Here is a 121,896-nt window from a genome sequence, read left to right as displayed (position 1 = left end):
TCTCAAGCTCTGTCAGGTTGGATGGGCAGCGTCGCTGCACAGCTATTTTAAGGTCTCTCCAGAGATGTTTGATCGGGTTCAAGTCCAGGCTCTGAACACTGAACCCGCCGGGGGAGTGGGGAAAGGGATCACTGACCCGTCGGGGGGGGGGGGGGGGGGGACCCTGAGTCTTTGACTCCCCACTGCATATGGTGGTCTAGTCAGTAACAGACAACAGGTATTTCCTAGTCACTATTAGCACCTGCTGTGTTCCCGAAGCAGAACAAGGAGTCAAGGAGACATTTAGACCACATACTTTTAATTTATGTTTTTGTTCAATATGACATTGTACAGTGTACCCTTGTTTTCAAAGGTCATTTCATAGCTTAGAAAATGTCAATTCTCAGGGTTGTCATCAAGAATCCTTTTATTTTGGCTGGCAGGGGGTCAAAAGGGACAGCAACATGAGTGTTCACCTGAGGTAAAGGGGAATCCTGTGGGAGTGACTGTGTTGATGGAGTGGATGGGTCAGGTGTCAGCAGCGCTGCACAGGGCACACAGACAGCCAGGCGGGGGTGATTCTTGTTTCCCTGCAGTGGCCAGTCTCTATCATTCCATTGCTGTTTTTCTCTCCCCTTCACAATGAGGCCATTCATCAGCACACACAGCGGAACTGTGAAAACCTTTGCCTAGGTACCCTGAAACAAGGGGCTTGTGGCAAACCAGCTGGACGCCTGTGACTCATCCAACAGGACTGGGGTGCGGACAGTCAAGTTGACTCACAATCACCACCTCACACTGCACAAAGCAGCTATTAAACTAGGGTTGTATTTTATGATACAGAGTAGGATTTTCTCTGTAGATGGCACAGTGCCATCTGAAACCTGAGGATGAAAGCTTTCAGTTGAAGAGCAAGATGATTTATGCTGTTATTCAGTGGGGGTGTTGTGGTTTGCGTTGTTACGTATGTAGAAAGCACCTGTGTCAACATGTTGTGGGTGTTGGGTTATTATTAGAGATTATTGCTAAATTATTAATAGGTTTATAGCCTGTTGCATTCTGTTTTCTTCAAGACATGTTATTTCCATAGCCCAATATTATGGCGCACTACGTTTTCTGATTTATGAATGGAATATTTAAGAATGAGCAAAAAAAAAAATATTCAGATTGAATTTCCTACATTGAAAATATAATTGGCAGAATATCCATATGCATTCAGGAACTATTTATATGTTCTAAGTTTCCGTCAGTGTTGGTTTAAAGAGTACACAAATATTTTATAACTCGACCTCGATTTAACGACGACTTTTATGCTTGCCTATTACAGTTTTACCGCATGCATATTCATTTACAAGGATTTATTTACTAACTAATATTGTTTTTAAAAAATGACAGTGGACATAACGCTAATTTACTTTGAACAGTAGGCTAAGGCTAATTCAAAGAAAAACGGAAGTTGCCTGTCTGCCACCAGTGTCGTGAAGAAGTACAGTAACCGCAAGCTACCAGTAAGTCTACAGTCACAATTGAACATACATTCTGAATCTGATCATTAACTTATACAACAGTATCAATTGATATTGATCACATAAAATGAATTGATAAACGCTTCCAAAAAGGCAAGCACATCTCATTTATTAACGTCTTGTAGGGCAGGAGCGTTGCAGATCGTATTTTTTGCAGTCGGGCTGCGTTTTTCAGCAGATTGCTCGATCATCATGTTAATGCTATTCTTGGAACATTAAACATGTCTTTAGGCGTTGTGAGCTCTGACAATATCAATGTGTGACTGCAATTAAGACTACTTGAAATGTGCCCAGTTAATTGTCCTGCTATTCACAGGAGCATATTGAGGAGGAAGTAATTCTGCACGGGCAGTATGCCCCCATTACCAGGCGCTGAGTTGGTTCGTACACCGGTTCATCTGTATCGTTACCTTCTTAGATGTTGCAAGCAATTGCCAACCCGTGCAATGCAGCAACATTATCAACATGCTATAAGACAGGTACAGTCTGATTGTAGCCCATTACAGTTGTTAGAGCGTAGGCTACGTAGTGTTTAACTTAGACATATCTGATGGTATTGAATGTTACAAAGAGCTAGGTTATAATGGCCACACTTGGTCAACAATTAGCTTTTTTTTGTATCAAACTAGGGTTACAATAGTCACACAGACGAAGACGATCCTGAGAGGATTCAACTGATCATTCAAAGAGCTATATCAGATGCAGATTGGATTCTCGATAAAGTGAGCATTGCCCTTGCTATTTTCAAACTCATTTTAATTGACAAATCAGACAACAGTATGTGGAAAGACTAACTTTGATAAGTTCTCAATCTGTTGTGTTTTCCAGTATAATAAAAAATGAGATGTGTGAAATAAGAGGACAAGACTGCTGGCTCCATTGGACTTCCATGTGGAACAAGCCTTGATCAAAACAGGATTTAGCTTGTTCTGCCATGCAAGAAACATCCCAGGGACAGATGCATCATGCAATGTAGCAATAAGAGAAGTGATGTTTACCAACCCTCTTTACCGAGGGACCAACGGACAGTCCACATTTGTGTTTTAGTGCTGCACTACACACCTGATTCATCTAGTCAAGGGGTTTGATTTGTTTATTCAGATATGTTAGTGCAGGGCTTGAACCAAAATGTGGGCTGTCTGGTTGTCCCGAAGTAGAGGATTGGGAAACACTGACATAAGTGTAGCTGACACTTCTAGTCCTCAAAGCAATATTTGCACATGCTGTCCACTTACGTTGATCTAATGTGTATTTATTGTTACTACAAAGATCTGTTTGTATATCCGCCAATGTTACAATACGGTAGCAGGATGAGAGTTATGTTGAGTCTGTATTTATCATATGTAAACCATAACGCTAGCTACGTTTCCATCCAATTGGCGTCAGATTTTCATGCTAATATTCTAAAATCTGCATTTTTTTCCCCATTTTTACACCAAATTTACTTGTTGCGGATACAAATCAGTGCACAATGACTGGGTGCACACACAATGTACTTTTTTGCTTAAGTTTTCATGTACCAAATAAAAATATAAAGTTCAATGTGTTTCCAATCAAATTTGATTCCCTCCCTCTTGTAAAGTTTGTGTCATCATCCCTTCATTACCTGTACCATATTTGAGGAAATACCAAAAATATATTTGTACCATAGACTGATTCATTTGAAACTTAACTTGCAGTAAAGCTTTCATGACTTAATATTAGCTTACAAGTATTTGATAATAGGAGTTGGGGGGAAAGGGACTTGTGCATTGATAAGCACACCAAAGAAACTATATGTGTAAGAAAGACAACACTTGTAATGGCCCACGTCACACCATAGCCTGATGAATTTGATAGTTAACTTTTTCCCTTTTTGATTTAGGCAAAAATGAAAATGTGGCACAGACTCAACATAGATTGTTTCAGCATTGTCTCAAGCAAGAGTTCGGCGCTCGAGCAAGCGGCGCGTGCACGATCAATATCTACCTGGATGAAGCCTGAGTTGGAATGTGAAGCTAGCTAATGTCTAAAAAGCCTGAGTGCATCTAGCTAGATTTATAGTGTACTCCTAAGGGTTTTCTGAAGTTAGCTAGCTTCAGTTAACTTCACATTCCAGCTCAGGCTCCATGTTATGAAGGTGGATATTGATCGTGCAAACGCTGTTAATTCGAGGCAGCTTGTAACTGCGAGTTTATAGCGAACGCCAAACTCTTCATTATAAACTGGGTGGTTCAAACCCTGAATGCTGATTGGCTGACAGCTATGGTATATCAGACAGAATAACACGGGTATGACAAAACTAATTACGTTGGTAACCAGTTTCTAATGGCAATACTGCACCTCGGGGGTTTGTGATATATGGCCAATATACCACATCTAAGGGCTGTATCCAGGCACTCCGCGTTGCCTCACAGCCCTTAGCCGTGGTATATTGGCCATATATCACACTCACAGTTACAAGCCGCCTTGCTTAATTAACCAGGTTTCCATCCAACCTTTTTATACAAGTAAAGCACAAGGTGCTAAGTCAAGTAAAACAAAATATCACCTGTAAATTGTTCTGTGGAACGTGATACAGTACGTTTCCACTGTAAGTAGGCAATCAATAGAAAAGACAAAGGGGCTGTTGTTCATCAATGGGTTCATCAATTCACTGAGGGGGCACAAAGTATGTGAGTATGGCTGGGGATGGTCCGTAGGGGGGCTATGCACCTCTTCTGTATGTTGGAGAATTTCGCATTTTTCAAACACCTGAAACAGCTTCTTCCTGCAATCTAGAGCCATAGTCAATATGCTTAATTCAATGTTTATAAAATGGTATCTTTCTGCATATCTAACAATACTGGAGCCGTCTGTATGCTCCCGACTGGTGTTTCTTTTTTTAAGAAACTAAATATGCTTCTCTGCAACTCTGCTAAAATGTGTAAAAGATTGATAGGAATTTCTTATTCAGTACATTTAGTTATTGCTTACTTTTCTAAAGTCTACCAACCTTGCCAGCAGGCATGACACCTAAGATAGTTAGACAAGCTAGCTACTCTAACTTGATTGATGGCCTGAAATGGCATCTTGGTAATGAGGTTGGGAGATTGGGAACCTACCTGGGCTAGATCGTTATTTATATATTTTTGACAGGACAAATCTGAGGGGGCACATGCCCCTGTGCCAGTGGCAGTCGGTGCCGTTAAATATATATTTTTTATGAGCATGGCCTTATTTCTATTACAGCATATTGGATGACAGTCATTCCATTCATCCAACTCGATGTAACATGGATAGGTTTTGCCTATTTACTACATGATACTCAAATGTTCCCTATACCCATCATGAGGTTGCTACAACATAACCTATGAATAAAAGTTTACAACATAGGTGCACAGGTCAAGCAAAATTTGAGTAATCAATGTGACCAACATGTTCTCATCCCTTGGCATCTAAACCTAACGAATGGACATCGTCCAATGGTAAGGGCACTAAACAAAGACGTGGGGACATGTTTTCGCACACACACGCACATCTGGATCCGGTGTCGATCAACCAGTAGCTTGCTAACAGGTTGATATATAGCTATACTAGCATATGACTTACTTGACTTTTGATTAAATGTTTAGAGAAAGGAGGACCAAAGGAGAAAAATCCCTCTACCTCCGGTTTCAACTGTCAGTTGGAAGAAGAGGGACAGCAAAGGCAATCCAGCAACCCAGATCAGCAAGAAGGCATGCAAAGGGGTCTTTACCTGGTCAGTTTTTAGATATCACCATTAAATCTGACCATTGCCCTCAAGTACTTGGATGAGGATTTTGTACTTAGACAAGTTTTCTACCAGGATGTAAAGATTTATGTATGTCACTGACTGGCCAGAGTTCACACATCTGGTGTCCCATTTACCTGATTAGAAGGAAGGAATGCGAGTCAGCAGTATTTTGGTCCTCAAGTGTAAATTTGAATAGACTCCCTTTCAGCCAATTATGACACAATCTGGATGCACTCTAGTATTTTTAAAAAAATCTGACTTTTTTATAAATATGGTTGAATTCTGACACATCTATTAACTTATTTGTCGTGTTTTATTTACAGATCTTTTCAATACCACCACTGACTGGACCAGTGTTCCCAAGACAGTTAGTATGTACTGTATAACATTTACTGTCTTTACAAATGTTCTTGACAAACTTAGATTATAATAAATGGTTAGGGTGCTCATACACACTGATTTGTGTGATCAGCAGCAGTCAGGAACAACTCACGATCATACTGTAGATGTAATAAATTTGAGTGCTATAATATCATCAGTCACTTTAAGAGTAGTTTTTCCCCAGTGCTGTGCATAGCCATTGAGCCATACTTATGGGCCTACTGTTGTTATTTACTGATGATGTAATAATGCTAACTCACACTTGAACTTTCAGTTTTTTGTAATGTCTCCCCACTATCAACAGTTGTCTGATGCTGCTTCTTGAAAGAACTCAAGGTAAATGGGGCCCGAAGAGAATGGCTGACATTTTACATGCTCCTGACCAATTGTGCTATTGTTCGTTTTAATTAAAAAATAAAAAATAATGTAATTTTACCCCCTTTTCGTGGTATCCAATTGTTAGTAATTACTATCTTGTCTCATCGCTACAACTCCCGTACGGGCTCGGGAGAGACGAAGGTCGAAAGCCATGCGTCCTCCGAAACACAACCCAACCAAGCCGCACTGCTTCTTAACGCAGCGCGCCTCCAACCCGGAAGCCAGCCGCACCAATGTGTAGGAGGAAACACCGTGCACCCGGCAACCTTGGTTAGCGCGCACTGCGCCCAGCCCGCCACAGGAGTCGCTGGTGTTGCGATGAGACAAGGACATCCCTACCGGCCAAACCCTCCCTAACCCGGACGACGCTAGGCCAATTGTGCGTCACCCCACGTACCTCCCGGTCGCGGCCGGCTGCGACAGAGCCTGGGCGCGAACCCGGAGTCTCTGGTGGCACAGCTAGCGCCTCGATGCAGTGCCCTAGACCACTGCGCCACCCGGGAGGCCCTATTGTTTGTTTTTTGCGTTGTTTGTAACTTATTTTTTACATAATGTTGCTGCAGCCGTCTCTTATGACTGACAATAACTTCTGGACATCAGAACAGCGATTATTCACCACGAACTGGAAGAAGCTTTTTCCTTTAACGAGTCCGACGAGAAGGATATACTGCTCTCCTGGGAACAGGCCCAGATCCCCGTCATTTGCGTGAAGAAAAGAAGGAGGAATAGAGGACGCAGATTGGGCTGCCTTCTAAGAATCTGTAGGCAAGCGAGTAAACTCCCACTGCCATCAATTCTACTTGCTAACATGCAATCATTGGAAAATTAAATTGATGACCTACAATTATCCTACCAACGGGACAATAAGAACTGTAATATCCTGTGTTTCATCAAGTCGTGGCTAAATGATGACACGGACAATATAGAGCTGCAGGGATTTTCAATGCACTGGCAGAACAGAGAAGCTACGTCTGGTAAGACGAGGGGCGGGGGTGTGTGTCTTTTGTCAATAACAGCTGGTGCACAATGTCCAATATTAAAGAAGTCTTGAGGTATAGCTCGCCTGAGGTAGAGTACCTTATGATAAGCTGTAGACCACGCTATCTACCAAGAGAATTCTCATCTATATTATTCGTAGCCGTCTATTTACCACCACAGACCGATGACTCTGCACTAAGAGCGCACTCAACCAACTCTTATGGCCATAAGCAAACAAGAAAATGCTCAACCAAGTGGCGCTCCTAGTGGCCCGGGGACTTTAATGCAGGCAGAATTAAATCAGTTTTACCAAATTTTTACCAGCATGTCACATGTAAAACCACATGTGCAAATGGAAAAAAACTCTAGACCACCTTTACTCCACACAGAGATGCATAGAAAGCTCTCCCCAGCCCTTCATTTGGCAAATCCGACCATAATTCTATCCTCCTGATTCCTGCTTACAAGCAAAAACTAAAGCAGGAAGTACCAGTGACTCGCTCAATACGGAAGTGCTCAGATCGCACGGATGCTACACTACAGGACTGTTTTGCTAGCACAGACTGGAATATGTTCCGGTATTCATCCAATGGCATTGAGGAGTATACCACCTCAGTCATCGGCTTCATCAATAAGTGCATCGACGACGACGTCACCACAGTGACCGTACGTACATATCCCAACCAGAAGTCATGGATTACAGGCAACATCCGCATCGAGCTAAAGGCTAGAGCTGCCGCTTTCAAGGAGCGGGACACTAATCCGGACGCCTATAAGAAATCCCGCTATGCCGTCAGACGAACCATCAAACAAGCAAAGCATCAATACAGGATTAAGATTGAATCCTACTACACCGGCTCTGACGCTCGTCGGATGTGGCAGGGGTTTAAAACTATTACGGACTACAACGGGAAGCCCAGACGCAAGGTGCCCAGTGACGTGAGCCTACCAGACGAGCTAAATGCCTTTTATGCTCACTTCGAGGCAAGCAACACTGACGCATGCAGAAGAGCACCAGCTGTATGTGATAATGCTCTCGGTAGCCGATGTGAGCAAGACCTTTAAACAGGTCAACATTCACAAAGCCGCGGGGCCAGATGTATTACCAGGACATGTACTCAAAGCATGCGTGGACCAACTGGCAAGTGTCTTCACTGACATTTTCAACCTCTCCCTGACTGAGTCTGTAATGCCTACATGTTTCAAGCAGACCACCATAGTCCCTGTGCCCAAGGAAGCAAAGGTAACCTGCCTAAATGAATAACGCCCCGTAGAACTCACGTCGGTAGCCATGAAGTGCTTTGAAAGGCTGGTCATGGCTCACATCAACAGCATCCCCCCGGATACCCTAGACCCACTCCAATTCGCATACTGCCCCAACAGATTCACAGATGACGCAATCTCAATCGCACTCCACACTGCCCCTTTTACCCGGCCCTAATTAACATCAACAGGGCTGTAGTAGAGCAGGTTGAGAGCTTCACGTTCCTTGGCATGGGATTTGGCATGGGTCCCCAGGTCCTCAAAAAGTTCTACAGCTGCACCATCGAGAGCATCCTGACCCAGTTGCATCACCGCCTGGTATGGCAACGGCTCGGCATCTGACCGTAAGGCGCTACAGAGGGTAGTGCGTATGGCCCAGTACATCACTGGGGCCAAGCTTCCTGCAATCCAGACCCTATATAATAGGCGGTGTCAGAGGAAAGCCCATAAAATTGTCAGAGACTCCAGTCACCCGAGTCAGAGACTGTTTTCTCTGCTACCGCACGGCAAGCTGTACCGGAGCGCCAAGTCTAAGACCAAAAGGCTCCTTAACAGCTTCTACCCTCAAGCCATAAGACTGCTGAACAATTAATCAAATGGCCACCGGACTATTATATTGATCCCCTCCCTCCATTTGTTTTGTACACTGCTGCTACTCGCTGTTTATTATCTATGCATAGTCACTTCACCCCTACCTACATGTACAACTTACCTCAACTAACCTGTACCCCCGCACACTGACTCTGGACCGGTACCCCCTGTATATAGCCTAATTATTGTGTTGTTTTTTATTTATTTTTTACTTTAGTGTATTTGGTAAATATTTTCTTAACTCTTCTTGAACTGCACTGTTGGTTAAGGGCTTATAAGTAAGCATTTCACAGTAAGGTCTACACTTGTTGTATTCGGTGCATGTGACAAATAAAGTTTGATTTGATTCAATGCTGTTCTAGATTCTGCACAGTTTATTATAGAAATTGTGAATATCTCCACAGACCTGCAATATTTGCATGCTATCTTGAACATGCACGTGTTCTATGATCACATAAGAAGACAATTGTAGTTACAGTAACCCCAAAAATGTGGCCATGGATGTATGTAAGATTACATTCACTTTAGGCTATTTACTGTATTACAAAAGTAATATTGAATTGTTTGGTTGCAAACCAAATATCAACATTTGAGCGAGATGTATACAGCTTGGATAGCCACGTGTATTTTTGGTTGGGATGGGGACTTTAATCACACAAACATTCATGAACTTGTCAACAAACTGGAATGCAATTTGAAATCTTTAAACCCTAGGCCTATACCTCTTGTCTATTTTAGTTGAATTCTGGGTTAAGTTGAAACAATGGCTTTTGATAGCTTTTTGCAAATGCTTTAGCCTAATAGTATCATATCAAAATTGTATCATTTATTTTGCTCTGTTAAACCTACATTTTTGCAAATTCAATGTATTTTACAAGTTGATTCCATATCACAATATGTTGACAAATTATGTTAATGGTGTAAATAAACAAATGCATTCAACACTAACAAGTGTCTGTGTTTCAACTGATTAAATATTTTGTTTTGTCCATTCAGCCTCTGAATGGCACACATACACAATCCATGTCTCAATTGTCTCAGGGCTTAAAAATTCGTATTTAACCTGTTTCCTTCATGTACACTGATTGAAGTGGAATTAACAAGTGACATCAATAATGAATCATAGTTTCACCTGGTCAGTCTGTCATGGAAGATGTTCTTAATGTTTTGTACACTCAACGAAAAGGTACATTGAAAGAGTGATTCCGAAAAATCTGTGGACCTGCGTGAGGGATGTCGGTGAATTAGGATGTTTTGAACGCGCTGTTGCACAGGCAAAAGCGCGAGCTTGAGGCTCCTTTTACTTTACCCAGATTACATTTTATGGTTATGGCCAACACAGTCTCACATTCAATTCGCGCATATATGTACAAAATGTATTTCAGCAGATTTCGTGCGTTTTTGTGCATTTTTGGGGTGGTTCAATTCGTTTGAAAATACACGAATTTCTGTGCTACTTAATTCGTGCGAAAATACACGAATTTCTGTGCTACTTAATTCGTGCGAAAAGACACGAATTTAACCAGTAGGCGACACACAAGCCTTTGCAACAACCATATAGACGCGATAGTCTATATTTCATTTTTGTTCTTCTTAATGGCTAATTCAACGTCATGAATATACAGAAATGTTGTCTTTGTTTAACCATGTTTTAAAATGTGTCGTTGTATGCCTATATGTACTGTTTTAGACTTGCTGAACAGAATTTTTGAGAAAAGACGCACATTTACGTGCGACTTAATTCGTGGGAAATATTGTTTTATTAATGCCAATGCTGTTTTCTGTGCTTGATTTCGCTTAATACTTTGGATACTGGTGCACTTGTAATCAGAACGCCTTTTTGTCATGTAGGCAACCATACACGATTTTCTTCATAACCCATTTCATATTTCGTGGAGCCTAAATTACACCATTTTCTTCATAATGCATGTATTACATGTTAATGTAAAATAATGAATTATGTTGGCTTACACTTATGGCCTTTCCAAGGCCCTTCCATACCTTAAGGGAACATTTTAGCACTCGCCATATGGTTAGTGAGAAACGCCACATTGCAAATGTACGGTCCCTTACTAGACGTCCTGCAACGTTTCTAAAATTCGCGGACGCGTCGGGCCGTGCGCGGGGGAGAGATCTTTCAGGAAGTCATCAAACGAAATCTCTCGGACGTTCGGTTTCCGTTTTATAAAAATAACAAATTTTGGTCATTTTTCCGCAGTCTCGGAAATTCCCACCAGAGGGAAAATAAATCATATTGCAAATGCACAAGCACATTGCAAATGCACGTGGCCTTTTCTCCTAAACTTATTTCGAAGACGAAACTTGGTGAGCGTAGGTTTGGCGTAATGGACAGTTGGCCCCGAACAAGATGGCGTCGAGGCCTCAACGCTTTTTGAGTTATGGCCATTTTTCTGGGATTAAAGGTCAAAAACGCAAAGTAGGGTGCTAATTTGACCGCTTCACGTCAAAGTACATAAGCATACGGTGTCAGGAAAAAAAGAACCAGCCATTTATCTATCGTAATTTAAGAGAAATCGTACATTGACAAATTGGTAATGTTCACAAAAAGGAGTTAAAAAAAAATAATTACAGATCCAGTTGCAGTGTGTTCAGACGAACATTTTTTAAGTGGGTCTCGAAGCTCTGCGAGAATTCTGTGATTTTATGTGATTTTATGAAATAACACACACTCATTTAACCCTCTGTAAATAAGTCAGTTCTTAACATAAAGACTTAAAACTCAATATTATATAAGAGCCTACCCCAAGGAGGATATGTGTTCACTTTCAGCTTCCTATGTCAACCGGAAGTACCTTAAAATGGTGCCATAGGGTCAGTTTCGAAGGGTTAAAAAGGTCAGATCTTTTCAAAACTTCACTTGTGTGATTAGGCAACCCTCATGAACTGTAAATCAGTAATTTCTCTCAACAGATGTCAAAGAAAAGCTCTCTCACACACACACACACACACACACACACACACACACACACACACACACACACACACACACACACACACAGCAAGGATGGAGTGAAAAAGTACGGTGCTTAAAGACACACAAAGCCTGCAATGGCATTACCATTATCTCCAGGCCATGCCGAGTTCAACGAGATGCCCCGCTTGACCGTAGCTCGCTCGGTCTGAGTGCAGCGACAGTGACAAGAAGAAGGACCCAAATGACCCTTTGACCTCAATTTCATATTTTTTTGCTTTTGGGAGACAAAGAGAGAACCGTTAAGGTTAGAAGCACAATTTGACCTCAGGAACGTTCCTAAGGTCCTCCCGATCTGTGCAAGCCTAACATTGACCGTGTGGCATTAACCCTTAACAGTTAAAAGAAGGTGTTAACATCAAACAGTTTACAATGACTGTTTGAATACATTGCCTGCTCCCCTAAATTCAACCTGAAGCCTATGTGGGTTAATAATGCCTTATGAACCTGTCTTCGATAACAATCCATCAGGCCACTACGAGGTCTACCTGTGTCGATTCTAAGCTTCCTGGAGCAACCGGAAGTGGTTAAATCACCCTAAAAGTGTTTGCCATACCCAACCTGCAGTTTGAGAGAAATAGTGCATTCAACCCTATGTAAATCAGTGAGTTCTTAACGTATAGACTTAAAACTCAGGATTCTGTAAAATCCCACTCCAATGAGGATATGTGTTTACTTTCAGCTTCCTGTGCCAACCGGAAGTGCCATAATTGGTGTCAAAAGGGCTGTTTCGAAGGGTTAAAAAAGTCAAATCTTTCCAAAACTTAATATATGTGAATAGGCAACCCTCATGAACTGTAAATCAGTCATTCATCCCATCAGATTTCAAGGAAAAATTTACACACCCACACAGAAAGGATGGAGTGACATACTGAGGGGCTTAGAGGCAGACAGTGCCTGCAATAGTTACTTTTGTTCAAACTTTTAAAGAACCGTCAGACCTAGAGTTCTGAAACTTTACAAACCTGTTCTAGAGCTCAGGTCGATTAAGCACAGTGAGTTATGTGGCTCTAGAAGGTTCTCGGACCGATTAAAAGCCTCGTGCATTTGCAATGACTTCAATTCATTTTGAGCATTACAAAATGGCGACATTTAGAAAAGTCCCAGAGTTGCAAGACTAGGTGCATTGAAACCGGCTCGGCCCATAGAGACGGACCCCGACATTTCTGTCCGATAGCTCATTCAAGGACCCCGTAGCAAGGCATGGAAAAAAGTGGAATTTCAGCACCAATTAAGGTTTTGCTCGGGCACCGAATGACCTATCGAGCCGAAACTTGGGATTCGAGGTCGCCTCACATAGGGCTAAACATAATGTGAGAACTGGACCCGCAGCTAGAACATAACTACGTATTATTTGTTTTATTATGGTTTAAATGGAAGGCGCTGTGAATTTCGGGCCTGCTCTGAAATATGTGATAGTTGGCTTCTAAACGAGTTGGAAAAAGTGAGTTTGGAGTCAGATGGTATCAGTTTGGTGTTTGAAAATATCTAATTGACTGATGGACACTGACTTGCTAGTTGACTTTTGTGCATTTGCAATATGTTTCAACAGTGAGGTACCATCACCAAAATTGACATGATGAAATTTAACACAACGAGCGATGGAGAGGTCCCACTATCACTGCCCGGCCATCCCGAGGTCATCAGGCCAGTCATTTTTGCATTTCTGCAGTATTTAAGAGAATGCCAAATTCATGGCCAAATTCATGGTACATGCCCATTGAATCCTATTGCAAATGTAACGTTACATTTGCAATATGATGTGATGTTTTTCACTGTTGAATCATATTGCAAATGTAACGTGCATTTGCAATATGTTTAAACAGTGAAAAACCACCAAAATAGCATTCTGAAATCACCACTAAAAATGACATCACCATAGTCTCCAGGCCGTGCCGAGTTCAACGAGATGCCCCGCTTGACCGTAGCTTGCTCGGTCTGAGCGCAGCGACAGTGACAAGAAGATGACCCTTGACCTACATTTCAAGTCTTTTGCTTTTGGGAGACAGAGGGAGAGCTGTTAAGGTTTAGAAGCACAATTTTACCTCAGGAACGTTCCTAAGGTCTCTGTGCAAGCCTAACCTTGACCGTGTGGCATTAACCCTTAACAGTTAAAAGAAGGTGTTTACATCAAACAGTTTACAATGACATCTCACCCCATAGGAGCTCATTGCCTGCACCCTTAAATTCAACCTGAAGCCTATGTGGGTTATGAATGTCTTATGAACCTGTCTTCAATGACAATCCACCAAGCCACTATGAGGTCTACCTGTGTTGATTCTAAGCTTCCTGGAGCAACCGGAAGTGATAAAATCACCCTAAAAGTGTTGCCATACCCAACCAGCAGTTTGTGATATATAGTGCATTCAACCCTGTGTAAATCAGTCAGTTCTTAACGTATAGACTTAAAACTCAGGATTCTGTAAAAGCATACCCCGATCAGGATATGTATTTACTTATAGCTTCCTGTGCCAACCGGAAGTGCCTTAAAATGGGGTCATAGGTGCTGTTTCGAAGGTTTAAAAAAGTCAGATCTTTCCAAAACTTTAAATGTGTGAATCGGTCAACCCTCATGAACTGTAAATCAGTCATTTCTCTAAACAGATGTCAAAGAAAAGCTCTCTCACACACACACACACACACACACACACACACACACACACACACACACACACACACACACACACACACACACACACACACACACACACACACACACACACACACACACACACACACACACACACACACAGCAAGGATGGAGTGACAAAGTATGGTGCTTAAAGACACACAGAGCCTTAAATTCTTTTAGGGGGGATCCAGACTTCCATACCCGCTCTGGGAGCACTATACTACCGCCCCAAATCAATGGGTGCTGGCCTGAGTGATTTATGGAGGTTTTCAAAAAATATTCAAACTTTTCGTGCACCTGGTATTTTTTTGGGGTTACCAGGCGTCATTTTTCAAAACGGTTGAAATTGCTTTTAGGGGGCATCCAGAGTGTCACATGACCGGATGAGGTAACTATTCTTGTTCTTCTTGTAACTTTCCGGTAGGCTAGAAGCTTTCCGGTGTTTTGCTGCTCCACACAGGTCGACGCAGGTATTGCACTTGATTTATCGTTATCGTAACCGTAGGTGCAGCCAAGTGGAAATACGAAAGGTTTCTAGCTATTTCGCACTGACGGTAATTTGAACACAAGAACGTTTCTAGTGAAAAGGTGTTTACACTCAGAGCCATGTATTTACATTCAGCCACCCTAGCCTTATTACGGGTTAACGTTTTGGTAATTTTGGTTGGCCAACAAAATGTAAGACTACAATGACTGCATACGTTTCCCCAAATGTTATACGAAAAAAAAATGTTTTGTTATTGATGGACAATGGCAAGGCTGCCATTGTATTTTCAGTTACATTCTGGTCAATAAAAATGGTTTACACGTTTGTTTTTTAAGAAATACATGGAACTACAACCGAATAAAACACCATTAGCCATCATGCATTGCATGATTCATTCTATACTGAAGTCTGTTCAGAAAAATCGAAAACAGTACATATAGGCATAAAACCACAATGTTTTAATAGGGATTAAATAAAGACAATATATATATAACCTCTTATGGTTATATGGTTAAAAAAAAGACAAAATATCTATATATTCATAACGTAAAATAAATAAATACAGGCGATCGCGTCTATGGTTGTTGCAACGGCTTGTGTGTCGCCTACTGGTTAAATTCGTGTCTTTTCGCACGAATTAAGTAGCACAGAAATTCGTGTATTTTCGCACGAATTAAGTAGCACAGAAATTCGTGTATTTTCAAACGAATTGAACCACCCCAAAAATGCACAAAAACGCACGAAATCTGCTGAAATACATTTTGTACATATATGCGCGAATTGAATGTGAGGCTGGGCTGTTATGGCAGACAGACAAGTCAGAGAAAGATGCAGTAAATAGCCTAAGCAACTTGGGGGGAAAGGATGAAGACTTCATCAGCCTAACATCATGCAGCTGCACAACAGCAAACCACTGTCTACTTAACATTTTATTACTTCTAGAAACAGCCTACTTTAGGACAAAGTGTTTAATTGATTGATTTGTTGCAGGAAACTACAGTCGAGCTTATGATGGCCGACTGACCTTCAATTAGGATTGCGCAATATATACCTATGCGATAATAAGCGCGTATTCATATGGAAGTTTATTATATGCATAATAGGCTTGGAGTACCTATAGATAAAATTATAGGCCTAAACAGATCGCAAGTCAATGATGCCGGGGTGGTAGCCTACAGAAAAATAGGCAGTTAAGGTAATACACGTAATAGTATGGTATACATATCGACAAAACATATAGGCCTATGTATACCATACTATTACGTTTATTACCTTAACTGCATATTTTTCTGTAGGCTACCACCCCGGCATCATTGACTTGCGATCTGTTTTGCGCATGGAGACAACAGGTGTCACGAATCCCGCTTCCTGAGTCTGGGTTTGCCTGTGTCTGTCCTGGAGTGTGTTTCAGGTGTCCTGGAACGCACCCTGTCTGGTTGCCGGGCGAATTAGCTCATTGGGAGATTGATTTCACCCGCACCTGTTTCCCGTCAGTAATCTGCACACCTGTCCTGATCATCATCTCTACCCTTCAAAAGCTCTGACCTGACATCCATTCCCTGCCGGATCGTTAGCCATGAACATTACTCACCTGGATCATTCACTCCATTCCCGCCTGGTTGACAGAGGATTCTGCTACTACATTGGATTCACCTATTTCCTCTCATCTACTCACCACCGCTGCCCGCTACGCCATCTGGATATATCTACCTTTTCACATTTCACTGTAAATAAATACTCACCTTCTTCCTACGCTCCTTGTCCTGGTCTGCTTCTGGGTTCGATCTTGAAAGATCGTGACAGAACGATCCGGCCAGTAATGAACCCAGCGGACCTGGACTCCGTTTGCCATGCCATTACCCTGCAGGAGAAGAAATTGGGACAACACAATACGGCGCTACAGGAGATAGCGAGTTCGATCCAGAATTTATCTGCTAGCTTGACACAAGTCCAGGATCAGCTCAGTTTGCAGGTGATTCATTCACCACCGGTTTCACCCATCTCACCTGCCGTGTCTGAAGCGGTTCCATTTCGTGAACCCAAGGTACCGACGCCTGATAAATATGAAGGGGATTTGGGAAAATGCCGTTCGTTTCTTATGCAGTGTGGGTTAGTGTTTGATCTACAGCCCCATTCTTACGCCACTGACAAGGCTAGGATAGCCTTGGTTATTGAACTGTTGCGTGGAAGAGCTCTGGAATGGGCTTCAGCCGTTTGGGAACGACAGGGAACCTGCACGGCTTCATATCAGGAGTTCACGGGAGAGATGAGGAAGCTTTTTGATCATCCAGTCCGAGGTAAGGACGCAGCTAAACGTTTGTTCTCTCTTCGCCAAGGAGATCGCAGTGTGGCAGATTTTATGATTGAGTTCAGGACATTGGCTGTGGAGAGTGGTTGGAATGAGGAGTCACTACAAGCGGTTTTTTTACAAGGGGTTGTCAGATGAACTTAAGGATGAGCTGATTTCTTATCCAGAGCCTAGTGACTTAGACAGCTTGGTCGCTTTATCTATTCGGGTTGATAATAGAGTCCGAGAGAGAAGGAGGGAGAAGCAGTGGGGTCTATCCAATCAATCTGTAACTCGGTTACCATTCGGTTCAGGAGGTGAACCAGGACGTATTGATCGTTATTCTCCACACGGGATTAGTGGAGGAGTCTTGCCACCAGATTCTGAACCAATGCAAGTGGGGCGACACGGGCTAACTAAGGAGGAGCGCCAACGTAGACGTGAGACCAATAGCTCTTTCTACTGTGGTAGATCGGGACATTACAACTCCGCTTGTCCACAGCGCCCGTTAAACTGCCCGGCTCGCTAAATTTGGGAGGAATTTTAGCGAGCCAGTTTCAATCTCTCAAGGATCTTGTCAGACCCCGTTTTCCTGCGACCCTTATGAATAAGGATCAGAGTTTTGACCTGAACGCTTTTATCGATTCAGGTGCCGATGGCAACTTTATGGATGCCGACTTGGTGGAACAGCTGGGGCTTTCCAAGGAGCAATTGACGGAAGCCATTGAAGCAACCACTCTGAACGGCAGTAGTCTGGCACGGATCACTATGAGGACTGAACCGGTTAAGATGTTGGTGTCGGGAAATCATTCAGAGTTTAGCTCTTTCTTCATTTTGTCCTCGCCCCATGTTCCTCTGGTTCTTGGTTACCCCTGGCTGAAGGAACACAATCCCTCGTTTGATTGGGTGACAGGGAAGGTAACTAGTTGGAACATTGAGTGTCATGCTAACTGCCTTAGGACTGCCTGTTCTCCTGCTGTTTCCAGTCAGGTCAGTGACTCTGCTCCTCCTGATTTGTCCCTGGTTCCAGAAACATATCACGAGTTGGGTGAGGTATTCAGTAAACAGAAGGCTCTGTCTCTTCCTCCCCACCGACCTTATGATTGTGCGATTAATCTGTTTCCTGGATCTGCCTTTCCCAAGGGACGGTTATACAGTATCTCTCGACCGGAACGTGAGGCCTTGGAGACCTACATCAAGGAGTCTCTAGCTACAGGTCTCATTCGGCCATCGTCATCACCTTTGGGAGCAGGATTTTTTTTTGTGAGCAAGAAGGATGGTTCTCTTCGACCGTGTATTGATTATCGGGGTTTGAATGAGATTACGGTTAAGAACAAGTATCCCCTGCCCTTGATGAGCTCGGCTTTCGATTCCTTACAGGGTGCTACGGTTTTTACGAAGCTTGATTTACGTAATGCTTATCATTTGGTTCGGATCAAGGAGGGGGACGAGTGGTTGACTGGGTTCAATACTCCGATGGGACATTTTGAGTACCAGGTGATGCCGTTTGGACTGACCAACGCTCCGGCGGTGTTCCAAAGTATGGTGAATGACGTTTTGAGAGATATGATTGGTATTTTTGTGTTCGTTTACCTGGATGATATCCTCATCTTCTCAAAGGAGCTTTCTAGCCACGTTCTGCATGTCAAGCAGGTCCTGCAGCGGTTATTGGAGAACCGTCTGTTCGTGAAGGCGGAGAAGTGTGATTTTCACGCCCATACAACGTCCTTCCTCGGGTACATCATATCCAGGGGAGAGATCAAGATGGACCAAGAGAAGGTTCGGGCGGTTCGGGATTGGGTCCAGCCCGGTACAAGATTGCAGCTCCAGAGATTCCTGGGGTTTGCGAATTTTTATCGGAGGTTTATCCGTGACTACAGCCGGGTGGCTGCACCTTTAACTGCCCTGACGTCTTGCACCAGAAAGTTCTGTTGGACTCCTGAGGCAGACCGAGCATTTCTGGACTTGAAGAGCCGATTCACCAACGCCCCGATTCTCTCTCAACCTGACACTTCCCGTCAGTTCGTTGTGGAAGTGGATGCTTCTGATGTGGGTGTGGGCGCCATCCTGTCCCAGCGTAGCTCCACTGACGGTAAACTCCATCCCTGCGCTTTCTACTCTGGTCGTCTTTCTCCAGCTGAAAGAAACTACGATGTGGGTAACCGGGAGCTTCTCGCTGTGAAGCTTGCCTTGGAGGAGTGGCGGCACTGGTTGGAGGGAGCGGAGCAACCGTTTGTGGTCTGGACTGACCACAAGAATCTGGCTTACGTACAATCGGCTAAACGTCTCAACGCCCGTCAGGCTAGGTGGGCCTTGTTTTTTGGACGTTTCAATTTTTCCCTGACGTTCCGACCTGGGTCTAAGAACGGGAAGGCGGACGCCCTGTCCCGGATGTTCTCTAAGACGGAGGAGAGTGGGGTCAAGACTGAGACGATTCTTCCCCAGAATGTTGTCGTGGGAGCCGTTACATGGAGGATAGAGGAGGATGTGATGGCGGCCCTTCGGACGCAGCCCGGCCCCGGTAACGGTCCACCCGGTCGGTTGTTCGTACCCGAGTCGGTCCGTTCTGCTGTCCTTCAGTGGTCCCACGCCAGCAAGATAGCTTGTCACCCTGGCGTTGCTCGGACTATGGCACTACTGCGCAGACGTTTTTGGTGGCCTGCCATGGGAGAAGATACCCGGAGGTTTGTTGCCGCATGTCCTGTTTGTGCCCAGAACAAGAGTACCAATCGGCCCAGCTCTGGGCTTCTTCACCCCCTACCTATTCCTCGGCGACCTTGGTCGCATCTGGCCCTGGATTTTGTCACGGGATTGCCCCCTTCTGTTGGGAACACGGTCATTCTGACCATTGTGGACAGATTCAGCAAGTTTGCTCATTTTGTTCCTCTCTCCAAGCTTCCATCGGCTACGGAGACGTCCGAGATCCTGGTCAGGGAGGTTTTCAGGGTTCACGGATTGCCCAGTGACATTGTGTCTGACCGTGGTCCTCAGTTTACCTCTGCTGTCTGGAAATCCTTCTGTTTGGCCATTGGAGCTACAGTCAGTCTCACTTCTGGATTTCACCCACAATCTAATGGTCAAGCGGAGAGAGCCAACCAGAAGATGGAGTCCACGCTGCGTTGTCTTGTCTCCTCTGATCCCACCTCTTGGTCATCTCAATTACCCTGGGTTGAGTATGCCCATAATACCCTTCCTTCATCTGCCACTGGGATGTCCCCCTTCCAATGCCTTTACGGATACCAACCTCCTTTGTTTCCTTCTCAGGAGAGGGATCTCTCGGTTCCCTCTGTCCAGACCCATATTCGTCGTTGCCACCGGACCTGGCATCGGGCCAGGAAGGCTCTCCTTAGAGTTTCTGACCGGTATCAGATACAGGCGAACCGTCGCCGTATTCCTGCCCCAGCTTATACGGTTGGAGATAAGGTTTGGTTGGCTACACGGGATCTTCCTCTACGGACGGAGTCAAGGAAGTTGTCACCTAAGTTCATTGGTCCGTTTGTAGTGGAGAGAATCATAAATCCTGTGGTGGTTCGACTCAAGTTGCCTGCAACACTTAGAGTGCATCCCACTTTTCATGTCTCTTGTCTCAAGCCGGTTCACCTCAGTCCTCTGTTGCCTCCTCCTCCTCGTCCTCCTCCTTCTCGGATGATCGGAGGTGGTCCTGTCTACACGGTGCGCCGCATCATGGACTCCAGACGGCGGGGTCGAGGGTACCAGTTTCTAGTGGACTGGGAAGGATATGGTCCAGAGGAGAGGAGTTGGATTCCTCGGCGACAGATTCTGGATGACGACCTGATTCGTGACTTCTACCGCCTCCATCCTGGCGCTCCAGGTAGTCCGCCCGGTGGCGTTCGTCGGAGGGGGGGTACTGTCACGAATCCCGCTTCCTGAGTCTGGGTTTGCCTGTGTCTGTCCTGGAGTGTGTTTCAGGTGTCCTGGAACGCACCCTGTCTGGTTGCCGGGCGAATTAGCTCATTGGGAGATTGATTTCACCCGCACCTGTTTCCCGTCAGTAATCTGCACACCTGTCCTGATCATCATCTCTACCCTTCAAAAGCTCTGACCTGACTTCCATTCCCTGCCGGATCGTTAGCCATGAACATTACTCACCTGGATCATTCACTCCATTCCCGCCTGGTTGACAGAGGATTCTGCTACTACATTGGATTCACCTATTTCCTCTCATCTACTCACCACCGCTGCCCGCTACGCCATCTGGATATATCTACCTTTTCACATTTCACTGTAAATAAATACTCACCTTCTTCCTACGCTCCTTGTCCTGGTCTGCTTCTGGGTTCGATCTTGAAAGATCGTGACAACAGGTGCGTTTTTCTGCATGGGTTCTGTTGGCTACTTGCGGCATAATACTGTATTTTCTGAAGGTGAAAGCCAAATCATGGCACAGCTGCTCTATTTGGATAGGCGGTGAGAAATTCTGTGCATCCCTGTGCAGAAGACCATTGCAATACAGGTGCCGTTAAGGCCATTAGGCCATATGCGGGTAATGGGTATAAGGGTTGAATTGCCACCTAAAAGGTGTAAAATGTTTAAACAGAGTATTTATGAGATTATAGATGCTCCAATATCAATATAACAATTTTTATAAACATTTACATACTTACACTTGTTTTCACACCGTGAAGCAATAGAAACTTCGAGCATGCTGGAGTTTCTTTGAGCAATGTAATGACCTTCTAACCCGAAGTCCAACGCGCTATCGACGTTGCCTTTTAAAGCATGCTCGAAAGTTGCTCGAAGAAACTCTACCAGAAACTCTATTGTAACAAGCCATGTTTGGTCATGGAATCCCCCACAATATATATATATATATATGTTTGCAGTTCAGACTTGTGGCTTGGCACAAAACATCGTTGGGATTAATCAGACATATTTGTGCAATACCATACGGCTGGTGGCCATGGTGTGTCGAGCCCCCTCCAAACATGGCTTTGTAAATCAAGAACAGATTAACATATCCAAACTTTAAATGACATGAAGGCTCCCTAAGGGACCCTTATTAAATCATGTTGGACCCACATTCCAAGCTTGAATATCAATGACTGCAAAACTCATTTCAAAAAGCACTACTTCAAACATTGAATTGGCATGTGGTAATGCAGTACAGCTTTATTTAGGTATTAATATAATTTTTCACCTCAATAGAATGAAATTGGTGAAGATGTAATTGATATTCCTAACACTTACGCATTCCAAGGGTGAAGTGAAGACATCAAAACGATGAAATAACATATCGAATCATGTCATAAACAAAAAAGTGCTTAACAAATCAAAATATATTTCATATTTGAGTATGACTCCTTCAAGACTGTTGGAAAAGCATTCCAGGTGACTACCTCATGAAGCTGGTTGAGAGAACGCCAAGAGTGTGCAAAGCTGTCATCAAGACAAAAGGTGGCTACTTGAAGAATCTAATTTTAAAAATATATTTTGATTTAACACTTCTTTGGTTACTACATGATTCCATATGTTATTTCATAGTTTTGATGTCTTCACTATTATTCTACAATGTTGTAGATTGTGTTGAGGCACAGACCTCAACGGGTACCAAAGGGTACCAAAACATTTCTTCTGCATTGAAGATCCCCAAGAACACAGTGGCCTCCATCGTTCTTAAATGGAAGAAGTTTAGAACCACCAAGACTCTTCCTAGAGCTGGCTGCCCGGCCAAACTGAGCAATCGGGGGAGAAGGGCCTTGGTCAGGGAGATGACCAAGAACCCAATGGTCACTTTGACAGAGCTCCAGAGTTCCTTTGTGGAGATAGGAGAACCTTCCTGTTATGAGAATTCCGTTATCAATGTTCATAAACTAAACTTCAATTAAACTACTCAGTCTGCAACCCAGAATTTGTAAGATTCTGGTTGAATGAAACAGACAGAGTCCCAGCTTACAGTCAAAATGTTTATTCATACAATCATACAATGCACATTTGGTCATCAATGCCCCTCCTCTTCTCCTAGCACTATCAATACTATTTACAATGTCTTCTCCTACACATACATTGCTTATCATATCCTGCCACATGTTACACAATCTACTGCAAACCTAACGGTTTCTCCCCTCCCTGGGTGGGGAGCCGTCTTTTCCTGTTATCAGTTTCACAGTGGTCACAAGTTGTCTGCCACAGTTCCTTGCCTGTTGACAGTTCCTTTTTTCCAATGCACACACTGCCTCGCCTATACTGCTAAATGGTAAAGTCTTAGCTTGTCCTATGCACACACATTAAAGAATTCTAGTCTTATGATTCAAATACATTTCACTCCAGTATACAGTGACAGGGTGGAATATTTTTTGTCATTATCTTAACATTACCTTAAACATATAAATCATTTAGTCATTATCTTACCATTACCTTAAACATATAAATCAGATTAATTTATATTATATCAATCCACCCTTTGACTAAATATTATACACACACGATTACACATCTATTTTTATTGGAATTATAAATGTCATTCAAAATCAATCACACAAAACCAATATATGTATTTACATCTCATACTCATCAATGACTGTCCTAGACCTACATCCAATTATAACTCTTCTTTTCAGGATTTTTGTCATTATCTTCATTAAAGAAACAGTCTAAACATTAAAAATGGTCTCATCCAACATGGGCTCCTCGTAAGTGAATGAACCAGAATCATCTACTAGGTTTGGAGGCATGTATTCATCATCCCACTGGTCAGAGGTCGGAATCGGTCCGTATATCATCATCTGTTGCGTCATCGACCTCTCCAGAGTCCTGGAAATGAGACCTCGCATGTACGGAATCAAACAGCAGCCACATAATACCAACACGGTCATACAGGTGAAAGTTGCCCATAACACAGTGATTATGACATTTTTCCATTTCCCAAACATACTGTCAGACCAATTTGTTAGAGAACTATCCACCCCAGAGTTCTCTGCTAATTTGTGAGCTAATGTGGTTAACCTCACTAGGGTATGTGGGACGGTAGCGTCCCATCTCGTCACCAGCCAGTGAAACTACAGGGCGCCAAATTCAAAACAACAGAAATCCCATAATTAAAATTCACCATTTTAAAGATACACTTGTTGTAAATCCAGCCACAGTGTCCGATTTCAAAAAGGCTTTACGACAATTATGTTAGGTCAGAGCCAAGTCACAGAAAAACACAGTCATTTTTCCAGCCAAAGAGAGGAGTCACCAGAAATAGAGATAAAATGAATCACTAACCTTTGATGATCTTCATCAGATGACACTCATAGGACTTCATGTTACACAATACATGTATGTTTTGTTCGGTAAGGTTCATATTTATATAAAAAAATCTGAGTTTACATTGGCGCGTTATGTTCAGTAGTTCCAAAATATCCGGTGATTTTGCAGAGAGCCACATCAATTTACAGAAATACTCATAATAAACATTGCTAAAAGATACAACTGTTATGCATGGAATTTCAGATCCACTTCTCCTTAATGCAATCGCTGTGTCAGATTTCAAAAAAACTTTACGGAAACAACACAACCCAAACAGATATCCGCCATGTTGTGTAGTCAACAGAAGTCAGAAATAGCATTATAAATATTAACTTACCTTTGATGATCTTCATCAGAATGCACTCCCAGGAATCCCAGTTCCACAATAAATGTTTGTTTTGTTCGATAATGTCTATAATTTATGTCCAAATACCTCCTTTTTGTTTGCGCGTTTAGCCCAGTAATCAAAATTCATGAGGAGCGATCACTAGGTGCAGACGAAAAGTCAAAAAGTTCCGTTACAGTCCGTAGAAACATGTCAAACGATGTATAGAATCAATCTTTAGGATGTTTTTAACATAAGTCTTCAATAATGTTCCAAACAGAGAATTCCTTTGTCTGTAGAATTGCAATGGAACGCAAGCTAACTATCACGTGAACGCGCGTGGCCAGCTTGTGGCTCTCTGGCAGACCTCTGACTCAATCCCCTCTCATTCGCCCCCACTTCACAGTAGAAGCATCAAACAAGATTCTAAAGACTGTTGACATCTAGTGGAAGTGCAATTAGGAAGTGCAATATGAACCCATAGACACTGTGTATTCGATAGGCAAAGAGTTGAAAAACTACAAACCTCAGATTTCCCACTTCCTGGTTGGATTTCTTCTCAGGTTTTTGCCTGCCATATGAGTTCTGTTATACTCACAGACATAATTCAAACATTTTTAGAAGCTTCAGAGTGTTTTCTATCCAAATCTACTAATTATATGCATATTCTAGCTTTTATGGCTGAGTAGCAGGCAGTTTAATTTGGGTACGCTTTTCATCCAAAATTCCCAATGCTACCCCCTACCCTAGTGAAGTTAAACTAGCCAGGGCCTTGGTCACTGATCCGTCTGGAGCTGTGTTATCGGGGATGAAAGTACAACATTCCGATCCGAATATCCCACACACCCCACCCTTCTCAGCCAGTAGCATATCCAATGCTATTCTATTCTGCCATGCCATCAAACTAGTTGCAGCTGTTTGTTCTGCTAACCCTTTTATCGCATCTCTAGTATAGATGATGAAACGCTATTGGTTAGAGTAGATATAATTTATCCAATCTACATTTTTATTGAGAGTTGACCACCAGAAGATGCTTGATTCCAATCCAGCCAATATCTGATTCCTAGCTTTGAACTCATCAGGCACCCCCCTTGGAACCCCAATGCTGTCAATGTAAACACTATTGTCAAAAGATCCTGACGGAGCACTCCTTCTCTCTCTTCTACCTGGCACTAGGTGTTTGTGTTGGATAAGGGTGAAGGGCATGCCCAACTGTACTAATGCACACATTTTTATCTTACTAAAGTCCTCGGAACTCAACCACCCAGTCAGGTCCCTCATTGTCTCGTCGGTTGTAACATTCTCTGTCCTATTGCATGTTCTTACGTCCCCTACGTCCCGTCCGTGTGTTTTGTATCGAGCCATACAATAATAGTCTCCTCCTGCAACTGTGAAAGGGGGAAGTCTGGATCTAATGGGCACATGGGGATACAGATAATGTAGATCAGTGCAACTGTCATTGTCTGGCTTCCCTGCCTTCATGAACAGCTTTACCATACAGGCCATTCCACAGGGTGAATTAATTCCATCGAGTGGAAAGGGGATGGTTGTCAACTGAGGTTTGGCTGTGGCGCAGACATAACATTCTTCTTTAGCTACTGATCTGGCTGTATACTGAATCCATTCCAACCATAGGTTGGAATCCCCAAACCCAGTCTCCACCTCAATCACTTCCTTAACTTCTTATGGCTGCAATCCCGTTAACGGGATGATTTGACAACAGCCAGTGAAAGTGCAGGGCGCCAAATTCAAACAACAGAAATCTCATAATTAAAATTCCTCAAACATACGTGTCTTATACCATTTTCAAGGTAATCTTGTTGTTAAACCCACCAAAGTGTCCGATTTCAAATAGGCTTTTCAGCGAAAGCACCACAAACGATTATGTTAGGTCACCACCAACTCACAGAAAAATTCTGCCATTTTTCCAGGCAAAGAGAGGAGTCACAAAAAACACAAATAGAGATAAAATTAATCACTAACCTTTGATGATCTTCATCAGATGACACTCATAGGACTTCATATTACACAATACATATATGTCTTGTTCGATTAAGTTCATATTTATATCCAAAAACCTCAGTTTACATTGGCGCCATTTTCAGAAATGTCTCCAAAATATCCGGAGAAATTGCAGAGAGCCACGTCAAATAACAGAAATACTCATCATAAACTTTGATGAAAGATACATGTTTTACATAGAATTAAAGATACACTTGTTCTTAATGCAACCGCTGTGTCAGATTTCAAAAAGCTTTACGGCAAAACACAATATTCAATAATCTGAAAACAGCGTTCAGCCACAAAAGCAAGCCATACAGTTACCCGCCAAATTGTGCAGTCAACAAAACTCATAAAAAGCATTATAAATCTTCACTTACCTTTGCTGATCTTCGACGGAATGTACTCCCAGGACTCCCACTTCCACAAGAAATGTTTGTTTTGTTCGGTAATGCCCATAATTTATGTCCAAATAGCTATTTTTGTTAGCGTGTTTGGTAAACAAATCCAACGTCAGGAAGCGCGTTCACTAAAAGCTGACGAAATGTCCAAAAGTTCCGTAACAGTCAGTAGAAACATGTCAAACGATGTATTGAATCAATCTTTAGAATGTTTTTAACATAAATCTTGAATAACGTTCCAACCGGAGAATTACATTGACTTCAGATGAGCGATGGAACAGAGCTCCCTCTCATGTGAACGCGCATGGTCAAAGCATGGTCAGGTCATGGCAGACCTGACTAATTCCCCTCTCATTCGGCCCCCCTTCACAGTAGAGGCATCAGACAAGGTTCTACAGACTGTTGACATCTAGTGGAAGCTGTAGGAAGTGCAAACCCATCCATATCTCGCTGTGATTTCAATGGGATCTTGGTTGAAAATCAACCAGCCACAGAATTCCCACTTCCTGTTTTGATTTTTTCTCAGGTTTTTGCCTGCCATATGAGTTCTGTTATACTCACAGACATAATTCAAACAGTTTTAGAAACTTCAGAGTGTTTTCTATCCAATACTAATAATAATATGCATATATTAGCAACTATGACTGAGGAGCAGGCCGTTTACTCTGGGCACCTCTGTGCACCTTTCATCCAAGCTACTCAATACTGCCCCTGCAGCCATAAGAAGTTTTAACAGTTCCTTTTTTCCTATGCACACACTGTCTCGCCTATACTGCTAAGTGGTAAAGTCTTAGCTTGTCCTATGCACACACATTAAAGAATTCTAGTCTTATTATTCAAATACATTTCACTCCATTATACAGTGACAGGGTGGAATATTTTTTGTCATTATCTTAACATTACCTTAAACATATAAATCATTTAGTCATTATCTTACCATTACCTTAAACATATAAATCAGATGAATTTCTATTATATCACTTCCAGAAGGACAACCATCTCTGCAGCACTCCACCAATCAGGCCAGATGGAAGCCACTCCTCAGTAAAAGGCACAAGACAGCTAGCTTGGAGTTTGCCGAAAGGCACCTAAAGGACTCAGACCATGAAAAACAAAATTCTCTGGTCTGATGAAACCAAGATCGAACTCTTTGGCCTGTATGGCAAGCATCACATTTGGAGGAAACCTGGCACCATCCCTATGGTGAAGCATGGTGGTGGCAGCATCATGCTGTGGGGGTGTTTTTCAGCGGCAGGGACTGGGAGACTAGTCAGCACAGAGGGAAAGATGAACAGAGCAAAGAACAGAGAGATCCTTGATGATAACCTGCTCCAGAGCGCTCAAGACCTCAGACTGGGGAAAAGATTCACCTTCCAACAGTACAATGACCCTAAGCACACAGCCAAGACAACGCAGGACTGGCTTCGGGACAAGTCTCTGAATGTCCTTGAGTGGCCCAGCCAGAGCCTGGACTTGTACCTGATCGAACATCTTTGGAGAGACCTGAAAACAGCTGTGCAGCAACGCTTCCCATCCAACCTGCCAGAGCTTGAGAGGATCTGCAGAGAGGAATGGGAGAAACTCCCCAAATACAGGTGTGCCAAGCTTGTAGCGTCATACCCAAGAAGACTCGAGGCTAAAATAGCTGTCAAAGGTGCAAAAAGCAAAGTACTGAGTAAAGGGTCTGAATCTTATGTAAATGTGATATTTCAGTTGAACATTTTTTAACAATTTGAAAAAAACGATTTAATATATTTTAAAATAAGGCTGTAACATAACAACATGTGGAAAAAGTCAAGGGGTCTGAATATTTTCCGAATGTCCCGTATGTAGGGGTGTAATACTGTTATGCTGTATGATGTACTGTTTCATCTTTTGTTTCATTTGGGATGTAAGTGCATGAATGTGTTTGGACCCCTGAAGAAGCTAATGGGGGATCTCTAATAAATTCAAATACAAATTGCATAATAACATCAATGTCATAACTGTTCTTCCCCTCCCTGTTCCTTCCCTCCCTGTGCCTTCCCTCCCTGTTCCTTCCCCTCCCTGTTGCTGTTCCTTCCCCTCCCTGTTCCTTCCCCTCCCTGTTGTTCCCTTAGATTCCGTTTCGATTAACATCCCTAACTCTGGACTTCACTACGTCTCCACTGTTCTTATGGAGTTCCTAGCATTCCATTCTGAAATATGAAAAAGGTAATATATTTCAGTCATCATTCATTTTATTCTTACAGCTGATAGAATGGTCATTTATTTTAGTCGTTACCTCAAACATAGCAACACATGCTGTTAATTAGTTCACTTTCACCTTCATTGCATTGCTGGTACAAAAACATACAGCTAAGATAAAGCTCTGTACTATAGAGATTACAGCCCACATTTCCATTGATGTACCGTGGAGACAAAGAAAATAGTCTGTGACAAATTTAAGAGAAGTCCATGTATCTTTGTACTTCTTTGGTTTCCCACTGCTCTCCTGGACTCTTCTTTCCATGCTTCTCTGCATAGTAATACTTTTTAGTGTCAAACTGCCTGAGTTTTTTTGTCACACTTTTTTACTGTGCATTAACATCTCATGAGAGGAAACATGATCTTACCTGCATGATTTGTTTGTTATGTTAGTTAGTTAGTTATGTTTGTTTATAGTTGTTTGTTTATAGTTATATCACTCAATTTTGTTTTGCTTTGTCTAAATCCAAGTGGATTGTATGTGGCAAAAACTTTACAGTCACAACCGGAGGTTATATGGAGTCAGTGAGTAAATGAACCACCACCACGTACTCCCGTGAGTTTCTTCTCTCTTTCTGAGATAAAGCTCACACTCTCCAAAACAGCATTGCCTTGCCTGAGGGTTGTTCTAACTAAGCAGAAACAAGGCTCGAGGTGGTGTTATGAACAGACTACGGAGGTGGAGGCAGGGAAGCCGTCCCCCGCTCCCGGTGATCACCCTGTCAAATGTGCGGTCATGTAATAATAAACTGAATGAGTTACCGGCAAGGGCTACATTTGAAGAGGACTTTAGGAGATGCAATCTAATCTGCTTTACAGAAATGTGGCTCAAGCAGGATAATATTGATGTGAACATTGATGGATACACCGTTATTAGAGCAGATCAAGAAAAAACATCACGTAAATCAATAGGTGGGGGGCTATGTACACTGAACAAAAATATAAACGCAACATATAAATTGTTGGTCCCATGTTATATGAGCTGAAATAAAAGATCCCAGAAATGTTCCATAAGCACAGATTTGTTTATATCCCTGTTAGTGAGCATTTCTCATTTTCCAAGATCCACGTGACAGATGTGGCATATCAAGAAGCTGATTAAACAGTATGATCATTACACAGGTGCACCTTGTGCTGGGGACACTAAAAGTGCACTCTAAAATGTGGCGTTTTGTCACACAATGCCACAGATGTCAAAATTTTGGATGGAGCATACAATAGGCATGCTGACTGCAGGAATGTCCACCAGAGCTGTTGCCAGAGAATATAATGTTAATTTCTCTACCTTAAGCCGCCTCCGTCATTTGACAGTACGGCCAACCGGTCTCACAAACGCAGACCACGTGTATGGCGTTGTGTGGGCAAGCGGTTTGCTGATGTCAATGTAAACAGAGTGCCCCAATTAACAGTCTGATCACCTCTATCCAAAGGAGATGTGTAGCTCCGCATGAGGCCGCGCTGCACATCTACCATGCGAGTTTGTCAGATTACCATTATTCTGGTCTATGTGCCTGAACCTAACATTACGGAAGCTGCTGACAGGATTACAGACAATTTCAATGATTGTCTGACCAGCCAGTATTTGTGCTTGGGGATTTGAATACGCTCTTCCTCTCAATGCACCTCCACACTCTGCAACAGTACGTTACCTGTCCGACTTGCTCAACTCGCATCCTGAACCAGTGTTATGGCAATGTAGATGATGCATACAAGGAAGTGTGCAGAGCACCCATCGGGAAATCAGACTATAACATTATCCATCTCCTACCGAGATACAGGCAGAAGGTGAAACGCGAAAAACCTGTAGAGAAATCCATTCAGATATGGACAAAAAGCAGGGAGGAGCTCAAGGACTGCTTTGATGTGACACACTGTGAGGTGTTCTTTGACTCATGCAGGGATCCCCACAAGTTGACAGACAGCTTCACATCATACATCCAGTTCTATGAGTATACTGTTATTAACACAAAAACTGTCAGTGTATTTCCCAACAAAAATCCCTGGGTGTCTAAGGACTTGAAAATGTGCTTCAATTAAAGAAATAATGATTTTTCCTGAAAGGAGATGCTGATGCTGTAAAGGACAAAGAAAATTAATTCCGGTCAAAAGTTTGGAAAGCTAAAAAGGACTTCAAGGATAAAGGGGATGAGGAGCACCCAGGAGTTCGCAATGGACTTTCGGACACTGGCCACCGGCGCGGGATGGAACGACAGGGCCCTGATCGACCACTATCGCTGCAGTCTTCGCGAGGACGTCTGTCGGGAGTTGGACTGCAGGGACACCACCCTCACCTTCGACCAGCTGGTGGACCTGTCCATTCGGCTGGATAACCTGCTGGCTACCCGCAGACGTCCAGAGCGGGGTCTGTAGGTTCTCTCCCCCAGCACCACCGCTCCAATACCCAAGGAGCTGGGAGGTGCTGCGCTCAGGGAGACCGGAGGGGGTTCCTTCACGTGCACCATCTGTGGCTGCAGCGGTCACACTGCCAGTCGGTGCCGGGTTGGTTCCTCTGGGGGTCGAGGCAGCAGGCAGGGCACTCTGGCGTCACCCCAGGTGAGCCGACACCATTCTCACCCAGAGCCCTCTGTTGCACACATGTTTTTGTATGTTACTTTTCCTGACTTTTCCACGCATTCCCAGCATAAGGCGCTCGTCGATTCTGGCGCGGCTGGGAATTTCATAGATTGATCATTTGCCCATAGTTTAGGGATCCCCATTGTTCCAGTGGCTATGCCCTTCCCAGTTCACGCCTTAGACAGTCGACCATTAGGGTCAGGGTTGATTAGGGAGGCCACCGCTCCCCTGGGCATGGTGACGCAGGGGGGTCACAAGGAGAGAATCAGTCTCTTCCTCATTGACTCTCCTGCGTTTCCCGTGGTGCTAGGCCTACCCTGGTTAGCCTGTCATGACCCCACTGTTTCATGGCAACGAAAGGCACTCACGGGGTGGTCGCGAGAGTGCTCAGGGAGGTGTTTAGGGGTTTCCGTTGGTGCTACTACGGTGGAAAGTCCAGACCAGGTCTCCACCGTGTGCATTCCGCCCGAATATTCCGATTTGGCTCTCGCCTTCTCTAAAAAGAAGGCGACTCAATTACCACCCCATCGTCGGGGGGAATGTGCAATAAATCTCCTGGTAGATGCTGCACTTCCCAGGAGTCACGTGTATCCCCTGTCACAGGCGGCTATGGAAACATATGTCTCCGAATCCCTGCGTCAGGGGTACATTCGGTCCTCCACTTCACCCGCCTCCTCAAGTTTATTTTTTGTGAAGAAGAAGGAGGGAGGTCTGCGCCCGTGCATTGACTATCGAGCCATAAACCAGATCACTGTGAAGTACAGTTACCCGCTACCTCTCATAGCCACATCGATTGAGTCAATGCACGGGCGCACTTCTTCACCAAACTAGATCTCAGGAGCGCTTACAACCTGGTGCGTATCCGGGAGGGAGACGAGTGGAAGACGGCGTTCAGTACTACCTCAGGGCATTATGAGTACCTTGTCATGCCGTACGGGTTGATGAATGCTCCATCAGTCTTCCAAGCCTTTGTAGACAATATTTTCAGGGACCTGCACGGGCAGGGTGTAGTGGTGTATATTGATGACATTCTGATATACTCTGCTGCACGCGCCAAGCATGTGTCCCTGGTGTGCAAAGTGCTTGGTCGACTGTTGGAGCATGACCTGTACGTCCGTCTCCTTCCTAGGGTATCGCATTTTCACCTCAATGGTGGAGATGGAGAGTGATCGCATTTCAGCCGTGGGTAATTGGCCGACTCCTACCACGGTAAAGGAGGTGCAGCAGTTTCTAGGGTTTTCCAATTACTACCGGAGGTTTATCCGGGGTTTTGGTCAGGTAGCGGCTCCCATTACCTCACTGCTGAAGGGGGTCCTGGTACGTTTGCAGTGGTCGGCAGAGGCGGACAGGGCTTTTGGTCACCTAAGGGCTCTGTTAACCTCGGCTCCCGTGCTGGCCCATCCGGATCCCTCTTTGGCATTCACAGTAGAGGTGGACGCGTCCAAGGCTGGGATAGGAGCCGTGTTCTCTCAGCGCTCGGGTACGCCACCGAAGCTCCGCGCCGTGCCTTCTTCTCGAGGAAGCTCAGCCCGGCGGAGCGAAACTATGACGTGGGGGACCGTGAGCTGTTGGCTGTCATCAAGGCTTTGAAGGCGTGGAGACATTGGCTTGAGGGGGCTAAACACCCTTTTCTCATCTGGACTGACCACCGCAATCTGGAGTACATCCGGACAGCGAGGAGACTGAATCCTCGCCAGGCAAGGTGGGCCATGTTTTTGACCCATTTTGTTTTCACCCTTTCGTACAGACCAGGTTCCCAGAATGTCAAGGCAGACGCACTGTCCTGGCTGTACGACACAGAGGAGCGGCCCATGGATCCCACCCCCATACTCCCGGCCTCCTGCCTGGTGGCGCCGGTAGTATGGGAGCTGGACGCAGACATTGAGCAGGCGTTACGTGCAGAGCCCGCTCCCCTCCAGTGTCCCGCTGGGCGTCTGTACGTTCCGTCTGCTGTCCGTGACCGGCTGATCTCTTGGGCTCACACGTCACCCTCCTCTGGTCATCCAGGTATCGGTCGGACAGTGCGCTGTTTGAGTGGGAAGTACTGGTGGCCCACCTTGGCCAAGGACGTGAGGGAATATGTTTCCTCCTGCTCGGTGTGCGCCCAGTGTAAGGCTCCTAGGCACCTGCCCAGAGGTAAGTTACACCCCTTACCCATTCCACAACGGCCATGGTCTCACCTGTCGATAGATTTTCTCACAGATCTCCCTCCCTCACAGGGTAACACCACGATCCTGGTCGTTGTGGACCGTTTCTCCAAGTCCTGCCGTCTCCTTCCTCTGCCCGGTCTCCCTACGGCCCTACAGACTGCGGAATCCTTGTTCACTCACGTCTTCCGGCACTACGGGGTGCCTGAGGATATAGTGTCTGACCGAGGTCCCCAGTTCACGTCGAGGGTCTGGAGAGCGTTCATGGAGCATCTGGGGGTCTTGATCAGCCTTACCTCAGGTTTTCACCCCGAGAGTAACGGGCAGGTGGAGAGATGTGGATATGGGTAGGTTTCTGCGGTCTTATTGCCAGGACCGGCTGGGGGAGTGGGCAGCATTCATGCCCTGGGCAGAGATGGCCCAGAACTTGCTTCGCCACTCCTCCACTAACCTCTCCCCCTTCCAGTGCGTTGGCATCCTTGGCATCAGAGTCAGACCGAGGCTCCTGCGGTGGACAACTGGTTCCGGCGCGCGGAGGAGACATGGGACCCCGCCCATGTTCACCTTCAGCGCGCCGTGCTGCGCCAGAAAGCCAGCGCAGACCGTCACCGCAGTGAGGCGACCCGAAACCTGCCCTGCCGGAAGCTGGGTCCGTGTTTTGTGGGGCCGTTCAAAGTCCTGAGGAGACTAAACGAGGTGTGTTACAGGTTACAGCTCCCCCCGATTACTATATTAACCCCTCATTCCATGTGCCTCTCCTCAGGCCGGTGGTGGTTGGTCCGCTCCAGGAGCCTGAGGTGCGGGAGGTTCCCCCGCCCCCTCTGGACATCGAGGGGGCCCCGGCGTACGCCGTTCGCTCCATACTGGATTCGAGGCGTCGGGCGAGGGGCCTTCAGTACCTCGTGGAGTGGGAGGGGTACGGTCCGGAGGAGAGATGCTGGGTTCCGGTGGAGGACGTGTTGGACCCTTCAATGCTGCAGGAGTTCCACTGTCTCCGTCCGGATCGCCCTGCACCTCGCCCTCCGGGTCGGCTCCGAGGCCGGTGTCGGCGCACTGCTGGAGCCGTGCGTCAAGGGGGGGTCACGACTTCCGCCGAAAGCGGTTCCTCTCCTTGTTCGGGCGGCGTTTGGCGGTCGACGTCACCGGTTTTCTAGCCATCGCCGATCCACCTTTCATTTTATATGTGTTTTGTCTTGTTTTCCCACACACCTGGTTTACATTCCCTCATTATTTGACGTGTATATAACCCTCTGTTCCCCCCATGTCTGTGTGTGGAATTGTTTGTTGTAAAGTGTTGTGCATTTCTAACTGGGTTGCGACGGGTTATTTAAACCCATATTTTGTTGTTTCTGGGTGCAGTTTGTTTTGCCTAAATTAAACTGCTCCGGTTGTTACCTATGTCTGCTCTCCTGCGCCTGACTTCCCTGCAGCCAGATACGCACCTCTTACAGTGGAACAGAGGTTCTGTACAGGCAATCCAAGATACGCATGGGAAGGGCTTAATGCAATGATGGGAAGAGAAAGGAAAAGAGAGAACAGTAAAATTACAGACTGTTCATCCTTTGTAAATTACCTGAACTGATTTATGGAAGATTTGACACCTTCGATTTAAAGACGAATGTGAACAAATCTGTGACAGCATCCCCAAATCCTCTCCTGTCCAGATAACAGAGAATGAGGTGGCCACATCATGTTTGTGACATTTCTAGCCACACAAAGCCCCGTGCCAAGACGGACTACTGAGCAAAGTACTGAAGGTCTGCCCCGACCAGCTCAAGGTAGTCTTCACACAACTGTTTCAACTCCTGTTTTAACTCCGACGTAACCGTAACTGTAGTGTTATTACCCACGTTGCAGTATGAAGCCGAAAGAACAGTGACCAAGCGTTAGATATCCACCTAATTTTCTAACGCTTTTAGAACACGGAGCCCAAACGCAGAAACTATGGATGCAACTTTTTCCAACCTCGCTTGACATCATGGGAAAATCAAAAGAAATCAGCCAAGACCTCAGAATGATATTTTTAGACCTCCACAAGTCTGGTTCATCCTTGGGAGCAATTTCCAAATGCCTGAAGGTACCACATTCATCTGTTCAAACAATAGTACGCAAGTATAAACACCATGGGACCACGCAGCATCATACCGCTCAGGAAGGAGACGCGTTCTGTCTCCTAGAGATGAATGTACTTTGGTGCGAAAAGTGCAAATCAATCCCAGAACAACAGCAAAGGACCTTGTGAAGATGCTGGAGGAAACAGGTACAAAAGTATCTATATCGACAGTAAAACGAGTCCTATACCGACATAACCTGAAAGGCTGCGCAGCAAGGAAGAAGCCACTGCTCCAAAACCGCCATAAAAAAGCCAGATTGCGGTTTGTAACTGCACATTGGGACAAAGATTGTACTTTTTGGAGAAATGTCCTCTGGTCTGATGAAACAAAAATAGAACTGTTTGGCCATAATGACCGTTATGTTTGGAGGAAAAAGGGGGAGGCTTGCAAGCCAAAGAACACCATCCCAACCGTGAACCTCGGGGTGGCAGCATCATGTTATGGGGGTGCTTTGCTGCAGGAGGGCCTGGTGCACTTCACAAAATAGATGGCATCATGAGGACGGAAAATTATGTGGATATATTGATGCAACATCTCAAGACATCAGTCAGGAAGTTAAAGCTTGGTCGCAAATGGGTCTTCCAAATGGACAATGACCCCAAGCATACTTCCAAAGTTGTGGCAAAATGGCTTAAGGACAACAAAGTCAAGGTATTGGAGTGGCCATCACAAAGCCCTGACCTCAATCCTATAGAAAAATTTTAGGCAGAACTGGAAAAGCGTGTGCGAGCAAGTAGGCCTACAAACCTGACTCAGTTACACCATCTCTGTCAGGAGGAATTGGGCCTAAATTACCCAACTTATTGTGGGCAGCTTGTGGAAGGCTACCCGAAACGTTTGACCCAAGTTACACAATTTAAAGGCAATGCTACCAAATACTAATTGAGTGTATGTAAACTTCTGACCCACTGGGAATGTGATGAAAGAAATAAAAGCTGAAATAAATCATTCTCTCTACTATTATTCTGACATTTCACATTCTTAAAATAAAGTGGTGATCTTAACTGACCTAAGACAGGGAATTGTTACTAGGATTAAATGTCAGGAATTGTGAAAAACTGACTTTAAATGTATTTAAAGGTGGTATGTAAACGTCCGACTTCAACTGTATATTTTGCACACTGCCTGTGACTGTTGCTGGTGGCGAGAGAGCTTTCAGTAAGCTAAAACTGATAAACTATTTGAGGTCCAGTATGTCCAAGGACAGGCTTTGCATTCTTGCCATGCTGTCCATTGAAAGTCAGTTAGCTAGAAAGCTGGACTTCAAAGACTTGATCAGTGACTTTGCTAGCAAGAAGGCTTGGCACTGGGTTCTTGATGAGTAAGGCTGAGCAAGGGCCAGTGATAACTGTTAAATGGCATGGCTATGGATATTGGATCACTACACACATGATGCCCACAGGCTGAGAACAAGACTGAGAACAAGATATATCTCAAAGTAATGGCTGGATTGCCATAACAATTGTTGTGCACAATCAAGACCTCGAGTGTAGGAAACCTATTGATTTGGTGACCACTTGACCTTTCCTCTAGCGCCACCATCAGGCCTTTTTACAGCTGCTTATTTTCTAGTTTTTATGTATACTTAGTTCGAAAATCTGCTCTTGATTCTATTATTTTGTTATGTCATTCTATAGATGATCATGTTAATTTATTTTATTTGAAGAGGTTAATGTATATTTAAGTTATATTTATTTTAAGATATTCATTAATGTTAAGAGAATTTTCCTTTCAAGAATTTTACCATTAAAATTACAATTAGACTGTAAAAGGCCTTTAGCACATTTCTTATAGAGGTTATCAGTCTTGCATAAAATAGTGAATTCCACTGTATGCAGAATGTTGCATGCGTGTCTGCACAGTGTTATATTTTCACAGCTCACGGTCAGTAAATATCATACAGTAAATATTGGACTACAAGAGAGTTGCAAGCCTGCAAAGGTAGAGTTATTTAAAGCTTTGAATGGGTCGATTGGTTTCTGGAGGTGTGTGGTTACAGCAATTGCGCAGGGTTGGTGTGGTCTGTGGTGATGGGGCCTAATGTGATATCTTTTCATGGGGTATCTTTTCATCTTTTCATCCCTGGCTATACATAATGTCAGAGCTCTGCCTCTGTGTTTTACAGCACTGTATGGGTTTTGACTGACAGCTGTTCTGAACTTGAGCCCCACGTACAACAAGAAGTTGCACCAACCCTCCCGGAATTGGGAACTTTTGCACATTTTTGTTGTCTGAGTGAGGGAAATGCTGTAAAGTAAGATGACTATGTATTTTGAAAGATGAGACGTTGAAGATTATAATAAATACCGCTTTGATGTCATACAAGCAAGCCAAACACCCGTGAGTCCAAATGTGCACTTCACATCTCCAAATCATAAAACACATGTCATATACAGTGTCAATGTTTCTGATCACTGTTTGATGTACAGTTACAAGACGACATGTCGTCATACCCTGGGTTGCTCTGAACAGAATGAACCTATGTTTGTTTATTGTGAAGAACATTTTCCTACCACTCTTGCATCTGAATGCACTCGTGACTCCTTTCTATGCGCACCAACTACAATCTGTTTCTCTGAATTGCCTTGTGTAAGATCATATTTTATAACTTAGCTATTCATGTTGGCAATAGAACAAGCTTTCAAATCCTGCCCACTGGATTGTGATTTATAATTAACCATTTTTGGATTACGTAAAGAAATTGCGTGATGCAGGGTTGTGTTCCAAACGAAACAACTACAAGTGTGCTTGCTCTAGTTCCTCAACGTCACAGCTAGGAAAGCAAAAAAATAACCTTTATAGTTGAAGACTCTTCTTTGAGTCATAAACGTGCATTGAAAGTGCTGAGGAACTGGTCACACTTTGGAGAGGTGTGTGGCCACTTAGAGACACCAGTTAGTCCTCGCACTCAATCCCTTGTATTTATTTTTTATTCTGTTGCACCTATCCCACATTTTCACGGAAAAGTCTTATGCTACTGAATTAATGTTTCAGATTTCGTTATCAACAAATGCGGCGAAAAGTACAGCAAATGTAAAATACACAAAATCAACATTAATGTTTGGGTGCTTTTCATATTTCTGTAAGAAACGTTTAAATGTAGCCCTATCCATATAGGCCAAGTGTTAAAGAGGTTCTCTGGTAAATAACTAAATATAACTAAACAATACTAAGATATAACAGGATCTTAAAACTACACACAATACCCCATAATGACAAAGCAAAAACGGGTTTTTAGGCATTTTTGCAAATATCACATTTACATAAGTATTAAGACCCTTTACTCAGTACTTTGTTGAAGCTCATTTGGCAACTATTACAGCCTTGAGTCTTCTTGGGTTTCACTCTACAAGCTTGGCACACCTGTATTTGGGGAGTTTCTCCCATTCCTCTCTGCAGACCCTCTCAAGCTCTGTCAGGTTGGGTGGGGAGCATTGCTGGACAGCTATTTCTAGGTTTCTCCTGCATTGTCTTGGCTGTGTGCTTAGTGTCGTTGTCCTGTTGGAAGGTGAACCTTTGTCCTAAGCACTCTGGAGGTTTTCATCAAGGATCTCTCTGTACTTTTCTCCTTTCATCTTTCCCTCGATCCTGACTAGTCTCCCAGTCCCTGCCGCTGAAAACATCCCCACAGCATGATGCTGCCACCAGCATGCTTCCCCGTAGGGATGGTGCCAGGTTTCCTCCAGACGTGGCGCTTGGCATTCAGGCCAAAGAGCTCAATCTTGGTTTCATCAGACCAGAGAATCTTGTTTCTCATGATCTGAGAGTCTTTAGGTGCCTTTTGACAAACTCCAAGAAGGCTGTCGTGTGCCTTTTACTAAGGAGTGGCTTCCATCTGGCCACTCTACCATAAAGGCCTTATTGGTGGAGTGCTGTAGAGAATGTTGTCCTTCTGGAAGCTTCTCCCATCTCTACAGAGGAACTCTAGACCTCTGTCAGAGTGACCATCGGGTTCTTGGTCACCTCCCTGACGAAGGCCATTCTCCCCCGATTGCTCATTTTGGCCGGGAGGCTAACTCTTGGAAGAGTCTTGGTGGTTCCAAACTTCTTCCGTTTAAGAATAATGGAGGCCACTGTGTTCTTGGGGACCTTCAATGCTGCCGACATTTTTTGGTACCATTTCCCAGATCTGTGCCTCGGCACTATCCTGTCTCGGAGATCTACAGACAATTGGTTCTTGCTCTGACATGCACTGTCAACTGTGGGACCTTATATAGACAGGTGTGTGCCTTTCCAAATCATGTCCAATGAATTGAATTTACCACAGGTGGACTCCAATCAAGTTGTAGAATCATCTCAAGGATGATCAATGGAAACAGGATGCATCTGAGCTCAATTTCGAGTCTCATAGCAAAGTGTCTGAATAAATAAGTTATTTCTGTTACATTTTTTAAATACATTTGCAAAAATATCTAAAAACCTTTTTTCACTCTGTCATTATGGGGTATTGTGTCTAGATTTTGCTGATACATTTTGTTTAGAATAAGGCTGTAACAAAACTAAATGTAGAAAAAGTCAAGGCGTCTGAATACTTTCCGAATGCACTCTATATAAACATTTATGGCAATTTAGCTAGCTCGCTTGCTGTTGCTAGCTAATTTGTCCTGGGATATAAACATTGGGCTGCTATTTTACCTGAAATGCACAAGGTCCTCTACTTCGACAATTAATCCACAGATAAAACGGTAAACCGAATTCGTTACTCGTCATCCCTCCTCCTTCCTTCGGGCTTCTTTTTCTTCTTTGGACTTTATTTGGTGGTTGGCAACCAACTTTACAGCATTACTACAACCGACCAATGTGGACCTAAGTTCATCTTTCAATCATCCCTTGACTTTTTCCTAATTTTGTTGTGTTACAGCCTGAATTAAACATTTATTAAATTGAGATTTGTCACTGGCCTACACACAATACCCCATAATGTCAAAGTGGAGTTATGATTTTCCAAACTTTTACAAATTAATTAAAAATGAGAAGCTGGAATGTCTTGAGTCAATAAGTATTCAACCCCTTTGTTATGGCAAGCCTAAATACGTTCAAGAGTAAAAAGGTGCATAACAAGTCACATATGTTGCATGGACTCTGTGTTTAATAATAGTGTTGAACATTATTTTTGAAGGACTACCACATCTCTGTACACACACACACACAACTATCTGTAAGGTCCCTCAGTTGAGCAGTGAATTTCAAACACAGATTCAACCACAAAGACCAGGAATATTTTCCAATGCATCGCAAAGAAGGGCACCTATTGGTAGATGAGTACAAAATGAAAAGAAAAACAGACATTGAATATCCCTTTGATCATGATGAAGTTATTAATTACACTTTGGATGGTGTATCAATACACCCAGTCACTAGAAAGATACAGGGATTTCACCATGAGGCCAATGGTGACTTTAAAACAGTTACAGAGTTTAATGGCTATGATAGGAGGAAAAACTGATGATGGATCAACAACATGGTAGTCCCTCCACAATACAAAAATAATTGACAGAGTGAAAAGAAGGAAGCCTGTACAGAATAAAACATATTCCAAAACATGCATCCTGTTTGCAAAAAGGCACTAAAGTAATACTGCAAAAAGTGTGGCAAAGCAATTACATTTTTGTTCTGAATATAAAGTGTTATGTTTGGGGAAAATCCAATACAACACATTACTGAGCACTGCAATCCATATTTTCAAGCATAGTGGTGGTTGCATCATGTTATGGGTATGCTTGTAATCGTTAAGGACTGGGGAGTTTTTCAGGATAAAAAAGAAACGGATTGGAGCTAAGCACAGGCAAAATCCTAGAGGAAAACTTGGTTGCCTGCTTTCCAACAGGCACTCGGAGATGAATTCACCTTTCAGCAGGACAATAACCCAAAGCACAAGGCAAATTCTATACGTGAGTTGCTTACCAAGAAGACTGTCAATGTTCCTGAGTGGCCTAGTTACAGTTTTGACTTAAATCTACGGCAAGACCTGCAAATGGTTGTCTAGCAATGATCAACCACCAATTAGATAGAGCTTAAAGAATTTAGAAAAGAATAATGGGCAAATGTTGCACAATCCAGGTGTGGAAAGCTTAGAGACTTACCCAGAAAGACTCACAGCTGTAATCACTGCTAAAAATGAATCTGACATGTATTGACTCTGGGGTTGAATACTTATCTAAGATAGTGATTTATGTTTCATGATACTTTTTTACAAATGTTAGTATTTTGTGTAGATCGCTTACAAAAAAAAAGACAATTAAATCCATTTTAATCCAGCTTTGTAACACAGCAAAATGTTTAAAAAGTCAATGGGTCTGAATACTTTCTGAAGGCACCGTACATCCGGAGGGGTGTGTAATGAAGGTACCTGACCGGTGAGACAATGGCCCTGAATGTTCAAAGGCATTGAACTTTTGATGGACCGATTGGCGTTGAGGAAAAACAAAATGTCACCTGTACGTTGTTCTGTGGAGCATGACTGTACAGTATGTTTCCACTGAAAGAAGGCGATCGATTGAAGAAACAATAGGGCTATTGTTCATCAATGGGGCTGTTGTTCATGTGTCTGCCATATCGCCTAGGTCAGGGTTTCCCAACCTTCTCCTTTGTCCCCCCCAGACATTTCAAATGTTTGTTTTAACCCTAAACTGGCACACCTGATTCAATTAGTCAAAGACTTGATGATTAGTTGACTAATTGAATCAAGTGTGCCAGTTTAGGGTTAAAACAAAAATGTGAAATGTCTGAATGGGCCAGAGAAGAGGGTTGGGAAACCCTGACCTAGGTGCTTTTTGACAGTTCTTGGCTATGTCACGGAGTGAATAGTACAGTATTTTAATATTTTATTTCATATTGCATGTGCTTTATATATTTATTCTATATTTAAAATTGTGTGTGCTGTTTTCTATGGGCTTGATTATTTCTATTGTACTGCATGATCATGTGTGATGACTATTTAATTGCATGGACTTTTGTTCGACATTGAATCAAACTTTCCTGATGACACCTCCCACTGCATTAACTACCTGCAAAGCCATTTGCTAACGCCATTCCTACAGCCCTATAAAAAGAGACTATCAGACGTACCCGAGGGCTCTCGGATTTGGGGGTGGAAACCCTGTCGACCGCCTCCTTCCTGGCGGGCAGCCACCTCCTGCAGCAGCACGTCCTCGTCTCCCGTCATCCCAGCAGGTCCAGACAACCAATGACTCCAGAAGTCCGACTCTTCACTGAAGGACGGATCCTTCGAAGAGCACCTGAACATTCAAAACACTCAGCCCATGTATCCCAATTTTTTTTTTAAGTGATTTAGTGAACAGAATTCCAAGAAATGTCATTCACTGGAGGTTTCCTCTGCTTATTTGATTTCAGTATCTCCTCCACCATGAGGGCTCGAGGAAGCTTGTGGCTTGAGTAAAACCTGGACTGGTCTGCGCCATCTGAACTATTCTCTATCCACTCTCAACGAACTGGACTGCGAGATTCTACCCACTCCCACACTCTGGCCGATACAGTCGCAAACCCCGGGACAGTGCACAACAGACTAGATTGAGTTGTACCCACTCCCACTCTCCGGCTGATTCGGTCGCAAATACCGGATGAAGTACTCTGGATTGGGCTACTTGCACAGCACTTGAGTACTCATGTTAATAGGAGATTTTATAATAATTTGTATTTAAAATAAACATTGTAATTTTGTACTTACCTCTAACCCTCTGGTGTCTGTGTTGGTGTGGCCCGGGATCCTAGAACCTGTAAGGGAAGAAATGGGTTTAGTAATTAGTGGTCGGCAGGATCCCCTACCACACTACTCAGCACAAGTTGTCAGATTAACCGAACCCTGGTAGAGCTGACATTGTCCATCCTTCTGTTGTTAACACAATGCCTTGGTACATGGGTTTACCATGGTTTCCAAAATATGCAGGAAAAGATGGCTAGATTAAGTTTGTGCAATGGTTAGATCAAATGGAAGCAATGCTGCAGGCTCAAGATCTCAGTACAATACAACACCTAGACACAGGGAAGGTAGAAAGAATTGGGAGGGATGAGTAGACCTATGTAGTTGCCTGTATGTCTTTTGCCCACAGCCCCAGAGCCAATTGAGCTGGCAGCTGAGCAGCCCACAGCACCAGGGTTAGGCCCAGAAGCAGATAAGGTAGAGGAGAAACAAACCCTAGTTAGACGCTCTGCAAAACAAACTAGAGGTGAGAGGCCACTAAGGAATAAATACTGGTCTTTAACATGGCTAATCAGAACGACACCAAAAACAAAGGGGGGAGAAGAGTCACGGAGTGAACAGTATTTTCATATTTATTGTATATTGCATGTGCTTTCTATGGGCTTGATTATTTCTATTGTATTACATGATTGCGTGTGATGACTATTTGTTTGCATGAACTTTCTTTGGACATTGAACCGTTTCCTGATGACACCTCCCACTGCCTTAACTACCTGCAAAGCCATTTGCTATCAGCATTCCTACAGCCCTATAAAAAGAGACTATCAGACGCATCCGAGGGCTCTTAGATTTGGGGGTAGAAACCCTGTCGACCGCCTCCTTCCTGGCGGGCAGCCACCTCCTGCAGCAGCGCATCATCGTCTACAGTCAGTCCGACAGGTCCAGACAACCAACGACTTTGGAAGTCCGACTCTTCTGATTGTGATGGGCTTGTCTTCTTTCATGAAAAGGGAAGTAAAAATAATCACACAAGTTGGTGTGAATGTGATCCAACGATTGGTTAAGATGGTGGTACTGAGGACCCCTGTCTGTATCCCTGACCTATACAGATTGTTCCCTAGACTGGGTGGCGTACTTGTTGGTGATTTGGAAGGTGATACCGGAGACCGAGAGGTGATTGAGGCGAGACGTAGGTGAGGCATCTCTGAAGGACGGATCCTTCGAAGAGCACCTGAACAGGTAATTAAACATTCAACGCTCTGCCTTTGTATGACAACTATACATTTTTGTGATTAGTCAACAGAATTCCAAGAAACATCATTCACTGGAGGTTTCCTCCTCTTTTTTGATTTCAGTATCTGCATGCCATGCGGGCTCGGGGAAGCTCGTGACTGGAGAAAAAAACAGGACTGGAGTCTGCCAACTGAAATATTCTCTAGCCTTCCCAAATGACTGGACTGAGTTTTTAGTTCCCACACCCCGTCAGATTCGGTCGCAAACCCTGGAACAGCGCATAACGGACTAGACTGAGTTCTATGTTAAAAGAGATTTTATTATTATCATTTGTATTTCAAATAAACATTGTAATTTTCTACTTTCCTCTGACCCTCTGGTGTCTGTGTTGGTGTGGCCCAGGATCCTAGAACCTCTAATTCATGGCTCTCCAACCCTGTTCCTGGAGGGCTACTGTCCTGTAGGTTTTCACTCCAACCCTAATCTAGCGTACCTGATTCTAATAATTAGCTGGTTGATCAGCTGAATCAGGTTAGTTACATCTGGGGTTGGAGCGAAAACCTACAGGAGGTTTAGGTGTACCCCTATCCTGAAGTCAAATGACCTAGTGGCCTCATGGGTGGAATGTTATTAATATTTGTATTTATTTTTTAATGCAGAATATCCAGTGTTTCTATGTCAAACGGTTTTATTATATTTCAGTCTTCTGTGATGTAGTGTATATAAATACCTTTCAACTATCTGACATAGTACAGGTGTCTTCTTTCTTTAAGCCCATAACCATGTGTGTGAGGTGTATACTTTTGTTCAAAAGTATATTTGCATAAGACTACCAAGAAACACTGTGTGACCCTAATTTAGCCCACTGCAGTAAAAGGTTAAGCTTTTTTTCTAATGGGTGTTCAAGCTTCTGAATCGGGCGGGTAAATGCTGCCAGTAGATGGCAATGTTTCAAATAGGCCTAGCTTGTGCATCACTATCATTAGCGTGATTGGACCAAGCCAGAGCAGCTTGTGAAGTTGCTTGAGCCGTTCGCAATCCACACCGACCAACTTCAAACTGACAGCCAATCGCTGTCTGATGTGGTGCCGTACCTTCTCTACTTTGAGGCAAACTTGCAGTCAAATACTGTTGCAAAACAGTTGGCACATGTCCTCCTGAAGTCACTGCGTGATCGCTTCGCCTGCATACTGACTCCTCTAGCAACCAACTTCAATCCCCTTCTCTACTTTGAGGCAAACTTGCAGTCAAATACTGTTGCAAAACAGTTGGCACATGTCCTCCTGAAGTCACTGCGTGATCGCTTCGCCTGCATACTGACTCCTCTAGCAACCAACTTCAATCCAACCCCTGCAGCAGCTTGCCTGATGGACCCAAGTGTGTGCCTGGTACGCACTCAACAGAGATGGAGCCACTGATGAGGGAAGCAGAGTCTTTTGTATTCAGAAAATCTCAGCGTACAGCCGTGGAGCAGCAGGACCCCAGGCCCTGTGTGGACTGTTAAAATACCTGGAAGAGGTAAAGGGATGCATGTTTACAGAGTCACCTCTCCAGTTCTGGCAGGCAAGGATGGCTGTTTATCCAAAGCTGTGGCACTGGATCGGGTTTCTACCCCTGCATCCCAAGCGTTCGTGGAGAGAATATTCTCCGTCTGTGAACAACTGTCATCCAGCTTGAGAAACTGAACACCCACTTCTCTGGAACGCAGAGGCTTCTTTAAGATAAACCAGAGCCCACACACAAGCTGGCTGGCTGTTAACTGATATTGTCTTTGTTGTAGTCAGGGATACACAACATGTTTAATATTACGTAAACACAACTTAATTTGTTTTTTCCCCTCTCTTTCTGTCAGATTAAGGTAAAGGTACTTGATTTTTCTTACATCTACTACAAAAAAATGTGAAAACATTGGATTGGTATAAACATGAACGAGAGTTTCCTTCCACCATATTTCTTGCACTAGTCTAGGCGCTTATCCTTTTAAATCCAAGTCACATTAGGATTGATTGATTGATAATTTAAATTGAACCAAACCTTTGTCCTGGCCCATCACCTTATGTATTTATTACTTTCCCCCAGTGGCAAGAAGTGACGACACCCCCCCACCCCCCCTAACGTCCCACGCAGAGGATACTTTCTGTCCCTAACACTAAAAAAATACAAAAATTAAATACAAATGTTTTTATCAAAATGAAACTAAATAAACCTATTTTAAACTAATACAAATAAAACTAATTAAATCACAAAACTATAATAAGAATCGTAACAGTTCTTGGGTACACTATAGAAAGTGTGGATATACTGTCACGACTCCGGTCGAAGTTGGCTCCCCCGCCTGTTCGGGCGGGGCTCGGCGGTCGTCGTCACCGGCCAACTAGCCGCCACCGATCCCTTTTCCCTTTTCTGTTAGTTTTGTCTTATTAGTTGCACCTGTTCCGATTTGTGTTTTCTTGATTTGCTTCCCTATGTAAGCGGGTGGAACCCGCCCTTTGTGTTCACGTTTGTGTCGTAGGTGTTGTTGTTCTCCGGACCGTGTTGACCCTGTGTTTGGGTTGGTCAGGTCAGTGTTTTGCGCCCTGTGTTTTGGGCTTTACTATTTTCGGTGCCGGAATAAAGTGCATTTTTCCCCTGGAACTCTCTGCTCTCTGCACCTGATTCCTACCAACACACCTAGTCAGCCGTGACATATACAGTACAATGGTAACATCTTTTAGGCCAACCAATACATACAGATAACTTACGATAAACCTGAATATTCCAGCAACAACCATTTTATTTACTGGTATAGATGTATGATTACAACAATACAGAGCACACAGTGGTAAATAAATAAAGGCACTTGTCTGACTTTTTAGGTACAATACAGTTCAGAGGAGTATAACTTTTGACAGACCGACTGGGGTTGAGCTAGTTTCAATATATAAAATACCACCTCTACGATGTTCTGTGGAGCATGATGACTCTACATTATATTTCCAATAAGGAAGCTTTTATCCCAGCTCTCTGTCTTCCTTCAGGTAAATCTCATCTGGACATGCTTCAGTCTTGACTCTCACACCAAGACAATGCAGGTGTCACACCCTGGCCTTTGTTATATTGATTTTCTTTATTAGTTTAGTTAGGTCAGGGTGTGACATGGGGGATGTTTGTGTGTTTTGTCTAGTTTAGGGTGTGTGTATTGTTTAGGGGGTTTTGTAGTATGTATGGGGTTGTGTTCAGTGTAGGTGTTTAGGAAAGTCTATGGTTGCCTGGTTTGGTTCTCAATCAGAGACAGCTGTTTATTGTTGTCTCTGATTGGGAGCCATATTTAAGGAAGCCATAGGCTTTAGGTGTTTGTGGGTAATTGTCTATGTTGAACGTTAGTAGCTTGTGTGTGCACTTTCGTTTATAGCTTCACGGTCGTTTATTGTTTTGTTAGTTTTGTAAGAGTGTTTTGTGTTACGTCTTCGTCTAATGAAAGGAAGATGTATGTCTCTCACGCTGCGCCTTGGTCCGCTTATTATGACGATCGTGACAGAATTACCCACCAAACCAGGACCAAGCAGCGTGGTAAAAAGCAGCAGCAGCGATGTCAAGACTCCTGGAAGTGGGAGGAAATCCTAGACGGGAGAGGACCCTGGGCACAGCCAGGGGAATATCACCGCCCCAAGGCAGAGATGGAGGCAGCACGGCGACACGGTAGGAAGCCCGAGAGACAGCCCCAAAAAATTATTGGGGGGGGGCACTTGGAGCAGTCGGCGAAGTTGAGGGGTGAGTCTGAGATTGTCGAGGAGTTATTGGACAGATTGGAGGAGAGTGAACGAAGGGGAGATTATGAGACATTCGAGGAGTTGTTGACGAAATTGGAGGAGAGTGAAGAGAGAGAGCTGTTGGTTTGGCAGAGTATGCATGGCATTCTCCCTGAGGAGCGTGTTAGCTGTCCGATGCCACCTGTGTCAGTTCCTCGTACTCAGCCTGAAACTTGTGTTAAAGTTCCGGAAGACTTGATGCCGGCTATACACACCAGGTCTCCAGTACACCTTCACAACCCGGTGTGTCCTGTTCCTGCTTCTTGCACTCATCCTGAGATGCGTGTCCCCAGCCCGGTACCACCAGTTCCGGCACCACGCACTAGGCCTAATGTGCGTCTCCAGAGCCCTGTTCCTCCTCCACGCACTAGCCCTGTGGTGCGTGTCTCCAGCCCATTACCACCAGTACCGGCACCACGCACCAAGCCTCCTGTGCGTCTCCAGAGCCCTGTTCCTCCTCCACGCACTAGCCCTGTGGTGCATGTCTCCAGCCCATTACCACCAGTACCGGCACCACGCACCAAGCCTCCTGTGCGTCTCCAGAGCCCTGTTCCTCCTCCACGCACTAGCCCTATGGTGCGTGTCTCCAGCCCATTACCACCAGTGCCTACACCACGCACCAAGCCTCCTGTGCGCCTCCAGAGTCCTGTGCGTCCTGTTGCTGCTCCCCGCATTAGCCTGAAGGTGCGTGTCCTTAGCCCGGTACCTCCAGTTCCGGCACCACGCACCAGGCCTACAGTGCGTCTCAGCCGGCCAGAGTCTGCCGTCTGCCCAGCGGCGCCTGAACTGCCCGTCTGCCCAGCGGCGCCTGAACTGCCCGTCTGCCCAACGGCGCCTGAACTGCCCGTCTGCCCAACGGCGCCTGAACTGCCCGTCTGCCCAACGCCGTCTGAACTGTCCGTCTGTACTGAGCCTTCAAAGCCGCCCGTCTGTACTGAGCCTTCAAAGCCGCCAGCCAGCCATGAGCAGCCAGAGCCGCCAGCCAGCCATGAGCAGCCAGAGCCGCCAGCCAGCCATGAGCAGCCAGAGCCGCCAGCCAGCCATGAGCAGCCAGAGCCGCCAGCCAGCCATGAGCAGCCAGAGCCGCCAGCCAGCCATGAGCAGCCAGAGCCGCCAGCCAGCCATGAGCAGCCAGAGCCGCCAGCCAGCCATGAGCAGCCAGGATCCGCCAGCCAGCCATGACCAGCCAGGATCAGCCAGCCAGCCATGACCAGCCAGGATCCGCCAGCCAGCCAGGATCCGCCAGCCAGCCAGGATCCGCCAGCCAGCCAGGATCCGCCAGCCAGCCAGGATCCGCCAGAGCCAGCCAGCCAACCAGGATCCGCCAGAGCCAGCCAGCCAGCCAGGATCCGCCAGAGCCAGCCAGCCAGCCAGGATCCGCCAGAGCCAGCCAGCCAGGATCCGCCAGAGCCAGCCAGGATCCGCCAGAGCCAGCCAGCCAGGATCCGCCAGAGCCAGCCAGCCAGGATCCGCCAGAGCCAGCCAGCCAGGATCCGCCAGAGCCAGCCAGCCAGGATCCGCCAGAGCCAGCCAGCCAGGATCCGCCAGAGCCAGCCAGCCAGGATCCGCCAGAGCCATCTGCCAGTCCGGAGCTGCCCCTCAGTCCGGAGCTGCCCCTCAGTCCGGAGCTGCCCCTCAGTCCGGAGCTGCCCCTCAGTCCGGAGCTGCCCCTCAGTCCGGAGCTGCCCCTCCGTCCAGTGGCGCCCTATGGGATGGTATTCAGTCCGGGACTCGCCGTTCCAGAGGCGCCACCAAAGCGGGTAGTGACTATGGAAGAGGGGGGTCCACGTCCCGCACCCGAGCCGCCACCATAGGAAGGCCCACCCGGACCCTCCCCTTCTGTGTCAGGTTTTGCGGCCGGAGTCCGCACCTTTGGGGGGGGGGGGTACTGTCACACCCTGGCCTTTGTTATATTGATTTTCTTTATTAGTTTAGTTAGGTCAGGGTGTGACATGGGGGATGTTTGTGTGTTTTGTCTAGTTTAGGGTGTGTGTATTGTTTAGGGGGTTTTGTAGTATGTGTGGGGTTGTGTTTAGTGTAGGTGTTTAGGAAAGTCTATGGTTGCCTGGTTTGGTTCTCAATCAGAGACAGCTGTTTATTGTTGTCTCTGATTGGGAGCCATATTTAAGGAAGCCATAGGCTTTAGGTGTTTGTGGGTAATTGTCTATGTTGAACGTTAGTAGCTTGTGTGTGCACTTTCGTTTATAGCTTCACGGTCGTTTATTGTTTTGTTAGTTTTGTAAGAGTGTTTTGTGTTACGTCTTCGTCTAATAAAAGGAAGATGTATGTCTCTCACGCTGCGCCTTGGTCCGCTTATTATGAGGATCGTGACAGCAGGTGATCAGGTTGTATCAGAATAACTCTGAGTTCAGGAATGGAGATATGAGATGTTGTCCAACTTCCTTGATTACTTTCCAGAAATGTACTCACGTCACATAGCTAAACATTGAGTAAGGCAATTAGTAACCAATGTGAGAGAAGCACTTGACACCCAAGTGCTTCCTTGTGCAAGCCTGGCTCCAAATCATAAGGAAATACTTTTCTCAAATACACCTTCCTTTTCCTGGTACCGTGTACATGTAGGTGATGCAACCCAGGCAGCTATCTTGTTTTCCATGACATCAAACGTATAACACTATTTCCCCGACGCTCCAGGAAACAACCATACAACTGGACTGCAACCCTGGCTTGATTACAGAGCAAACATGTAATGAAAGGTTGCTTTCAAAAAGTGATTGAATTCATGTGGATTTACCCTCTTTATGATATTATATTCTGTTACAGTGGCCTATTTACATTGCCTGTACCCCAGCACATTGACTCGGTAATGGTACCCCCTGTATATAGCCTCTTATTTTATTGTGCTCTTTTTTTATTTTACTTTTTACTTTAGTTTATTTAGTAAATACTTTCTTAACTCTATTTCTTGAACTGCATTGTTGGTTAAGGGCTTGTATTCGGCGCATGTGACAAATAACATTTTCTTTTATTTTGATTTGATGTCTACGCTTTGCAGTTGTCATCCAAAACTAGAAAACGTGAAATTATGTGAGAAATGTCTTACAAAAATGCAATTATTTGCAAAAACACAGCATTTCCGTTGATCCATCTGCTGTGTCTTGTCATGTAATGAATGTACTCCATATTTAATGAATGCCTCAACAGATCTGTAGGAATGCAATATTGTATTTCTAAAGGGACTTTTCCAACCTGTTTGTTAGTCTTTCATTTCTAATGGGGATTGCCAAACAATGTGTTGAAACCAAGCCAGATTCAATTAGACCTACCTCAAAAACAAGCTGGCCACAAAATGTTATTTGTAAATACTTATAGCCTACCTGCCTGTAACACAACGGGGGCAGGTCCCTGTAAGCCTGCCCAAGTTTCGTTACAGGCAGGTATAAATTGAAAAAACTCCAGAGGAAAAGTTTCAGAGAGGAATTGATGCTCATCTCACCTTGAGTTCAAGGTAAGAATAAATACCGGGATTATTATATAATTGAAATTCGAATGTTTTTAAGAGTTTATGCCACAACACTGAAAGCTATTGAACACATTTTAACTTTAACATTTGGTTTTTCACTTTAATTAAACAAAATATTCATATTTGTTTGTTACTCAATGAACTTAAAATGATTTAACTCAAAGTAAAATAACCTATAAACACTTACATTTTGAATCATTTAGATAAATGGCATTTCCAAATATGATAATGAACTGCATTTATTTTACAATTATGAAGATGAAGCTGCTTCTGGATGATGAAACCAAAACGTCTCACCAGACTAAACCAAATAAGGTAAGAATTGAGATTAGACGAAATAAATTTAGAAAATGTGCTAAAAGCAAGCGACATAAGTTTAACCCGTTTCTCCTGTATGTTCATCACATAGTGGGAAACGAGAGCCAACAGGTGTCCGTTTTCTATACCTGTGCGTAACGTGAAGGATGGCTCAAGTCTCAAAGACATGCTGCACCACCAGGCAGTCAAGGTGCGTTTACAGTTTATGATGCTTTGTGTGTGGCGTGGTATTGTACCGCAATTTATTTGTTTTGCTCTTTTGCTCGAATTATGAAGCTGCGCCTGAATTGTAGTGTTTTCTATTTCATAACAGATTGAACACTATAAAATAAAGCAATGGCTTTGAATTGAAACGTTGTTATTTTATTTCATATGCAGAACCAACCATGCACATCAAAAGTTTGTGAAGGTTCTGTCATGACTCCGAAGGCTCTAATGCGAGGTCCCAAAGATGCTACTCTTGATATCCTACCTCAGGCTATCGACCTAATCAACCAATACTACAAGTCCTTCAAAATGTAAGTAATAAGTGTAATTCTTCTCTAAAGACGATGACGGTTATTATTATTATTCCAAATGTGTGCAACGCATTGCCTGACACCACTAAGTGCATAATCTGTAAAATACACACTGTTGGTTAATATTACAATATTCTTTAATGCCTTATAGGCATTTATTGTTTGTAGCCTATATTTTCTGTCGTTCATTTAAGAGCCTTTATAAACCCTTTACTATACAAGGCCTTCGTAGATGCTTCATAAATTATGACTGTATGGGAAAACAGTTACTCCAGTTAGCCTTTATAGCCTACTGTACGAATTTGCTTATAGATCATTTATGAAGCATCTATGTGGGCCTTACAAAAGGTTTGTAATGGAAAAATGTTTTATCCCCTCTTTATTGTACTATTTGTTTGTTTTCCATGATTTACACATCCTAATTTAATCCCAAATGCATAGCCCCAAAATTGAACACTACCTCGCCAGATTGGAGGAAATTACTATGGAGATAGATTCCACAGGAACCTATCAATTGACTTTTGAGGAATTGGCGTTTGGTGCTCGGCAAGCATGGAGGAACGCCCCAAGATGCATCGGCAGGATTCAGTGGTCCAATTTACAAGTAAGAAAACATACAAGGCAGAAGAGATACATTTATGTTTCTCATTATCTATTGGGTATCAATCTCAGTATCTATTCTTGTTTGTGTTTTTCATGCATGCACATGGGCGTGTGTGTTCTATGTGTAAATTAACCTAATTAATTATACATGTTTCTTGGATTGTTCTGCAGCTGTTTGATGCCAGAAAGTGCAAGACTACTCAGGATATGTTCCAGTTTCTGTGCGAACACTTACAGTTTGCCACAAATGGAGGAAACCTAAGGTAAACAAACACAGCACAAGGAAGAAAATGGGCTAAATTAAATCCGCTGCGTGGGACATCCGCATTATAACGCGATTGTAATTGAAAGGTCATTTTTGATTGAGCTATCATATGCAGCGTTAACGTGAATGAAGTCTCAGCGAACACAGCAACATTGCCTTTCAAATTAAATCGGGCTATAGCGTGCATTTTAGACGCACGGATTTAATCTAGTCCTAGGTGACCGACAGCCCTACTTTCTGAGGTAGCCTAACTAATGCAGCATTCTTCATGAAACATGACATGATTGGAAGTATGAGATAATAGGCAGAAGGCAGAAAACACAGAGTAAAGATAATCTCTTTAAAAAAAACCTCTCAACTCAGTGCAGTGGTGGAAAAAGTACTCAATTGTCATACTTGAGTAAAAGTTCAGATAACTTGACATAAAATGACTCAAGTAAAAGTGAAAGTCACCAAGTAAAATACTACTTGAGTAAAAGTGTAAAAGTATTTGGTTTCAAATATACTTAAGTATCAAAAGTAAATGGAATTACTTGTCAGAGCTGCTAGGAGTACTGGGTGGAGGAGTCAAGCGCAAAGAGCAGAGTTTCAAGAAAGTGGATTTATTTTCCAATCGACAGGGAAAACGATCATGCCCTAAACACACGGGCGCATGAAAAGACGAGTCCAAAAACACCGGACTAAACTGTCCCGAGAAAATAATAAAAATCCACATCACAATCCAACACCAAATAACAGAATACAAGCCCGCACAAAAGCCAGCGGGCTACCTGCCCTTAAATAGCCTACCCACCAAACTAAACTCAAAACAGGTGCACCCAATCAGCCCAAACTAACAGAAACAAAAAGAAAAGAATCGATGGCAGCTAGTAGGCCGGTGACGACGACCGCCGAGCGCCGCCCGAACAGGAAGAGGCACCATTCCTCGGCGGGATTCGTGACATTACTAAAATGTAACGTTACTTAAGTATCAAAGTAAAATTATAAATCATTTCAACTTCCTTATATTAAGAAAACCAGATGGCACAATTTTATTTTTTATTTTTTATTGACGACACTCAGACATAATTTATGAACGAAGCATTTGTGTTTAGTGAGTCTGCCAGATCAGAGGCAGTAGGGATGACCAGGGATGTTCTCTTGATAAGTGTGTGAATTGGACCATTTTCCTGTCAAAATGTAACAAGTACTTTTGGGTGTCAGGGAAAATGTATGGAGTAAAAAGTACATTATTTTCTTTAGGAATGTAGTGAAATAAAAGTAAAAGTTGCCAAAAATATAAATAGTCAAGCTCAGATACCCCCAAAAACGTCTTAAGTATTTAAGTATTATTTTTACTTAAGTACTTTACACCACTGACTTTGTGTGAAGTTAGAAATGTGTAAAATGTAAACTACAGGTTTGTTCCACTAACTGTAAGTTGCTCTGGATAAGAGTGTCTGCTAAAATACAAAAATGTAAATGTACAATTGTAAAATACATTCTGCTAATACACCTGTATCACATGTTATTTCTTGCCCTTGACTTGAACCTTCAACCCTTTACTCCGTGAGGGCAATACTGTAGGTCAGGGGTCCCCAATTACATTCAGCCGTAGGCTGATTTTGCCTTGAGCGGATGGTCGGGAGGCCAGAACATAGTTATAAATAATTTGTACGCTGCATATTGACTGTAAGAATCCCAAACAGATATAGTATTTGAGAAAAACAGAATCATTTGAAACCTTGATTACATTGGGATACGATCACATATGCCTCTCTATTTATGCATTAAGCTGATTTGAGCTGATTTCCTAGTGACTGTATTAGTCTTTTATGTCAACAACAAAAATGATTAGGCTATTTATATATTTCTTCCTCAGAAAACAAGTAAAATTGCCCATGGGCTGCATATTGGGGAACCCTGCTATAGGTCATTCACTTTGTTAAGGGACATTTTTTCAAGGTCCTTCCATGAGATTTTTAGTTTGTCCATATATGTTATTACAGATCTTCTTCTTGTGTCTTATTTATTTCAGGTCTGCGATTACCGTCTTTCCTCCGAGAAAGGAAGACGGGCATGATTTCCGGGTGTGGAACAGCCAGTTGTTGAAGTATGCAGGTTACCAGATGCCTGATGGCAGTATCCAGGGAGACCCATCCAGTGTAGAATTCACTAAGGTACTATATCTAGTAGCTATAGCCACCATGCTCTACCCCAGCTATTTCAATAACATCCATTCAAACATCTAAGATAGAGCTCAGATACTGTATGTGTTCATTTGAGAAGATACATTTTTAAAAGTTAGTTACTTTTGTCCTGTGTTCTTAAAGATCTGTATCCAGCTTGGATGGAAACCTCAATACGGCCTCTTCGATGTGTTGCCACTAGTCCTACAGGTCAACGGGGAGGACCCAGACCTTTATGAAATCCCTCCACACCTGATCTTGGAGGTTTCCATGGAACACCCCCAGTGAGTGACTTGTTTGGTTTCTATTGGATGGTTATTTAAACACACTTTTGAGAACAAATACAAGGTCAAGCCTGCAGAGAGTTATCATAGCTATTCCACTACATACAATGACTTTCATTGGCAAAGAGATGTTGCTTGGTTACGATACCACTACATAACAGTTATGTTATGACACACGTGTATGCAAATCCATTTGAGTCCATACTAGATTTTCCACTGATTGCATTCATCAGAGATACATAGGATTCAGACCATCAGCCCTCCATAGCCATGGTGATGTTTTTAAGTAGTAGTTATCTAATTAAGTCAATGTGTTGTGTTGCTGCCTGGGTAATTTCAAACCATTGCCCACAGTTGCTCAAGAACTTGAATTATAAAATAGTTTTTTAAAATCAGCCGTCTGGAGCTCTTGAGGAACGGAGCTGAATGGGAGAGAGTGAAGAGCTCTATAGAACTTGTCTGCAAGGCAACATTCCTTTATCCAAATAGTTTCCCAAAGCCAGCTCTAGGAGGGCCCAATGACCTGTACCATTTTCTTTTATTTAAATGTCTAACCACTCCAAAGTGGTCTTTCATTCGTTTCACTGGACACAATACGGAATTGAGTCAAGTGTTTCAAGCACCTTTGGTAGTGAGCACAACTGTGTGTATGTAACTCATTGTGTATGAAAAATATGTCACATTGAGGACTGAATGATTCACTACAGAAACTAACCACATCTATCCTAGTGGTGGTGTTTTTGGGCGTCCTCTTTTATATATTATTAGCAAATATATTGTGTTGATCTTTCGTCATTAGGCATAAGTGGTTCAAAGACCTAGGACTGAAGTGGTATGCTCTGCCTGCGGTGTCCAACATGCTGATGGAGATTGGTGGACTTGAATTCCCAGCCTGTCCCTTTAATGGCTGGTACATGGGCACTGAGATTGGCGTGAGGGATTTCTGTGACTATCAGCGTTATAACATCTTGGAGGTAAGACTCACTTTCATAGGTAATCACCATGGCTACAGCACAGGGTTGTGCTCAGCAGGATTAGCAAATGTTTTGAAATGGAGGAGGTAACCTCATCAGCAATAACCAAAAATCTCATTTTCTGTTTAAAAATGTTTTCTTGTTTCACGCCTCTGCAACACAATTCTGGCTGACTTGACAATGATGCAATGGATGAGAATATTTTGGCTTCCTGTCCGTACAGGAAGTGGGTCGCAGGATGGGCCTGGAGACGCACAAGCTGTCCTCACTTTGGAAGGACCAGGCCTTGGTGACCATCAATGTTGCAGTCATATACAGTTTCCAGGTAACCTTCACATATACAGGGGCAATCCAAAGGCATGTTATTCTTTTTTCTCATCTTATTCAACTGTTACCATACGCCTGCCTGCTAAAAAGATAGCTCAGATGTACGAGTGCCTTTTGAATGATGTTATTCCCAGTAGAAATCCCAAGTTATGTTCTTGTTGCTGTTGTTTTGTTACATTTTTTTTAAATACCTACAATTTTCTAATCAAATCAAATCCATTTTCATTTGTCACATGCGCCGAATACAACAGGTGTAGACCTTACAGTGAAACGCTTACTTACAAGCCCTTAAACAACAATGCAGTTTTAAGAAAAAAATACGTGTTAAGAAAGTATTTCCTAAATAAACAATAAAAAAATACAAATAAAAATGAAAAAAAGACAAAAATAGAAAAATAACAAATTATTAAAGAGCAACACTAAAATAACAGTAGCGAGGCAATATACAGGGGGTACCGGTACAGAGTTAAAGTGCGGGGGCACAGGTTAGTTGAGGTAATATGTACATGTAGGTAGAGGTAAAGTGACTATGCATAGATAATTAAACAGAGAGTAGCAGCAGCGTAAAAATGGGGGGGGTCAATGCAAATAGTCCGGGTTGCCATTTGGTTATCTGTTCAGGAGTCTTATGGCTTGGGGTAGAAGCTGTTAAGAAGCAGTTTGGACCTAGACTTTGCGCTCCGGTACTGCTTGCCGTACATTTTACGACTAGAGTGGCTGGAGTCTTTGGAAATGTTTAGGACCTTCCTCTGACACCGCCTGGTATAGAGGTCCTGGATGGCAGGAAGCTTGGCCTCAGTGATGTACTGGGCTATACGCACTACCCTCTGTAGTGCCTTGCGGTCGGAGACCGAGCAGTTGCCATACCAGGCAGTGATGCAACCATTCAGGATGCTATCGATGGTGCAGCTGTAGAACGTTTTGAGGATCTGAGGACCTATGCCAAATCATTTCAGTCTCCTGAGGGGCAATAGGCATTGTAGTGCCCTCTTCATGACTGTCTTGGTGTGTTTGGACTATGACAGTTCGTTGGTGATGTGGACGCCAAGGAACTTGAAGCTCTCAACCTGCTCTACTACAGCCCCGTCTATGAGAATGGGGTGTGCTTGGCCCTCCTTTTCCTATAGTCCACAATCATCTCCATTGTCTTGATCACGTTGAGGGAGAGGTTGTTATCCTGGCACCACACTGCCAGGTCTCTGACCTGTCTCATCATTTTCAGTGATCAGGCCTTCCACTGTTGTGTCGTCAGCAAACTTAATGATGGCTTTGGAGTCGTGCTTGGCCATGCAGTCATGGGTGAACAGGGAGTACAGGAAGGGACTGAGCACGCACCCCTGAGGGGCCCCCGTGTTGAGGATCAGCGTGGCAGATGTGTTGTTACCTACCCTTACCACCTGGGTGCAGCCCATCGGGAAGTCCAGGATCCAGTTGCAAAGGGAAGTGTTTAGTCCCAGGGTCCTTAGCTTAGTGATGAGCTTTGAGGGCACTATTGTGTTGAACACTGAGCTGTAGTCAATGAATAGCATTCTCACGTAGGTCTTCCTTTTGTCCAGGTGGGAAAGGGCAGTGTGAAGTGCAATAGAGATTGCGTCATCTGTGGATCTGTTGGGGCAGTATGCAAATTGGAGTGGGTCTAGGGTTTCTGGGATAATGGTGTTGATGTGAGCCATGACCAAAGCACTTCATGACTACAGACGTGAGTGATACGGGTCAGTAGTCATTTAGGCTGGTTACCTTGGTGTTCTTGGGCACAGGGACTATGGTGGTCTGTTTGAAACATGTTGGTATTACAGACTCGGTCAGGAACAGGTTGAAAATGTCAGTGAAGACACTTACCAGCTGGTTTAACGCATGCTCAGAGTACACGTCCTGGTAATCCGTCTGGCCCTGCGGCCTTGTGAATGTTGACCGTTTTAGAGGTCTTACATCGGCAACAGAGAGCGTGATCACAAAGACGTCCGGAACAGCTGTTGCTCTCATGAATGCTTCAGTGTTGCTTGCCTCGAATCGTGAATCGAAGTCATTCAGCTCATCTGGTAGGCTTGTGTCACTGGGCAGCGGGCACTGGGCTGTGCTTTCCGTTGTAGTCCGTAATAGTTTGCAAGCCCTGCCACATCCGACGAGCATCGGAGCCGGTGTAGTAGGATTCAATCTTATTCCTGTATTGACACTTTGCCTGTTTGATGGTTTGTTGGAGGGCATAGTGGGATTTCTTCTAAGCGTCTGGGTTCAAAAGCGGCAGCTCTACCCTTTAACTCAGTGCGGATGTTGCCTGTAATCCATGGCTTCTGGTTGGGTTATGTACGTATGGTCACTGTGGGGACGACGTCATCAATGCACTTATTGATGAAGCCAGTGACTGATGTGGTGTACTCCTCAATGCCATTGGAAGAATCCTGGAACATATTCCAGTCTGTGCTAGCGAAACAGTCCTGTAACTTAGCATCTGCGTCATCTGACCACTTCCGTATTGAGCGAGTCACTGGTACCTCCTGCTTTAGTTTTTGCTTGTAAGCAGGAATCGGGCAGATAGAGTTCTGGTCAGATTTGCCAATGGAGGGTGAGGGAGAGCTTTGTACACGTCTCTGTGTGTGGATTAAAGGTGGTCTAGAGTTTTTTTCCCTCTGGTTGCACATGTAACATGCTGGGAGAAATTACGTAAAACGGATTTAAGTTTCCCTGCATTAAAGTAAGATGCTTCCATCCCATAATATTTTGCCAGAGGATGCTACACTACAATGACAATGGTTCAGCCGTCATCTGGAGTTTTCCTTGAGATAAATGCACTCCTTTTGTCTCATTACTGTACGCTGCAGAAGAACAAGGTAACCATCACAGACCACCACTCTGCAGCCGAGTCCTTCATGAAGCACTTGGAGACAGAGTTCCGGCTGCGCGGCGGCTGCCCTGCAGACTGGGCCTGGCTGGTTCCTCCCATGTCTGGCTCCCTCACCCCCGTCTTCCACCAGGAGATGGTCAACTACATCCTCTCTCCCTTCTTCTACTACCAGGTAGATTCTGAGACACCATCCTGTATTGTGCATAGTATATAGGCTATATAATTCATCTGGTTAAGGTCCACCTTACAGAATTACAGGGCAGTTGCTATATGATCGTCTGACTTGTTGTTGTTGTTGTTTGAAGCCTGACCCCTGGATGACCCATGTCTGGACAAATGGAGAGATGTGCCTGAAGAAGCAACAGATCAGCTTCAAAGCGGTGGCCAGGTAATCCTCCATGGACTATGACAACCATATCTTTAATGATTTATAAACACATTCATGATGAGTTATAAATTATAATGCAGTCCTAATCATATCATTGACATAGCTATACAGTGCCTTGCAAAAGTATTCATCCCCCTTGGCATTTTTCCTATTTTGTTGCATTGCACCCTGTAATTTCAATGGATTTTTATTTGGATTTCATGTAATGGACATACACAAAATAGTCCAAATTGGCTAAATGAAAAAATAACTTTTTCAAAAATTCAAAAAATAAATGAAAAGTGGTGCATGCATATGTATTCCCCCCCCTTTGCTATGAAGCTCCTAAATAACATCTGGTGCAACCAATTACCTTCAGAAGTCACATAATTAGTTAAATAAAGTCCACCTTTGTGTAATCTAAGTGTCACATGATCTGTCAGATGATCTCAGTATATAAACACCTGTTCTAAAAGGCCCCAGAGTCTGCAACACAACTAAGCAAGCGGCACCACCGAGCAAGCGACACCATGAAGACCAAAGCGCTCTCCAAACAGGTCAGGGACAATATTGTGGAGAAGTACAGAGTTGGGTTATTTAAAAAATAGCAGAAACTTTGAACATCACATGGAGCACCATTAAATCCATTATTAAAAAATTGAAAGAATATGGCACCACAACAAACCTGCCAAGAGAGGGCAGCCCACCAAAACTCACAAACCAGGCAAGGAGGGCATTAATCAGAGAGGCAACAAAGAGACCAAAGATAACCCTGAAGGAGCTGCAAAGCTCCACAGCGGAGATTGGAGTATCTGTCCATAGGACCACTTTAAGCCGTACACTCCACAGAGCTGGGCTTTACGGAAGAGTGGCCAGAAAAAAGCCATTGCTTAAAGAAAAAATAAGCAAACACGTTTGGTGTTCGCCTAAAGGCATGTGGGAGACTCCCCAAACATATGGAAGAAGGTACTCTGGTCAGATGAGACTAAAATTGAGCTTTTTGGCCATCAAGGAACACGCTATGTCTGGCACAAACCCATGGTGGTGGCAGCATCATGCTGTGGGGATGTTTTTCATCGGCAGGGACTGGGAAATTGGTCAGAATTGAAGGAATGATGGATGGCGCTAAATACAGGGAAATTCTCGAGGGAAACCTGTTTCAGTCTTCCAGAGATTTGAGACTGGGATGGAGGTTCACCTTCCAGCAGGACAATGACCCTAAGCACACTGCTAAAGCAACACTCGAGTGGTTTAAGGGGAAACATTTAAATGTCTTGGAATGGCCCAGTCAAAGCCCAGACCTCAATCCAATTGAAAAGCTGTGGTATGACGTAAAGATTGCTGTACACCAGCGGAACCCATCCAACTTGGAGGAGCTGGAGCAGTTTTTCCTTGAAGAATGGCAAAAATCCCAGTGGCTAGATGTGCCAAGCTTATAGAGACATACCCCAAGAGACTTGCAGCTGTAATTGCTGCAAAAGGTGGCTCTACTAAGTATTGACTTATTTCTTGTTTGTTTCACAATAAAAAATATTTTGCATCTTCAAAGAGGTGGGCATGTTGTGTAAATCAAATGATACAACCCCCCCAAAAATCTATTTTAATTCCAGGTTGTAAGGCAACAAAAAAGGAAAAATGCCAAGGGGGGTAAAAACTTTAGCCAGCCACTGAAAACCATATAATGGTTGACTTTGAGCTAAGCCATGCTCATAATGCATTACAAAGTATTATCATTCATGACTGGTTCCTTCCTATAGGGCGGCGTTCTTTTCTTCAACCCTCATGAGCAGAGTGCTGGCTAACAGGGTGCGCTGCACTGTCCTGTACGCTACTGAAACAGGGAAATCACAGACATTGGCCCAGAGAGTGAACTCCATGCTAAACTGTGCCTTCAACTCCAGGGTAGGAGATCTATCTCATCTCTATAAAGGCTGATAGAGGGCCTACTGCCTCAGGCTAATGTGCTTCAGGGCATTTGTGTGTGTTAACCACTGTGAATACATGTAAAACTCTAGTTTAATTGGAATCTATATGTATGTGAGGACTATATTGAGCTCAGTAAGAGTTCATTTACAGAACACATAACGGGGAGTTATCTAGTAGATGTGCTTGTATAATGTACAATAATGTACAATCTGTTGATGTCTTAAGTCACTAATGTCCTCAAAATTGCCCAGAATGTTTACAAAGTTAACTAAAGCTGCTCTGTATATCTTTAAAGTTGCTCTGTATGGAGGACTATAACTTCAGTGACATGGAACAGGAGAGCCTTCTGGTTGTGGTAACTAGCACCTTTGGGAATGGAGACTCCCCTGGAAATGGAGAGGTGTGTTTTTGTGTTTCTGTATTTTGAAGATATTAACAAAAGTATTTTCCCCCACATTTATAAAATGTAATGTCTCAATATTCAACACGTTAATATTTCTTTCTCTAGAGTTTCAAGAAGCAGCTTTTCTCCTTGCAGTATCTCAGGAACAAGTTAAGGTAAGTAGTATCTCAAGCATTTCTCTCTGCATTGTCCTCTCCGTATTGGGCTGTACATGTCGAGTGCCTTCGGAATCAGACCCCCTTGACTTTTTCCACATTTTGTTACGTTCTAGCCTTATTCTAAATTATTTGTATTTCTTTTAATCCTCAGCAATCTCCGTACAATACCCAATAATGACTAAGCAAAAATAGGTTTTAAGACTTTTTTGCAACAACAAAAAAAGAAATGCAGAAATAACTTATTTACATAAGTATTCAGACCCTTTGTTATGAGACTTGAAATTGAGTTCAGGTGCATCCTGTTTCCATTGATCATCCTTGGTGTCCACCTGTGGTAAAATCAATTGTTTGGACATGATTTGGAAAGGCACACACTTGTCTATATAAGGTCCCACAGTTGACAGTGCATGTCAAAGCAAAAACCAAGCCATGAGGTCGGAGGAATTGTACGTAGAGCTCCGAGACAGGATTGTGCCGAGGCACAGTTCTGGGGAAGGGTACCAAAACATTTCGTCAGTATTGAAGGTCCCCAAGAACACAGTGGCCTCCATCATTCTTAAATGGAAGAAGTTTGGAACCACCAATACTCTTCCTAGAGCTGACCGCCCGGCTGAACTGAGCAATCAGGGGAGAAGGGCCTTGGTCAGGGTGGTGACCAAGAACCAGATGGTCACTCTGACAGAGCTCTAGAATTCCTCTGTGGAGATGGGAGAACCTTCCAGAAGGACAACCATCTCTGCAGCCAAAAGGCAGCTAAAGACTCTCAGACCATGAGAAACAAGATGATCTATTCTGATGAAACCAATATTCAACTCTTTGGCCTGAATGCCAAGAGTCACGTCTGAAGGAAACTTGGCACCATTCCTACGGTGAAGCATGGTGGTGGCAGCATCATGCTGTAGGGGTGTTTTTCAGCGGCAGGGACTGGGAGACTAGTCAGCACAGAGGGAAAGATGAACAGAGCAAAGAACAGAGAGATCCTTGATGAAAACCTGCTCCAGAGCGCTCAAGACCTCAGACTGGGGAACAGATTCACCTTCCAATAGTACAACGACCCTAAGCACACAGCCAAGACAACGCAGGACTGGCTTTGGGACAAGTCTCTGAATGTCCTTGAGTGGCCCAGCCAGAGCTAGAACCCGATTGAACATCTCTGGAGAGACCTGAAAACAGCTATGCAGCAACGCTCCCCATCCAACCTGACAGAGCTTGGGAGGATCTACAGAGAAGAATGGGAGAAAGTCCCCAAATACAGGTGTGCCTGTCACGACTTCCGCCGAAGTCGGCTCCTCTCCTTGTTCGGGCGGCGTTCGGCGATCGACGTCACCGGCTTTCTAGCCATCGCCGCTCCATTTTTCATATTTCCATTTGTCTTGTCTTATTTTCATACACACCTGGTTTTCATTTCCCCAATCAATCTACTTGTATTTAACCCTCTATTTCCCATCATGTTTTGTGTGTAATTATTTTAATGTTATGTTGTGGTTGTTGAGCGCTTTACTTTATTGTTCCGTTTTTAGAGCGCGTTTGTTTTTGTTGTGCTCCCGGTTTGGAACTAAAATAAAGTGCGCTTTATTTAATCATACTCTGCTCTCCTGCACCTGACTTCACCTTCATACACAGCCTGACAGTGCCGAGCTTGTAGTGTCATACCCAAGAAGACTCAAGGTTGTAATTGCTACCAAAGGTGCTTCAACAAAGTACTGAGTAAAGGGTCTGAATACTTATGTAAATGTGATAATTCTGTTTTCATTTTTTTAATAAATTAGCACAAAAAATAAACTGTTTTTGCTTTGTCATTATGGTGTATTGTGTTCAGATTTGTAAAAAAACAAAAACATTTTTGCTTTGTCATTATGGAGTATTGTGTGTAGATAGATAAAGGAAAAAAAATAACAATTTAATCATTTTAGAATAAGGCTGTAACCTAACAAAATTTAGAAAAAGTCAAGGGGTCTGAATACTTTCCGAAGGCACGTACATGTCTTTAAGATGTACTCATTTGATGAAGTTGCAGCTTGACTACAGTTTCTGAGACACCTCTTTAGTTTTGAAACTGGTCTTATCTCCTCTCTCCTCCCCCAGGTACTGTGTGTTTGGGCTGGGCTCGAAGATGTACCCACAGTTCTGTGCATTCGCCCATGCCGTGGATGCCAAGCTGGAGGAGCTGGGGGCAGAGCGGGTGACGCCCACTGGAGAGGGGGATGAACTGAACGGACAGGAGGAGGCCTTCTCTGCCTGGGCTCTCACCGCTCTCAAGGTAGGCGGACAAGGGAGGATGTCACTCTCTTAAAAGTGGATCTTAGCTACGTGTCGACGAACCTGTTTGCAGTATATTTTATAGCATACATATTAACATACTCCTGGTATGTCTACTACAGTATATGCTCAAGTATCATTACAAAAAAGACCTGTTATGATCTTTACTCTCACAAGCATTTGCATATCATATTGATCTACGTAGTGTTTTGAATCATTGAGCCTAAGGACCCTTTCTCTGCTTCCAGGATGCCTATAAGGAGTTCAACATCCAGGGACAGCTGAGTCTGCAGCTCCCTGGGGCAGAGCGATTCTGCGAGGCCTGGGACCCACTGAGATACCGCATAGCACTGGAGAGCTGCCCCCAGGACCGCATCACAGGTACTACACATGGACCAGTGGATGGACATTTGACAAGGGACTGGTGTAGCACTATAAAGCATTATAAACTAGTCTTGTTTTTCAGTCAGCCAGTTGTATGTGATGATTTTCATTGTCCTCTCTTTCACAGCACTTTCAGCCATTCACTCTAAAACGGTCTTCCCTATGAAACTGAAGAGCAAACATAATCTACAGAGCCCCCATTCAAGGTTCAGTTCTTGTCATCTAGCAAGTTATTATTACAATTCTTTCAATGTTTTTGACAGGACTCAATTTTGACAGAGTTTAATTCAGCATTGTCATTCTTGTTTCTAGCCGGTCCACCATTTTGGTGGAGTTGGAGAGGGAGAGAAGTGCAGAGGTCATGAACTTTTCTCCAGGAGACCATGTTGGTGTTTTCCCAGGGAATCTCCCTCAACTGGTGGCTGGCATCCTAAAGTTCCTTCCCCATATGCCCCCAACCAACCAGTGCCTACGACTGGAATACCGTTCTGACACCTGCCGAGGTACAACACTATTCATTAATAAGGGTGCTGATTGAGGTAACCACGGTAAAATCTGATTTTTGTGAGGAAGACACGTCTTCGAAAAAATGCCGCTATTAAGATTACTCTGCATTTCTATTTCCCAAAAGATGATGAGAAAAACTGGCAGACTGTCGGACGCATCCCAGCATGCCCTTTGTCTCAGGCACTCACCTACTTCCTGGATGTGACCACGCCCCCCTGTCAGAACCTCCTCCACAAGCTCTCTCAGTTGGCGAAACAGGACGGGCACCGCCAGCGTCTACTGACCTTGGCAAAGGTAACTTCTGTTTGTCTCCAGGACTAGTGTTTATTATTGTCTTTGAAAAAAAGAAATATATCATGAAAGAAGAGGTTTTGACGTACCACCTATTGGAATTGTATAGAATTGAAGAAAATGTAAAAATCATTGGTTCCTGTAGCACTATTTCATACATAGAACTCTGTAAGCCTATGCTCTTTCCAAAAAATAATATCAACAGATATTTTGCAAGTTATTTAGCTTCTGTCTTCATTTGCCATCAGGACTCTCAGGAGTACACGACCTGGAAGATGTTCCGTGTTCCCAACTTCCTGGAAGTCCTGGAGGAGTTCCCGTCTTTAGAACCCTCTGCAGCCTTCCTCCTCAGCCAGCTGCCTCTGCTCAAGCCCCGCCTCTACTCCATCAGCTCCTCCCCTCAGCTCCACCCCAATGAGCTACATCTCACTCTGACAGTGCTCAACTATCACACACAAGGTACAGAACATTAGATTAGATTTTTTTTTACATTCAGTAAACACTCTCATCCAAGGTACAGGACAGGGCAAATCAACTTAGAAATGACAATACAGCAGTTATCAAATGCTTTGAAAGGAATTTGAACTGCTATCTCTTGGCTGGGAAAGTAACTGTACTGTATTTTTCTGTAATGGTCTTACACTAGATGGACAGGGTCCTCTTCACCACGGGGTCTGCAGCACCTGGCTGGATACCATTAAGAAAGGAGACCTGGTACCATGTTTTATCTACAGGTATAGAACATTGTAACATACAGTATGTCAGTAGGCTGGTACACTCTTCAATTGCACAAAATGCAAGGTTGTAGCCTATCCCCAGTAAAATTAATTGAGATTATTATTTAAAGTGAAGCTAACTGATTATGTGTTATTGTTTACAGTTCAGGTGGGTTCCACCTCCCAGCAGAGCCCAGCACTCCAGTCATTCTGGTGGGGGCTGGCAGTGGCATCGCGCCCTTCCGAAGCTTCTGGCAACAACGGCTACACGACATGAAACACCCAGGTAGTGTGTGTGCCTGTCTGTGTGCCTGTCTGTGTGTCTGTTGATACAAGCTCTCTGACCATAAGGGCTATGGTTTTGTCTTGACAGAGTTCTCTGGAAGTCCTATGAGCCTGGTGTTTGGCTGCCAGAGTTCGGAGACTGACCATTTATACCAAGAGGAGACACTGGAGATGAGAAGGCGAGGGGTCCTGAAGAGTGTTACCTCCGCATATTCCCGCCAGCCAGGTCTCCCAAAGGTACTGTTGCATCATTTTGAAACAAATCATATACTGAGTGAGCGTTTGAAAAGCTTGATTGAATCAGATTGGCTTGAGATTCAATGGAAGATTGAAGCTTAAAATTTGTCCTATTTCCCTGTACTGTGCCTCCTATTCCTAACTTTTGGCCTCTGTGTGTGAGCAGGTCTATGTCCAGGATGTACTGAGGGAGAGGATGGCAGAGGAGGTGCTGAGTGTGTTGCACCAGAAGGAGGGTCACTTCTATGTGTGTGGGGGTGTGAACATGGCCCAGGGAGTTACTCTAGCAGTACAGGAGATTCTGAGCAGCAAGCTTGGCATCACCCTCACCCAGGCAGGAGAATACCTGGCCCAGCTAAAGGTTGGTTCACTTTCCTCTCAATCATTAATATGAAAACGAATATGAATGCCATGATGCCTCTTAATCTAGTTACAATACTGTAGTAAGTGGACAGTGTTTTACAATGCTTTTATGGTTTGTATGTTTGTTTCTTTATTTGCAGATCCAGAAGAGGTACCATGAGGACATTTTTGGAGCCCAGTTTCAGAAGTGAGGTGGTCGGGCTCTGCTGGCTTGTGGGAATAAACTCAATGGACGGAGAAAGATCTAGACATAACATGCATTTTTCGCTATTCCTGTGATGCCCTGTTTTTGTTTTTGGTGATAGATTAGGATTGTCACTTTGGAACATGTGTGTAGCTGTTGGTGGTCCCAAGCATACCACCTAGCCATCCTTTGGCCCTCTGCCTGAAAAATGTCACTTTAAGTATATTTCAAAGAGATGATTATAACATTTACATTCACATGATGATATTAAAGATTGAGTATAGATGCATAGGTTTTAAGTCTATGTAGCGTTTGTACAATATAACAGAATGTGGGATTGTTGAATCTGAATTATGAAAATGTTTAATATGCTTGTAAGCAGAATGTGTTTTACATGTTGTGAACATTAATTTAAATAAAAATCATATTACATAATCATTGTAGTCAGAGGCGATTTTAGCATGTACCCCTTCACTTTTCCACATTTTGTTACATTACAGCCTTATTCTAAAATGTATTAAATAATAAAAAATCCTCAGCAATCTACAGCACACACAATACCCCATAATGACAAAGCAAAAACAGGCTTTTAGAAATGTTTGCAAATTTATACAAAATAAAAAACAGAAATACCTTATTTACTTAATTATTCAGACCCTTTTCTATGAGACTTGAGATAGAGCTCAGGTGCATCCTGTTTCCATTGATCGTCCTTGAGATGTTTCAATTGATTGGACATGATTTGGAAAAACACACACCTGTCTATATAAGGTCCCACAGTTGACAGTGCACGTCAGAGCAAAAACCAGGCCATGGGGTCGAAGGAAGTGTCCGTAGTGCTCCGAGACAGGATTGTGTCGAGGCACAGATCTGGGGAAGGGTCCCAAAGCATTTCTGCAGCATTGAAAGTCCCCAAGAACAGTGGTCTCCATCATTCTTAAATGGAAGAAGTTTGGAACCACCAATACTCTTCCTAGAGCTGGCCGCCTGGCTAAACTGATCAATCAGGAGAGAAGGGCCTTGGCCAGGGTGGTGACCAAGATTCCGATGGTCACTCTACCAGAGCTCTATAGTTACTCTGTGGCCAGACGAAAGCCACTCCTCAGTAAAAAGCACATGACAGCCCACTTGGAGTTTGACAAAAGTCCCCTAAAGACTCTCAGACCATGAGAATCAAGATTCTCTGGTCTGATGAAACCAAGATTGAACTATTTTTCATGAATGCCAAGCATCATGTCTGGAGGAAATCTGGCACCATCACTACGGTGAAACATTGTGGAGGCAGCATCATGTTGCGAGGATGTTTTTCAGCGGCATGGACTGAGAGACTAGTCAGGATCGAGGCAAAGAACGAAGCAAAGTACAGAGAGATCCATGATGAAAACCTGCTCCAGAGTGTTCAGGACCTCAGGCTGGGGCGAAGGTTCACCTTGCAACAGGACAACAACCCTAAGCACACAGCCAAGACAACGCAAGAGTTGGCTTCGGGACAAGTCTCTGAATGTCCTTGAGTGGCCCAGCAAGGGCCTGAACCCGATCAAACGTCTCTGGTGAGACCTGAAAATAGCTATGCCGCAAAGCTCCCCATCCAACCAGACAGAGCTTGAGAGAATCTGCAGAGAAGAATGGGAGAAACTCCCCAAATACAGGTGTGCCAAACTTGTAGCATCATACGCAAGAAGACTTGAGGCTGTATTCGCTGCCAAAGGTGCTTCAATTAAGTACTGAGTAAAGGGTTGGAATACTTATGTAAATGTTATATTTAAAAAAAAAAAAAATCAAATATAAACTAGCAAAATGTTTAAAAAAAAATGTTTTTGCTTTGTCATTGTGGGGTAGTGTGGGAAGATTGATGGGGGGAAAAAAACATTTAATACATTTTAGAATAAGGCTGTAACGTAACAAAATGTGGAAAAAGTCAAAGGGTCTGAATATTTTCCGAATGCACTGTAAATCTTGGTGGGGCAAACTCCATTTAAAATAAAATGCATCTCAGCAAATCCACTGCACAACACAACACTAAACAATACATTAATTGTACTCTAAGGGTGTCAAACGGTGCCCACAAACTGTCAGGGTCTACATAAAGCTGTCCCAACAGCAGTCCCAACAGCAGTCCCAACATCTTACCACTGCTACTATCAGCAGAGCCTTGTCTGGCAGCGAAACAGTTCATTCAGCCTCATTTATTACCTTTAAAAAAACAAAGCTGATATGGCTGATTTGCTTAAACAAATATAGTTTCAACTGACAATAGAGATGTACAAACTATGGAATAAGGGGACGATGAGCGGATAAGAGGCCATCTGTAATTTAGATTAAGACACTAATGAGAGAGCTAGGACGTACGTAGTCAATATAACTATTTGTTCAGCACTTTTGAAATGTACAGTGCCAGAATACAGAACATGGGCCGTTCTTACAGTAAAACTCCCTGTACACCAAGTCAGAACAGTAGGCTGAATTATGAGGGGAAAAATTACCAAATTATTAGGGTGAGACACATGAGCTACTAACAGCTTACTTCACAACATACACTTCGTATTACTTTCTTAGCTACAGTATACATATCTCCCTGTCATATTACATCATACATTACATCGTACTCATCGTACTCACCTTGTGCTGTGTTCACTTGAACAGGAATGTGGTGCGGCAGTCCTTCATAGACAAATTTTATCATCAAACTCTGTCATCAAAGTCTAGCGTTCTCTGGATTTATGGTGCTTTCAAGACAACTGGGAACTCTGAAAAAAACAAGGTTGAATCATGAAGTCAGTGATCTTCAGGTCAGAGCTCTAGAAAGAGGTCCGAGTTCCTGACTTGGAATTCCGAGTTGGATGACCGTTCAAAACGTATTTGCCCGGTCGTAGCTCGTTTTTTTTCATAGTTCCCAGTTGTCTTGATCTCACTGAAGTCTGAGATTTCCCAGTTCTAAGTTTCCAGTTGTTTTGAACGTGGCAAAAGTCATGCTGGATTGAAAGCATGGGCAATGTTGAATGTTTATCCATTTAAGCTTGGAAAAGAGACCCTTAAACATAGACTCGGACCACACACTCACTCCACTGAATAGCAGGCTACTGGTTGCAGTTAGCCACTGATACCTTCAAAATCACTCATTGTTGAATTTGAGATTTCCAACTTGTTGTGTAATGTTTATGTCCAATGGCCGATGAGCACCGATACGTTTTATCTGTCATCTATCTTCATAATTTCTCTTCATATGACAAGGATTGAAAAGGATTTGCCAGTAGATTGTCGACTTGATTCATGATGAAGACAGCTTTCTTGCTAGCTAAGATTTTGAAAGTATGATGTTGACATGATCAGTCCAATCAAAGCTACGGTAGATATAACATGATTTGAATTTATTCTCTTGCCAATGACCTTGACCCTTCTTGGATGGGCACTTCTAATGTAGCTCTATGGCAGCACCCATGGGGCTTGAATTTTCGAGCTCTCCTTGTACAGTAGATTTTGCTGTGACTAGCGTCCCCATGAGTGACAGAACACTGAGCCAATCACGGCGCAACTAGAGAACATTACCAACCCCTACACTATTTTCTGCTGGCCGCCCCATCGCCACAGAAAGCACTGAGCTAGGCTAAAACACCTGCATTTTGGATCTGCCTTACTCAAGAAAGCAAAAAAGAGACCCTGTTTGTATGCGGCTTTATAAAAAAATTTTTTTGCAAACTGATATGTGACACGTATTAATGCCAAAATAACATGCAAAACAAGTGTTAGGATTTATGTTTATGCACTATAGGCTGTTAGCATATTGGTTGAAGGTGAATGATGTTTTGTTGCACACACACACACAATACAGAGGGGGGTAGGTGTGTAAGGACTGACCACCACAGGCCATAAAAGCTGTGGACAGTCTGGAGAGGGGAGGGGTGCATCACTCTGGGCCAACCAGGATGGTGAAGAGACTGGACAATACCATATTAGGAACTGTTTCAGTGAATAATCGAGGGGGACACAGGATGGAGCTGCTCTACCCAACAACCAGATGTGGAGAAGGAAAACGCCAAGGGGCTTGGACAAGTTCGGGGGCCCACAAAGGAGGAGCAAGAGTATTACCCATGCTAAACCTCTACTATGATAGGCCAAATGGACAAGTTGAGAATAAAATTGTCATAGTATAAAACTACTATTTGGAGTACATTCCACAGTTCTCTGATCTACCCTGCGCGGAGATCCAGTGAACCCGTATATACGAAAATTGCATTTACCATTTGTCGTTTGAGTTTAATTAAAATACTTAAAATATATTCGGTGACTATGAATCACATTTTGTCCTGATGCCAGATTTGAACTGACGCAAATCTCTTTCACAAGCATAATAATTTTGCTAAACAGGTGGGGCACCACCTGCCCTGAGTAACCGGTCGCCACGGATTGTAGTTGATGCCTTATTGAAAGCCTCTTGTTCAGTGTCAGTGACCGCAGCGCTTAAAATGCAGACGACCTGGAACCCGCCCCATGTTTTTACAGTGCGCTTTCGGTGAAGTTTATCCCTGCAGAAATTACATGCGGAAGTGGTGGTCGTCCATGCTGGTGAAAATAGGCTCTGTTGTTGGTGGTTGCTAACTATGATCTTTGAGTTTACTGTATAACTACCTAGCTGCATTTTACACGCATAGTGTAGTTAAATTCAAGTCCATTATGGCTGGAAGTCGACTTGAAAAATTCGGAACCGTGTTCACGCGGTAGGTTCAAATGTCGTGTTGCTAATGTTAGCCAGCATCATTCTGGTGTCAAGGTTACTGGAGGATATTATCTAGTTTTGTAGACCCTTTAGAGTTTGCTATCTAGCTAATGTTAGGTAGAAACAATTTTCTTTGATGGTTGAATGACTTTTCTGTAACTTAGCCAATGCTATCTAGCCTATAGTTCCGCATAATATAAATGAATGCTAACGTTAGCTAGCTCTTTGCAATTGAGAAATTGAGAGTGCATGGGATGCGTTTGCTCCATTGTTTACGTTTTTGCTGATGGCTCACTGGTTTATTTTTCAGAGTCAGAGATCTTATGCGTTCTGGAGTTGTCAAACAGTCTGACAAGCCCATTTGGTATGATGTATACAAGACCTTTCCACCCATGAAGGACCCACTTTATGTCAGACCAGTGGCCAAGAGATATGGGAAGAAAGAAGAGGCTGTGCCAGACATCTTCTACAGAGAGGATGAAATCAGAGTGTAAGCTAATTAAACGGTTTGCCTTAAACGTTTTACTGTCATTCAAAAGCTGTTAGGAATGGAAATGTCAATTTGTTGATCAGCACCAGACTCTCTTCCAGGAAATTTTATGAGGTGTATGGAACAGGCCCCAGAGCTTTTGATCTCTCCAAATCCAGCTTTGTTTCAACATGCCAACGGTATGGGCAAATTTTCACAAGTAATCACATTGTTGGTTTGTTAAGTTTTGGGATTCCACATGTCTCTAATGCTGGATCCTGTGGGGTTTTTTTCTCTCCTTTTTGTAGGTTTGTGGAGAAGTACACAGAGTTCCAGAGCCAGGGAGAGCTGGAGAAACAGTCCCTGTTTGAGGAGACTGGGAAGGCTCTCCTTGCTGAGGGCTTGGTGTTGAGGAGGAGGGGTATTCCTGCGGTGAGTAGACTGTTCAAATGATACAACTTATTAATTGTAATGCTGGCTACCCTTTTCCCAAATACTGTATAGACAGATATGTACTAATCACTTACAATCATGAGACCTTCTGTTAAACTGACTGGCTGCACTTTTGCCACTTGGCCTGCAGGTGGTGTCAGAGACCAGGAATCCAGTGTTGGGCATGAAGCTGACAGACATGCTGGCGGAACAGCAGACAGATGCACCTGGCGGAACACGGACACCAGGAGAAGAGAAGCCAACACAAGCACCAGTGACTCCACAGTAGGCCTCTGCAGCATGGCTTCAACCACACTCTTCACCTAGATGGAACCAACCATCCACCTCCACTGACTAAAAAGGGGACTTTCAAAATCTGTCCAACACTAGACATACTCCTCAGTCCAGACTTTCTGAACAATGTGGATTAACAAGAAAGACTACTTGTTATGGGTGTGCCTGGGCAGCTTTCACGACCGTCCGTCTTGACTGCAGGGTTTTGTGTGGTGGTGTGTAGGAGTCCAAGTTATTGTACATTTTTGGGCTGGAAACTTGTAAGATTGATGTTATGCATAAGGCTGTAAATGTATATTGTGTGTATACATACATGCACTGTACGTCCAACTGGTTACGTTGCAGTGTGTTTTCAGACTTACGACAGGCCACCCCTGTTGATATGAGATGATGATCAATTAGCATTGTGAGTGATAGGTAAAGTTACTCTATATTCTAGAATGTGGCCTCTTTTCCTTTTTTCCTCTGCCGCTCATCCTCTGTTATGTTTCAGTCACACTGCAGAACATTCATGCAAGACAAGCAAGCTGTGAGTGAAAGTTGATATTGCATTCTCCATTTGCTGCTGTGACAGTGTAATTCGGCAGTGCCTGCCTGCCTGAGCATCTGGGATGAAATGGAGATATTAATGCCGTATTGCTTCACAGAGAAATACCACTGAGCACATAACCACATCAGCCGACTGGGGATAGGAATGTGAGTAAAGAAGCATCAAAGGTGCCATATTAAAAGAAATGCAAGGTAACATCTGTGTAAGGTATTCCACCAGATAGGAAAGGTTTGACATCAACACCTATACACTGAATGATTGATAATTAAACTCTACAAAACTATATTTTAGGTTCGTGTCTACTGCCACAATTCAAATAAGCACCGCACCAACATTGCATCCTGTTCTGAACATAATCTTGGCATATATGTATTTTTTAATACGTATCTCAAACTACCAGAATAACATTAAACAGTAACCAGTTATTATAACTTCTGCAGGTTACCCTTTCTCTTCTCTCTAATCAGGATAATCATCCTTCTTCCTGTTCTCACCACTTGTAGAGGCATTGATCCACTATATGACCTAGCAGCCCTGCAGTTCAACTGCCATTTGAAAATAAATCTAAAGAGGGCTTATATCTAGAGCCTTGGCTCTGATGTGGAACAGCACTGGTCGGTGTTATTTGCTCTGGAAAAAGCTAGCATCCATGAGCGTTTTCACAGTACCACAGTTCCCCTTCTCTTTCCTCCATCGTCTTTTCAAAAAGATGACCTTGGCGGTGTTTCTCATTATCAGCTGTCTTTCTGTTTATCGAAAGGGAAAACTGTCCATCTCACAGTCTATTCTGCGCTCGCACAGAGAGGAGAAATGATATCAACAACATAATGGAATGGGTGATTGTCTGCACACAGTCAAAGCGAAAGCAATTCTGTGGCGGATGGATGGCAAGACTGTCTGAGGGCCTAATGAACAGGAGGGAGGGATAGAATTGGGGAGAGATGTAGAGGAGGAAAAGAATCGGGGAAGGAGGGAGAGAGTCAGGTTGGGAATGAGACGAACAATCCTTGTATGTCTGCCATGTCCTAAGGCTGAGGGGAGAAACGGACACTCAGTGGGGTGTGTTGGCAAAACCTGTGGCTTGACGCAATCCTTAAAGGTGTTGATTTTGCACTGTTTTCCTTTATCTTATTTTAAGTGTTAAATAATATATACTGAACAAAAATGTAAACAATTTCAAATATTTTACAGTTCATAGAAAGAAATAAGTAAATTGAAATAAATTCATTAGGCCCTAATTTATGGATTTCACATGAATGGGCAATGGCCACATCCGAGCCAGGCCCAGCCAATCAGAATGGAGTTTTTCTCCACAAAGGGCTTTATTACACAGAGAAATACACCTCAGCACCACCACCCCCACCTCAGATGATCCCGTAGATCAGGGGTGTCAAACTCATTCCACGGAGGGCCTAGTGTCTGCAGGTTTTTGGTTTTTCCTTTCAATAAAGCCCTAGACAACCAGGTGTGGGGAGTTCCTAACTAATTAGTGATGTTAATTCATCAATCAAGTACAAGGGAGGAGCGAAAACCCGCAGACACTCGGCCCCCCGTGGAATGAGTTTGACACCTGTGCCGTAGATGAAGAAACCGGATGTGGAGGTCCTCGGCAGGCGAGGTTGCACGTGCGCTGTGTTTGTGAGGCAGGTTGGATGTACTGCCGAATTCTCTAAAACGATGTTGGAGGCTTACATTTTCTGGCAACAGCTCTGTTGGACATTCCTGCAGTCAGCATGCCAATTGCATGCTCCCTCAACTTGAGACATGTGGCATTGTGTTGTGACACAACTGCACATTTTAGTGGCCTTATATTGTCCCCCAGTACAAGGTGCACCTGTGTAATGAACCATGCTGTTTAATCAGCTTCTTGATATGCCACACCTGTCAGGTGGATGAATTATCTTAGGCGAAGGAGAATTGCTCACTAACAGGGATGTAAAAAAAAAAATGGTGCTCAAAATTTGAGAGAAATAAGCTTTGTGTGTTTGAAAGGTTTCTGCGATCTTTTATTTCAGCTCATGAAACATGGGACCAACACTACATGTTGCGTTTATATTTTTGTTAGGTATAGTGTCTGTAGAGGGGTGGGTGAGCATGTAGCCTGCTGAATATTCTGACATGCTTTTTGTATGTGTTGTATGCTTGAGTTTGTAAGTTCCAGGTGGAGAAATGTGAAGAGCAATCTTCGTTTTAAGATGGAATTAATACAATGAACTTTACAATGGAGGCCTTTAAAAACTGGAGAAACACTGTCTGCGTAGATGACTTCTTGGCAGCACCCCCAAGATTTCTCTATTTCCTTTCTAAATGTATTTTCAGGCAGGTAATTAACTTTTTTCCTGCCAGACTCCTGGCAAGGATCTCTGGATACAAATGATTCCAATTGAGCATGGGCTGGAATTTAATTGATCAAAATGCCATTCTCTCTGTCACTGGAGTGTGAGCGTGGATAACATTTTACTGCTTCTGGCATATATTTCTAAAGAAGCACCATTTTTGGGCTGTGGAGGAGAGACTAGATGCCAACAACAGCATTTAAGGGTGAATTCTGTATGTGAAAAATGTTTGGGCTGAGTGTGCTGTGTTAGGGCAGTGTTCTGTGTATATGTAACCACAACTTTTGTTTCTTGTTTACACCTGGCTGGTTGTCAATGTGATCAGTGATAGAAAATAAAGCTGAATTAATTAAATATGTAATAATGTATTTTCTCCTTGAAATGTTGGGTAGCCTAGGTTGTGTAGATCAGTAAAATGTATAATTGATTGTGTTTTAATTCTGGTTTGTAAGAGGCTATAGAATGTATATAGTCCGTGTACATACTGCACCATAGCCTATATACAATAGAACATTCAATAAGCCATTCAATGTCTGTATTTAACATTTTCCATATTCATAAATGGATCGAAATGGAAATGGAAATTTCTTTCTCTTCAATTCTTTATCCCACTCTGTCTTTGTCTTCCTGCTCTATGGCAGTGCTGTCACAAAGATATCTAATCTCGTTGGCATTATACAGTCAGTGTCTGAAAGCGCCTTAATTGTTTTTGCCTTTCTATTGCTTACAATAAAGCCAGGCTTGTCAGTCACAGTGGGTGAGGGAGTTAGAATTTTTTTATGTCATGTTTTATTTTTCTATTTGATATCCTGCATACCCAGTAGCCATTATGATGTCCTTATCATACAATCCTTTTCCACCTTAAACAGCCTAGCCTATGCTAGGAAAAATCCCTCTTGAGCTTGGATGAAAGTTTTACAGTTTTTCACCTGATGTGTAGTTTTACCTGGAAGAGCTATTGATTTGGGCTGGACAATTAACATTACAACAGTTCATACTCATAATGCATTCATATGTTCATCTTGCATATGAAGGGTATGTAAACATGTAAGAATAGGTGTAGAAACATCCAGAATTCAAATCAGCAATCCAATTTCAGTGGTCATCAAATTTAAATGGACTCAGACAGCAAGCCTAATTAATGTACTTTGCTTCTGTTTGTGGACCGACAGATTGACAGCTGCATGTACAGAACACACTGGAGCATGTCGGCAGCTCACACTTACTTTTTCTAGGACCAAGAATCAGAGCCCTCTACTACGAATGTAGTTTGAAGAGTTAGCAGGTAACTTTGGTTAAACTTGGGATAACCGGTACCATGAAAGTGGCTCACCTTGTAGCCAGGTACATTTCTATGGCAATGAATCCTTAAGAGCTAACTTGATCCGGGACAGGTTAACTCAGGGCTATCTATACTGAACAAAAATATAAACACAACATGTATAGTGTTGGTCCCTTCTTTCATGACCTGAAATAAAAGATCCAAGAAATGTTCCATACTCACAAAAAGCTTATTTCTCTCAAATTTTGTGCACAAATTGGTTTACATCCCTATTAGTGAGCATATCTCCTTTGCCAATATAATTAATCCACCTGACAGGTGTGGTATATCAAGAAGACGATTAAACAGTATGATCATTACAAAGGTGCACCTTGTGCTGGGGGACAATAAAAGGCCACTTTAAAATGTGCAGTTTTGTCACACAACACAATGCCACAAATGTCTCAAGTTTTGAGGGAGCATGCAATTGGCCTGCTGAGGAATGTCCAACAGGAATGTCCAACAGAGCTGTTGCCAGATATTTTAATGTTAATTTCTCAACCAGGCTTGTTTTAGAGAATGTGGCAGTATGTCCAATCGGCCTCACAACCGCAGACCATGTGTAACCACACCAGCCCAGGACTTCCACATCCGGCTTCTTCACCTGCGGGATCGTCTGAGGAGGGCTGGGGGTACTGAGTATTTCTGTCTGTAATAAAGCCCTTTTGTGGGGAAAAACTCATTCTGATCGGCTGGGCCTGACTCCCCAGTGGGTGGGCCTCTGCCCTCCCAGGCCAACCCATGGCTGTGCCCCTGCCCAGTCATGTGAAATCCATAAATTTGAGCCAAATTTATTTCAATTGACTGGTTTCCTTCTATGAACTGTAACTCAGTAACATCTTAGTGTTAGTATTTTTGTTCAGTATACGTTTATCCTGAATTTCGTGTCTGAGCCTTGAGTTGAGGACCAATTAGCCTAAATCAGATTCCCTTCCTCTAGCAAAGATTGCATCATCATCCACTTCATTTGAGGAAGACAACTTATTACATATTTTATTAATCAAATATGTTTTGGGTGTTACATTACACATTTACGTCAGTAAAACTTTAGTATTAATACTATTATTTTATCAATGGGAGTAGGAAAAATATATTTTGCGCATTGATAACCACACCAAAGTAGTAAAATAAAGACGGCACATTTAAACGTCTATTTAATACTAAAGCCTACTTCATTTGCAAGATAACTTTTCTTTCAATTTGATTTCGGCACAAATTAAAATGTGGCACTGATTTACCCAGCATCATCTCAATAACGCGTTCAGCGTTCGACTAGCCACGTGCGACATGCATGTGCAGTAACAAGCTTGTAGTGAGATGGGTCCAGCTGCGACATCATCTCTCAGCAATCATCCCTCAGGAATAGTGGGGGTTAACGGGACCATATAAGGAGAAGTGGGGGTTTCGAAAGGAACCATATAATTAGAAGTGGGGTTTCAAAAGGTGCCATTTAAGACATGGTTTGGATTTTCGAATAGTAGTCATGGATAATGGTAAGAAATTTCATGGATGCAAAGATAACGGTAAGAAATGTCAGTAATGCAAAACAAAAAGTATATTCACTCACAGTGAGCTGTATCTTTGAACGTTACCTACTGATAGCCATATACTATGTAACGTTAAGTTTTTCATAATGTAAATGGTAGATAACGTTAGCTACCATAACTTATAAAAAAAGGCATTCATTTTACAATGTATTATTTATTAATACAATTTCAAATAATAATATCACGTCATGGCGGTTCTAGTGTTTTGTTGTATTTTTTTACTTTATTTAACTAGGCAAGTCATTTAAGAACAAATTCTTATTTACAATGACGGCCTAAGAACAGTGGGTTATCTGCCTTGTTCAGGGGCAGAACGACAGATTTTTACCTTGTCAGCTCGGGGATTCAATCTAGCAACCTTTCGGTTACTGGCCCAACGCTCTAACCACTAATCCTGCCGCCCCAGGTTAAAAGACTCCTTTCAAAATCCCCACTTCTCCTATGGTTCCTTTTGACACCCCTACTTTTCCAGAGGTAAGACTGCTCTGAGAGATGACGTCGCAGCTGGACCCTATTGGCTAGAGTTAGCGGCACGCTGACGAGCAATATCCGCCATCGTAATAGGCTACGGATGAAGCCTGAGCTGGAATGGGAAACTACCTGGAGCTGGCTAGCTTTAGAAAACCTTGAGTAGATCTAGCTTGCTTCGTAGTATACCCCTCTAGCTGTGTCGACTCCAATGATGAGATATTGATTGGCTGAGAAGTGTCATTGTTGAATAATAACCCAGGGTTATGAGGATTTCACCAACTGTAGAGAGAGCGAGAGATAGCTTTCTCCTCAGCCACTGGGTGGCATCCCAAGTATTTCTTCGTTTTTGGGGTCTACCCACACTCATGCGCACACATTCACATACACAAACCACACACACACACACACACACACACACACACACACACACACACACACACACACACACACACACACACACACACACACACACACACACACACACACACACACACACACATACATACATACATACAACACAGTTCAGTGAGTAATTGTCATCTGTGGCAAATTGAAGGGCAGATGCTTGTTCCACCGTACTTTCTATTTAAATTATCTCGTCAATATTTTTTTACGAGGCCTTGGTTTTCCCCCCCCTACCTGTGACTGAGTTTGGATTTAGTGAATATATAATGAATATGAGAAAAATGAAGACACCTGATTTATCTTTTGTTGCATTATTCAGAGTATAAGTACTTTGCAAGGGAGAAGGGTTCACAAAATGTCTAATGTGGGAGAGCATGCCTGTCATTTGTGTATGCATAGCAGGCATTTTAAGACATCCTCCTTGGAAATACTGCTTTTTCTCAGTTTACTTCAGTCGCAACATCCTTTTTAAGGTCATTTTCTACAGTCATCCATCAATAGACAGTCATCTATATTTCATTCCCCAAGGCACTATAACTCCTCTGCCAGAGAGCAAGCCGTGGGATGTAGGGTTGCTGAGGGTGCTACGACATCCCGATAAATCAATAAAAAAAACTGAGAATAAATAAAAAATCCAACAAATTAATGAACAGGGCCTTTATTACTGATGTATGAGATGAGTAAAAAAACTTTGCGATAAAAAATCTCCTCAGCAGTCACTAAGGGACAGGGCAGGGTACTGGGTGGAGGCCGGCTAGTGGTGACTGTTTTAACAGTCTGTTGGCCTGGAGATAGAAGCTGTTTCTCGGTCCCAGCTGTGATGCACCTGTACTGTCCCCACCTTCTAGATGGTAGCAGGGTGAACAGGCTGTGGCTCGGGTGGCAGAGGTCCTTGATGATCTTCTTGGCCTTCCTGTGACACAAGGTGCTGTAGTTGTCCTGGAGGGCAGGCACTGTGCCCCCGGTGATGTGTTGGGCTGACCGCAGCACCCTCTGGAGTGCCCTACAGTTGCGGACGGTGCAATTGCCATACCAGGCGGTGATACAGCCTGACAGGATGCTCTCAATGGTGCATCTGTAGAAATTCATGGTTGTCTGAGAAAGCAATCCACATTTCTTCAGCCTCCTGAGCTTGAAGATGCGCTGTTGCGCCTTCTTTGCCATGCTGTCTGTGAAGGGGCCATTTCAGGTTGTCAGTGATGTGTACGCCAAGGAACTTGAAGCTTTTCACCCTCTCCACTAAGGCCCCGTCGATGTGGATGGGGGTGTGCTCTCTCTGCTGTCTTCTGTAGTCCACGATCAGCTCTTTAGTTGAAATTGAGGGAGAGGTTATTTTCCTGGCACCACCCAGCCAGGGCGATTTTAGCATGTAAATCTTAGTGGGGAAAAAAATAAATAAGTGGGATGCATGCCAGCAAAGCCACTACACAACACAACACTACACAACACAACACTAAACAACACAACCCAACACAACACTACACTACACAACACAACACTAAACAACACAACACTACACAACACAACACTACACAACACAACACTACACAACACAACACAACACAACACTAAACAACACAACACTAAACAACACAACACTAAACAACACAACACTACACAACACAACACTACACAACACAACACTACACCTCACAACACAACACTAAACAACACAACACTAAACAACACAACACTACACAACACAACACAACACAACACAACACAACACAACACAACACTACACAACACAACACTACACTACACAACACTACACTACACTACACAACACAACACTACACAACACTACACAACACAACACTACACAACACTACACAACACAACACTACACAACACAACACAACACTAAACAATACATTAATTGCACTATAATGGTGACAAACGGTGCTCACAAACTGTTAGGGCCTACATAAAGCTGTCCCAACAGCAGTCCCAACATCTTACCACTGCTACACCTGGCTATCAGCAGAGCCTTGTCTTGCAGCGAAACAGTTCATTCAGCTTCATTTACTGCCTTTAAAAAAAACATAGCTGATATGGCTGACTTTCTTAAACAAATGTGGTTTCTAATGACAATTGAGATGTGCAAACTATGGCATAAGGGAACAACAAGCAGATAAGAGACAATCCGTAAATGCGATTAAGACATTAATGAGCGCGCTAGGACGGACGTAGTCGATATAGCTATTCGTCCAGCACTTTTGAAATGTACTGCGACAGAATTCAGAACATGGGCCATTCTTACATTGTTCTCCCTGTACAACATGTCATAACCGTAGGATAAATAAAGGGGGCAGACAATGAAAGCTCTTTCAATATTCGATGATTACATTTCTCAAAAAAAGGCTATAGGCTATAGGCTGCACCAAGTCAGAACAGTAGGAAATGAAAAGGTGAAAATAGACCAAATTATTAGGGTGAGGCACATGGGCCACTAACAGCTTACTACACAACATACACTTAGTATTACTTTCTTAGCTACAGTATACATATCTCCCTGGCATATTACATAATTTATGCAGCAGCATACAAGACATGTTTGGACTAACCTTGTTGTGCTGTGCTCACTTGAACAGGTAGGTGGCGAGGTGGTCCTTCGTGGGCAAATTTTGTCTTCAAACTTTGTCATCAAAGTCTGGCATTCTCTGGATTTGTGTTGCTTTCAAGACAACTGGGAACTCAAATGTTGTTTTTTAAAAATCATGATGACGTCAGTGATTTTCAGGTCGTAGCTCTAGAAAGATGCCCGAGTTCCCGATTTACAATTCCGAGTTGGACGAAAGTTCAATACGTATTTTCTCAGTCGTAGCTCGTTTTTCCCGAGCTCCTAGAACTCACTAAAGTCAGATTTTTCAGTTCCGAGTTAACAGTTGTTTTGAGCACGGCACAATCATGCTTCATTGACAGCATGGCCAATGTTGAATGTTTATCATTTTAAACTAGGAAAAGAGAGCCTTAATCTTTGACTTGGGACCACACACCCACTCCAATGAATAGCAGGCTAATGATTGCTTTGCAATGCTTGCAGTTAGCCACTGATTCCTTCCGAACCACTCATTGTTGAATTTGCTTATGTCCAATGGCCGATGAGCACCGATACGTTTTATCTATAATTTCTCTTCATTATTTCTCTTTATATGACAAGGATTAAAAAGGATTTGTCAGTAGATTGTCGACTTGATTCATGATGATGACTGCTAGCTAAGATTTTGAAAGTATGATTTTGACATGATCAGTCCAGTCAACGCTACTGTAGATAAACTAAGCAAAAAAATAAACGTCCTCTCACTGTCAACTGCGTTTATTTTCAGCAAACTTACAATGTGTAAATATTTGTATGAACATAACAAGATTCAACAATTGAGACATAAACTGAACAAGTTCCACAGACATGTGACTAACAGAAATGGATTAATGTGTCCCTGAACAAAGGGGAGGGTCAAAATCAAAAGTAACAGTCAGTATCTGGTGTGGCCACCAGCTGGATTAAGTACTGCAGTGCATCTCATCCTCATGGACTGCACCAGATTTTCCAGTTCTTGCTGTGAGATGTTACCCCACTCTTCCACCAAGGCACCTGCAAGTTCCCGGACATTTCTGGGGGGAATGTCCCTAGCCCTCACCCTCTGATCCAACAGGTCCCAGACGTGCTTAATGGGATTGAGATCTGGGCTCTTCGCTGGCCATGGCAGAACACTGACATTTCTGTCTTGCAGGAAATCACGCACAGAACGAGCAGTATGGCTGGTGGCATTGTCATGCTGGAGGGTCATGTCAGGATGAGCCTGCAGGAAGGGTACCACATGAAGGAGGAGGATGTCTTCCCTGTAACGCAAAGCATTGAGATTACCTGCAATGACAACAAGCTCAGTCCGATGATGTTGTGACACACCGCCCCAGACCATGACGGACCCTCCACCTCCAAATCGATCCCGCTCCAGAGTACAGGCCTTGGTGTAACGCTCATTCCTTCGACGATAAACGCAAATCCGACCATCACCCTGGTGAGACAAAACCGCGACTTGTCAGTCAAGCAACGGTGGGTTTGTGCCCATAGGCGACGTTGTTGCCGGTGATGTCTGATGAGGACCTGCCTTACAACAGGCCTACAAGCCCTCAGTACAGCCTCTCTCAGCCTATTGCGGACAGTCTGAGCACTGATGGAGGGATTGTGCATTCCTGGTGTAACTCAGGCAGTTGTTGTTGCCATCCTGTACCTGTCCCGCAGGTGTGATGTTCGGATGTACCGATCCTGTGCAGGTGTTGTTACACGTGGTCTGCCACTGCGAGGACGATCAACTGTCCCTGTAGCGCTGTCTTAGGCGTCTCACAGTACGGACATTGCAATTTATTGCCCTGGCCATATCTGCAGTCCTCATGCCTCCTTGCAGCATGCCTAAGGCACATTCACGCAGATGAGCAGGGACCCTGGTCATTTTTCTTTTGGTGTTTTTCAGAGTCAGTAGAAAGGCCTCTTTAGTGTCCTAAGTTATCACAACTGTGACCTTAATTGCCTACCGTCTGTAAGCTGTTGCCTACCGTCTGTAAACATGCACCCGTTCCACAGGTGCATGTTCATTAATTGTTTATGGTTCATTGAACAAGCATGGGAAACAGTGTTTAAACCCTTTACAATGAAGTTTGTGAAGTTATTTGGATTTTTACGAATTATCTTTGAAAGACAGGGTCCTGAAAAAGGGACGTTTCTTTTTTTGCTGAGTTTATGATGTGATTTGACGTAATTTTATCTGTGGCCAATGACCTTGAGCCTTCTTGGATGGGCACTTGTAATGTAACTCTATGGCAGCACCCAAGGGGCTAGAATTTTAGAGCTTCTACCCTTAGACTTGGCAGTGAGGTAGTGTCCCCATGAGTGACAGAACACTGAGCCAATCACGGCGCAACGCTCCGTATTTTCTGCTGGCTTGCCCCACCACCACCACAGAAAGCACAGAGCTAGATAGAAATACCTGCATTTTGGAGCAGCCTTACTCAAGAAAACAAAAAAGAGACCATGTTTGTATGCAGCTTTATTAACTCAATGATATATATATATTACGTTGTTTGCAAACTGATATGTGACACGTATTAATGCCAATATAACATGCAAAACAGTACGAGACTACATACAGTATGGGGCCACATACCGTATATGAACGTGCAAAAGGACTAGCTTCTGGCATTAGCCACTGAGTTTCTAATTATAATAAAGACCGACACAGTCCCTTAGCACGGTAACGTTCTGTGTTCCATTAACTAGGTTACATTAGACCAACTGGGAAACTGGGTGGGCTTGGATGACAACCCTGTCTGTCACACTGAACAGTTTGCTTGACCTGGCTCTAAAACCTGCACCTGAATTGTATTGTTATTTTTTGACAAAACCACTATGCGATATGTAAAAGAACATGAATTAAGTTAAAAAATGTGTTTTTTCAGTGTGTGGAGAGCATTCTCTCTTCCTTAGTGCTACTGCCCTGGCTCTATGCGCACACATCATGTTGATTGAGTGCAACAACCATCTCCTACTGGGCAACTGGGAAACATTCATCTTTGACATGTCCAATACCACCCTTGTCCACATCAGTCTAGTTGTTCAAGCAAGCACTAATCCAATAGTGGAATGGGTGGAGAGTAACAAATTGTATGTTGAATGCAATTTAATGAATGTGTTTTTTCACCAGTGAAAAATGGGTCAAGTGGGTGGGAAAAATGAAACTGAATGGCAGCTTTCTTTAATTCGACATATGAGGGACATACTTCAATTAACTCTGTACCAGTGTGTATGTCTGTCTGTGTTTGTGGGTGCATTTGTAAATCTGTCTCTGTCCTCATGTTCAGACCCTTGTCTTAGAATGAAAGTTAAGTTGCTGGTAGTGTGTGTGGTTGGCTAGCATCAGGGCTGAAGTCCTTCATCGCCGAGGCCCAGGTGCAGACAGACAATAAGAGGCGTGAAAGTAGTAAATTCAGAGGAGCGGAACGGTCGCTCAAAGAGAGGGAGAGGGAGGGCGACAAGGAGGGAGAGGGGGAGGGAGAGGGAGGGAGAAGGAGGGAGATCAGGTTAAATTAGAACGTTTTAAGGGGTTGGATTTGCGATGTCTTGCCCCCTCCAAACAAAACCCAGATAAAACGGGAGAGTGAACACATCAGCCGAGTACCCATGACAACTGAAGAGGAACAAATGCCGCCTGCTCCTTTCATCCCCATTTACTGCGGCAAATGCCACAGGATGTATTATGCAGATCAGTAGTCACATACACTCCAACCCAGAGAGCCAGCCATTCAAAGAGCTGAGATGTTCAATTCAGAGCCTCAACTCTGTGGCTGGCTGTGGTGAAGTTTTAGACAGGTGTCCATCTGGGCTATTGACAGAGGTGGGACCAAGCCATTGTTTTACAAGTCACAAGTAAGTCTCAAGTCTTAGCACTCAAGTCCCAAGTCAAGACCGACAAGTCTCAAGTCAAGTCTCAAGTCCTAAACTTTGAGTTTTGAGTCCTAAACAAGTCATAATGTGCTCTTCACCAAATGTAATCCCATTTCATATTTTTAACAAGAGTAATAGTTAGTATATTACATTTACGCAAATCATGAATGCTTCTAAAAATATATATATTTATTACTTTCCATATAAACTTTATATTTCCATGGAAATACATGGGTAGCCATGAGAAAGACCTCCCACCATTGCGATCGACTATCGAAGATCGCTATGGGGTGCAATCGGGCGATATCGCCCAACCCCCTCTCTCTCTCTCTCTCTCTCTCTCTCTCTCTCTCTCTCTCTCTCTCTCTCTCTCTCTCTCTCTCTCCAAGTCATGTGACTCGAGTCCACACCTCTGGTTATTGATATATTCAAAATACAATCTGGGATATTTCCATCTGGTGTCACGCCCTGGCCTTAGTATTCTTTGTTTTCTTTATGTTTTTTAGTTAGGTCAGGGTGTGACATGGGGAATGTATGTGTTTTGTAGTGTCTAGGGGTGTTGTATGTGTATGGGGCAGAGTAGAGTAAGTTTGTCTAGTTATGTCTATGGCCGCCTAGATTGGTTCTCAATCAGAGACAGCTGTCATTCATTGTCTCTGATTGGGAGCCATATTTAAGGCAGCCATAGGCAGTAGGCTTTTGTGGGGTGTTGTCTATGTTCTATGTGGCATGTGTGCACTTAGTTCTGTTTAGCTTCACGATCGTTTGTTTTGTTCATTTTGTAAGTGGTTGTTTTTTCCTTCATTAAAGAAGATGTATTTTTCACGCGCTGCGCCTTGGTCCTCTCTTTCTCAAGAAGACGATCGTGACATCTGGTTATTGATAAATACCTTAATTAAAGTATTATAACTTCAGATAGTATTCACACCCCTTGACTTTTTCCATAATTTGTTATGTTACAAAGTGGGATTAAAATGTATTTAATTGTATTTTTTTTTTTTACAACAATCTACACAAAATACTCTGTCAAAGTGGAAGAAAAAGTATAACATTTGTAAAAAGCTAATGACAAATAAAACACTAATATATATTGATTATTCAACCCCCTGAGTTAATTTTTGTGGAGATTACAGCTGTGAGTCTTTCTGGGTAAATCTCATTCTGCAAGCATGCATGTGTAACGGAGGTGGAGCTTTGCACACCAGGATTGTACATTATTTGCATATTATACTTTAAAAAAAAATCTTTATCTGTCAAGTTGGTTGATCATTGCTGCCATTTTCAAGTCTTGACATAGATTTTCAAGACGATTTAAGTCAAAACTGTAACTAGGCCACTCAGGAACATTCAACTCCAGTGTATATTTGGCCTTGTGTTTTAGGTTATTTTCCTGCTGAAAGGTGAATTTGAAAAAGAAGACTGAACCAGGTTTTCCTCTAGGATTTTGCCTGTGCTTACCTCTATTCTGTTTTTTTGTATCATAAAAAAATTCTCTAGTCCTTGTCGATGACAATTATAATATGATACAGCCACCACCACGATTGAAAATATGAAGAGTTGTAATCAGTGATGTGTTTTGTTGGATTTGCCCCAAACATAACACTTTGTATTCAGAACATAAAGTTAATTTCTTTGCCACATTCTTTGCAGTTTTACTTTAGTGCCTTATTGGAAACAGGATGCATGTGTTTGGAAAACTTGTATTCTGTACAGGCTTCTTTATTTTCACTCTGTCATTTAAGTTAGTATTGTGGAGTAACTACAAGGTTTTCTCCTATCACATCCATTAAACTCTGTAATAGAGGTCGACCGATTATGATTTTTCAACGCCGATACCGATACCGATTATTGGAGGACCAAAAACGCCGATACCGATTAATCGGCCGATTTTTTGAATTTATTTGTAATAATGACAATTACAACAATACTGAATGAACACTTATTTTAACTTAATATAATACATCAATAAAATCAATTTAGCCTCAAATAAATAATGAAACATGTTCAATTTGGTTTAAATAATGCAAAAACAAAGTGTTGGAGAAGAAAGTAAAAGTACAATATGTGCCATGTAAGAAAGCTACGTTTAAGTTCCTTGCTCAGAACATGAGAACATATGAAAGCTGGTGGTTCCTTTTAACATGAGTCTTCAATATTCCCAGGTAAGAAGTTTTAGGTTGTAGTTATTATAGGAATTATAGGACTATTTCTCTCTATACGATTTGTATTTCATATACCTTTGACTATTGGATGTTCTTATAGGCACTTTAGTATTGCCAGTGTGACAGTATAGTTTCCATCCCTCTCCTTGCCGCAACCTAGGCTCGAACCAGGAACACATCGACAACAGCCACCCTCGAAGCAGCGTTACCCATGCAGAGCAAGGGGAACAACTACTCCAAGTCTCAGAGCGAGTGACGTTTGAAACGCTATTAGCGCGCACCCCGCTAACTAGCTAGCCATTTCACATCGGTTACACCAGCCTAATATTGGGAGTTCATAGGCTTGAAGTCAAACAGCGCAATGCTTGAAGCATTGCGAAGAGCTGCTGGCAAAACGCACGAAAGAGCTGTTTCACGAAAGAGCTGTTTGAATGAATGCTTACGAGCCTGCTGGTGCCTACCATCGCTCAGTCAGACTGCTCTATCAAATCAGACTTAATTATAACATAATAACACACAGAAATACGAGCCTTAGGTCATTAATATGGTCAAATCCGGAAACTATCATCTCGAAAACAAAACGTTTATTCTTTCAGTAAAATACGGAACCGTTCCGTATTTTATCTAACGGGTGGCATCCACAAGTCTAAATATTCCTGTTACATTGCACAACCTTCAATGTTATGTCATAATTACGTAAAATTCTGGCAAATTAGTTCGCAATGAGCCAGGCGGCCCAAACTGTTGCATATACCCTGACTCTGCGTGCAATGAACGCAAGAGAAGTGACACAATTTCACCTGGTTAATATTGCCTGCTAACCTGGATTTCTTTTAGCTAAATATGCAGGTTTAAAAATATATACTTCTGTGTATTGATTTTAAGAAAGGGATTGATGTTTATGGTTAGGTACACGTTGGAGCAACGACAGTCCTTTTTCGCAAATGCGCACCGCATCGATTATATGCAACGCAGGACACGCTAGATAAACTAGTAATATCATCAACCATGTGTAGTTATAACTAGTGATTATGTTTGATTAATTGATTGTTTTTTATAAGATAAGTTTAATGCTAGCTAGCAACGTACCTTGGCTTCTTACTGCATTTGCGTAACAGGCAGGCTCATCGTGAGGCAGGTAGTTAGAGCGATGGACTAGTTAACCGTAAGGTTGCAAGATTGAATCCCTGAGCTGACAAGGTAAAAATCTGTCGTTCTGCCCCTGAACAAGGCAGTTAACCCACCGTTCCTAGGCTGTCATTGAAAATAAGAATGTGTTCTTAACTGACTTGCCTAGGTAAATAAAGGTGTAAAAATACCGATTTCCGATTGTTATGAAAACTTGAAATCGGCCCTAATTAATCGGCCATTCCGATTAATCGGTCGACCTCTACTCAGTAACTGTTTTAAAATCACCATTGGCCTCATGGTGAAATCCCTGAGCGGTTTCCTTCCTCTCCGGTAACTGAGTTAGGAAGGACACCTGCATTTTTGTAGTGACTGGTTGTATTGATACACCATCCAAAGTGTAATTAATAACTTCCCCATTGTCAAAGGGATAGTTGATGTCTGCTTTTTATTTATTTTTTACCCATCTACCAATAGGTGCCCTTCTTTGTGAGGCATTAAAAAACTCCCTAGTCTTTGTGGTTGAATTTGTGTTTGAAATTCACTGCTTGACTGAGGGACTTTACAGATAATTGTATGTGTGGGGTACAGAGATGAGGTAGGCATTAACAAATATTGTTAAACACTGTTATTGCACACAGAGTGAGTCCATGCAACGTATTATGTGACTTGTTAAGCTCAGGCTAAATTCAAAGATGTAACACAACAAAATGTGGAAAGAGTGAAGGGGTGTGAATACTTTCTGAAGGTACTGTATGTGTTCACAACACCAGGCCTACAGTACATGTGTAATGGAGGTGGTTCGTCTGTGGTTTGAAACCAATTAACCATAGTTAGATGCATTTTGTCATTTGGGTGAAGTGTCCCTTTAATAAAATGTTGAACGCTTATTCATATCATTCTGCAAGCATGCAGTGTCTGAAGACAAACAAAGAGGACCGCTGGTCTGTTCGTCTCTGTCACCCGGACGGTAAAGGACATCACCATAATCAATGGCAGGTTGGCTCCTCTGGGGGTTAGAGCCCTTTTCACAAACCGTGTTTGTCTTACTCCTCCGCAAGCAGCTCAGGCTTGGAAGAAAGGCTGTTATACCAGTGTACTGGTCAGGGTATTGATTGGAACCTGCTTGTCTGTTGTTTGTTTATTGTTTATTTATTTATCTGTGCTGGGAGTCTAAGCGTGAGACCAAATCTCCATAACTCGAGGACAAGCTCCAAACAAATAAGGTCATGTTTCTTGTACTGCTGGTCTTATAGTACAATCTCTCCGCAGTTCTATTTCCCCGTGGCTTGTGCATCTTTTCCATTGGAGAACTTCTTCAGAAGCTTAAATGAGCATTGTCCCATCTAGATATTTAAAGATGCATTTTGCACGATTTTCTGATTATTATAAAAACTAATGCAGTGGTGTTGGTAGGCTGTCTCTCTATTCATGTCTGTCTGCAAGTAGAATTGGCAGACTGACTGTGTCCATGACTGGGTAAAGGGTTAAAAGGTTTCCTGCTGGGTTCTGCCTCCTCACTGTCGAAGTGTGTGATCCAGGTCAATGTAATTTGCTCTGCAGGCTAGTTCATTTCAGACGGCATTAAAATGCACAGGCTCGCTCTGGGCTGCATTGCATCTCTCTGCTCCCCCCCAGGCTGTTCCCTCTCCCCTGTCACCTACAGCTAACCTTTCACATGATACAATTCAAAATAATTGGCCTGATAATGAATCCTTGTGAAATGGCGTCCTAATGAGCGTAAATTGCATACAGCGGCTTATGCTCGCTTTTTAAAATCTCATCAGAGCTCACGATTAAGCTTGAAAAGGACCGGGCCTGGAGAGCTCTCAAGGCCCAGGCAGCACATTAAAGTCTCTCATTTAGCCACGTCTCTCTCTGTGCCTAACTTCCACCAAAGTGTTTATTTCTAAATAATGATGGAAAAGGGGCTCTTGACAGATGGAGCAGGCATGAGGTGGTGGAGAGAGGGCAACTTGGGTTATATACTGTAGTAACATGCATGGTGGTGGAGAGAGGGAAGCTTTGGTTATATACTGTAGCACCATGCCTGGTGGTGAAGAGATGGCAGCTTGGTTATATACTGTAGTAACATGCCTGGTGGTGAAGAGATGGCAGCCTGGTTATATACTGTAGTAACATGCCTGGTGGTGAAGAGATGGCAGCCTGGTTATATACTGTAGCAACATGCCTGGTGGTGGAGAGATGGCAGCTTGGGTTATATACTGTAGTAACATGCCTGGTGGTGGAGAGAGGACAGTTTGGGTATATACTGTAGCACCATGCCTGGTGGTGAAGAGATGGCAGCTTGGGTTATATACTGTAGTAACATGCCTGGTGGTGGAGAGAGGACAGTTTGGGTATATACTGTAGCACCATGCCTGGTGGTGGAGAGATGGCAGCTTGGGTATACACTGTAGCACCATGCCTGGTGGTGGAGAGATGGCAGCTTGGGTATACACTGTAGCACCATGCCTGGTGGTGGAGAGAGGGCAGCTTGGGTATACACTGTAGCACCATGCCTGGTGGTGGAGAGAGGGCAGCTTGGGTATACACTGTAGCACCATGCCTGGTGCTGGAGAGAGGGCAGCTTGGGTATATACTGTAGCACCATGCCTGGTGGTGGAGAGATGGCAGCTTGGGTATACACTGTAGCACCATGCCTGGTGGTGGAGAGAGGGCAGCTTGGGTATACACTGTAGCACCATGCCTGGTGGTGGAGAGAGGGCAGCTTGGGTATATATTTTTGTTTTTTTGTTTGTTTGTTTTTTTACCTTTATTTAACTAGTCCAACGGTTACTAGTCCAACGCTCTAACCACTAGGTTACTGGCCGCCCCACTGTATACTGTAGCACCATGCCTGGTGGTGGAGAGAGGGCAGCTTGGGTATACACTCTTAGAAAAAAGGGTTCCAAAAGGGTTCTTCGGCTGTCCCCATTTGAGAACCCTTTTTGGTTCCAGGTAGAACTCTTTTGGGTTCCATATAGAACCCTCTGTTTAAAGGATTCTACTGTACATGCAACTCAAAAGGGTTCTACCTGGAACCAAAAGGGTTATTCAAAGGGTTCTCTTATGGGGACAGCCGAAGAACCCTTTTAGGGTCTAGACTGCACTTTTTTTCTGTGAGTGTACTGTAGCACCATGCCTGGGGCTCTGAGACACTCTAACCTGGGGTATCATCACATCTGGGAGAGCTGGAGTGCCACGGTACACACATACACACACACATCTCCCAAAACCACAGCATCGAGAGCCCCTCCCCTCCCTGTTCATCCATTAGCGAACTGCCACCACATTTGCACACAGCAAACTTGGGGCAAAGAATAAGCAAGAAAGCAGACTGTAGCAGCAAGAGCCTTTGACTGTAGCTGAAGCTTACTGCAGGCTATAAGCAGGAGACAGCGTGGCGGGAAGAATGGGAGCTGGATGCTGTAATGAGCTAACAAGCAGCACCAGAGAAGGATTGTTTTTAAGGGAACTGTTACAGTATGTTGCTGCCAGACTCAATGTTGACATTTCTTTAACAATACACCACTGGGCTCTTTGTTCTCTTTGTCAGACGGTACGGTGTGCCAAGCTTTATACAGAGACACAGGCATCCATTTTAATGGAAGGCTTTGGGAAGTTATGTGTGTATGTTTTCAGTTTGAGTAACATCACATCCTCCCTTGTCAGGTAATTGCTGATTGTCCAGAGCTGTAACCATTTCAAAGCCAAAAGCCCAGTTTTTGTTCTGTCTCATTCTTGATAAAGAGAGATAAAGGTTATACAGATCTTAACATGTACTGTTTTATTTCTCAATGACTAGCTCTCCCCTCATACACAACAACATCCTCATTTATTCACACAGTTCCAACTAGCCCTCCCCCTCTCTCTAATGATGTAACATCTTTAACCAGTTAGATATAGTTTGCGTGGGTGGAAAGTTTAAATGGGGAATTGAATTGTGTTTGTAACAACATGCAGATTTCTGTGCAGCCATAGCTGCTGATTATGATTGGTTTGTTATTGCTCTCTAGAGCATAACAAATCGCCATTATGTTGTTTTACTGAGACTGATTTAATTGGCACATTGTCACAAAATTAATTATCTGTCATTTATATTGATGCCATAAGTGCAAATAAAGAGTGCACCTGCTGCCTCTGGCACCACAGCTAAAAGTACACCCAGACCTGCTCCAGGTCTCCCATGATTGGGAAGGAGGAGAGGAATTTAATATTACCACTGAGTGGCTCCTGCAGGCACCTACTTCTCTCCACAAAGCTGCAGTGAAAAGCAGTAGCCAGCCATGGTTCGTTCTGCTGAACGATGCTCTGTGTGTGTGTGTGTGTGTGTGTGTGTGAGCTCCATGTGTGTGTTTATTGTGTGTTTCCCCTCGGTGACCCTAGTTTAGTTGTGCCATGGGTGGTCAGACTGTGGTGAGAGACCCCTTCCTTCCAAGCAGATAAAGAGGCTAAAGTGCTGGAATAGATTGTTTAAGTGTCGGGTCAGGTCTGCTTTTCGTCTACTGCTACAAGGACCTCTTGGCTCTGGCAGGTTTTTTATCAAATATACTGTAGGGCCACAGCGGACAGGGAGAGGAGTGGGAGAGGAGCAGGAGAGAAGCAGCTAGCCTCTCGTTATTTCTGAGATTAACTCCATAGCAGCGCTCAGTGAATATCAATTCTATGTATGTCTTTTTCTGCTAGTGCAGATTTGATAAATGCCTGCTATTCTCCTCGTCGTAGTGACCATTAGCAAATTTCATTTTTGAGTGGTGGTAGAAAGGTGGTATTTCTATATTCTGGCTCTATCCATCTCTCTGCCGGCTCTACCTGTCCTTGAAGATACTCCCATGTGAAAATCAGTGGTATAGTGGACTGTAAAGTCAAGTTAACTCAGATTAATCACATTTTATTTTGTGAATAGCAGTTTCCCACCTAATACATATTTTTTGTATTAAGGTTTACCTACCATTTTTTTTTTATACCTCTACATCCCTGGTGAATATACTGGGAAGGCCAGTGGGTACAGGGATGTCGTGGATGGCAAGTGGGTACAGGGATGGGATAGCAGTGGATGGCCAGTGAGTACATGGATGGGGTAGCTGTGGATTGCCAGTGTGTACAGGGATGGAGCAGTAGTGGATGGCCAGTGGGTACAGGGATGGAGCAGTAGTGGATGGCCAGTGGGTACAGGGATGGATCAGTAGTGGATGGCCAGTGTGTACAGGGATGGATCAGTAGTGGATGGCCAGTGTGTACAGGGATGGATCAGTAGTGGATGGCCAGTGTGTACAGGGATGGAGTAGCAGTGGATGGCCATTGGGTAAAGGGATGGAGCAGTAGTGGATGGCCAGTGGGTACAGGGACCGGAGCAGTAATGGATGGCCAGTGGGTACAGGGATGGGGTAGCAGTGGATGGCCAGTGTGTACAGGGATGGAGCAGTAGTGGATGGCCAGTGGGTACAGGGATGGGGTAGCAGCGGCTGGCCAGTGTGTACAGGGATGGAGCAGTAGTGGATGGCCATTGGGTACAGGGATGGGGTAGCAGTGGATGGCCAGTGGGTACAGGGATGGAGCAGTAGTGGATGGCCAGTGGGTACAGGGATGGGGTAGCAGTGGATGGCCAGTGTGTACAGGGATGGAGCAGTAGTGGATGGCCATTGGGTACAGGGTTGGATCAGTAGTGGATGGCCAGTGTGTACAGTGACAGAGCAGTAGTGGATGGCCAGTGTGTACAGGGATGGAGCAGTAGTGGATGGCCATTGGGTACAGGGATGGAGCAGTAGTGGATGCCCAGTGGGTACAGGGATGGAGCAGTAGTGGATGGCCAGTTGGTACATGGATGGAGCAGTAGTGGATGGCCAGTGGGTACAGAGAGGGAGCAGTAGTGAATGTAGTGGGTGGCCAGTGCGATTTGAGAAAGGGGCCAATCTCTAGGATGGCCTTTTCCCTTTCAAGAGCCATATGGCCTATTTCTGTGATGCAACCGACGCCAACCGATTAATATGATAACACCTTCACAGCTTGGGCTGGCCAGAACATTTTTCGCCCCTGAGGAGCTGTCAATAATGAGCTTGGGTCTCCCAGTAAAGCCCACCGTCCCCCTCCACGTGACAGCAGAGAATACATCCTTCATCCTTCAACTTTCATTCCATATTAATGTTTGTAAAGAGTGATCCGGCCGTCTCTGGTGGGGATTGGCCACTCTGAGGGGCCCAGTAATGAGAATCTTTAATATGGCCTGTCTCACCTGGCTGCTGATGAGATTGTTCCTACTAAATTCCCAGTATGAGCTAAAATACTATTTATTTTTTAACATCCATGCTGGCTGGCCGGCAGAGGAAGGACAAGTTATTTCTGCCCTTGTTGAGAAGCCTCTGCCTCATTGGATTTGGTAATAATAACCTTGGAGGGATGATACAGGAGTCTTCCATCGCCCGCTTGTCTATTCCTGAGAGGTAACTAGCACTTTCAGGTCCTCTCCTGAGCGTTTCTAAGTACAGTGTTGGTTGGTGTACAGTTGGGGGCTCCACCACAGCAATCATCTCATAAGTAATGTGACAGTATCGTGCCCCAGTAATAAGCGGAAGAAGATTTTTTGAATTCCCCCCCCCCCCCCATGAATAACATGAAACATTTACCACCAGAGAAGGAAGACGGTGATAAAGCAGCCCATAATAATTATAGTGTTAAATTAATAATGCCGCCTCGCCTGGATCCGTTCTTCCTGTATCTTTTTTTTCTCTCCTGTCCTCATCTCGCTCATTCCCACGTTCTAACCTTTCCTCCACTACTGATCAATTCCTCAAGGACACAACAGGGAGATTTTCTGATGGCATTGTTTCCTGGGTGGGAGAGAGTTCTCTTCCCAACCACTTTTTCCTCTTTTGTCCTCGATGAACAGCATTGGGACAAAATTATTACCAAGTATTTCATTTATTTTGCTTGAGCCTGTTAGAGGTCAAGATAGAATGGCAATGAATGGCAGTCTGACTGTTCGGATTAGATGATTGCAGCTTCCAAACTCAGCCCTGGACAGGACAGATAAATTCAACATTGATATCCAACTGTAATGAGCCATAAAGAAGCACACACGTAAACAGTGCAGCTTTCTGAACATAATAAGGACCCCATGTGGACATGGAAAGGCTCTCCGCTATAGGAGACAAACGTTTTTGTACATAATACACACCCAGAAAAAATACCTGTTGACACGTAACCATTGTGTGAAATGTGTTGTACACCCGTTGTACAATCAGAGTGTAAGGGCAGTATGTCCATCTTCCTGCCTGTCTGATCAATTTCCTTTAATGGTCATGTTCCAGATTGACTATTTCCCCCTAAATGCTTATTGATGCAAACTGCTTAACATGCATCTTCCTGTTTTGCCATGTGTTCACCTTTCACTTTCCCCCTAACCGTGCCATGCTACTTCAGGCATTGGTGTTTCTGTTGAGATTTAAATCTTCAGATTTGTTGTGAGATAAAGTTGCCAGGCCTTTGTGTGTGCTCATCACAGCCTTCTCCCAGAGATGGGGCCCTAACTTGACATATCCTACAGAGCTTTGAAAAACATTGCCTTTAACTCGTGGAGGGCCAGAGCAGAGAGAAAAAGACCCATCACAGGCACAGAGAATAAAACCTAAAAAAGCAGCAGCCCTTTTTCTATTTTATTCCCCTGTCCTTTCTCCTTCTGATGGGTGCGGAGTCGAGGTTGTCAGTGATAATCTTATCTGGCTGTGATGGGTAGCAGAGAGGGACAAAAGAGGCCAAGGCATGCTGGAGGTCTGATGGGCTGCTGATTGCAGAGCTGTCCAGTAGAAAGGAGGTTTCCATGAAGATGATGAATGACATGTGTCCTGGGCGATAGGCCGACCCATCAGGCGCCTGATGAATAGTCACGTCTCAGTGAGACAGATGACAGACAGGCCCCAGATTTAAATGTTAACCTCCTACTGTATTCACTCTCCTTCTGCGAATATGGTTTGGTTAAGAAAATGTTTAAGAGGTGACTTTAAAGGATTAAAGCCAGATGAGTACATATGGTGAGTTAGAAAAATTAAGTGAAACACTGAATAAAGACCACAATAGATAGAAATGAATATAGATACTATATACTGTATATATACAAATACATTTTGGAGGGCTGCAAGTATTTGTGTCATTTGGAGAAATGTCCCTTTTTTATTTTACAAGACGGGCATATTCCATTTTATAAGAGTGTGATAGCTAGAGAACAATTTGAAATAACACACGTATGTGACGCAAAGCTTAATACCCCATACTTCATACCCAGCCCTAAGTCCCATTCCCAGGTTCACCCTCCTGGCCAGTAGAGAGAGGCAGACAAGCCAAGCCAGTGATACTGTATGTAGCCTACCAAGGCTGTGCTCACTGGCACACAACACACAATAGGGTGCCTAATGTTTCACTAGTGTCTGACTATGATAGATGATCCAGAAGAGATGTGCAGCCCTGCAGAAAACCCTGTCACAGCTGCAGCACAGAGCCTGAGAAATCAGCTATTTTTTTTATTTTTTTTAGAAAAGGCTATTCTTCCTGCTGACTTTATACTCAATTAACTTGTTTTGATTTACTTAACTGGGAGGTCGATTTATTTTCTCCTTTACAAGCTGTACTTTATTTAATTTAGGTGTATATGAGGAAATTAGAACTCTCATTACTGAGAAAAAAAGTGTAGTGTTTATTTCTCTTTGATTGCGATCTTTAGAACGCTTCAGGGGCTGAGCTCCACATTACAAAGGTAGTTTCATTGTGGTGGGTGGAGAGGTAGTTTCATTGTGGTGGGTTAAGAGGTGGTTTCATTGTGGTGGGTGAAGAGGTGGTTTCATTGTGGTGGGTGGAGAGGTGGTTTCATTGTGGTGGGTTAAGAGGTGGTTTCATTGTGGTGGGTGGAGAGGTAGTTTCATTGTGGTGGGTTAAGAGGTGGTTTCATTGTGGTGGGTGGAGAGGTGGTTTCATTGTGGTGGGTGAAGAGGTGGTTTCATTGTGGTGGGTGAAGAGGTGGTTTCATTGTGGTGGGTGAAGAGGTGGTTTCATTGTGGTGGGTGAAGAGGTGGTTTCATTGTGGTGGGTGAAGAGGTGGTTTCATTGTGGTGGGTGAAGAGGTGGTTTCATTGTGGTGGGTGAAGAGGTGGTTTCATTGTGGTGGGTGAAGAGGTGGTTTCATTGTGGTGGGTGAAGAGGTGGTTTCATTGTGGTGGGTGAAGAGGTGGTTTCATTGTGGTGGGTGAAGAGGTGGTTTCATTGTGGTGGGTGAAGATGTGGTTTCATTGTGGTGGGTGGAGAGGTAGTTTCATTGTGGTGGGTGAAGAGGTGGTTTCATTGTGGTGGGTGAAGAGGTGGTTTCATTGTGGTGGGTGAAGAGGTGGTTTCATTGTGGTGGGTGAAGAGGTGGTTTCATTGTGGTGGGTGAAGAGGGTGGTTTCATTGTGGTGGGTGAAGAGGTGGTTTCATTGTGGTGGGTGAAGAGGTGGTTTCATTGTGGTGGGTGGAGAGGTGGTTTCATTGTGGTGGGTGGAGAGGTAGTTTCATTGTGGTGGGTGAAGAGGTGGTTTCATTGTGGTGGGTGAAGAGGTAGTTTCATTGTGGTGGGTGAAGAGGTGGTTTCATTGTGGTGGGTGAAGAGGTGGTTTCATTGTGGTGGGTGAAGAGGTGGTTTCATTGTGGTGGGTGAAGAGGTGGTTTCATTGTGGTGGGTGAAGAGGTGGTTTCATTGTGGTGGGTGAAGAGGTGGTTTCATTGTGGTGGGTGAAGAGGTGGTTTCATTGTGGTGGGTGGAGAGGTGGTTTCATTGTGGTGGGTGAAGAGGTGGTTTCATTGTGGTGGGTGAAGAGGTGGTTTCATTGTGGTGGGTGAAGAGGGTGGTTTCATTGTGGTGGGTGAAGAGGTGGTTTCATTGTGGTGGGCGAAGAGGTGGTTTCATTGTGGTGGGTGAAGAGGGTGGTTTCATTGTGGTGGGTGAAGAGGTGGTTTCATTGTGGTGGGTGAAGAGGTGGTTTCATTGTGGTGGGTGAAGAGGGTGGTTTCATTGTGGTGGGTGAAGAGGGTGGTTTCATTGTGGTGGGTTAAGAGGTGGTTTCATTGTGGTGGGTGAAGAGGGTGGTTTCATTGTGGTGGGTGAAGAGGTGGTTTCATTGTGGTGGGTGAAGAGGTGGTTTCATTGTGGTGGGTGAAGAGGGTGGTTTCATTGTGGTGGGTGAAGAGGTGGTTTCATTGTGGTGGGTGAAGAGGTGGTTTCATTGTGGTGGGTGGAGAGGTGGTTTCATTGTGGTGGGTGGAGAGGTGGCATTAGTAGTAAAACAAGCTCAGTAAAGCTGTTTAAGAGTTGTTCATTTGTTTTGTGGCCTAGCGGTTAAGAACGTTGGGCCAGTAACTGAAAGGTCGCTGGTTTGAATCCCCAAGCCGATTAGGTGAATCATCTGCCGATGTGCCCTTGAGCATGGCACTTAACTCTAATTGCTCCTGTAAGTCGCTCTGGGGAAAAGTGTCAACTAAAATGTCAAAATAAAAATGCAAAGTGGAAAAACAAGCAGTTGGGAGGTTGTTGAATAGTTACACTAGTTTTCACAGTCAAGTAGTTACAATACACACACAAGTGACACAACATACAGTGTTGCATACTTCCTTTTTGTTGTCAGAACAATTGAAAGAAGCTGTGCATTAACAATATCAGAGGCTCTTCTCCCCACAGGCCTGTCAGCTGTGTTACCTCTGGCCTTGTCTTTCCACCTACACTGTGTAAGGCTGTAGCCCGCATCTCATTCAGTCTTTTGTCTCAGCGAGCCATGCCTGTGTAACAGTATAACTTTAAACCGTCCCCTCGCCCCGACACGGGCGCGAACCAGGGACCCTCTGCACACATCGACAACAGTCACCCACGAAGCGTCGTTACCCATCGCTCCACAAAAGCCACGGCCCTTGCAGAGCAAGGGGCAACACTACATCTAGGTTTCAGAGCAAGTGACGTAACTTGATTGAAACGCTACTAGCGTGTACCCGCTAACTAGCTAGCCATTTCACATCCGTTACACTCACCCCCCTTTCAACCTCCTCCTTTTCCGCAGCAACCAGTGATCCGGGTCAACAGCATCAATGTTACAGTATATCTTTAGTACATCCCCTCGCCCCGACACAGGCGCGAACCAGGGACCCTCTGCACACATCAACAACGGTCGCCCACGAAGCATCGTTACCCATCGCTCCACAAAGGCCGCGGCCCTTGCAGAGCAAGGGGCAACACTACATCTAGGTTTCAGAGCAAGTGACGTAATTTGATTGAAACGCTACTAGCGCGTACCCGCTAACTAGCTAGCCATTTCACATCCGTTACACCTGCACCTGAACGTCCACTCTCCACCCCTCTGTCATAATTCATGCGCTGGTTGGATCCCAGGAGCTGTGCACTGACTCTGAGGCTGAATCACAGCTTATTGATTATCTTCCAGACTTTTAATGCTGTCTTTTAACAAGGTCAGGTTTAAAGCAGAGGTCCTATCTCTCTCTCTCTAAGAGATTCAGATTTTAGGGGAGTTATAAACTCAGCAAAAAAAGAAACGTCCCTTTTTCAGGACCCTGTCTTTCAAAGATAATTTGTAAAGATCCAAATAACTTCACAGATCTTCATTGTAAAGGGTTTAAACACTGTTTCCCATGCTTGTTCAATGAACCATAAACAATTAATGAACATGCACCTGTGGGACGGTCATTAAGACACTAACAGCAGGGCCTCCCGGGTGGCGCAGTGGTCTAGGGCACTGCATCGCAGTGCTAGCTGCGCCACCAGAGTCTCTGGGTTCGCGCCCAGGCTCTGTCGCAGCCGGCCGCGACCGGGAGGTCCGTGGGGCGACGCACAATTGGCATAGCGTCGTCCGGGTTAGGGAGGGTTTGGCCGGTAGAGATATCCTTGTCTCATCGTGCTCCAGCGACTCCTGTGGCGGGCCGGGCGCAGTGCGCGCTAACCAAGGGGGTCAGGTACACGGTGTTTCCTCCGACACATTGGTGCGGCTGGCTTCCGGGTTGGAGGCGCGCTGTGTTAAGAAGCAGTGCGGCTTGGTTGGGTTGTGCTTCGGAGGACGCATGGCTTTCGACCTTCGTCTCTCCCGAGCCCGTATGGGAGTTGTAGCGATGAGACAAGATAGTAATTACTAGCGATTGGATACCACGAAAATTGGGGAGAAAATGGGATAAAATTTAAAATAAAATAAATAAAAATAAAAAGACGCTTACAGACAGTAGGCAATTAAGGTCACAGTTATGATAACTTAGGACACTAAAGAGGCCTTTCTACTGACTCTGAAAAACACCAAAAGAAAGATGACCAGGGTCCCTGCTCATCTGTGTGAATGTGCCTTAGGCATGCTGCAAGGAGGCATGAGGACTGCAGATGTGGCCAGGGCAATAAATTGCAATGTCCGTACTGTGAGACGCCTAAGACAGGGAGACAGGACGGACAGCTGATCGTTCTCGCAGTGGCAGACCACGTGTAACAACACCTGCACAGGATCGGTACATCTGAACATCACACCTGCGGCACAGGTACAGGATGGCAACAACAACTGCCCGAGTTACACCAGGAACGTACAATCCCTTCATCAGTGCTCAGACTGTCCGCAATAGGCTGAGAGAGGCTGGATTGAGGACTTGTAGGCCTGTCGTAAGGCAGGTCCTCACCAGACATCACCGGCAACAATGTCGCCTATGGGCACAAACCCACCGTCGCTGGACCAGACAGGACTGGCAAAAAGTGCTCTTCGCTGACAAGTCGCGGTTTTGTCTCACCAGGGGTGATGGTCGGATTCGCGTTTATCTTCGAAGGAATGAGCGTTACACCGAGGCCTGTATTCTGGAGCGGGATCAATTTGGAGGTGGAGGGTCCGTCATGGTCTGGGGCGGTGTGTCACAGCATCATTGGACTGAGCTTGTTGGCATTGCAGGCAATCTCAATGTTGTGCTTTACAGGGAAGACATCCTCTGGGACCTGTTGGATCGGAGGGTGAAGGCTAGGGACATTCTCCCCAGAAATGTCCGGGAACTTGCAGGTGCCTTGGTGGAAGAGTGGGGTAACATCTCACAGCAAGAACTGGCAAATCTGGTGCGGTCCGTGAGGAGGAGATGCACTGCAGTACTTAATGCAGCTGGTGGCCACACCAGATACTGACTGTTACTTTTGATTTTGACCCCCCCTTTGTTCAGGGACACATTATTCCATTTCTGTTAGTCACATGTCTGTGGAACTTGTTTAGTTTGTCTCAGTTGTTGAATCTTATGTTCATACAAATACACGTTAAGTTTGATGAAAATAAACGCAGTTGATAGTGAGAGGACTTTCTTTTTTTGCTGAGTTTATATGAAAGTGCTTGACACCCCTTATAAAAAAAGTTGTATTTTGGATGCAGTATTTGCAGCATACTGCATTCTAACTACAGTTATACTACAGTGTACTGCAGCTATACTGCACTCTGACTGCAGTTATAGTGCAGTCTGACTGCAGTTATACTGCACTCTGACTGCAATCTTTTTTCATAAGGGACCAGTCAGGATGGCAGACCCCCTGGCTTGCTGTCTGTTGAAGGGTTTGTTTGGAGAGCAATCCGATTTGTACAGGTGTTCTTGTGTACAGAGGAGTCAAATACAAGTGGATTGCGACCACCTCTCTGGCTCTGTTGATGGAAGGATATGTAGACGTATTTAATAAATTGGAGCTGTACTTGCATCCTTTAAAATGTATGGAATTTCAATTGAACAAAAAAAACTGTTTTGGTTTGTAATTTGTTCAATATGTAATGCATATCAGTAGATGTGTTAGCATATTGAGTGAGGTGTGGTTCTAACAGTAAAATATGCATGGAATTGTCCTTGATTCATATTAGTCAACAGTGCAGTTTGCACATGCCAAACATGGAACGGTGGAAGGCAGGCACCTCTCTGCCTAGATTCCCTCTGTCAGTCCCGTGAATGGAAGAGTAATTGATTTTCTCACTTGCTCGCGTTGATGAACGGTGGAAGGCAGGCACCTCTCTGCCCAGATTCCCTCTGTCCTTCCCATGAATGGAAGAGTAATTGATTTTCTCACTTGCCCGCGTTGATGAATTGATAAAAGATTAACCACCAGAGGAAATCGAGTTAACGCCACTGGATACAGCTATGGATCTGTAAGCTGAGCTGTCATGCCTCTCCCCTGATTGGGGATCTGCAGATATGACCATGCATACGAGTGTCATCATCCCTCCCTTGCCTTTATTGGCCTGCATCTCCCATTAGAATGCAAAGTGGACACTGATCAAACTTTAATGCTGTGGGATGCTGTGTACTCAAGTGAATCTGCCTACCTTGATGTCACGTTGATCAGACATGTACACAATTAATCCATCTGTCAGACTGCCTGTTTCCTGCCCTCCTTACCTTGATCTTTCCCAGAAGCGGTCAATAACCTCAGAGCCTGGATCTGATCATCAGCCTCCATATTTAATAATAAAGCCTTGCCAGCAGCAGCAGCATCCGGGCCCCAGCCCTGTCTCATTCATCTCCAGTATAATCACCTGAGTGCTTGCCCTCTACCTACCCAGGCCTCTGACAAAATATCCAATCTGAGCCTCCATCGTCTACACCTTAATCTGCCCTGTATAAATAATAATGCATGTGTAAATGAAATGCGAAAGATTTTATTTGGACATATGAAGGGAGAACAAGGGCTAGTGACGAGTGGAAAGCATTACAGTGGGTGGCGGCGCCCGTGAGATCAAAGAAATATCTGAAGGTTAATTTGTTTTGATACCTGGAGCAAAATCTTGAGCCTATCTTATAACGAGGCGCCATTTATTATGTCATTAGCGCGGGATGACGGACACGTCAATAAGGTTAACGACAGTGATGCACATGAAAACAACACAACAGGTGGGAGGCAACAAGCGTGGATGAAAGCAAAGCAGAGGTTCAGGTTAGAGCTGCATGGGGGAGGACAGGTTAGTGCATTTCCCCAAAAGGCTACCTCTGTATCCTAAAACGATATCCTAAAAGCATTGATTCACTGGGTGTGGATGTACAAGAGATGTGATAAATAACCAACGGGTTAATTCAGTCTCCTCCCCTCAGTGTGTTGTCTGTCTGCATTCTCTGTGAGTGAGAGGCTGGTTACCAGTTTGCCCTCTTATTAGATTGGCTTTTAATTGTCTTTCCACGAATGACCAAATCTGAACAGAATGCCGAGCTGCAGGTGCATTGTGGGTAAACAGCATTCCTGCATGTCTGTCTAGATGTCAAACCTCTGTCACACAGTGAGGCCATAAACACAACTCGTCTATTTATCTCTACATGTAGGAACCATTAAGGAACTCAATTAACCTGTCAAGTCTGTGTGGCTGCCAGAAACAAACAATTAATGCAAACAAAAAAACTCACCTTCCACTTTTCTTTACCCATTTAACTACCATGTCAGTTCAATGAACTCCTCTGTTTGTAGATGGGAGTGATGCCTCGGCGGGAAAAGAGATTGATTCTGGTGCCGGAATCACTTGAAAAACGTTATACAATTGAGCATGCCAAAAACATCACCCTGACATTTAATTGCTGTTAATGAGTGTCTAGAAGAATTGGGAGCCATGGCGACTAAGGTTTGCATCATGGCAGCCTCCAGAATATGCAAACAAACCTTGGTTGAAAGTGCTCACTAGGTAGGAAACTCTGCCTGGGCCAATTTACATGCAAACCCAGTCGGCATGGCTCCCAAGTTACTGATATGTCGCCCACCGCTGCGCCACCACTCTCCCATTGAGTCAAATGCAGCTTGATTACTCTTCACACTCCCCAAATTATAATGCAAATAGCGTTCCACCTATTAACCATGCAGCCGCTCGAAACGTGCGCTTGTCCCCACTGTGTGTGATGTAAATTGCTATGTCACCTTAAAATTGACACCGGTAATTCTGTGCATTTGTAAAGTTATTGGGTGCCAGATCTTATGAAGCGTTGTGACAGCTATGCAGACGAGTGCATTTTGCTGTACATAGTCAATTTGGCACAGTCACAGGGGAGAGATTGCTTTTTGGTGCGTAATGAAACCACACATATTAAGAAATTACCTCTGAGCAAAATCCTCCTCCCAGCATCACCCTCACTTCCATCTCTGTTTACTTAAACATGATGTTTCAGGGTTATTGACCTTGTCCTCATCCTCCTTGAAAGTCTAAACTGTTCTCATGACGTAGGCCTGTTTTCTGACGGAATGTATTATTTGAAAGGAAAGAAAATGTGAAGGGTCTCAGTGTTGGAGTTGAAGAAATTACCTTCAGTGTACATCTCTACATCTATCATTATGACAAAGTGGGGGGAGATATGATTTTGACAAATGTAAAATCAATGTGCCCTAGGCAGCCAAGGATTTTACCTTCATTCCATAATACAGGATGGTAGAGTATGCCTACTATAGGCACCAAGGGGAATACATGCCTCAGGTGGGGTAATTTAACTGCATGATAATAATTTATTAACAAACAAAATAATATTAACTATTTATACATGCTATCCTTAAAGGGGCAATCTGTAGTTGCTATTTAATTTTCTTTAATTTTTTAAAAACTTATAAATGAATGATATGTGCCCATTGAGTCTTGAAGAACATATTAAGGCCTCATGAGCGTAGTTCAACTGTCGTACCCCATCAGAACCCAAAATATAATATAAAATATTTTGATATCATCGATGGTCAGTCCTGCATTCTGTCTGTGCATTTGAGAGTGATCACATTTCCCCAGCCCCATTCCTCAGCTTTTTACCAAAACAAGGGTGGGGAGTACGCTTTGTTATTGTTTCAACTGCTGATTACCACTATAAGGTATGCTTGTCTTGCTATATTTTGCAGAAATTGATATCAGAAGTTGGATATCATAAGTCAAAATTGCTCTTGATTACAAAACTCACATCTGCCCACAGAAATGGCTTCATACAAGTTGGGACTGAAAACCAAATTCAAACCGTTAGAACTAATAGACAGATAATGAATATTTAAAGATCACTTAGCTCGAAATGTTTCAATAACCACAGATTTGTCAGCAGCAGGTAAAATGGCTCAGTTGGACCCCGAAATACAAGGACAAGTGGTTTAATTCACCACCTTGTGTCCCAGCATGACTGAGCTCTGGGTACCATAAAATAGTAGGCTCATCATTGAAAAGTGTGTAAGCTATGTCATTTGAAATGATACAACCCACTTGTGGTTAAAGGCTCAGTGTTTTGGAGTGCTCCGGCGCTGGCTGATTGGGGCCTAATTAGAGTGCTTTGTTAATGCCAGGTAGTGTCAGGTGCTAACGAGGAGTTGATTGGAGTGTGCGAGCCCGGGAGAGATGATTGGAATACCTGCCTTGCAGCTCAAAGTTAAATGCTGCTCAGTGCAGAGCGACATCTGACAGTGAAGTTGCTTCAGTGACAAATGAAATGTAATTGATGAGGAGCAACATGAGTGGCCTCAGGGAAAGGTCTGCCTCGGTCGCAGAAAACCTCCAATCAAGTGATGAAGGCTTAGCAGAGGGGTGCTATGCTACGAGGAGGGGTTGATTAAATTATTTATAAGGATTTGATAGATTTTAGGTTGGGGTGATTCTCTAAGCGCTCGATTCAATCAGTATCACCGAAGTTTAGCAAATTTGAAAGGCAATGTTCCCACGTTCGCGGAGACTGCATTCATGGTAAACACTGCATAAATCGGCTCAATCTGAAATTACCTTTCAGGTGCGCTATAGCGCTAAACTTTGGCGATACAGATTGAATCGAGTCCTAATACTTTATGGCAAAGTGCACGACAAAATCACTTCAGAGCCGCTCCTTCCAATGCAGACCTGTCAAGAAGCAGAAACAACAAAGGTTTAAGCTAGGTAAAATGCATACTTAAAGAGAGAGTTCACCCAAAATACAAAATAACAATTTGATTTCCTTACCGTGTAAGCAGTCTATGGACAAGGTGTAACAGCAATATCTGTGCCTTGGTTTTATTTCACTGCCACTGTTTACAAATGCTAACATTTTGGCATTTGTGGCACAAATTCCATTCAAGTCATGGCACCGATATTAGCATTTTTCGCGCATCATGTCCAAATCATCCGAAAGTCTCAAATTGATTGTGAAGCTCAATAAAGTCACATAGATGATTTGAACATCATGTGCAAAACATGATAATATACAGTGCATTCAGAGAGTATTCCTCAAAATTGAGTAAATAAAATTGATTCCTCATTAATCTACATACAATACCCCATAACAACGAAGCAAAAACTGGTTTTTAGAAATGTTTGCAAATGTATAAAAAAAAATACATTATTTACATAAGTATTCAGACCCTTTTCTATGACACTCGAAATTGAGCTCAGGTGAATCCTGTTTCCATTGATCATCTTTGAGATGTTTCTACAACTTGATTGGAGTCCACCTGTGGTAAATTCAATTGATTAGACATGATTTGGAAAGGCACACACCTGTCTGTATAAGGTCCCACAGTTGACAGTGCATGTCAGAGCAAAAACCAAGCCATGAGGTCGAAGGAATTGTCCATAGAGCTCAGAGACAGGATTGTGTCGAGGCACAGATCTGGAGAAGGGTACCAAAAAATGTTTGCAGCATTGAAGGTCCCCAAGAACACAGTGGCCTCTATCATTCTTAAATGGAAGAAGTTTGGAACCACTGAGACTTTTCCTAGAGCTGGCCACCCGGCCAAACAGAGCAATCGGAGGAGAAGGGCCTTGGTCAGGGAGGTGACCAAGAACCCGATGGTCACTCTGACAGAGCTGCAGAGTTCCTCTGTGGAGATGGGAGAACCTTCCAGAAAGACAACCATCTCTGCAGCACTCCACCAATCAGGGCTTTATGGTAGAGTGGCCAGACAGAAGCCACTCCTCAGTAAAAGGCACATGACAGCCGCTAGGAGTTTGCCAAAAGGCACCTAAAGACTCTCAGACCATGAGAAACAAGATTCTCTCGTCTGATGAAACCAAGAATGAACTCTTTGGCCTGAATGCCAAGCGTCACGTCTGGAGGAAACCTGGCACTATCCCTACGGTGAAGCGTGGTGGTAGATTCATGCTGTGGGGATGGTTTTGAGCGGCAGGGACTGAGAGACTAGTCAGGATCAAAACAAAGATGAACGGAGCAAAGTACAGAGAGATCCTTGATGAAAACCTGCTCCAGAGCGCTCAGGACCTCAGACAGGGGCGAAGGTTCACCTTCCAACAGGACAACGACCCTGAGCGCAGAGCCAAGACAATGCAGAAATGGCTTCAGGACAAGTCTCTGAATGTCCTTGAGTGGCTCGGCCAGAGCCCGGACTTGAACCCGATAGATCATCTCTGGAGAGACCTGAAAATAGTTGTGCAGCAACGCTCCCCATCCAACCTGACAGAGCTTGAGAGGATCTGCAGAGAAGAAAAATTAGCAAACATTACTAAAAACCTGTTTTTGCTTTGTCATTATGGGGTATTGTGTGTAGATTGATGAGAGAAAAAAAAACAATTTAATACATTCGGAAAAAGTCAAAGGGTCTGAATACTTTCCGAATGCACTGTAGGTAACAAGACATAAATGGGATTTGTGCCACATTAGCAAGTGTCAGGGAAACTAAACCAAAGCATGGATTGCTGGCATACCTTGTCCATAGACTGCTTATAAGGTAAGGAAACCAACATCATTTTGTAATTTGGGTGAACAATCCCTTTAAAGTGTTGTATTTAGGAGGATATTAGTGTTGAAACTCAACAATTATGAGAGCCAAGATGTGTCCGACGAAGCAGGCCAACTGTTCATCATAGAGGCAGCTTAGCCTTAGAAAGAAAGAACCAGAGGACTGGAGTGATTTCAGCCTTCATACACAAACACAACTGCAGACCTCTAGACCTGGAAAAGTTGAGTCTTAAATGTACACCAGAGAGCTCTGGGCTCACCAAATGAGTCCTCAGGAGACCACCCTCGACACCTGCAGTCATTTTTCAAACATTTTAATTGGCTCTCCTCCGTCAGCTGATGCCCCGTGTCAGAGCTTGGATGCTCAACGCTCTGAATCAAAGGTCCAGGTCTACAGTGAACCTCATTTTGGCACACAGCATAAGTCATTTTTTAGGGGGGAGGTAATCAGAGGAACATTACCTATACTTTCCACACTACTAAGCCAAACTGAGCCGTACTTGACTGACTTGGTTAGAAATCCACCATAGTTGCTGGAACAGTGCTGGAAAGGATAAAAATGACAGGACAGACTCGAATCATACCATATAGTTTTTATTTGTCTCGATGATTAAGTCGTAAACCACAAGCCCATTATCCCTGCCATCACGAGTGACCACCAATGTAAGTGGTCTTCTTTCCTGCAGGGCTGGAACTCCAACTCCTGTAACTCAGAATATTGCTCTTCTGGCAGCCAGCCTGCCCTGTGAGTCATGAGTCTGTGTAAGAGTTCTGCAGTTCAGCGTGGGAGGACAGGTGGCGTGAAGGTGGAGTGTGTGTGCGTGAAGTGCTCCCCCTGGCCAAGAGACGAGGGCGAGTGAGTGTGTGAGCCATGAAGAGAGGGAGGAAGATGAATTTCCAGACATTTATAATAGCTGTCACACCTCTGAAGCAATTTCACATTTGAAAATGGGACAGCGGCTCAAATTAAAAATGACACATTTCCGCTGGCAGCACACATTGCATTTGACATTTTCAGGTAAAACAGTTCCTGATTAAGCCCCGTGAGGACAGAAACACTCTCCTTGTGTGTGATGGATATCACTCAGAGAGCCATTATGGATGTGTTGCACCCACTCCCCAGACATTTTGTGAACTCACCTTTGAAGTTGTGAGTTTGAGTCTTGTGGTAGGACATTGGTGGACTTAGCTGTGTGGTTCACAGACAAACAGACAGACAGACAGTCAGACAGACAGACAAGGTAGTGACAGACATTTTGAGCTCAATCCACAAACAGACAAATGTGTTTTCCCTGAGAAAATGACAATAACAGATGATGTGAAATGTTTTGATAAATGAGAGGGCCAACAAACCACAGATAGGTTCCAATGAGGACTTGAGGAATTTATTGATTTATTTCTGTAGCCCATCCCTCTTCTCTTCATGATTGTATCCATAACAGAAGTCTCAAGCTCATATCTTGAAATAAAACTTGAGGAAAAAACATTTGAGGTGTCGCCTGAATTAATTCCCTTACCTGATAGTGCCTCAAGATTTGTGTCAATACATGTAATTCAATCCACAGTCTATAGAGTCAGGTGTGTACAAGTACGTACAGTATGTTATTTTACACCTTTAATGCAAACACTTGTTTCATAACCACTATTGGTTTCAGCCATATGTCAATTTATGGACACTATATATACAAAAGTATGTGGACACGACTTCAAATTAGTGGATTTGATTATTTCACCCATACCCGTTGCTGACAGGTGTATAGAATCGAGCACACAGCTATGCAATCTCCATAGACAAACATTGGCAGTAGAATGGCCTTACTGAAGAGCTCAGTGACTTTCAACGTGGCACCGTCATAGGATGCCACCTTTCCAACAAGTCAGTTTGTCAAATTTCTGCCCTGCTAGAGCTGCCCCGGTCAACTGTAAGTGCTGTTATAGTGAAGTGGAAACGTCAAGGAGCAACAACGGCTCAGCCGCGAAGTGGTAGGCCACACAAGCACACAGAACGGGACTGGCAAGTGCTGAAGCGCGTAAAAATCGTCAGTCCTCGGTTGCAACACTCACTACCAAGTTCCAAACTGCCTCTGGAAGCAACGTCAGCAATTGTTCGTCGGGAGCTTCATGAAATGGGTTTCATGGCCGAACAGCCGCGTGCCGGCTGGAGTGGTGTAAAGCTCGCCGCCACTGAACTCTGGAGCAGTGGAAACGTGTTCTCTGTAGTGATGAATCACGCTTCACCATCTGGCAGTCTGACGGATGAATATGGGTTTGGCGGATGCCAGGAGAACGCTACCTGCCCCAATGCATAGTGCTAACTGTAAAGTTTGGTGGAGGAGGAATAATGGTCTGGGGCTGTTTTTCATGGTTCAGGCAAGGCCCCTTAGTTCAAGGGAAGGGAAATCTTAACACCACAGCATACAATTACATTCTAGACGATTCTGTGATTCCAACTTTGTGGCAACAGTTTGGGGAAAGCCCTTTCCTGTTTCAGCATGACAATGCCCCCGTGCACAAAGTGAGGTCCATACAGAAATGGTTTGTCGAGATTGGTGTGGAAGAACTTGACTGGCCTGCACAGAGCCCGGACTTTAACCCCATCGAACACCTTTGGGATGAATTGGAACGCCGACTGCGAGCCAGGCCTAATCGCCCAACATCAGTGCCCAACCTCACTAATGCTCTTGTGGCTAAATGAATCCAAGTCCCCGCATCAATGTTCCAGCATCTAGTGGAAAGCCTTCCCAGAAGAGTGGAAGTTGTTATAGCAGCAAAGGGGGGACCAACTCCATATTAATGCTCCTGATTTTGGAATGAGATGTTCGACGAGCAGGTGTCCACATACTTTTAGTCATTTTGTTGCATATTTTAACATACAGTATGATCACTATCTGGTAATGGTAACTTCATTTCCTTAGAATGGTAATAAATGCACAGAGAATAAATGATGATTAAAATGGTATGTGATAAAAACATTTTTAAAAATGAATAATTTTATTTGATAATTTCTTCCGTGAACATCTCTGACTTTTCGGGATGGGAATGGATGTGTACCACAGAATAAAAATACACACACTATAGGCCATTATATTCAACTTTGTGCATTTTTATTTTGTTGCATCTTCTGGCATACATTCTTTTGCAAATATAACTCAAAAGGTTTAATCCCACACCAATTCAACTTTAAACAATATTCCATTTAAAATCAAAACAATGAGTGAAATGGTTCAAAACAGTTTATTTACATTTTTTCCAGACAAACACATCGATTTATGCATCACAGTAGAGCATGGAAACCTTTCACAAACAAGTTTTATTATTATAATTATTTGAAAATACAAATATAAAATTATACTTTCCACATCTGAGATGTGAGAGACCCCCATCCACTTTATTATATTTTACAACAGGGCTTGAGCAAGCCATACAAGAAGACCTGAAAGATGCTTTCAGACGTCAGTCTTATCAGTCAGCTCTCGCGGTAAAAAGTCTGTTAACATTAAAACATGGGCAAGTGTTAGGAATGGGCAAGGCAATCAGAGGTTGAACCCAAGTGGGAGCATGAGAGAAGAAAAGACTCTGCTAAGGTCAGGTCAAATGTACAGTAAGACGAATGTCCACAGAGATGCACAGGACTTTTAATGACTGTACCGCTTCCCTAAACCCACTGTACCCACCCACACACACACTCTCTGCTCTAGCAGTGGCCCATGCCATGGTACTCACTAACCGCCAATTTCCCGTTTGAAATAATTGTATAGTATGCTTTACCCTAAAGTATCAGTCACAGCTTCTACAGCCCATGTTTTACAGTCCAACCATGTTGCATCATGGGAAAACATCATAATAATGTTAAGTGTGACACAAACATAATACAAACAGTGTTGCCTACGTAAACATTTCAGACAGCAGGGAGTTAATTTAATCTGAAATGAGGGTTCAGCCTCAACAAATAGACATACACAATAATATATCCTTAACTAACATGTTAAAACATTATATACCTGTTATTACAGTAGGTATGTGTGCGTTGTGTGTCTGTTAATTCAGTGATGGGATGTTTGTTTGGCCATTGCCTAGCACTTGCCTCAAGATTCAAGTTTAAATGGTTACGGTAGTACGCTCCCAATATATCATCCAACACCTTCCAGGTCTTTTATATATATATATATATATTATTATTTTATTTTTTTACCAACAATTATCCAATGATTAAGTAGTCTAGCAAGATGTGTAACATTCATCAGCTGTAAACTGCTGTCCATGTGAAGGAAAAGTATAGCAACTACAGAGCCATGCTACCTTAAAGTCCAAGCTGTGAAATCACTTTTTAAATGTTTTATTAACTAATAGAGATGGTATCAACTATTTTGTATGGACAGCCAGCCAACTTTTACTCTAATCAAATGGTAAATCAGGTATAGTGATATTGGTAGAGGGACATTTAAAACAGAGATAGCTTTTTGCAATGTATCACAGAGCGTTACAATTGCTCTCAGTGGGTACATTCTGCTGCAATAATGTCACATTTACCAACAGGTTTCGAAATGTATGTCCTATAGGTATCATTTCAATAAGCCCTTCATATTACAACTCATCAATAGCTTTTGCACTGTCTTGTTTTCCTTTAGCAGGAGGGTCTTAAAGATTAAGTTATTGCACAGTGCAAATGTCTATACTAACAAGCAGGCTACCATTTGAATAGGAATACTTTAAATGAAGACTAAGCACTTGAGAGCAGGAGTATGAATTAATCTACAATGTAAATGTTTCATGAAACCCTGGCTTTGATTAAAGTAAAAATCTGGTTCCAATGGTTCAAGAGTACAAAAATAATTCACTACATACTCAAACGTTGATAATGAACTCAAACTAAAGTATTAATTAATATGAATTAATAATTAAATAAGTAGACACCGAAAATAAAATAAACTGTATCCAAAAATAGTAGTGCCAGGGGCCACTGGGATATAAGAGGTTAAGAGCACAAACATCAAAACGAGTTCAGATTCATTATATCTATAATAGTTATTGTTATTATGACATTATTATCATTAATCTGTTATGTAATAAAATCCATTATGCTCAATCATAATTATAGCTTGTGTCCCTCTTGTGAAATAATAACAAATAAAACGGTTTTGCATATCTAGTATTAGCTTTTAAGGTAGTATGGCACACCCATTTTTTTTTAAACATTCAAGGGTGGGGATCCAATCAATGCCTTGTTTACGATTCGGTCTTACAGCAATTTTTGATTTAAATGTCCTCAATGATTGCTTTGGTTAGTTGAAACCATGTGAGATCAGTACAACTGAGAATAAATAGACAAATGATATTGAAACTAATATCAGCTTTTCTTTAAAAAAATATGGTAATTAGAAGAGACCGTTCTAACCTTACTGGTCCTACATCTCCTAATAGCTACATCTACATCTTAACTACATGACATCTACCACTAATACTAGAAGAGGGAGACAGAGAAACACTGAGACATTGTGAGAGTGAGAGACGGAGAGGAGGAAAGAGAGATCAACAAATAAGTGTATAAACCACTACACTGGCATCAAAGACGGCACTCTTACAAGGTCATTTGCAGTTTACTTTTTTCACATATTACTGAAATACATTGATGATCAACATAAGATTACTGTATAAGGTGACAGGGAATGGAGAAAAAAACAGATGGATGTACAGTACATTCTAATATTGTTAGTATAATAATTATTATTAATATAATCATTAACAACCACAAAAATATTGATACAAATCCTTCTGATTAAAAATGTAAATCATTCAAGGGAACATACTTGTTTCTCTTTTTTGAATTGGTAATATACATGTTTTTTAAATATTTTTTTTATTTTTATTATTACTTAAACAAGTCCCCATTTTATTTGAAAAGAATCCAGCATTCTGCTTCACCTGGTTGTTGAGTGAAATGAGACAAACAAAATCTGCACAGTATATACATTAATCCAATCCTTTCTTCAAATATAATTTGAAACTTTTATAGAGGAACCATTTCTCCATCTCAACAAACCAGTCCCTACAGGAAATTACTGTGGTGACTACGGTTACTTGGCAAGGTCGAAATGCTCCAATTTATGGATTATGTATGGATTATTTCGTATTTTTAGGAAAATAAATGCCCTTTGGGCAGAAAAACGTTTTCCAATTGCAACAGCCAAGATGTCTAATCTCTAATGGGGATAAAAAGTTATTCCTAAAAAACAATCCTTCATGTATCATCTTATCAAGACCATTTTAAATATCCAACACTTGAAATGTGCAAATAGAATATGGTCACTTTCCTTCCTTATCACGGTGCAACAACTTGTTCTCATAATCCATTCATAATTTCAATCTGTTTAAGCCTCAAATAAATTACTTTGTAATCTCTTCTAAGACAAAACTCACAGGACTGAGGTAATCATAGATATTTGCCTTCCTAATCAGTTCAAGAAAACATTCCAATAAATTGACGTAAAATGTATCTGACTTGAAATATTGCCTGTCACATTGAAAGTAGGTGCTCTGTTCAAAATGGATAAATAGCATTAACAAGAAAAACCAAAAATGAAGATAATCATAACAACAAAATGTAACATCAACACATGCAGATTGGTATGAATTGTCTCTGGACACTAGTATTCAACATCTGGTATTTTCAAACTAATACAAAGTAAAAGTGTGCTTTGGATTTGTAATATGTCCTTTTTTTTTATATAGTATTGACTTCAACAATCTCAGTGACAGATACAGTAAGTAGCCTTTCACTTGCAAGTGTCTAGAAGAAGTTGAGCCGGTGTCCTCTTTGAGAGACATTGTGTAGCATTGTCCAGTGTTAACCTTGTGTCATCTTTTAGAAGCTGTGCACTTTTGAGCTCATCATGTAGAAGACACAACAGTATGCTGGTATGACATTAGCACAGTCAGAAAGACAACAGTATTTACAGAGCAAGCCAACAGTGTTCTTGTAGGATCGAGTCCTCAATGGGGTTATCATGGAATTTTGTGCTACAAATGGATTATGATACGATTTAAGAGCATCAAATGTCCTCGTCTTTGACAGTTGCGCTCTTACACAGTACAGCCTTTTATGATGAACCATCACAAAAATATGGTTCTCTCTGAAACGATTATATGCAGTGACTTGAATAATATTTACAGCTATATATTTTTTTCTTAAAATCTGAATTCACAAAGTATTAAAAGGAAAAGTTCTTTTTTCCTGACAACAAAAAAAATTGTAAAAAAGGACTGTGAAAATATTGTAGTCCTCTTATTGCCCAAAATAGGTAATTAACAACATTAAAAGAAACAAAAAAAGCTAGAAGATTTATTAGTTACACTCTATTTTTTTATTTAATTAACACCACCTTTCTTCAAGCCTCATTAGTTCATGTCAGTTTTCTTGTACAGTGCATTCAGAAAGTATTCAGACCCCTTGACTTTGTCCAAGTGCTGCTACGTTACAGCCTTATTCTAAAATTGATTAAATACCCCATAATGACCAAGCAAAAACAGGTTTTTAGACATTTTTGCAAATTTATAAAAAATAAAATACCTTATTTACAATAGTATTCAGACCCTTTGCTATGAGACTCAAGTGCATCTTGTTTCCATTGATCATCCTTGAGATGTTTCTATAACTTGATTGGAGTCCATCTGTGGTAAATTCAATTGATTGGACATGATTTGGAAAGGCACACACCTGTCTATATAAGGTCCCACAGTTGACAGTGCACGTCAGAGCAAAAACCAAGCCATGAGGTCGAAGGAATTGTCCATAGAGTGCCGAGACAGGATTATGTCGAGGCACAGATCTGGGGAAGGGTACCAAAACATGTCTGCAGCATTGAAGGTCCCCAAGGACAGTGGCCTCTATCATTCTTAAATGGAAGAAGTTTGGAACCACCAAGACCCTTCCTAGAGCTGGCCGCCCGGCCAAACTGAGCAATCGGGGGAGAAGCACTTGGTCATGGAGGTGAAGAGGAACCTGATGGTCGCTCTGACAGACTAGTCAGGATCGAGGGAAAGATGAATGGAGCAAAGTACAGAGAGATCCTTCATGAAAACCTGCTCCAGAACACTCAGGACCTCAGACTGGGGCGAAGGTTCACCTTCCATCAGGACAACGACCTTAAGCACACAGCCAAGACAATGCAGGAGTGGCTTCGGGACAAGTCTCTGAATGTCCTTGAGTCACCCAGCTAGAGCCCGGACTTGAACCTGATCGAACATCTCTGGAGACCTGAAAATAGCTGTGCAGCAACACCCCCCATTCAACCTGACAGAGCTTGAGAGGATCTGCAGAGAGGAATGGGAGAAACTCCCCAAATACAGGTGTACCAAGCTTGTAGCGTCATACCCAAGAAGACTCGAGGCTGTAATCGCTGCCAAAGGTGTTTCACCAAAGTACTGAGGAAAGGGTCTGAATACTTATGTAAATGTGATAGATGTTTTTTTATTTGTAATACATTTGCAAAAATTTCTAAAAATCAGTTTTTGCTTTGTCATTATGGGGTAATGAGTTTAGATTGATGAGGGGAAAAAACAATGTAATCCATTTTAGAATAAGGCTGTAACGTAACAAAATGTGCAAAAAGTGAAGTGGACTGAATACTTTCCAAATGCACTATATGTGCAAACTGACACCTGAAATGTTTTCCATTACCAAGGATGAAAACAAACAACCATAGCAACATAGCAATCTATTTTTTAAATAAAACATGAAATAAGACAGTGTACATAAATAGTTACTCATTTAAGATAGTATCCAATATTTGTGTATTTTTGATCCTAAGTAAAAAATATAATGAATCTTCCTTATTAATTTGAAGACTACGTCAAAAAGAAAGAAAATAAACTAAATCGATTTAAAATAAGGAACATTTAAAGGTAAAAACACCTAAATCCTACACAAAGTTACTGGGTTACAGTTGGATATTATGGATGTGAACACCAGGTTTGGATTATAGTACAGCAGATTGTAGTTTCTTTTTCTGAGATGATTTTGACATTTTCTTCAGTTCTTCTTCACATGGTGCCACCTCCACTTTTCTCCTGTGGGTTGATGCTGTAGTGCTTGGCGTTGGATGGCATCACCTGTTCACATAGCCAGTTAAAAACTCCGCCCGGTCTTCCCCGGGCCTCCTGAAATACTCTGCTGGAATGGGAAACGGAGACATTCAAAGCCAGTAGTTAAAACCAAAAGCTCCCCCTTCTCTGTAACACTGATACAGTATGTCATGTCTGACAGCTTTTCCCCTCAACTGCCAATATTTTCTTCTGTGCCGTTGTATCTCTTCATTTTACATTTCTCTTGATTCTAAAACATTTGATTGATGGTAGAACCAATTTTACAGAGGTTCGAAATGGTTGAAGAAGCAGATGGTCCAAACTGAATCATCTCAAACCCAGCCTCTGCTGGGGAGAGAGAGCAGAACTAGTGCTACATCCCATGGGAGCTTTTTCACTGCCAGAAAGATGGATGGCACTAGCCTGGAATCCAAACTCAATTATTCTGCTTCACTTCAAGAAAGGATTCCAGGCTAGGATGGTCACGGCAGTGAGACACCAGCCCAGACACAACATACGGTACCAGCAGTATCCCTGCTACCACACGACACACAGCTTTATGGAAGAGGGGCAGCAGGCATGGACAGGACATCACTCCTAGCATGCACAGAGACAAGCAGTACCGCCCAGCTACCAGTTAGATGAGGGGTTTGTTTTTTTAAAAGCAGGTTTACAGAAAACTGCACTTCACTCTGTTGCTTTCTCTGATGGCTTCCACTGTGCTGTGTGGTGCTGTGCTGTTATATACACTAGCAGTGCATTTCAACAACAAATGTACACCCACTGCCTCCCAGACCCATGGTGATCAGACAAAAATACATACAGTGAAAACTAGAGAAACTGATGACTACATCTGTCGCGGCATTCCATTTCACAGCAATACACCAAAGGACATATGGTGCTACACAGGGGGCTACAGAAGGTGCTACATAGGGTGCTACACAGGGGGCTACAGAAGGTGCTACATAGGGTGCTACACAGGGGGCTACATAGGGTGCTACATATGGTGCTACACAGGGGGCTACAGAAGGTGCTACATAGGGTGCTACACAGGGGGCTACATAGGGTGCTACACAGGGTGCTACACAGGGTGCTACACAGGGGGCTACAGAAGGTGCTACATAGGGTGCTACACAGGGGGCTACATAGGGTGCTACACAGGGTGCTACACAGGGGGCTACATAGGGTGCTACACAGGGTGCTACATAGGGGGCTACACAGGGGTACATAGGGTCCTACATAGGGTGCTACATAGTGGTCACTAGATCAGTGGTGACACCATGCAGACTTCCACCAGTGTGAAACATCTGTCCAACAGAGGATTTTATGAATAAGACTCCAGAGGAGAGCTGGACTGGGGTGTCTCTGTCTGGGTTGATCTAACTCCACACAAATCAGAGTGCCTACGACTGAAACTTCAAGTGGTGTAGAGGACTGTTGCAGCTGGGTTGCTGCAGTGACTAACACTGCCCTAAGGCAAAGATTCTCACTGTAGAGAGACACACTCAGTGTACACATACGCAAGCACGCACACACTCCACTTGTCCCTCTCATACTGTACTCAAACTGCTCTCAAATACACTTTATACACACACGTTTTTGCTGATGTGGCTTCTAAATGGCTTCTACACAGTCAGACAATTATGTTTGAAAGTTTGTTTTCATAAAGCTACTCAAACAGCGGCGGTGAGGGTAGAGATGCTGTGTTCTCGAGCGGAGGAAATTACCCAAAGCTGAACGAGTGCACAGATCCAGCTCCACCTCACTCACAACTCTAGCTCCAGACTCAGACGAGTGTCCATATACTGAACAGTAGCATGGCAAAGAAACCAGAGTCTGTTCCCAGATTATAAACAGGGTGGTTCGAGCCCTGAATGATGATTGGCTGAAAGCTGTGGTATATCAGACCGTATACCACAGGTATGAAAAAACATTTATTTTTACTGCTCTAATTAAGTTGGTAACCAGTTGATAATAGCAATGTTTGTGATATATTGCCAATATACCAAGACTAAGGGCTGTATCCAGGTACTCTGCGTTGCGTCATGCATAAGAACAGCAGT

General features: G+C 43.4%; 4 protein-coding genes and 1 long non-coding RNA gene across 7 annotated transcripts in view; 4 read left to right on the top strand and 1 right to left on the bottom strand.

The window, feature by feature from the left end:
• The first annotated feature begins 1,252 nt into the window (after window positions 1–1,252).
• lyrm9 (LYR motif containing 9) lies at window positions 1,253–3,049 on the top strand. Its single transcript, XM_038974167.1, has 4 exons — window positions 1,253–1,487; window positions 1,822–1,984; window positions 2,135–2,227; window positions 2,334–3,049. Exons 2-4 carry the CDS (start codon window positions 1,859–1,861, stop codon window positions 2,346–2,348), a joined length of 234 nt encoding a protein of 77 aa, XP_038830095.1. The 5' UTR covers window positions 1,253–1,487; window positions 1,822–1,858; the 3' UTR covers window positions 2,349–3,049.
• A 26,255-nt stretch (window positions 3,050–29,304) lies between these two features.
• Window positions 29,305–45,527, top strand: LOC120028928. Its single transcript, XR_005473546.1, has 3 exons — window positions 29,305–29,401; window positions 43,623–45,168; window positions 45,285–45,527. It is a non-coding gene; the product is annotated as an uncharacterized LOC120028928 (long non-coding RNA).
• Window positions 45,528–52,397: 6,870 nt separating this feature from the next.
• LOC120028669 (nitric oxide synthase, inducible-like) lies at window positions 52,398–69,189 on the top strand. Of its 2 annotated transcripts, XM_038973880.1 has the most exons (26): window positions 52,398–52,419; window positions 52,693–52,749; window positions 52,844–52,942; window positions 53,131–53,270; window positions 53,712–53,874; window positions 54,045–54,136; window positions 56,156–56,297; window positions 56,451–56,590; window positions 57,390–57,564; window positions 57,788–57,889; window positions 60,711–60,905; window positions 61,039–61,121; window positions 62,858–63,002; window positions 63,322–63,426; window positions 63,535–63,584; window positions 65,673–65,847; window positions 66,095–66,227; window positions 66,358–66,436; window positions 66,543–66,733; window positions 66,862–67,031; window positions 67,277–67,487; window positions 67,675–67,762; window positions 67,909–68,030; window positions 68,118–68,266; window positions 68,433–68,627; window positions 68,770–69,189. In XM_038973880.1, exons 2-26 carry the CDS (start codon window positions 52,693–52,695, stop codon window positions 68,818–68,820), a joined length of 3,252 nt encoding a protein of 1,083 aa, XP_038829808.1. In that variant the 5' UTR covers window positions 52,398–52,419; the 3' UTR covers window positions 68,821–69,189. The 2 variants fall into 2 exon arrangements, with proteins under 2 accessions (XP_038829808.1, XP_038829807.1); XM_038973879.1 differs by lacking the exon at window positions 52,398–52,419 and having other exon boundaries at window positions 52,642–52,749.
• Window positions 69,190–73,356: 4,167 nt separating this feature from the next.
• LOC120028633 (28S ribosomal protein S23, mitochondrial-like) lies at window positions 73,357–75,555 on the top strand. Its single transcript, XM_038973845.1, has 5 exons — window positions 73,357–73,528; window positions 73,838–74,017; window positions 74,119–74,196; window positions 74,305–74,428; window positions 74,580–75,555. Exons 1-5 carry the CDS (start codon window positions 73,485–73,487, stop codon window positions 74,715–74,717), a joined length of 564 nt encoding a protein of 187 aa, XP_038829773.1. The 5' UTR covers window positions 73,357–73,484; the 3' UTR covers window positions 74,718–75,555.
• Window positions 75,556–119,309: 43,754 nt separating this feature from the next.
• The window catches only part of LOC120028263 (RNA-binding protein Musashi homolog 2-like), a 323,422-nt gene continuing 320,835 nt past the window's right edge, over window positions 119,310–121,896 (bottom strand). For both annotated transcript variants that reach the window (XM_038973438.1, XM_038973439.1), the window contains one exon: window positions 119,310–119,921. In XM_038973438.1, the coding sequence (XP_038829366.1) occupies window positions 119,877–119,921 (45 nt within the window). In that variant the 3' untranslated portion in view covers window positions 119,310–119,876. The remainder of the gene's footprint in view (window positions 119,922–121,896) is intronic.

This window comes from Salvelinus namaycush, chromosome 34, assembly GCF_016432855.1.
Source record: "Salvelinus namaycush isolate Seneca chromosome 34, SaNama_1.0, whole genome shotgun sequence".
Taxonomy (NCBI): Eukaryota; Metazoa; Chordata; class Actinopteri; order Salmoniformes; family Salmonidae; genus Salvelinus; species Salvelinus namaycush.
Note: the sequence above shows the minus strand (reverse complement) of the source record. Positions and strands in the feature narration are given on the sequence as shown.

Coding starts and splice junctions, on each gene's coding strand:
- lyrm9 (XM_038974167.1), top strand. CDS start 1,859: ATGCCCCCATTACCAGGCGCTGAGTTGGTTCGTACACCGGTTCATCTG. Junction 1,985..2,134: donor ATCAACATGCTATAAGACAG/GTACAGTCTGAT, acceptor GTATCAAACTAG/GGTTACAATAGTCACACAGA.
- LOC120028669 (XM_038973879.1), top strand. CDS start 52,642: ATGGCATTTCCAAATATGATAATGAACTGCATTTATTTTACAATTATG. Junction 66,228..66,357: donor CCCCCAGGACCGCATCACAG/GTACTACACATG, acceptor TCTCTTTCACAG/CACTTTCAGCCATTCACTCT. Junction 67,488..67,674: donor GCTCAACTATCACACACAAG/GTACAGAACATT, acceptor GTCTTACACTAG/ATGGACAGGGTCCTCTTCAC.
- LOC120028633 (XM_038973845.1), top strand. CDS start 73,485: ATGGCTGGAAGTCGACTTGAAAAATTCGGAACCGTGTTCACGCG. Junction 73,529..73,837: donor TTCGGAACCGTGTTCACGCG/GTAGGTTCAAAT, acceptor TTTATTTTTCAG/AGTCAGAGATCTTATGCGTT. Junction 74,018..74,118: donor AGAGAGGATGAAATCAGAGT/GTAAGCTAATTA, acceptor ACTCTCTTCCAG/GAAATTTTATGAGGTGTATG.